At 45.7% G+C, this 103,635-nt stretch overlaps 3 protein-coding genes, 2 long non-coding RNA genes and 1 pseudogene across 7 annotated transcripts; 4 read left to right on the forward strand and 2 right to left on the reverse strand.

Moving 5' to 3' along the window:
• The first annotated feature begins 257 nt into the window (after window positions 1–257).
• LOC140524723 (uncharacterized) lies at window positions 258–6,491 on the forward strand. Its single transcript, XM_072639465.1, has 7 exons — window positions 258–340; window positions 560–625; window positions 1,349–1,582; window positions 4,163–4,269; window positions 4,574–4,664; window positions 5,234–5,458; window positions 5,690–6,491. Exons 1-7 carry the CDS (start codon window positions 320–322, stop codon window positions 5,873–5,875), a joined length of 930 nt encoding a protein of 309 aa, XP_072495566.1. The 5' UTR covers window positions 258–319; the 3' UTR covers window positions 5,876–6,491.
• On the reverse strand, window positions 1,579–28,793 carry LOC140524725 (uncharacterized). Its single transcript, XR_011973818.1, has 7 exons — window positions 28,121–28,793; window positions 10,322–10,395; window positions 9,493–9,528; window positions 9,293–9,407; window positions 7,708–7,787; window positions 4,205–4,457; window positions 1,579–3,753 (listed from the first exon to the last, which is right to left on the reverse strand). It is a non-coding gene; the product is annotated as an uncharacterized lncRNA (long non-coding RNA).
• Window positions 17,435–18,105, forward strand: LOC140524724 (ubiquitin-conjugating enzyme E2 N-like; annotated as a pseudogene).
• Window positions 28,794–28,895: 102 nt separating the features above from the next.
• Window positions 28,896–68,171, forward strand: LOC140524722 (tumor necrosis factor receptor superfamily member 10A-like). 3 transcript variants are annotated; one of them, XM_072639464.1, is made up of 13 exons: window positions 28,896–29,020; window positions 39,297–39,417; window positions 44,069–44,194; window positions 46,152–46,263; window positions 47,828–47,901; window positions 48,696–48,731; window positions 48,817–48,928; window positions 49,642–49,666; window positions 50,681–50,773; window positions 53,875–53,917; window positions 58,280–63,200; window positions 64,250–64,400; window positions 67,416–68,171. In XM_072639464.1, the coding sequence occupies exons 1-11, from the start codon at window positions 29,000–29,002 to the stop codon at window positions 58,573–58,575; spliced, it is 1,059 nt and encodes a 352-aa protein (XP_072495565.1). In that variant the 5' UTR covers window positions 28,896–28,999; the 3' UTR covers window positions 58,576–63,200; window positions 64,250–64,400; window positions 67,416–68,171. The 3 variants fall into 3 exon arrangements, with proteins under 3 accessions (XP_072495565.1, XP_072495562.1, XP_072495563.1); XM_072639461.1 differs by having other exon boundaries at window positions 64,250–68,171; XM_072639462.1 differs by having other exon boundaries at window positions 64,259–68,171.
• LOC140524726 (uncharacterized) lies at window positions 67,343–69,707 on the reverse strand. The gene is made up of 2 exons (XR_011973819.1): window positions 69,035–69,707; window positions 67,343–67,533 (listed from the first exon to the last, which is right to left on the reverse strand). It is a non-coding gene; the product is annotated as an uncharacterized lncRNA (long non-coding RNA).
• Window positions 69,708–69,714: 7 nt separating this feature from the next.
• LOC140524721 (tumor necrosis factor receptor superfamily member 10A-like) lies at window positions 69,715–99,426 on the forward strand. Its single transcript, XM_072639460.1, has 11 exons — window positions 69,715–69,934; window positions 80,209–80,329; window positions 84,991–85,116; window positions 87,082–87,193; window positions 88,758–88,831; window positions 89,626–89,661; window positions 89,747–89,858; window positions 90,572–90,596; window positions 91,611–91,703; window positions 94,805–94,847; window positions 99,109–99,426. Exons 1-11 carry the CDS (start codon window positions 69,914–69,916, stop codon window positions 99,402–99,404), a joined length of 1,059 nt encoding a protein of 352 aa, XP_072495561.1. The 5' UTR covers window positions 69,715–69,913; the 3' UTR covers window positions 99,405–99,426.
• Window positions 99,427–103,635: the final 4,209 nt, after the last annotated feature.

Raw genomic sequence — 103,635 nt, forward strand, 5'->3', positions numbered from 1 at the left:
CAGAGTTGGGAGGGCCACAAGCTCATGGACACTCAAGAAGGCTCATTTTTGAAGCCGCTCCCCTTCCCTTTTGGGGGTTTCATCCAGCTTCATTTTCCCCAGGAATAAAACTGGTCAGAGAGACTTAGCCAACCCAAGCTACTGTGTGCGGAGAGCCTGACCAGACTGTGCCCTCATCAGGATGTGAAGGGGTGGGGGTGGGAAAGTCATTGGCTGGAGACAGCGGCCCCTTTTCTTTTCCTACTCTGACTCGGAAGCTTTGTGCTCTCTTCACTCAAAGATTAAGAGGTGTAAGACGTGCCAAGATAGAAGAGTAAGGATGGCAGCCCAGGCTGCCCTGGTGAGTGCCCTCTCGGCAGGTTGGCAGGGTGAGCATGAGGGAACCCAAGACTTCCCAAGGTTCCCCTGGAGGGCCCCAAGTGGGAGGCGGATGGGCTGAAGGGGGGGGTCCCCTCCCCTGGGTCCGGGGTCAGTCATGTCGGGAGCTTTCTTCCTCTACCTAGAAGTTGGGGACAAGGGCTGGGCTGGAGGCGCTCACTGTTTGGCACTCTGTTTGCAGGAAGCTAAATCAGTTGGAGACCTCCAGAAAGAAAGCAGGGCCAGTCTTCATTCCTCAGTCCCCCAGGTACCATTGGACATCCAGGAGCTGTGGCTGTGTCAGGGGGAGGCTAGGGAATTATTTCTGTTGTGACTAAGATGCTTCAGACAGCTAACAGTTCCTAGAGCTGGGTTTGTTCATCTTTTTATTTTATTTTTTCAGTCAACCTCTCTCTTCCACCTCTCCCCTCTCCCCTAAATGAGAGAGAAGTAAAACAAAGTTCCTGTTACAACATGTAGAGTCAAACAACAAATGCCCAGGAGTCTGGACCATCAGCACTGGGCAGAGCTGGGTTGTCTGTTTCATCATGAGTCTTTTGGCACATCTTTAGTTAAAAGTGGGTTTTGCTCAGGACCAGTTCCTCCTTCTATCTCCCCCTCCTTCTATCTCCCCCTCCTTCACCCCTTCCTTGTGGTTTCCCTACTGAGTGACATGTATGTCTGTACCCAGCTGGGTGGAGGTGCTTTCTTCTCTCCTTTTGATCAGTGAGTGAGGGTACAGAGTTGACATTCCCCCAACCCGTTTCTCCTTGTTTACATAGACTTCCACATTCATTCCCCAATTATACCCAGTACCCAGGCTTCCTACCTCCCTTCCCCATGTGGCTCCCCCTGGGCATCCATCCCTGTGCCTGCCCAGGTGACTTCTGAACATTTCTTCGTCCTCATGGAGACCCGTCCTGAGAGCGTGTAGCCACCACCTGGACTCTGCCTTCCCTCCTGCTCCCCATCCATTCTCTTCCTCCCATAGGAAAAGGGACTCTTCAGCTTTGTCTGCCTACAACTGTTTGGGCCCCTGGAGCAGACCGCCAGGGGAGCCCGCTTTGCCTTTGTGGCTACCGACTACTTTACAAAATCAGTACACGCTGCACCTCTGCAAACCTGCTCCCCCGAGGAGACCAGCAGGCCCATCCTCGAGCTGGTGAGGAGGTTTGGCTTACCTGAAGGGATCTTCAGTACTCGGCAGGGCAGCTTCATCCTGAAGGTAGGAAGGCACCCCACCCCCCAGACAATAGCACCTGTCAGGGTGAAGCTTGAGCCTGGGTCAGGGCAGCAGCGACAAATAAAAGGAGCATTTGTTCAAAGGTGATCAAAGAAATGGGGAATGAGGCCCTGGACTCAGCGCAGTCAATTCAATAAGTCTACTCCAGGACCCTATGCAGGGGATGCCCGGACAATCCTCCCTGCCCTCAAGCACCTGGATGTCCTCCTGGGGGCAGCCAGCAGGCCTGGGGGGAATGCATACCACTGAACCACCAGAGGTAGCTTCCAGAATGGGAAGTGGAACTGGAAAGGGGGATCAGGACAGCCCCTTGGAGGGAAGGGGATGACTCTGCCAAGGGAGGTCCAGGAGGGAGAGGATTCTAGGCATGGAGGCAGGAGATACCATGGGCAAGGAAGGAGACGCTGGCTGGGGTCAAAGAGTATGTGGTTGTAAGGAGTGAGAAATGCGAAAAAATCACAGCTATCAGTTATATAGCTCTTGCTGGCTGCTGGACACTGTGCTAAGAGCTTTACAGGTACTGTCTCACTGGATCCTTGCAACAGTCCTGGGAGGGAGGGGCTGTTGTCCCCATTTTACAGATAAGGAAACTGAGGCAAACTGACTGGCAAGTGGTGCCACAGCCAGTGCCTGGAACTGGATTAGAACTCTGATCTTCCTGATTCCAGGCCCAGCACTCTGCACTGTGGCATCCCCTAGCAGCAGGGAAAGATTGATAGTGAAGGGTTTAGTAGAGCTCCATGAGCAGGGTAGGGCCATGGTCGGTCAGTGTTGTGCCTGAGGAGGGTGGTTGAGAGACCCAGTAGCAGGCTTTGTCAGGCAGACGCCTCTTGGGTGGTCAGGGCTGGCCTCACAGAAAGGGTGGCATACAGCCTGCTGGCTCCAAAGGATGTGCAGGCTTCAGATAAGCCAAGAATAGGAATGGAATCCTGGGTAAAGGGAAGGACATAAGCAAAGGTTGAAAAGCCAGAGTTGGAGTCAGAATCTCTTAGATTCTGGGGTCCGTAGTGATGTCCTGGGCTCCAGAGTTGGAAAGGGACCACAGAGCTCCTCCCTATCACCTAACCCCATCATTTTACAAAGAAAGAAACTGAGGCAGACAGCACAGTGGGGAGAGAGAAGAGCCAGGCTCAAATCCTGCCTCTGACACTGACCTCCTATCCCCCTTGCACAGCCCAGGGCCTCATGCTCCTCATCCGTTAAATGAGGGAGGTGGTTTGGATGACCTTGGAGCTTTAACCTAAAATCCTAAGACTGAGGCCTTCAGGTAGTAGCAGAGCTCTGACCTGAACCCCAGTCTGGTAACTCAACAAAGTGAAATCAAGGGAACCTCGGTGGTTTTGTTACATTATATAGGATGCCCTCCATCTACCCCATTGATCTTCCTCCTCAAGAGACAAAAGCAGTTGAATCCAAGCAGCCCCTGTGACTGCATCCTATCGGGTGTGGGTATATGGCATCTCATAGCTGTGGGCCCCCACCTCTTGGCTGAGTCAGCGAAGGCTTTGTCCTCCTCTGTCCTGAAAGGGATGCACTTGGTATTCGTGGCACTTGCCACAGCACTTAACCTGAGGTCAGCTGCCACTTTGGCATTTTCATTATTGGACTCCCTGAAGATAATTGTTGTTCTGGTGACATTTTAATTCTCACCTCCTTCAAGTCTTCCCAGGTTTCTCTGAAATGATTCTTTTATTCTGTGAAATACCATCCCAATGGTATAAGGTGTTCAGCTACTCCCCAAGGGATGGACATCCCCTTGTGTTTCTAGTTCTTGACCACCATGAAAAGAGGTGCTTTAAATACTTTGTACACATAGGTCCTCTCCCTTTTTCTTTGCTGTCTTTGGAGGTCCAGACCTAGTGTGGGTGATATCACTGGATCAACAGGTGAGCAACAGAGGGCATAGTTAGTTCCAAATTGCTTTCCAGAATGGTTGTATCACACACATAGCTCCACCAACCATGTACCAGTGTTCCTTATGGCTCTTCCCACAGTTTCTGTTTTCCATTTTTGTCATCTTGGGCTATCTGATTGGAACCTCAAAACTGTTCTTTATTCTCGCAGTTCTCCAATTAGTGCTTTGGAGTGTTGTTGGGGTTTGGTTTGAATGTGACTTTTCACATTATTTGCCTTCCAAAAGCCTCCTTCCAGAGCTGACAACAAGAAATAAAGGGGTTGGAGTGGCTCCCTGCCTTTGTGGAGCCCCAGAACTCCCGGGGCACTGACAGAAGAGGTGGATGCATTAACTCTGCTAACACAGAACAGGGATAACTAACCCTGGCAGATATCCTCACAGCCCACAGGGTTCCCTTGTGTGTAAGGTAATGGGTACCCCATCACCCAAGTTATCCAGGAGGAGATTAGATTTTCTTTTGGCTCTAGGGTCAGTGCCTTGAAACTCAGAATTTCTCCCCGGGGGAATCTCTGTCCCCATCCCCAGCTCCCCCCAGCCTGGCCAATGTCTCTCAGTGGCTGAAGCTTCTGCCTGAAATTCCAGTGTGTCCATAAGGTCCATTGCTTCTCATATGTGATTTATTTATTAATGTGGTCTTATCCTTTCAGCTAAATAAAATTTTGAAAACAGCCTTGAAAATACCACGTAACCTGGTTGTTGAATACAATCCTCAAACAGAAGGGTTCCTAGAAGTCTCCAAGGCTTTTGTGAGGAGGTGAGCCAGGGTTGAGGAGTCAGGAGGGTATTGTCTCCCATGGCCTTCTCCTTGGATCCCTGTGGGTCCCAGGAGAGGTGGCTGGTCCCGGGAGGGGTGAGTGGTCCTGAAAAGGTTGACTGGCTGCTTGTCCGAAGGAAATTGACTGCGCTGCCACAGGGCCTGGGAGGGCTTGGAGTAATGAGGTCCTATATGCAGAAAGAAAGCCTGATTGTAGCCAAGACTTTGCCTGCTCTGTGTGTGTGTCTGTCCATCCATCCAACCATGCATCCATCCCAAACCCCCTGCCCCCCTTTCATTCCAGGCTTCTTTCCCTGGTGCTGACAGCAAACCCAACAGACTGGGACCAACACTTAGATGAAGTTTTCTTCCTCCAGAACAGACCCTCAGGCTACGTAAGGAACTTGTGGAGGTTTTGGTTGGCCCCTCTAGGCTGTGTAGATGGGCACATTCTGTGAACAAAGGCCAGCTCAACTGGTCAGTGAGTGATGAGCATGGAAAGGAGGGAGAAGGGTCTCACAGCTTGTGAGGGGGTGCTTGGGGACAGGGTCCCTTCATGAATGTTTCTGGGCCCTGTCACCTCTGCCCTGGATCTCCTACTAACACATTCATTTGTCATCTTACCAGACACTTAACTAGCTATGTGACTCTGGGCAAGTCACTTCCCCCTGTTTGCTTCAGTTTCCTTATCTGTGAAATGAACTGGAGAAGAAAATGGCAAACCACTCTAGTATCTCTGCCAAGAAAACCTCAAATGGGGTCATTTAGAGTCGGACACAACTGAAAAACTATTGAACAACAAGTGGGGAAAGAACCAGCTGGTTAGCTATGGTCATAGCTACACCATTGTCAGGAGGACTAGATGGGCCAGACACAGAGGAGGCAGCAGACCTGGGGACGGTGTGCGGCGTGTTTCTGGAGAAATCTGTCCTGATCCCCAGGTTTCTTCCCCTCTCCACTCTAGGAGGAGGAGGAAGAGAAGGAGGACTTGAGTAGCCAGGAGCTTGAGTTGCAAGAGACCTCCTCTGCCCCTGGAGAAAATTGGCCCCCTTTCCACTGTGCCCCAGAGGCCCCGAAGGGTCCCCCGGACAGCCAGAGGGACTCCCCGGTGAAAGCCCTAAGAGGCAAGGATGTGTGCTTGTATTGTAATAGGTTTCCCGCTGAGGAGGACGATGATGTGTTTGCTGTGGTGAGTAGATCCTGCCTCCTGTCACTGACATGAGTGTGGCCCTTGGTTTTCATACCACTCTGGAGGCATCTCCAGGGTCCCAAACAAGAAATTGGTCCAGGGCACAGGGGTGGAGGGGTTCTGGAGTCCCAGAAGGAAGGGCAAGACACGGGAGCTCAGCTGACTCAGTGGCTACCAGCCCTCTGTGCCCACTGCTGCTGGACTCAGCCAATGTGTGTTTGTGCCCCCCAGCTACAGTGTGACCGATGCCAGGTATGGGCTCATGACTTGTGTGTGAGGAGGAAGCATGGACAAGCTTATCAGGAAACCAACGTCCGGTGCCGAACCTGCCTCCTGGCAGATGAAGGAGCAGGGCCAGGGCCCAGCTCCTTTTCCAGAGCTCTGGAAGCAGAGGAGAGCAGGGCAAGTAGCATGTGACCAACATGGCCGACCAGCACTGGCCCCATCGCAGCCAGGGACAGACAGATGCCACAGGGTGAGGACCATGTACAAACCCTGCTGTGATTGGTGAAATCACTTGTCAATAATCCAATGTCAATATTCTTTGGTCTTGGAATCCCTAAAAAAAGCACATGTGCTCCCTTTTCTTACCCCTCACCTTAGCATTTGCAAGACCTCGGTGGCCAACTTCCACTCCTCCAAGGAGCCGCGATGGTCAAACAGTCAGCATCCACCTCTTAGACATTTGCCTGTCATGGGACTATCACTGTGCCCATGTACCAGGATACAGAGGCAGAAATAAAACCATCCTACCTGATACTGCATCTCTGACTCTGGACCCCTAGCTTGCCATCTCTCGACAAAGAGACAGGATGTTATTTTATTAGAAGTTAATATTTATTATTCGGGGATTCCTTGGGAAGTTTTGCTGTGACAAAGTTTAGTTTGAGAATAAATTTTAAAGGCTTTTGATTTTTCTGTAAGTTCTACCCCCTCAAAAAAATTAAATTCTTTTAAGCTATGCAAATTGCAAGTGATTTATAGTTCCTGGTTTCTGTGGCATATCTTTGTAGCTAATTTTGAAATTTTTAAAATTCGGTAATACTTTCAAATTGTAAATTATTTTATCTGTTTTATTAAACATTCATACTTAAAACAAAATATTTCAGTATATTTAATACAGATTTGTGCCTTGCACCTTGTGGCTCTGAGATCTCTGTGAGGAAGCAGACAGAGGGCTCCCTCGGTCGTCTGAACTTAGCTGACGGAGTCAAGCGAATCGAAGAATTGCCCTTAAATTAACATTTAAAAGCAGAAAGCGGAAGCTGGGCCACCCAACTGGCCTCTAACCCTTGGGTGTCGGGAGCTGAACAGAGCAGGGTGGACACAGGACAGTGAGAAATCCAACAGCAGGTTAATGTCAGAGGGAGAGAAACAGTCTGGAAGCAAGGACATCCGAGCTAGGGCTTTGCCCCTTGTGGCCGGGACCCGCTGTAGGGTTACTGAGCCTTGATTTACACACTTGTAGCTAAACAAAGAACCAAACAGTGTAGTGTCGCTACATGAGTGAGACCCAGCAGCATCGGTGAGGCAAGGATGTCCAGTGACAGAGTCCTTTCAGGAAGGGTTTAGTGTCTGGGCCCAACGGTGCCTGCCCAAGCTAAGGGATCACTCCAAAAGCAAGGGGCCGTTAGGTGGCAAAGAGGATGGAGCACTGGGCCTGTAATCAGGACAACCTAAGTTTAAATCCGTATCCAGACACAGACTGCTTGGGTGACTCTGGACAAGACACTTAACCCCAATCGCCTTGAAAAATAAATAGAGAGCACCCTTCTCTGCAGGGGTCAGGGGCGAGAGCAAGGAGGCCTAAGCTAGGATGAGGAGGGATTCTGTGAGGAAAGAGAAGGGAAATCATTTGGAGAAAACAAGATTTGCCAACAGATTGGAGGTGTGGGATGATTGCAGCAATGGACATGGTGGCTGAGAATCCCTGACCAGGCATCAGGTTGGCCATTGGATTGTGGGGTAGGGGAGGTTCAAGGCTGTGAAAAAGCCATTCCCTACCCTTGGACTAGTACTGTGGCCTCAGCCTGCCCAGATATAGCAAGACTGGGGGCTCCTACCATGACTAGCAGCTCAGCCTCACTGCTCACTACATTCCAACTGTGACAGCTGCTGAAGGCCAGATAGGGCAGGTGGAACTGCATGGGCAGATTGTGTCTGGATTCCCACTCAGGACTCCACACTACAGGGGTGTGTGTGTGTGGTGGGTCAATAGGGGAAAGGTGGGGTGAAGGGACATCACTCACCATTTCAGGGCTCTGGCTCCTTGACTCTGGGCTTGTAGAGACTCTGTTGTCTGCGTCTTCAATTAGGACGCATCCACCGACTGAAACAATACCATGACTGTGATTACTGGAATGGCTGCTCCTGGGAAAGCTGTACAAGTCATTTCAAAGCCAGTTTCAGAGAAAAGACACCAGGGTGGACAGGCAGCTTGGGCAGGGGAGAGGACCCTTGTCCACAAATGATTCTGGCACAGACCAATGGAGGGAATGCCCTGGAGAGGTCCAACAGCCCCTCTGAGGGTCTTGGGCAGGAGGAACTGCTCTTGGGAAGGCAGTTGCATATCTGAGCTGAACCTGGTGGGGAAGGAGGACATCCCAGGTCTAGACACTGGCCTGAGCAGAGGCTTGGAGGCTAGGGAAGGGAGGCATCTGGCCTAGCAGAGGCTGAGTGGTGGGCCTGTGGGGAGCCTGGAATGCCAGGACAGCAAGAGTAGACTTCTTTAGTGGCACTGGGGAGTGCCAGCTTTGTGTACAGTACAGTGACCCCATCTCAAATGGGCTGCAGGACAAATGAGCTAGAGATTTCTTTCTTTCAAAAGAAACACAACCATTCTCATGAGCTTATGATCACCACCTCTCCTAAAAATGAACCTGGCACAGTGACTTATGCTTATGCCAGGAGGCCACCCCAAAGCCAGCTGCCATTTGGGACAGATCTTTCCTCTTTTGGCATCATGAGCCAAGGGCCTCCAGAACCAGCCTGGTTAAAGCCAGAGGCAAAGAGTGAAGAGTTAGCAGAGGAAAAATGGCCTCTGGTCTGACAGCCGGGGCCCAACCCAAATCAGACCTGGCCCCTTGCTGCCACCCACAAGAAAAGTCCTCTCCTACCCCATTGAGACTTGTCCTACCCCCAGAAGAGGGCCAGAGAAGAATGTGACCTGGAGGCGCGCGTGTGTGTGTGTGTGTGTGTGTGTGTGTGTGTGTGTGTCTGGGACGGTGGGGCAGATATTGTCCTTGGACAGACTGGGTCACCTTAAAGGAACACCCAGAGAGACTGGATGGGATGCCCAGGGCCAGAAAGCACCTCACCTTGGCCTGGGCATTCATGGAGCTCAGCATATAGGCTGCCCTGGGATCAGCCATCACTGAGGTCCCTTTCCAGTCATGATGCCCTCCTACTCTTCTGATAAACCAGAATTCCCTTTGTGTCTCTCCATAGAGGTCATTCTGTTCCCAACCATAGTGAGCCTCCTGGCCATCACTCTAAAATCAGGTACCATGTTGAATGCTCAGCCAGTGGAAGACACCATGGAGCATTCTTGGATGGTCCTGCCCACCAGAACCCTCCAGAGACAAATAGGAACTCCAAGGAAAACTACCCATTTCACCTTCCAAACCTTCCTCCACTCCAGCTCTGACTCTCCTCCCTTCCCTCCACTTCTTAAAGAGCAGGAATGAGACCTACCTCATCCCCAGCAAGGAGTGGGACCAGATGAATTTTTACAAAATACATTTCTGCTTGCTCCCACCCCCAACCCCAAAATCAGACAAAGGGGGGGAAGTCACAAACACCCTGAGCCTTCTCAGCCAAAGGCCTGTCATTTACCATTTCTGTTTCTTCTTGTAGTATATATAAATGTAGAAAATCACAATGCAGAGAATGACAACCAAAATGAGACCGAAAGGCACCAGCAGCCTCACAGTCCAATCCTGTGGGTCTCCTACCAAGGGAAAAGCAGAGAATGAGTTCCTGAAGGAAAGGATAAAGGCCACATATCCTGAGCTGATCTCTTCCTTCCCTCCTACCTCTCACAGTGGTTGAGTCTCCTCTGGAGGGGATACCTGGCAGGAGGAGAATGAACATGTCACCGTGGCCAAGTGGAAAGAGCCTTGAACTCTAGTCTAGAGACCTGAGTTCAAATCATGGTTCTGCTTTCAATGGGTCATGGGCCCTTGGGTTGGGGGACTGAGGTGGAAGAGATGACTGCCAAGGCTCCAGGCCTTACTGGGTCCTGGATAAACATGACCCAGACACATACGTGTAACGAGGAGAAGGCCTGGCCACAACCACTGGGCCTGGAACAGCTCCTTTACAGGGGGGTTTTCAACAGATCCCCAGGCTGCTACTGGAACCATTTCCTCTGGAAGAAGGCTAAGAGCTTCATTTCCCAGGTTCCTTACAGCAGACTGACAGCCAAAATCCACCTCCCTGAAGGAGCAAAGTGCCCTGGAAACAGGGCCTCCACTTGGAGGCTGAGGACCTCAGTTCAAATCCTGCCTCAGACATCAGGAACCTTGGGCAAGTCAGGTCATCTCTTTCCTCAGCAATCATGAAACCTCTGGACTGGTCAGCCCATGAGTCTTCTTCCAGCTCTAGGGCTTTCTAGGGACAGGAGGTGGGGACTGATAGGAGGTGGGGCTTCCATCTCATTCAGGTAGCTTTCTCTGAGGACCCTCTTGCTCTGAGATTGGGATTCTAGGACACAGGTGGGCAGACAGTGTAGCCTGTGGCTCTGGGCCCTGCACAACTAACGGGCAGCAATGAGGTAAGGAGTGCTCTGGCCCTCCTCCTGACTGACTGCAGGGCTGCAGAGTGTGCACTTTGACAGGGAAGAGACCTACTGCCTCACCATACCTGTGCCAGGTACTCCACACTGCGTGTCAGCTGTCCTGGTACATCATTGAAGAATCTCCATACCTTCTGGGCACCTGAGACCAGAGAAGAGTGAAAGCTGCTGCACCCCACCCTCCCTGACCCCCAGGTTCTGGGATGATTATGGCAAGATGAGGCTGAGGTAGCTCCACTGAGGCCCTCCCCCACCCCAGAGTGCAAGGAGCTTGAAGGAAATTGTTTTCCTTGAACTCAGGGACAAAAAGATGTCTCTCTCCTTATGGCTGGAAAACCTGCACTTGTTCCAATCCTGTGTACTCATGGTGAGCCATGGTGGTCGATATGGTGGGACCCTTCAAGAATCCCCAAAGCCAAGCCATTGTGCAGATCCCACTCTCATAACCCTGCCTCAACCATCTCCCACTCACTCCAAGTTCAACTACCAAGGCTTCTCTTTGGTCTTGATGACCCTTCACAGCCTGGCCCCTTGGTAGCTGGTCAGCCTTTTCATACCTCACCCCTTTCACACTGTTGGAACCAGGCCCACCTGCCTATTCCCTGTCCCTCTCACTGATTACTCATCTGCCCTCTCTGCCTCAGCATTTCATGTCCCTCATGCTGTCCTTACCATGGTGCTTGGGATAAAATCTGAACAAAATCAGTGCTCTCTCCCTTGTGCCTCTGAGAGTCCTTGGCTTCCCTCTGTAGCACAGTGCTTCCATAGTGAGCTCCTCCTAAACCCAGGGGCCACATAATGGTCCCTCTTCTGCAGCTAAAGGAGCTCTTTTTTTTTAATTTTTAATTTTTAATGTTCTACAATCACTACCATAAAACTTAGAATCTTTTCCCCCTACCTACCCCCCACTACCTCCCTCCCTCCCCAAGATTGCATACAATTTTTTATAGGATCTACACATACATTCCTACTGAATACATTTTCACTATAGTCATTCTGTGTAGAAAAACTAAAATAAATGGGAGAAATCATTTTACAAACCAAAATATAATACACATACACACACAAAAATGATCTGCTTCATTCTGCGAATGAATTCCATAGTTCTTTCTCTGAATGTGGAAGGCATTTTGCCTTAAAAGACCATTGGGAATTATTTTTTATGACCTTGCATTGCTATGAAGATCCAAGTCTACCAGAAAAAACTCTCACACACTGTGGTCGTTGCTGTGCACAAAGTTCTCCTGGTTCTGCTCCTTTCACTCAGCACCAGATCATATAAGTCTTTCCAGGCTTCTCTGAAGTCTTCTTGTTCATCATTTCTTATAGCACAATAGTATTCCATCACATTCATATGCCATAATTTATTCAGCCATTCCCCAATTGATGGGCATCCCCTTGACTTCCAGTTTTTGGCAACTCCAAAAAGAGCTGCTATAAATATTTTTATACATGTGGGACCCTTTCCCATTTTTATGATCTCTTGGGGATATAGTCCTAGAAGTGATATTGCTGGGTCAAAGGGTATACACATTTTTGTAGCCCTTTGGGCAGAATTCCAAACCATTCTCCAGAGTGGTTGGATAAGAGAGCTTCTTTCACGCCAGAAGTAGTAGGAGGATCACATTAGCTCTGAGCCTCCAGGTAGGAGATTCTCCCCACTGAAGGAGAGACTGGCCTTTCAGCCCCTGGCCTCTTGCTGGCCCTTGTAGACCCTTAAGGACAATATAAATGCTCACCATGTTTATTCATGCTGTTGTTTTCTATTTATTATTATTATTATTTATCAATATTAATTATTCCATTTATCCCCACAGTGGGAGGTACGCTCTTACAGGAGACTGAGCCTCGCTGGATCCAGGGGCACCTGTCCACCAGGGCCAGGGTGATGCCTGGTGCAGCTGTTGTTCTGCCCCACCACATCCAGTAAACATTTATTAAGCTCCTACTACATACTAAGCCCTGCTCTAAGTACTGGGGATTCAAAAAGAGGCCAAAGGCAGCCCCTGCCCTCAAGGAGGTCACAGTCTAATGGGGGAGTTTGTTGTGGGTTATTCCAGTCGTGTCTTTCTCTGCAGGACCCCTTCTTCCAGTTTTCTTGGTAAAGATACTGATGTGGTTTGCCATTTCCTTCTTCAGCTCATTTTACAGATAAGGAAACTGAGGCAAACAGGGTTAAGAGACTTCCCCAAGGTCACACAGCTAATAAGAGTCTGAAGCTGGATTTGACTCGGGTATTCCTGATTGCCCGCCCCAGTACTGTCTCCACTGAACCCATTAGGTGCCCTCAATCAAGGAAACAATGTGCCAACAAATACATACATGAGTGTGTGTATATACATATCCATATAGTAAGCTATAGATAGGATAGATAAGAAATCGTTGAGAGGAAGGCACTGGAAGGGGGAGGGGTTGGGGAAGGCTTCCTGTAGGAGAGGGGATTTTAGCTGAGATTTAAGGGAAGCCAGGGAGGTAAATGGTCAGAGACCCGGCTTCCCTTTCCTCATGGAGAAGGAGACATTTCCAGGCATGGGGGACCACTCAATGGTTGAGTCTCCCATCCTTCCACAAAAGGAGGAAAAAATTCACTAAGCGTGACTGGGTGTGAGGGAGTGAGGAATAGGGTAGGATAATGCCCCAATCCCTGCCATGGGGGACAACCTCAGCAGCAAGGCTGCTGGGATGGGAGGTCTGGAGAAGGAAGCTAGGCAGACACCCCTGATGCGGGAGGGTGAGGAATTCAGGTCCCTCAGCCACATTCGCTGAGTCCACCCAAACTTCTGTGAATTTCTTCTCCTGTTTGGACTCCCCCAGAGTTGGCTGAGCTCTTTCCTCTGACGGAAAAGGCTGAGAGGCAGGACACATCCCAGAAGAGCAGCCCTTGTCCTGTCCCCAGTGCATGCCCCTACCACCCGCCCTTCCTGGCACCCAGGCTGCAATCAGAGGGATCCCTTTCGTGCTCGAAGGACAATCCAAACCCTGCCCTCTTTCAACACCATCTTGATTGGTTTGTTCTCTGGAGGGAGCTCGTGGGCCAGGCCTGGGTGATGCTCTGTGACATGTTCCCACCCACCCAGGTCCTCCTGTCCATGGGGTCAACTCTTCCCCTTTCTCTTTGGAGACTTGAGACTGGATGGGCATGGTGGTGTTAGGCCAATGGTGAACTCTGCCTCAGAGAAGGACGTCACTCCTCCTGGCCTGGTGCCCAGGCCAGTTACAGTTACAAGACAAATGCTGCCTGGTTACAAAGTCAGAGGAGCTTACAATGCATGCGTAGGAGTGAGGTAACCCAGCTGTTCCCATCCTCACTTGAGAGACCAGAGAAATGGCATACATTTATTTACACGGTTACTTATTGTAGTTTCTAAGAACTAGAAAGGTTGGTTAGGGCTTGTGTGGCACCAGAAGGCAAGGGAGGTTGTCTGCCTTGCAGAGACAAATCAGGAGGAAGTGAGAAGCCTGGAGGCTCATCTAGGTTGATGGTTAGAAATGCCACCACAGGGTGAGGTGGCTCAGAGCGAAGATAAGTTATTAAACAGAGTGGAATGAGCCGCCTCCAACCTTGGAAAGAGCCAGTAGCAGGTCAGAGACAAAGTACAGTAACCAGGGAGTGCTTTAATTAACTAGTTTCATTCTGAAGAAGAGAATTGATCACAATTTTGATCAGAACTCCACCTGGCTAAAATGAAGACAGATTACATACATAAATCACAAGTGGCAAGGGAGGGGCTAGGTGGGCTACAACAATCAGTCCCAGGGCCAGAGTGGTTTCCCAGGACAAACCCAGAAATGGAAAACAGTACAACAAGTCCAGAGTCCTGTGGGAGCAATACCGCTCATGTCTTTGGGGGTCGGTACTTGGTGGGTCACAGGTCCAATTCTGTGATGGCAAGTCTTCAGGTACAAAGGCAGAAGGATGCCTTGTCAAAGTTTGATCGTTTTAAACTGCATTGTAAGCTTCTGACTCACGAGAGGCAATTCTGAAAAATATAACTAGTATTTTCACTACACATATCATATCGATTATTATAAAAATCATAATTCTCTTCAGAGAATTATACTGTAAATGGCGAGTGTTTAATGCTTGTCCAACCATAAATCTGTCTCTTACTCCATGTCCCTCTCCCCCCTTGCCCTTCTCTCCCTTACTTCTTTTTCTCTCTTTCTCTCTGTCAGTCAGCTGTCTCCCTCCTTCTCTCTCTTCCTCTACATTCTTCTCTCTCTCTTTTTCCCTTTCCTGACACTGGTGAAGATGAATTGCGCCTTGGAAGGAGGCTAAAACAACTTTGTCTACCCCAAGCAAGTCCCACTTGGGCAGAATGGGAGGGTGAGAACAATTTGTAAGGTGGCTGAAGCAGGTTCTGTGGAGCTCACATGGAAGATGCCAAGGTTATCTACTGCATCCCAGACCATCACCAGATGTCCTGACTTTTTTCCTGCCACTGGGCTTTGAGGATTGGAAGAGAGTGAGGCTGATGACTTTGTGCAACTTTGTCTCACTTAAACCCAATTTATGCTGGACATCACACTTGTCAGTGGTCCTCTTTGAAAGCCAAAAGAGGAATAACTGCTGTGAAACATCCGGGGAGCTCATCCTTTCTGTTTACTGTCTCATCTACTCATTTTACAGTGTTGGTTGCTGCTATCAACAACTGATATAAAATTGTATTTTGAGGGATTTAGTAAATTGGCTTTAGTGAATGAGTTTCAGTCATATTGGTTCTGTGAATCGGGTTTCAGTGATTCTGATTTGGTAGCAAACTTGAGTTCCAAAATCATTCTTCTTTTGGATCAGATTCTGGTTCAACTATTCCTGGTTAATTTTTTTTTTTTTTACTAGGTCTGTTCAGTCAGTTTCTTCTGAAGATTCCCCTAAGGTGTCTTTAGACTTGTCTCCTGACTAATGGGGAAGATTCCTTTCAATCTCAATTATTTAAAGCCCAGTTTAAAAATCTTTGTGAAAATGCTTGGACGTTGTTGTCCTTCGTCCTTAAAGAGGACCATGACATCAGGAAGATGATGCCATGACTTGGAGTGAATTGGATTTTTAAGTAAGGGAGGGCTGTGCAAGGTCACCAGCCTTACTTTCCTCCACAGCCATCTGTGTCCCGTGGCAAGATATAAACATGGATGACTGCAGATGGCCCTGTTAAGTTCAGGGGAGAGATGTCCTTGGCCCTAAGGAGACTCTTTTGATTTAAACATCCTTTGTGGGTTTAGACTGGCTTAAAAAAAATCTATCCTTTTACCAGATGGCTTATTGGTACATTTGGGCAGACTCTGAGAATCAAAAATTCTGCCCAACCATTGGCTTTGACACCTATTCCTACAGGCTTTGGTGATCAGAAAACTCTTTCTCCTTTTGCAAATAAGGAGCCAGGTAGTGGCCCCCACTCTGGGTGCAATACACTCCCCTAACACTTCCCAGAAAGAATGGGAGAGTTATAAGTAGATATAGAATTTTAGCCAAGGTGCAAATGAACATCCTATAGAATGGTAGACAAGACTAAAGACAGTATTGAGACTGTATTCATTGATTAGAGACTGGATGGTCAAAATAATATTTAAACGGTAAAGCTGCAGATGAGCTTTAGTCCCTGGGTAGGAAGCTAAACTACCTGATAGAATTGTGTTCCTTATGACTTATAGCTTTTCTGTTGGTCAGTCACTTCCAGCTCTTGGTGACCCAATTTGGCATTTTCTTGGCAAAGGTACTGAAGTGGCTTGTCATTTCCTTCTTCAACTCATTTTACAAATGAAGGCAAACAAGCTAAGTGACTTGTCAAGGGTTAGAAAGCTAGTAAGTGTCTGAGACCAGATTTGAACTCAGGGAGACAATCTTCCTGACCCCAGACTCAGCCACTGGGCTACCTTGTTGTCCTATGACCTATATCTATGACAGTAAAATAAAAGGAAAAAAAAGGGGAAATGGTTGAGTAAGAATCTTAACAAATAAAGCTGTTTATATCAAGTGGAGTACAGATGGCAATTATCCAGATCTCCAACTCCAGGGCAGCCGAGGAAGTGAGTCAGGCTCCCAGAATCAGCCAGGAAGGCTTGATTCTAAGTAAATATGTTGACCTTGTAGGTAGAAAGGACTTTGGAAATGGGACGTCTGCTTAGATCTACTGGCATTGGTTTAAATCTTCAGAAGGAGCTGATATTTGAAACCCCTTTATTGTAGAGTGGTTAGGAAACTGGGATGATTCAACATTATTGTTTAAGTTAATTAATAAAGTTTTATACCTAAATCAGCTCTCCCCTCTCTGTTATGCTGAAGTTCTGATACTAAGCTCTACTTCCAGTGAGCAAGTTATATATATCCACTTTCCCATTGATCAAACTTTCAGTGGGCATAATGATAATCTATTCTCAGTTTTAACCCTGATTGGGCTGAGGGGGAGAGCTGAAACAATCAAGAAAGGAGAATTTATGGCATTGGAAACTGATTGTAACTGAAAGGTAGTGTCTTTACTATCAATTTCTAAATTAGGGTCTGAATGTTTTTGTAAATCTTAAAATATCTTAGCTGATTTTTTTTTAGCAGGGGAAGACTGGAGCTCCCTAAAAGCAAGATTACATGCAAATAATGCTTAAGACTTGGGGTTGCTGGGTTTTTTAAATCACTTTTTCCATTGGAAGGTGATAAACTGATTACTTCAGTGGAAGTTTTTGTTTTGTTTTGTTTTTACCCCTTAGAGAATACTAAAACCAAACTAAGCCTTATTCAGTGACAATGCCACTCAGCATGTAAAATATGAGAGAAATCATGCAGGAACGACCAGCAGAATCTCAGTCTCAACCACGATTGGGAACCAGGGATGAATTGGGAATAAAGAAAATAATAAAAGGAAATAAAGAGAAAAAACAAAGAAGGAAGAAAAGAAGTGAAGGTCACATCAGACTGTAACAAGAAGGCACAGGTGTGAAGTTTGCAGGGCCTTAATCCGAGCCCACTGGAAGAGCAGTGAGAGAAGGGAGAAGCAAAAGGAGATGAGGGAAACGAGGGAAGGTTAAAGCCAGTCAGTCTGTTTGTCCTGAGGGTTTGGGGTTTTGGAAAGAGAGATTTCAGGAGACTATTTTTTATCTTATCGAGATAAGAAGAAGACTTTATTTTGGGTAGAAATGTCTGTTTTGAGAATATTCTATCAAGCAACATTTACCTAATGAAAACTATAGTAATATGTATGCAGCATAAAATTACTTGAGTATAGCACACTAAAATTCTCTCCTTGAAAGACAATTAGGGAGCTGGAGATGAGACTCCGAGGCTGAATTCCGGATCAGTCAAGATGGCAGGGCTGCCCCGCAGGATCATTAAGGAAACCCAGGGTTTGCTGGCAGAATCAGTTCCTGGGATAAAAGCAGAACCAGATGAAAGCAATACGTTATTTTCCTGTAGTCATTGCAGGCCCACAGGATTCCTTCTTTGAGGAAGGGACTTTTGAACTTGAACTTTTTCTTCCTGAAGAATACCCAATGGCAGCTCCTAAAGTACATTTCATGACCAAAATTTATTACCCTAATGTAGACAAGTTGGGAAGAATATGTTTAGATATTTTGAAAGATAAATGTTCTCCAGCGCTGCAGACCGGTACAGTGCTGCTCTCAATCCAAGTTTTGTTAAATGCTCCTAATTCAGACGATCCATTAGCAAATGAAGTAGCTGAGCAGTGGAAGACCAATGAAGCCTAAGCCGCAGAAACAGCCAGAGCATGGACCAGGCTATATGCCATGAATAATATTTAAATTCAATCTCAACATCAAGTGTGCATCACTTCTTCTGTTCTGCAAACACCTCTTCCTTTTTGGTTTATGTGGGAAGTAAGAAAGTTCTGTTGTCCACATTCCTAGCTGATAAGGGTTGTGACCTAGCATGGACAGGTTAGAGGTCAGAAGCTAATGCATAGGCCCAAGGAGCTGTGTGAGGAAGGGCCTATCAGAGAGAAGAACGTGAAGTCACATGGCCAGGGGACTGTATCCCCGGAAATCCAAAGTTCAGACTTCCATAAGGGTCCTGCCTCATCCTGACCTGGTGGTAATCCTTCCAGTGGCCATGCTGGAAGCTACCCTTTCCTTCAGGGGAAGAAACATAGGCTTTCCCTACTCTGAACTCCATTTTTAATAAATGTTTCTTGATACCTCTTTTGTGTGTCAAGTACGTCTCTAACAAACCTGGCACCCAACGTGGGACTCCCCCAAACAAGGGGCACTCGACTCACTGCCTTGGAGGAAATGAGATTAAATTTACAGGATGAGCGCTCCTGTAAAAAAGGTGGTTTTTACAGTCCCTGTAAGTTACATCTCCAGTCCAAGCATGTGATCTCGGACCATGGGCAGGAGTTCAGAGGAAGTAAGGAAGGGAGAAAACTTTGCCAGGGGACCACGTAAGTCACAGATCAGGTCACCTGGGAACTTTCACTCTGGATCAGTCTTTTACTAAGCAAGGAGAGTTCAGAGTGGCAAAATCTTTATTGGCTCCTTTTTCCTCTCAGGAAGTTTTTTATTGGCACTAAGCAAATAGAGAAAACTTGGACAGAATCCAGGGAATTTGAGCCATGGCAGGAAGGAGAGCCCCTGGGGATATTGGGAGGATTCGATCTGCTCCAAGATCAAAAGAACTATGGTGGTCACTAGGGCTCAGGGACGTTAGTCCCAAGAGTGACCAACCTGTATTTCCCTAAGTTATCTGGTATCAGGTCCTCTAAGTGTTTGTCCCAGAAGCTGGAGTGGGCTTATTAGGGAGGAATTTAATCCTTAGAATTGGCCTGGAGTTAGAGTAAATTGAGATGACTAGTTGAATTTTGACCAGTCTAATCTGAAATTAGTTTATTTCTTAAAAAGAGAGGATCTGTATTGCTCTATTTGTTCTGTGTTTGTCTGTGTGTCTGTGAAGTGTTTTGTTAAACTGTCAATGCAGCCAGTCAGAGTGGTTGGGGCTGTGGCTGATCTCCTTCTCTCCCTCATTACAGCAGCCTCAGGAGTGAGTGGGCTGGAGAGAGAGAGAAAAAAAATGCCTTACTGTTTGGTTAATAGAAGGTTTGAAAACTTTTAGGAAATTGCTTTAAAAAAAAAAATCTTTCTTTCTGCATTCTAGAGCCCTGGCCAGGTTGTGAATGTGGAAAGGGAAATTTTGGCTCTTTGCAGAGTATTCAACTTAAAAAAAAATATGGCTCTATTAGTTAAATTGTTAAATTAAATTAAATTGTTAGGCTCTAAACCTCTAAGATTTCTTTTTAAGGAACAAAGAAGCTGGAAGAGATGGTGAGTATTTGTTCTTTTGAAATATAAAAGGAGGGGAGGAATATGAATGGGATGTGCTTGGACCTTGTATTCCCTCCCCCATCCCAATTCAGAAAAAGTTTAGCTTGATTGGGAAACCAATAGACAAAGATATGGAAGGTTATTGCGTTTAAAGATTTAAAAGTTGTTTGCTGTGATTTGTAATTGTTACTATTAGTTATTAAGCTCCCAAGTTTCACTCTTGGAAGTCACACTTTGTCAGTATTAAATTATTTAGGCTTTTTTGCCTGGGCAAGGAGGCTCTTTAATTAATCTGATTCAAAATTTTTTTGGATCTGGGAAAGTCCTCCTTAGATAAGGGAATGGCAGGCCATTCCCAACTTCACCTAAAGGAAGATCTCTTTTGTAACGGAAATTAGCAGAGTAAAAGATGGGCAGTCTGGAGTGAAAAGTTGAGTTTTGATTTAATGAGAGCTCAAGCTAAAATCTATACGTTAGGTTTGAATTGGGTCAATGTATCCGATACCAAAAGATGACGCGTGTAAAATTGCAAATTCATTTTAGAATTTCAGGGATTTCTCTTAGAAACTTTATATCTGTCCATGTGCTCAGACCATGTGGACAAGGGGAAGGTTACCTACCCCCCCACCCCCCCATATGATTTAAAGGCTGGGATGAGACTGGGAGACCTGGTCTGCTGGGCCTGGGAGGGGGGAGGGAAGCCAGAGGATGGTGTTTCAGCTCTTAAGGAAGTAGAGTAAAAGGGAAAAGGCTATTCACAGCTGAAAATGGCCAGTGACGTGGTGCTCTTCCTGTCAGAATTAAGCAGAAAGATATTGTTATTTGGCATATATGATTGTAAAGTGCTTAACATAATGATGGGTATATGTTAGCTGCAACATTAATCTAACGTAATTGTTACACAATTTTTAAATTTAGAGTTTGTTATCTATAGATTGAGGTTTTAAAAGGATGTGGTAGAAATGTGATCATTTGAAACTGACATTTGGTTATAAGTAAGCAGTGAAAATGCTGATGTTTGCTGTATAATGATAGATTTAAGCTAGAAAGGGGATTCCAGTGCAAACAGTTATAGTTAAAATGTGGAGGAAGGCTGGATAGTCTTGAGCAATGGGATTGAGAGTCTTGGAGAAATAAGGGTTTTGATTGCTGATGGTAATCAAATTTGAGATGACTCTATCTGAAAGGGTATCAGGTGATAGAGTGTGGTAAGCTGAATGGGTTAATGGCTTATTTTAAGTTTTAAGTAAACTTAAACAAGTTTAAATTTTTAGGTAATCCATCCAAATGTTATGTTAGGAATTGCATTGTCAAATTAATGATGAATTGGTTAAAAAAGAGCTGTTCAGAATTTTTTGTAAGAGTTTCCTTGTTGTAGGATTTTTATTGAGAAAATGAGAATCCTTTAAAAATATATACATATATTTATATGTATATGTAGGTGTGATTTTCAACCCTGTTCCATCTAAGGATGTATTAAGTATGTTAAAAGTTTATTTCTGCTGTTAAGAAGGAAATTTTATGAATCAACTATTTATGCTTTGTAAAAGGAAACTTACGGGCAAAAAGGGTTTGAAAAAGCTTTGGTTTTAGGTCTTGCCTTGTAATTTTTGTCAATTAGGTTCAAGGGGGCTGTGATAAATTGTTAAACTGTTCTTAAGAGAGGAAAATATTTTTTGTATTAAGAAATGCTTTGTAAAATTTTTTGTATGGTTTTTGGAAGGCCTACCCAATTTGTATTTGTAAGTTAATTTGTTATATTAAGGTTTTATGGTTTTATGGGGACTGGAAAATAAGAGACAAGGAACTATACAGCTCCTCTTCAGGCAAGACTGGAAGGTATGGAAACCTCTCCCTTTCATTTTCTCCTTCTCTTTCTCCAAGCACCTTGGAAATGGTTTTCGGAGCTGACCCCAGGTCTCAGTAGGTCAGGCAGCTAGAAGGCTGTCTTGCAATCAGGTTTTCAGCCCAGTGGCTGTGTTCCAGGCTGTACACCTGGGCACACCCTCCAAAGCATAGACAAGGACGGACGCTCTATTGGGAAATGTGTGCCCAACTCTCTGAATTCCCTAGGCGCTAGGGAATTAGGGTTATCTCTTTTCCCTTGTATCTTTTCCCAAGGCTTACTTCCACATCCTCCTTTATGGAGGAAGGGTCTTTCAGTCCCATGCCTGTAATGGGTCAATCCTCTTCAATCCCCAAAAATTTGCCTTTGGGTTTGTCTTTTACAAAATTGGGAAAAATTTAGTTTCTCTAAAGAAAAGGAAAAAGCTGGTGTTCTTTTGCAACACTGTTGGCCTCAGTATTACCTAGAAGGTCACAAAGCATGGCCCGTTTTGGGGACTTTAAAAATGAATACTCTTTTACAGTTAGAATTGTACTGTGTGCCTAGAAGGAAAATGGATAGACGTTTCCTATGTAATAGCCTTTGTCCAGCTCTCTCAGGACCTTGTTCTCAGGAAAGATTGTGAGATGCCTGGAGCTAGAACTGCCCCTCAAAAGGAACAATGGGGCTCAACCAGACATTTTCGATGATCCCCTTTCTTATGCCCCTCAGGGTTTTGGCCTTCTCCCTCTCCCGCAGCACCAACAACCGGTCTTGCTGAGGTGTGACCCTCTGCAGTCCCTCTCCCTGAGGCAACTTTGCTTAGGCCTCAGGCCCTACTCCCACAGCAGTCTCTGGGTACCTCCCCTGCTGACCCCCTCCTCTCCTCAGGTGTCAGCTGATCATTTGGCTAATGGTGACCCCACAATACCAAGGATGGAATTATCAGAAGAGTGAGGATGGGGAAAAGGAGATCATATGATAATTTGCTTATTAGAAGTCCTAACAACTGCACTTCGAAAGTAAGTAAATTAAAAAAAAAATTAGGGAAATTACTCAGGGAGAAAAGGAAAACTCTGCCCTTTTTCAAGTAGAAGCTATTATCCTGACTATTGAAGGGACAGCAGTTACAACCTTGAAGTGTCTAGGTTCAGCACATAGTCACAGCCATGGGTAGAGGGTGAAGGGGGCTGGGTCAGGATGGAGAAGCCAGTCAGTGGCTGTCTGCATTTGGTAAGACAGCCCATTCTTCTGTCAATAATTTTTATGATATGAAAATGCAATTGATGTCATCTGAAATTTATTGTTTATGTTCACAGCTAAAACAATTTTGTTAGCCATTTATAGTTCTAATGCTAAAACCTAAAGCTGGTACACTGCGTGTATATGCGTGGAAAAGAGGAGCAGTCCTCAGGCTAGTCAAAAAGTACAGCCCCAGCAGCTGAGGAGATTGTATAAAGAACTTGCTTTGGTGAGAATCTGAAAATGTATAAGAAATGATCTTCAGTGATTGGCTTTTTAGGACAAATTTAAGATCTAAGATGTAAGATAAAATCTTTGAGAACTTTCTTTCTGAATGTAATGGGAATAATTAGATAAAGGAAAGGAAACCCAAGTATACACAAGATGTTGTATCATTGTTCCATAGACCAAGACTGGGATTGAAAGTTAACTGTAATTGTATCTTATCTACAGAGGGACTCCGGGGAAGGAGTCTCTTACTGAGAAAGGGTGGTCCCAGGTGGTCTGGGGGCTCCAGGAATGGTCTTGATGGGAGTAGCCAGTAAACTGGAGATTTGGATTGATAGGATTGAGAGTGGGAAGTAGAACAGAGATTTGGGCAGAGAGATCTTCAGTTTGGGGAAAAGAATTTCACTCTGAGAGGTAGGTAGCCTCTGGGAATATTTGGCATTGATGGAAAAATTAAATGTTTTTTTGATTTGAATTCACTTCACGAACATAAGTTGAAGTTAGTGTTTGAACTTATCATATGTATAGTTCATTCTTTTAGATTGAGCAGGATTAAAAAGGCACAGACTAGTTGGGAAACAGATGTAAATCTATTAGAGCAATGACTTATGATTGTTATTTAACCAGGAACTAGAACATATATAAAAAGGCATGTAAGTCACTTAAGACTTGCTTCAAAAGATGTTCCTTAGCCAATGTGATATTATAGTCATCTCTAAAACTGATTATTGGAGCCTGCTATTTTAAGATTAACTGACTGTCCTTCTGAGTCTAATTCCAGGTGTGGATATCTAGAAAAGTGGCCTGAGCCACTGATCCATGATGCCAGTAAGTCTGTGAGATGCTGGTATCAACTACAAGGGGGTGATCTCATGGGAAGCCTGGGAGAGCAACTGTTCAGCCTGAATGGAGGTAGGACTCTCCTGACTCAATTTCCCCATTGACACTTGGCAGACTTTAAGCCTGGCTGAATGCCAGTTGACAATCTACTTCTACCTGGAATTGACATGAAGTTAGGGAGATGGTGTTTCCCTGAAATGTCCCTACTCTTTATGGCAATTTCCTATATAATCAAAAGTTTTGTAGGCATAATACCAGATCTATTAAATAATAGGTTGTTGGTAGGGGAACATTTGAGGTTAAGTCTAAAATTAAGCTATTAGGCTTAGGACTTTAGACCAACAACAATAACTTAGGGTCCTTTAATTCTTAGTAATAGTGTGGAGACAATCAGGTCAAGGGCTTGTGAGGCTAGCATATGTAGATACGATTTTGTCTCAGTTGGTTAATGTTAAAAGAAAAATGGTTTGTGGTCTGTAGACCACAATATATTATAATATATTGTAAATGCTTTAAAAGAAGCGTCACGTGACCAGAAGTTGGAATTGTTTTATGATGTGATAAGTACTGTGTTAAAAACGATTATTGTATTTCTGTAAGTACTGGAGCCTGTTACTGACTCTAGTGAAATCTCATCTTCCTGATGGGGGGAATGAATAGTGAATCCGTGTAAAATGTATAAGTCACGTTTAAATGTGACTTTCTTAAACATGACAATTGGCCAAAGTTTCAATTTTGATTTTGTAAGAGTGATAGGAATGGTGGTCATCTTCATGGGGGTGGATGATGTTCCTCCCCAGACTGCTGTATGAGATGGAAGCTCAAAATGGACAGTTCATTGATTTACCTTTTTCTTTGAATCTCTGTATCTGTACTTATAACAAGGGGACTGCCCCCTGTAATTTGTCAATGTGTTGGTCAACTTTGCTTCCTTCCCATATTCATATAAAAGGGAGATAGATGAAGGGAAGAATTCATAGGGGAAAGAAAGTGAGGAGGTATTTGTTGATTGGATTTGGGTGTGGAAACAGAAATTTTAATAAAGAAAGAGGGGGGATTTTGTGGTAAGTAAGAAAGTTCTGTTGTCCACATTGCTAGATGATAGGGGTTGTGACCTAGCATGGGCAGGTTAGAGGTCAGAAGCTAATGCACAGGCCCAAGGAGCTGTGTGAGGAAGGACCTATCAGAGAGGAGAACATGGAGTTGCATGGCCAGGGGACAGTATCTCGGGGAAATCCAAAGTTCAGACTTCCATAAGGGTCCTGCCTCATCCTGACCTGGTGGTAGTCCTTCCAGTGGCCATGCTGGAAGCTACCCCTTCCTTCAGAGGAAGGAACGTAGGCCTTCCCTACTCTGAACTCCATTTTTAATAAATTTTTCTTGATACATTTTTTGTGTGTCAAGTTGGTCTCTAACTATTTGCATTTAATGGACACAGTCCTAGAAACATTACAGAATAAAAACTCAGACCATCTTCAGTCCTTTGGTGACTAAATGTACATTAGCAGTCTCTGTCTTGTCCTGATTCACTGTTGTAATGCATGAGCAGAGGCTAGAAGTATCATCTGGATTGCTGTGAAATTGTGTAAAAGCAGTGGCCCAGCTCTGTGGTCACTGTGAATGAAATTAGTTGTCAGTTAGCTGCAGGGGTGTGTCTTTTTTTTCTTCCAGTTTTGTGGGCTCCTTCTCCCTTTTTATGGCGATGCCAATTGCATTGGTTAAAACAGCTAACCAGTTGTACTTTAGAACATGCCCTCTAGCCAAGTCTAACTCCTTAGACACTGTACATGGACAAGCCTGGGTGTTTGAACAAAACTGGGAACAGTAAACATCCCAGCCCTCACTAATATCGTGATTCTGCTGTCAAGTGTAGAAACCTTCCTTCCAGAAAAGCTTGTGACCATTTTGTATGGCTTGCCTGGAAACTTCTGTAAATCTTATGTTTTAGGAAAATATTTCTTTGCTATTCTACTTTGCCTTTGTACAGTTTCTTTGGCTGCGTTTATTTCATTTCCCTAATGTGACAATAGTATTTGAAGACTGAAACTCGTCCAGGACATTTTCTGTTTTGGGTCTTTGCCATCTGACATTACACAGGAAGACGTGGACTTTGCCAGTTTCTTTTCATTGATGCAGATATGCGATAAAATGCTGTTAAATGAATACTCACAAACTGATCCCAAAATACAGAAATCGCTAAAGTGACTGACATGTTAATTAAAATAAACTAAAGTGTACAAAATTATCACTGTCTGATCAGTTAGATGACGATTGGTATCTAGACCTAGAATGTTCGATAATTACTGTCCAGGGAAAGACTGACAGCAAGCAGCAGTTGTGATGGGCAAATGTGTAACTTTCCTTTTGTGCCACTTCATGTCTGGCATTGATATGGGTATTATAATTTTGTTTCTTCCCAATTTGTCTGAATTGAATACATGACCTTTAGTATTTTATAGGACAACAATAGATTTGCTAATTATTCAATATTTGCTGTCATTTATCACAATCTTATCTACAGACCAGATGAACAAAATATTGACCAGCTAAACTGAAATATTAGAAAGTTTTCCTTAATTTGAAAGTCTTTCAATTTTTACTGTAATATAACCAATCTTTAAAGTTTCTGCATAATCTTTTCCTGATCCCATAGGTATTCTTCAAGGGAGCTCCCCTCAGCCCCTCTCCCACGCCTTTTTTTCTTCTTTAATTTGATTTCCCATGATTTTTTTTAGTTGTCCTATCTTTTTCTCTTTGCACTTTTCTCACTCTGCATATTTGATTTCTTTTTATTTTTAAGCCAATCATATGGCCAGTCAGTCTGAGTTATGTTCATGTTCATTGGCAGGTGGAACTTTTGTCTCTTGCAGTTCAAGGTGATGGTTGTGTACCCCATCTGAAGTTTCCCCACTCTTATCTCATATCATCTGGAGTTGCTTCAGAATGTGGTGCATTTTATTGTGCTCCTATGTAAGGTGAAGAATTATCTATTAAAATTACATTTTCAACATAAAAAAAGACAAGTAGAAGGGTTTATTCCAATCTTTGTGTCTGAGATATACAGTCACAATTTCATGATGTTCTAAGGCCACACTTTAAAAGAGCCTGGGGGCCCCAGAAGAGGGAAATGGGGATGTGGAACTGCCACCATAATCTTTGGCGGTGAGTTAACTGAAGGCAGAAGTCCTTATCATTTGGGGTGCTGGCAGCTAATGGCCCTTGGGAAAATTGAAATTTGAAAGTTACCGTTTGTGACTGTAAAATCAGATTTGATTTGATGGGGTTTGTCCTAAAACTAAATTATAATGTGGTCTCAATTGAAGTGAGATATGTTTTCCTATTTGGATAATTGTGATGGGGGGGTGGAACCATGATATCAGAAGGCAGAAACTAGTCTGAACTCTCCCAAAGTCCCCTCCCAGAAACTAAAAATTAATGCCTCAAGATGAATTCTGGAGAGACAAGACAGAGAAGGTGAAGCGATTTTCCAGCCCAAGGCAACTTAGAAGGCCAGTAGGAAAGGTCTCTCTCACTCAGGTAGAAGGCAATCACAGACCAGTGCAGGAAGTATCCTGGCAAGCCAGCAGCAGACCAAGCCCCAGCAAGCCAGCAGGCCAGCAGCAAGGTCTCTAGCTCCCAGCACAGCAGGCTAGAGGCTCAAGTATAGCAGGCCAAAGCCAGGTCCCATGACTCTGGCATAAGAAGCTTGAGGCAGTGCCCCTGCTACCCCAGGAACAGAGCTCAACAGTCACAAAATAGGCTGGGGAAATGAGCAAAAAATAAAATAAAATTGAAAAAGAACTTGACCAAAGAAAGTCACTTTGGTGACAGAGAAGGTCAAAACACAAACTCAATAATGTCCAAATTCCTCAAAGAAAAATGTGAATTGGCCTTGGGCCCAAAAAGAATCCCTGAGAGAACTCAAAAAGGGTTTTCAAAACCAAAGAAGAGAAGCAGGAGAAAAACTGGGAAAAGAAATGAGAGTGCTGCAAGAAATTCATGAAAAAAGAGTCAACAGCTTGGTAAAGGAAGCACAAAAATGGAAAATGGAAAAAAGATATATAAAAATCCAAAAACAATTCCTTAAAATGTAAAATTGGCCAAATGAAAAAGAAGGTATAAAAGCTCAAGGAAGAAAATAATTCCTTAAAATTTAGAATTGGGCAAGTGGAAGCTAATGACTCCATGAGACATCAAGAATCAGTCAAACAAAACCAAAGGAATGAAAAAATAGAAAATGGATAATTGTGATGTCTGGCATTCTAAGGCTAAAAGTCACACTTTAACAAAAGAGACACTCATTTGGCATTAAGTCTCTTCCACATAAAAGAAGAATCAAGGGACCAGAAAGAAGCATTTGGGTGAAGGTCAGTGCAGGGAGAAACAGCCATGGTTCTGTTATCAACGTATACTCCATAGGCTGTGGACAGAAATAGATGGAAATAGTTGAAGATCTGAGGAAACATACCTGGCCTAGCACAGTGGCATCGTCTGGCAGTTTCAGGGGGACTGGATGATCCCAGTATTTGTTGGCGTTTTCCCTCTCTCTTCCAAATACAGAACAACTAACAATACTGGACCAGTCTTCATGATAATCCGGGCTTCAGGAGGCTGAGGAACCCACAAGGAACAAGTCTATTCTGCATCTGAACGTTATTGAGGTGTGGAAACTAGTAGATAAGGAAGGGGGGTCTGCCGAGGGGCAGATGAGTCTTTCTGTTCAATACCCCCCCTCCTTCCGTTCCCTCCACCCCCACCCCACCCCCCAGGACTCCCAAGTCCAGGCTGGAGGATCATTTGTTGGTGGGTTCTGGGAAGATCTCTCGGTGTCCCAGGCGGGGTGGGTTCAGGGCCTCTCGCGGTTCTGTCCAGTCCATTTCCACGGTTCTGAGGCCCGACTCGGCCAAGGGCTCTGGATCTGCTGGGAGCCTTCAGGCAAGTGACGGGCCTGGGCCTCCCCGGCCAACCTGGCTTTTTCTCGGCTCTTTTCGCAGCCTTTCCCGGTGCGATCTAAAATGGTGAAGGGCCTCGGAGTGACGTGACATGTAGGGTGGAAGAGCCTTCCTCCGTAGTCAGCGGGGGTGCGGGGGGAGCGGTGGGGAGGGACGGCGGCATGGGGTGGGGATCTACTTGGGAAACCCCTGCGAGAGCGGAATCGGACCAACTGGCAAGCACAGCACCGGGGGCGGGGCCCGTGGGGCTCCACCTCCGGCTCCTCCTCCCTAATGAAACAGCTGCTGCCCGGCAGACGTGCTCAGAGGCCCCGCCGCTTGCCGCAGGTGCCAGTTAGCCAGCGTCGGCTCCGGTACCCGAGCCCTGGGTCTGCGCTCCGGGGTGGATCGTCGATATGGCCTCTGCTGCGGCACCGGTGAGTCCGTCCCGTCCGAACGATGTGCTCTGTCCCTCGGGGGACAGTCAGTCCTCCTCCAGCTCCGTGGGGATGCTTACGTGCCTGCTGGCAGGGGGCAGTGAGGTCCGACGGGGTCACCTGGAGGCTCCCTCCCTCTCCGTGTGTGTGTGTGTGTGTGTGTGTGTGTGTGTGTGTGTGTGTGTGTGTGTGTGTGTGTGTGTGTGTGTGTGTGTGTGTGTGTGTGTGTCCGTCCGTCCGTCCGTCTGTCTGCTTCGCCTGCAGCCTCCCGCTGCCCCCTTCTCCTTCAGACTGCTGGCCGCGCGCTTTGGGCGAACATCTTTCGGGGGAACTTATTGCCCACCCTGTGTGTTGAATCCTGACCTCGCTGCCTTCTCGAGCTCACCCCTCTCTAAAGCCCCCATCTAGCACCTGCTCGGGACTCCAGCAGCGCCTCTCCCCCCGCAATCCTCCCTCCTCACACCCCTACCCGGTCCCCCGTCCCCATCCCCCGTCCCCCTGCCCCGTACCCCGTCCCCCTGCCCCGTACCCCGTCCGACCTCCCCCGTCCCCCTCCCCCCTCCCCGTCCCCCTCCCCACTCCCCCTCCCCGTCCCCCTCCCCACTCCCCCTCCCCCTCCCCCTCCCCCTCCCCCTTCCCCTCCCCCCTCCCCGTCCCCCTCCCCACTCCCCCTCCCCCTCCCCTCTCCCTTCCCCTCCCCCTTCCCCTCCCCCCTCCCCGTCCCCCTCCCCCTTCCCCTCCCCCCTCCCCGTCCCCCTCCCCCTCCCCCTCCCCCCTCCCCCCTCCCCCTCCCCCTCCCCCTCCCCCTCCCCCTCCCCCACGTCCCCCGCCAGCTGCCGATTGCGACACCGTGGACAGTACCGGCGGTGAGATGCTGGAGAAAGCTCCCGGAGCTCCTTAGGCTAGAGTTCGGAAACTGCGAACCCGCAGCGGAGCCCCGATAAAGGGCCTTGCGGTGCTTGGCAGACCTTCGAGCTCCGAGCTCGGCGGCGGAAACATCGTAGCGAGAGCGTCGCAGTGTGCAGGGGCACGGTCAGGACCGGAGTGCCGGGACTTGTAGAGAGTGGGCAGAACCCACCTGTGGCCAGCCGGGCCCCGCAATGGGATAAGCCTCCTCTCAGGCGGGGGCCGGGCGGGCCTGGCACTTACCGTATCCCCTGTGCCCGTGCAGGTGCCACAAGACGCTGTAAATCAGGGTTAGGAACAAACCATGGCGAGCCGATGAGAAGTAAAATGCTAATAAGAGCTCTTGGAGAATATGTATTCACGTATTAAATATTACGATAATGGTAGCTATTCACTGAAATTGAAGCAGGCAGTTGAGAGGAAAATCTTCGCAGCAAATTTCTGTGACAGAAAGCTAATTTCTTTTTCTTTTTTTAGTTTTTAAATTTAATTTTGTTATTTTAGTTCTTTATCCTAATATTGTTCTTATTTTAATTATTTTTAATGGTTTACAATCGCTGCCATAAAATTAAGATTTTATCCCCCCCACACCTACCCCCCACTACCCCCCTCCCCCCCAAGGACCGCATACAGTTCTGTATAGGTTCTACATAGACTTTCCTATTGAGTACATTTTCACTATAGTCATGCTATGTAGTCAGACTAAAATAAATGGAAGAAATCATATAACAAGTCAAAACATGATACGCAAAAACACACACACACACAAGCATGAACTGCTACATTCTGCGAATGACTTCCATATTTCTTTCTCTGAGTGTGGAAGGCATTTTGCCTTGAGAACCACCATTGGGATTTTTTTTTTTTAAGAAGTTCTTGCGTTATTACGAAATTCCAAGTCTACCAGAAAAAACTCTCGCACGCTGTGGTCATTGCTGTGCACAAAGTTCTCCTGGTTCTTCTCCTTTCACTCAGCATCAGAACATATAAGTCCTTCCAGGCCTCTCTGAAGTCTTCTTGTTTATCATTTCTTATGGCGCAATAGTACTCCATTACATTCATATACCATAATTTATTCAGCCATTCCCCGATTGATGGGCATCCCCTTGACTTCCAGTTTTTGGCCACCACAAAGAGAGCTGCTATAAATATTTTTGTACAGGTGGAACCCTTTCCCATTTTTCTGATCTCTTGGGGATACGGTCCTAGCAGAGATATTGCTGGGTCAAACGGTATGCACATTTTTGTAGCCCCTTTGGGCATAGTTCCAAATTGCTCTCCAGAATGGTTGGATGCGCTGGCAGCTCCACCAGCAATGAATTAGTGTTCCAACTCTCCCACATCCTCTCCAGCATTTATCATTTTCTTGTTCTGTCATGTTTGCCAATCTTATAGGTATGATGTGGTACCTTGGAGTTGTTTTGATTTGCATCTCTCTAATCAAAAGTGATTTAGAGCATTTTTTCATATGATTATAGATATCTTTAATTTCTTCTTCTGAAAATTGCCTGTTCATATCCTTTGACCATTTATCAATTGGGGAATGACTTGTATGATTATACATTTGAGTCAGTTCTTTATAAATTCTAGAAATGAGGCCTTTATCCCCGAGCTTAGCCGTAAAAATTCTTTCTCAATTTACTACATCCCTCCGAATTTTGTTTGCATTGGGTTTGGTTGTGCAAAAACTTCTCAGTTTAATGTAATCAAAATTATCCATTTTGCATTTCATAATGCTTTCTATCTCTTCTTTAGTAAAAAATTCTTCCCTTCTCCATAAATCTGATAAATACACTATTCCTTGCTTCTCCAGTTTATTCATGGTATCAATCTTTATACCTAAATCATGTACCCATTTGGACTTTATTCTTGTGCACGATGTCAGGTATGGGTCTATGCCTAATTTCCACCTCACTGTTATCCAGTAGAAATCTAATTTCTAAGATAATAGGGAACTGGGTCTAGTTGATAAGAATAAGGGGCATTGATAAAATGGTAAAAAGCCATGAATTGGTAACTTTGAGAGGAAGAAATTCAAGCTAGTAACAGGCACAAGATATTAATAACCAATGCTCGGAGTTACTGGTTACAGAAATGCGCACTGAAATAACTGAGGTGTTACATCACACCCATCAGGTGATCAAAGACGACAGATGGTGGTGCTGTGAGAAAACAGGTACAGAAATGAACTGTTGGTGGGACAGGATAGTTCAACTATTCTTGAAAGTCATTTGGACCTGTCATGGGAGAACTCTCTCCTCTTTGAGTTCATGTGGTGGGTGTTCAGGTATGTCTAAGCTTTCATGATCCCATTTGGGATTTTCTTGACAGCTCATTTTACAGGTGAGGAAACTGAGGTAGTCAGGGTGAAGTACCTTGCCCTGGGTCTCCCAGCTAGAAGTATTTGAGGCCAGATTTGAAGTGAAGTCTTCCTGACTCCAAATCAGGTGCTCTGACCCCAACCTCTTTGAACCTGTGAAAAGGAAAGGTGTGTCCCCACTTATCTTTCCTTTTCAATGTTTTGAAATTGAAACCATTCTCCTGTCTTGGCAAACTGAGCCCCAAATATATGTTATACTTGTGAGTTCTTCTGAATGGGATTTCTCCTTCTCTTCTGAGCTCTTGCATTGTTAGGACCATATAGAAATTCTGTTTATTTTTGTGGGTTTGCAGCTTTCCTGAAGCTCTGTCGCAATGAATGGGGCAGCTCCGTGGTGCAGTGAATAGAGCACCAGTGCAGGAGTCAGGAGGACCTGAGTTCTAATCTCCCCTCAGACACTTGACACTCACTAGCTGTGTGACCTTGGGCAAGTCACTTAACCCCAATTGCCTCATCCTGGGTCATCTCCAGTCATTCTGATGAATATCTGGTCACTGGATTCAGATGGCTCTGGAGGAGAAGTGAGGCTGGAGACCTGCACAGCCCTCCCTCACTCAAAACAAAGTCAAGTGCAAGTCATATCATCATTTCTCTGATGGCATGGCCTTCTGGCAACGAAGGCCAATCGCACAAAATCTCAACGAGTATTTTGTTGATTCGCCATGATTTCCTCAGTAAGCCATCATGTCAGTGGTGAGGAGGGATATTTTTGACTCCTCTCTCTCTCTGCCCACCTTTATGTCTTCTGTGTCTTTCTCTTGTCCTGCTAGTAAACATTTCTAGAAGCAAATTAAATGATGGTGAAGAGGGTGGGCATCTTGGCTTTAATCCTGTACTTATTAGGGAGACCTTGTGTGTATCCCCATGGCATGAGATACTTCCTTCATGTTTTACCTTGATGCAATTTCTGATGTTAAAAAAAAGTTCCCTGTCCACCTATACTTTGTAGGATTCTTAGCATAAAAGGTATGGTACTTTGCCAAAGACTTTTTTTGTTGACCTCTGCTTCCTGGCATAAAGACAACTTGGTCCAAGTGAGTGATTTCTTAAATGAATTACTCTAGTTGACTTAACAGATTTTATTTTAAAGTTTTTTAATCAATCAATATCCATTCATGATATTAACCTATGAAAAAGCACAAAAGAAAAGAAGAGTGACAGCTTGGCAGCACCGGTCAATATTAAGGGTATTTGAGGTGTTTCAATCTACCCTGACTGTGACTGGTCAAGGCAGATTGTGAAGGACAAGCCAAGAAGCTGCTAGAATGAATGGAAAATTCTTTTTTAAAAAATTTATTTTTATTTTTTATTTTTTAATTTTAAATTATTTTATTTGTTTCACTTTGCTACAATCACTTCCATGTATCTTAGATATTTTTCCCCTCCCTCACCCTCCTTACCCCCTTCTTCTCCACTCCCTCCCCAAAACAGTGTACAGTCTTATATAGGGTCTACATTCCTATTAAATACATTTTGACGTTAGTCTTGTTGCATAGAAGAATTAAAATGAATGGGAGAAATCATAAAACAAAACAAAGCCTCACGCAAGAGAAAATGGTCTGCTTCATTCTGCAATCCAATTCCATAGTTCTTTCTCTGGATGCGGAAGGTGTTTTATTGAGAATTTTTTAGGTCCTTGCATTGCTGTGAAGGACTAAGTCTACCAGAAAAATTTCTTGCACACTGTGGTTGTTGCTGTGAACAAAGTTCTCCTGGTTCTGCTCCTTCCATTCAGCATCAGTTCATGTAAGTCCTTTCAGGCCTCTCTGAAGTCTTCCTGTTCATCATTTCTTATAGCACAATAGTATTCCATTACATTCATATACCACAACGTGTTCAGCCATTCCCCAATGGATGGGCGTCCCCTTGATTTCCAGTTTTTGGCCACTACAAAGAGAATTGCTATCAATATTTTTGTACATGTGGGACTCTTTTCCATTTTTATGATCTCTTTGGGATACAGTCCTAGGAGCAATATTATTTTTTTAATTAATTAATTTATTTTAATGTTCTACAATCACTACCATAAAACTTAGATTTTACACCCCCCCCACCTACTCTCCACAGCACCCCCCTCCCTCCCCAAGATGGCATACAATTCTATATAGGATCTACATATACTTTCCTATTGAACACGTTTTGTTGACCTGAAAGCTTGGTTAAAGAAAAGGCAACAGGCTAAATGCATACATTTTATAATTTAATTAATTAATTAATCAATTCCCTATTAAAGAAAACAGTAACATAATGCATTATGGAGCCAGAAATGTTCTGGCTACCAGTGCAGAAATCTTCTGGCTTATATACATTTTGCCGTGACAAAGGAACTCTCCTAGTTGAACAAATCATAAATTCAGTAAGACAAGACAATTAGCAAAGTAATGTCGGTTGGGCCTTGCAATTCCAGGCTGTGTAAACATATGTCTCTGTGACAAGGAAAGAAATCCCACCACTAGTGAGTGGCAGGCTTCCTGCCCTAAACAGATAACTGACATAGGAAGGAGTAAACAAAGTTCAATAGAAATTACGACCTAAGATGTCTATATTTTCTTTACCATTAATATGCCATTACAAACATGGTATATGTCTATAGATAATAAGATATGGAAAATGTCCCATTATTCAAGATAGTGTCTTAGGTTAAAGGTCTCTTAAGGAATGTTAAGTCAGACCTGGCAGGCTTTTGTTGACATAGGAAGAGGCATTCTCTGAGTTTGCTTCAGAGAGAACAAAGAGATTATTCCAAAATTTTATGTTAAACATTATCAGTTTTCACTATAGTCATGTTGTGTAGACAAACTAAAATAAATGGAAGAAATCATATAACAAATCCAAACGTAATACACACACACACTAACATGATCTGCTACATTCTGCGAATGAATTCCATGGTTCTTTCTCTGAGTGTGGAAGGCATTTTGCCTTAGAAAACCATTAGGAATTTTTTTTTTTTTAAGTTCTTGCGTTATTACAAAGTTCCAAGTCTACCAGAAAAAGCTCTTGCACACTGGGGTCGTTGCTGTGCACAAAGTTCTCCCGGTTCTGCTCCTAGGAACAATATTACTGGGCCAAAGGGTATGCACATTTTTGTAGCCCTTTGGGCATAGTTCCAAATCGGTCTCCAGAATGGTTGGATCAGCTCATAGCTCCACCAGCAATGAATTAGTGTTCCAACTCTCCCACATCCTCTCCAACATTTATCATCTTCCTCTTTGGATGGAAAATTCTTAAGCTACTGAAGATTAAAGTTGTGTTGAGACTTTGAAGATACTCTATATGTACCGTTCCACATCCATAGTCTCCCATCTCTGAAAGACCAGGAAGCAATGCCTTCCCATCGGTCCTCCATGTCAGGCTTGGTCATTGTTCCTTCCATTTCTGTATCTATTGTGTTTTCCTGATTCATTCAGTATTTCATTCCTGTAGGTCTTCTGAAGCTGCTCTGAATTCTTCATATTCATCCTTTCTTATAGTTCCATAGACATTCATGCGCTGCACTGTTTACCCATTCCCCCTTTGATGGGCATCTCCTTTGCTACGTATCATCTGAGTCGTACCCACTAACTGGGTTTATCTTTGGGGATTTGTCCTGGGCCAACTTCTCTTCTCCCTCTAGATCAGCGCTTCTTAACCTTTTTCCACTTTGACCTCATCGCTTCTTAAACTGTGGCTCATGACCCCATATGGGCATCTGGACGACTGCCCTTGAGGATCTCATCAGCTCATAGGTTCAGTGATCATGTCTGTGCTAATCATTCTCAGATCTATTTGTCCAGCTCCAACTAATCTCTCCATTCACCTCTAGTGCTAAGGTCAACTTGGGGAACAAAGTCATTTCGATAATTCTTGTGCATGTAAAGTATTAGTGTCTCCTGAGAGACTGTAGTATATGCCAGAATTTCTACATTGGTTCTTTTGTTGAAATGGCCCATGAGGAACTGATAAATGTCTTAGGTAAGTGGACTCCAGCTAAGCCTTGTGAAATTAGTTCCATTTGTTTATAAATCCAAGATCCTAATATTTTCTTACACAACAGTTTGCAGTTTTTCAATTATTTGTTCTGTGACAGCTAGGGGGCACTATAGTACATAGAAGACCTCAGTTCAAATTCAGTCTTAGTCACTTACTAGCTGTGGGAGTCTGGGCAAGTCATTTACCCTCTTCCTCACTTTCTTTACCTGTAAAATAGGGATAATAATAATGCCATCTTGCCCTGAAAAAGACAGAGTATTAAGAGCTGGGGCAAGGGTGGGAACAGACTTCTCATGCCCAGTTTTGAAAAAGAGTATTTTGCAGCAGAGCAGGAGGGGCAGAACACAAGTTGGCACAAAGGTTAGTCAACAAACATTTATCAAGTGACTACTGTATGCCAGGCACTATGCTAAGTGTTGGAGATAGCAAAAAGGGCAAAAGACAAACTCTGTCCCCAGGCTAATGGATTACACAGCATACAGGTTTACATAGTTTGGCTGTCAAGAAGATAATCTTGATGGATTGTTGTGTGTGTGTGTGTTTGTCCTTCGTTGCCAAAGAAGAGCATGCCATCAGGGAAATAATGACATGACTTCCACTTGACTTTGTTTGGAGTGAGGGAGGGCTGTGCAGGTCACCAGCCTCACTTCTCTTCCAGAGCTATCTGAATCCAGTGACCAGATATTCATCAGAATGACTGGAGATGACCCAGGATGAGGCAATTGGGGTTAAGTGACTTGCCAAGGGTCACACAGCTAGTGAGTGTCAAGTGTCTGAGGTGAGATTTGAACTCAGGTCTTCCTGACTCCTGCACTGGTGCTCCATCTACTGCACCACTGAGCTGTCCTGCTCTTGGTGGATTATCAGAACCAGGGAGAGAAGAGAGCTCAATTAGGGCAGAGAGGCAAGCATGGATGGCAGAGGGGGACTTGAAGATGATCAGGCTGGGGAGATGGATAGGTCAACACATCCCTTGGTGTGTCTTGGAGCAAAACTCTGAAACTACCCCTTTAATAACTATTCCCCCAAATCCCCTCCCTGTGCCTGTTTCTAACAGGGGGGTTTAATGCAATTTTTCCATGCTTTTTATTTATGTGAGGTGGAGGTCTGGTAGACTAACATAGCTTCCAGGAGAGCTGCTCTGAGTCATAGGGGCCCAAAGAGGCCTGAGTTAGTTTCCTCTCATTGTTTTCAGTCGGACTCTCTGTCGGGTTATTTTTACATTCTGACCTGATAGAATAAAGAAAAGATGTCCTGAGAAGCAGGAGAGCACTTCTGGTCCTTGAATTTGGGTATGGCTTGGTAGGACCAGTGCCACAGAGAAACTGAACTACCTAATGATTCCAGTCCTAGTGGAATAGGAGAGATTTTGGCCAGAAAGCCTTGGGTTTCCTCGGCTGTGTCCATATACTAATAATGCCTTTGCAAAAGCTCCTCAGTGTTGAATAGGTCATTGAAACATGGGGGCTGGTTACTGGTTCACCTCACAAATAGAGAGAATGTGGCCAGTAGGGGCTGAAGCTGATGGCAGAGAGAGGAGATCCCCACAACCCGTCAAGGAATCCTGGAGTTTGAGGGAGAGATTGGACTTACGTAGGCCTAAGAGAGTATGGCCTTAGTGTACCAAGTTGTGTCAGCTGCGTCTTTTTCTTGATCTTTGCTTTCTATAAAAATACGTGAATCCATGACCATGAATGCTTGTATTTAGTCCCTGTGTTGTGTTCTGCACCTAGAATGGAGAGTTGAAGCCTCTAGTACCTGTCTGGGGTACACCAAAATACTCTCATCGGTGGGGCTCGCTCAGAAGCTCTGTTTTTGTTTTTTATCGAGATGTATCTTTAAATCTAGACAAGGGCATTTTACCTGTAGGCTAGAAAGCAAGTTCTTGGTTATCGTCATTCTGGATTCCAGAGGAAACAGTTCAACCTTAATTCCTAAGAGGCAGCAGAACAGCAAACCTTGTTCTGTATCCTTGTGGTAACCTCCCATCTCTTGGTCTATCTCAGATCAGCACTGCCCCCCCATTCTTTTGCCTCTCTCTCTGGCTGTTCTCCCACTTTTGGAATGCTCTCTCTCTTCTTTTCTTTTTCCTGGTTTCCCTGGCTTCCTTCTAGTTCCAACTAAAATTTCCCCTTCTATAGGAAATCAGGTTTTCTGACTCCCAGTCCAGAGCACTCAAAATCCATCCAGTACAAGATAGCTCTTTATTTTCTTCACTGCAGAAGGAATGCTTAAAACACCAAAATACTCCTTTCACAAATATTGGAAACTTGAAAGAATAGCCCCTTCCTCTAACATTGGCTCTGGGGAAGTAAAGACCTCCAGGAATCTTGTAGAACATCCTGAATACCTATTTTCTACTCATTGAATCTGTATTGTCTGAGTGGCTCACAGGCCCGCCTTTCTCCCCAAGCAGGGCCTGGCTCTCTTGTCCCTTGAGCTACAGAATGCTACTGGGTTTTTTGTGGGAGGATGCCCCAGCTCCTCACAGAAGGCAGCGGGGAAGGAAATGCAGAAACAACAGCTTAGGACCTGAGCGCCAATCTGGGGTTTGCGCAGGCCTACAGAAGGTGGTCTGGTGGCCCTGTACTGTGGATTTCTGGTTGTTGCTGCCTGGGACCAAGTGGGGGTGGGGAGACAACCCCTTCTTCACCATTCCTGGAAGTTTGAGGGGGACCTGGCATCGTCCATGTCTCTTGAAAGAGAAAGAGACCTAAAGTTACCCTGCCCATTCCTCATGGCACCATAGAAGATGCGATGGGGGGTGCAGGGCGTGGTTCATGCTTTGCCTGTGTCTGGTGGAAAATCCAGGTGCAGAAATCCTTGAATGCTGAGAAAGCAGAAATTTGAAACATGTTAAAAAGCCAAACCAAGGGGGGCCATGTTCATTTAAAGGAACTGAAGATCCTTTAAAAAAAATAACACAAAGGGCCCATTTTAGGCAAATGTGCAGGACTTCAGGGGAAAAGAATAGCCTTCAGACTTTCTTTCTCCTGAAAATATTTTATCTCTTTCCAGGTTATGAAAAAATTGGCATCAACCCTGCTGTCCAGTGAAAATGACAGAGCACCAGGGGGCACCTGTGACTTGAAAAATGAATACTGGCATGATGATCGTTGCTGCTTGTACTGCCTGCCTGGTGAGGGCCTCCCTCTGACCCTCCTCACTGATCTGCCCCATGCCCACCTTCCTGTCCCTGGGGCCAGAGTCAATCCCTCTCCTTTAGTCTCCAAAGGCCAAAGTCAGAATCTGGTGGTTTCTCTGACTCATTAAAGTTTTCAAAGGCCCTCCCCTTTGCAGTATTCCTAGGGGTGAAGTAACCCAGCTGTTCTCATCCTGCTTTGTTCTAATATGTTCTGTGGCTCACAGCTGCTTTTAGGTGAAAGTATAATTTCTCAGCCTGGCATTTCCAGCCTTCCCTTCACGTGTGGCCAGGCTTCACGAGGCCCCACTCACTGAACTCTCTATGTCACCCTCCTCTGCCCTCCTTCAGACCTCTCCACCTCTCTCTTGACTTACTGCAATAGATATCCTTCTGGTGGCTCTCTGTACCTTCACTTCATCTCCTTTTCAGTCCTTCTAGCCTAACCTGCTCAAGGAGTCTCTATGCTTCCCTGGTGCCCTTAAGAAGCGCTCCTGACCCCTCAGAGTGGCCTTTTGAGTCTGGGTCTGAAACCAGAGGCCTGCTGGGCAGACCAGAACAGGGACAGCAGGATGGTGCTGGTGGGAGGGGGCACAGTGTAGACTTGCTGGATTTCTGGGTGGAATTGGATCATGGAGCCATTCCTACAGATCCTGCGACACAGTGATGGACCTAAAGCCCAGCTGGGGCAGAGCAGGAAGGAGGTCCCCAGACACTTGAGACTGTCACCCCACAGTGCCCACCTTTCTGTGGTGCCTGAGAGCTAGGCATGATGATTAGGGTTTTTGGTACTAGAAGGCAAGGGAGGATGTCTGCCCAGATCAAGAGGTAGAGAGAAGCCTGGGAGGAGGAATAGGAATTGATGTGAAGTGAGGCAAGCAGAGACAAGAGGGCTTCCAACAACATAAGTGGAAAGAACAATGATCTCAAAGGGACTTCTGGGTAATTGGAAGGACCAGGGCTGACCCTGGAGAAAAGCTAACAAAAAGCACCTCCCTCCCTTCTTTTCAGAGGTGAGGGCCTATGGGAGTGGAATACTGTATACACTGAATGGGAATCTTCTACTTTGTAACCAGGCAGCATTCTTTCTTTGACTTTTAAAAAAAATTTAATATTTAAAAAAAATTAATCTTTTATTTTTTTCCTTAATTACATGTAAAAACAATTTTTAACATTTGTTTTAAAAAATTTTTAAGCTCCCAAAATCTCTTCCCTCCTCCATCCCCTCTCCCTCCATTGGGAAGGTAAGCAATTGATACACATTTTACATGTGCAGTCATGTAAAACATATTTTATTATTAGTCATTTTGTAAAAGAAAATGGACAGAAAATGAAGAAAAATAAGGAAATTAAAGAAAAACTTTCCTCAGTCTGCATTGAAACTCCTTCAGTTCTTTCTCTGGAGACAGATAGCCTTTTTAATCATAAGCCCTTCAGAATTGTCCTGGAGCATTGTATGGCTGACATTAACTAAGTCATTCACAGTTAATTATTGTTACAATGTTGCTGTTACCGCATACAATGTTTTCCTGGTTCTCTTCACTTCACTATGTATCAGTTCATGTAAGTCTTTCCAAGGATTTTCTGACATCATCCTGCATGTCATTTCTTATAACACAATAGTATTCCATCACAACCATATTCCACAACTTGTTCGGTCATTCCTCAACTGATGGACATCCCCCCAATTTCTACTTCTTTGCCACCACAAAAAGAGCTGCTATGGGTATTTCTGTACATACGGGTTCTTTTCCTTTTTGTTTTTATGTCTTTGGGAGATAGAACTAGTAATGGTATTTCTGAGTCAAAGGTTATGCATGGTTTTGTAGCCCTTTGGGCAGAGTTCCAAATTGCCCTGCAGAAGAGCTGAATCAGTCACCAATGCACTTCACTAATCATGCATTAGTGCTTCGATTGTCCCACAACCTCTGCCAAGATTTGTCACTTTCGTTTTCTGGCATTCTAGCTGTACTAGGTGTGGGGTGGTACCCCAGAGTTGTTTTAATTTGCATTTCTCTCATTTAGAGCATTTTTTCATATGACTATAGATAATTTTGATGTTGATAGATGTTTTGTCTGAAAACTGCCCATTCATATCTTTTAACTGTTTATCAATTGAGGAATGGCTCTTACTTGCATAAATTTCATGCAGTTCCCAATATATTTGAGAAATGAGGCCTTTATCAGAGAAATTTGCTGTAAAATTTTTTTCACTCATGATTACTATGTATTTCCTTCCATCCTATTTCTTCCTATTTCTCTCTCTCTCTCTCTCTTTCTCTCTTTCTCTCTTTGTCTCATTTCACCGTCCTTCCTCAAAAGTGTTTTGCTTCTGACCATTGCCTCCCCCAATCCACCCACCCTTTTGTCAGTCCCCTTCCTCTTCTTTTTTCCCTTCTCCTCTTACTTCCTTGTAGGGTAATATCGATTGCTATACCCAACTGAGTGTTTGTCATTTCTTCTTTAACGCAATTCTGATGAAGGTAACGTTCAGGCACTTCTCATCCCATCACCCCCATCTTCCCCTCCACTGTGAAAGCTCTTTTTGTGCATCTCTTTTATGCAAGATAATTTACTTCTTTCTGTCCCTCCCTTTCCACTTGTCCCTATGCATTCCTCTCTCATCCTTTAGTTTTACTTTTTTAGATATCATCCCATTGTATTCAACTCACAGTCATGCACTCTCTTTATGTATACTCCTAACTGCCATCATAATGAGAATTATGAGTATCACTTTCCTATGTACGAATGTAAACAGTTTCAACTTATTGAATCCTTTAGGATCTCTCTTTTCTGTCTATCTTTTTATGCTTCTCTTGAGTCTTATATTTGAAAGTCACATTTTCTGTTTAGCGGTGGTCTTTTCATCAGGCATGCTTGAAAGTCCTCTTTGGAGATGTACATTTTCTGGGGTAGGTGATACTTGGTTGTAATCCTTTATAGCTCCTTTGCCTTCTGGAATATCCTGTTCTAAGCCCTCCAGTCCTCTAATGTAGAGACTGCTAAGTCTTACGTTATCCCAACTGTGATTCCTCAATATTTGAAGGATTTCTTTCTGCCTGCTTACAGTATTTTCTTCTTGACATGGGAACTCTCAAATTTAGCTATAATATTCCTGGAAAGTTTTCATTTTGGGATCTCTTTCAAGAGGTAATTGGTAGATTCTTTTCATTTCTATTTTACCCTCTGGTTCTAGAATATTAGGGCAGTTTTTATTGACATTTTCCTGAAAGATGATGTCTAGGCTCTTTTTTTTGGTCATGGCTTTCAGGTAGTCCAATAATTCTTAAATTATCCCTCCTAAATCTATTTACCAGGTCAGTTGTTTTTCCGATGAGTTATTTAACATTTTCTCTGTTTTTTTCATCCTTTTGATTGTGTTTGAGTGATTCTTGATGTCTCATGCAGTCATTAGTTTCCACTTGTCCAATTTTAATTTTTAAAATTCTTTTCTTTAGTGAGATTTTGTACCTCCTTTTCCATTTGGGCAAATCTGCTTTTCAAGGCATTTTTCTCTTCATTGGATTTTTGTGCCTCTTTCACCTTTTAGCCTAGTCTGTTTTTTAAGGTTATTATTTTCTTGAGTATTTTCTGTGCCTCCTTTACCAAGCTGTTGACTCCTTCTTCATGATTTTCTTACATCACTCCCATTTCTTTTCCCAATTTGTCCTCCAATTCTCTGGCTTGATTTTTAAAGTCTTTTTTGAATTCTTCCATGGTCTGAGACCAATTCATAATTTTCTTGGAGGTTTTGCATGTAGCAGTTTTGACTTGTTTTCTAATGAATTTGTGCTTTGATCTTTGCTGTCACAAGAGTAACTTTCCATAATCAAGATTTTTTTTTTTGCTATTTACTCATATTTCCATTCTATTTCTTGACTTTTAACTCTATGGTAAAGTGAGGTTCTGCTTCTGGAGTGCAGGTGGCACCATCCCAAGCTTCAGGAATTTTATGCAGCTGTGTTCAGAGGTAACTCTGGGGACCTCTAAGTTGTTGGTTCTTCCAAGGTGGTATGACCTAGGAAGAGGTGTGTTTACTACTCTCCTGGCCTGTGCTTTTGTTTGTGAGCAACCACAAGCACTCTTTACCTCCTGAAGCTGGGACTGGGATCCCAGCTTCCCTGTGGCCATAAGCTCTCGGGAGTTAGTGCTCCTCCTTGCCCTAAGACTGAGATCCAGGACTGCAACCCAAATCCAAGTATGGGCAATGCAACAGAACCCTGCCTCAGGTGCAAGCAAAGAGACCCTTGTAATACCTTGTGAACAGTCATCTGACCACCTTACCATGTGGAGACTGAGGGGTCTGGAAACCACCACTGCTCCCAATGTCACCTGCTGGTTTGCTGGCGCCAGGTCTGTGCTCACGCTGTCTGTGCTGGACAGCATTTCTCTCCCACCCAGGTGGGATAGGTATTTTCTACCACCTTTGTCAGTTGTCTTGGGCTAAAATATTACTTCAACACATCATTTTGTGGGTTGTGCCTCTCCAGAATTTGTTGTGAGGCATAATTTAAAGTTGTTTGGAGAGGTTTGGTGGAGAGTGGAGGCAAGTTACTGCTTTGTCTCCACATCTTGGCTCCATACCCCTATCTCTTTGACTCTTAGTAACTACTAAATCTTTTTGAACCTTTGCTATCTTCTCACACAGGGACCCGAGTCCTCAAGCATTGTACCATTCCTCACACCTTGGGAAGCTGTGAAGGATGCCCCCCTGGGGAATATGCCCTTAAAAATGGACTGGAAACCTGCAGGCAGTGTGCCTGGTGCAGAGAAGGTCAGTATATGGCTGAGCTGCAAAGTCACAAGCTTCCATGAGGAGAGGGAGGCCAGCCTGGGGACCTGGGCACCAGGCCAGGAGAAGTGACATCCTTCTCTAAAGCAGAGTTAACCATTATTGGCAGACCACTGTGCCATTTTTCCACTCCAAGCCTCAAGTCTCTAAAGTGGAGGATGAGAAGGGGGAAGAGTTGGTCTCATGGACAGGAGGGCCTGGGTGGGTGGGGACATGTCACAGAGCATCACCCAGGCCTGACCCACTCTCTCCCCGCAGAGAACAACCCATCAAGGGTGGGGGGGGAGGTGAAAGAGGGCAGGGATTGGAAAGTTTGGAATTGTCCTTTGAGCCACTAAAGGTCAACATGAGCCCAAAAGGGGTCCCTTTGTTATGTTCTGTTTTGGTGGGCACTCCCTAACATTCATTTAGTTATTATGTTTAGTTTGCAGCACTGCATTCCATGACAATTTGAGCTCCAAATGTCCTCCCATTCCCCTCTCCTCCAAGATGGTGTGCACTCCACCAAAGGCTCCACATACACATTCACATTCACATGAAGTATTTTCACATTAGACATGATGGAAAGAATTAGAACCAATGGAATGAACCACGAGAAGGAAAAAACAAACCTAAAAACAGAGAGTTACTTCGATCTGCATTCGAGTCCATAGTTCTCTGTCTGGACTTGGATGGTGTTTTCATATACGTCTTTCTGGCTTTTTCTGAAGTCAGCCTGCTCGTCATTTCTTATAGCACAATAGTATTCCATCGCATTTGTATACCACAACTTGTTCATCCATTTCCCAATGATGGGCATCCTATCGATTTTCAGTTCTTGGCCACCACAAAAAGAGGTCCTATAAATATTTTTGTACATGTGGGTCCCTTTCCCATTTGTATGATCTCTTTGGGATACAGCCTTAGAAGTGGTATTGCTGGGTCAAAGGATATACACCTTTTTATAGCCCTTTGGGCATAGTTCCAAGTTGCTCTCCAAAATGGTTGGATCAGTTCACAACTCCACCAACAATGAATTAGTGTTCCAATTTCCCCACATCTTCCCTAGCATTTATAATTTTCTTGTTTTGTCATGTTAGCCAATCTGACAGGTGTAATGTGCCACTTTATATATATAACTATAGATATCTATAATTTCTTACTCTAAAAACTGCCTGTTCATATCCTTTGACCATTTATGAGTTGGGGATAAAAGGGACCCTTTGAATTGCAGCCTTACACTGATCCCTTCAGGAGCAGCTTGGGTGCCAGGAAAGGTAGGCAGTAGGGGCACCCAGGAATAGGACAAGAGCTTAATGAATGTTTACTTGATGAGGCATCTCCCCTGCTTGGCCATGGTCCAGTGGGGCTTGGCCTCATGTAGGACCTCCCACTGGGGTGTAACAATAATGACAACACCAATGGCAAGAATAAACAGTTACATAGTTCTTAAGGGTCACAAAGACCTTTGATTCTGGGGAAACTGAGGCAAACAGAACTTTGTCCAGGGTCCTACAGCTAGTAAGTGCCCATGGCTGAATTTGAACCTGAGTGTCTTTCTTCCTGATTCTGGGTCTGGCACTTGGTTCCCCTGAGCACCAGCAGGGCAGTAAACCACGTGTGATGATGGCAGGCTGTATACAATACATAGCAGATAGGCTTCAGGGCCTGGCACAGCTATGTTCAGTGTGAACAGCAGCCTTGCTAGGGTGTCCCAGGGTCCTGGCATTTTTGGCTCCTAGGTGAGGGAGTGTCTGGCATCCTGATGTCTCACACCAGCCTCACTGCCAACTGCCCTACTGGAGCTCTGAGACCTTCTGGCCAGCAGGATGGCCACACAAGCCAAGAGCACACTTGTGGCCATTTGGTTGTTCCAGGGACGCTCCCCTTGGAATGGCGCATGGCCAGCCTGAGAGCCCCTCTGGGATTACCTTAACCCAAACTTGTTGCTTTCTGGCAGACCAAGAGATGGTGAGACCCTGTCTTGGGAGTATGAACACCAAGTGCCAGTGTAAGGAGGGATACTATTGTGCGTCCCCAGACTGCGAGATGTGCCAGCGCTGCACAGAGAGGTAGGTGTGTCTGGCATACAGACAGCATGAAGGTGGAGTGGGGGATGACATGGGGGTAGGGGTCAGAAGAAAAGAGTTCATGGAGAAGGTAGAGTTTGAGCTGAGTCTTGGAGCATTGTGGGGAAGGGCACTGAATGCAGATGGTCTAATGGGGTGGGGGGCAGCATTTCTTGCTGGAAGCAACCAATCAGAAGCAAGAGCCAGAGGAGACCTGCTCTGGGTTGAATTTGGAGAATTGCAGAGAGTGGGGTGGGCTCTGTCACTAGTTGAGAAGCTGGGATGAAACCAGGAGAGCACTCAAAACCAAAGACAAAGCCTAAGTAGTGGAAAGGAAGTAATGAGGACATCCTGAAGGAATCCCAAAAGTCTTGGATTCGCCAGGACAATCATTAAAAAAGGAAGGATGGGGAAGGGGACAAGTGTTTCTTAAGCATCTACTATGTGGCAGGCACTGATAAATGATTTATTGATATGTTCTCAATAAAAAATATGATCTCATTGGAAAAGAGCAGATATAGGAGTGAGCCGTGGCAGAGAAGAGAGAGATGGAAGAGGGCCATGGACTCCCCAGGCAGCTTGGAGCAGAAGGGTTGGGCTGATGGCCCCACTTGTGCCCACTTCCTCAGCCCTTTCCCTCAGTTTCCCCCCAGGAGCCTGTCTGTCCATACATACCGTAATCAATCGGGTTTCCTCTAGTCAAACATTTCTGTCATCTGAATTTTCCTTCCATCCACAAGAGGCCAGGGGCAAACAGAGAAAGAGAGAAATGGTGATTAAAGCTGAAAGCCCATTCTCTGCTTGAATGTGGAAAATTTCCTACCTGGGGGCTCAGAGCTAATGTGATCCTCTTACTACTTCTGGCCCAAAAGAAGCTCCCTTAGCTGCAGAAGAGGGACCATTATGTGGCCCCTGGGTTTAGGAGGAGCTCACTATGGAAGCACTGTGCTACGGAGGGAAGCCAAGGACTCTCAGAGGCACAAGGGAGACAACACTGATTTTGTTGAGATTTTATCCCAAGCACCATGCTAAGGACAGCACTTCCAGCATGAGGGACATGAAATGCTGAGGCAGAGAGGGCAGATGAGTCATCTGTAAGAGGGACAGGGAATAGGCAGGTGGGCCTGGTTCCAACAGTGTGAAAGGGGTGAGGTATGAAAAGGCTGACCAGCTACCAAGGGGCTAGGCTGTGAAGGGTCATCAAGACCAAAGAGAAGCCTTGGTAGTTGAACTTGGAGTGAGTGGGAGATGGTTGAGGCAGGGTTATGAGAGTGGGATCTGCACAATGGCTTGGATCTGGGGACTCTTGAAGGGTCCCACCATATTGACCAACCTGGCTCACCATGAGTACACAGGATTGGAACAAGTGCAGGTTTTCCAGACATAAGGAGAGAGACATCTTTTTGTCCCTGAGTTCAAGGAAAACAATTTCCTTCAAGCTCCTTGCACTCTGAGGTGGGGGAGGGCCTCAGTGGAGCTACCTCAGCCTCATCTTGCCATAATCATCCCAGAACCTGGGGGTCAGGGAGGGTGGGGTGCTCCAGCCTTCACTCTTTTCTGGTTTCAGGTGCCCAGAAGGTATGGAGATTCTTCAAGGATGTACCAGGACAGCTGACACGGAGTGTGGGGCACCTGGCACAGGTATGGTGAGGCAGTAGGTCTCTTCCCTGTCAAAGTACACACTCTGGAGCCCTTCAGTCAGTCAGGAGGAGGGCCAGAGCACTCCTCACCTCATGGCTGCCCGTTAGCTGTGCAGGGCCCACAGCCACAGGCTACACTGTCTGCCCACCTGTGTCCTAGAATCCCAATCTCAGAGCAAGAGGGTCCTCAGAGAAAGCTACCTGAATGAGATGGAAGCCCCACCTCCTATCAGTCCCCACCTCCTGTTCCCAGAAAGCCCTAGAGCTGGAGGAAGCCTCATGGGCTGACCAGGCCAGAGGTTTCATGATTGCTGAGGAAAGAGATGACCTGACTTGCCCAAGGTTCCTGATGTCTGAGGAAGGATTTGAACTGAGGTCCTCAGCCTCCAAGTGGAGGCCTTGTTTCCAGGTTACTTTGCTTCTTCAGGGAGGTGGATTTTGGCTGTCAAGTCTGCTGTAAGGAACCTGGGAAATGAAGCTCTTAGCCTTCTTCCAGAGGAAATGGTTCCAGCAGCAGCCTGGGGATCTCTTGAAAACGCCCCTGTAAAGCAGCTGTTCCAGGCCTAGTGGCTGTGGCCAGGCCTTCTCCTCGTTACACGTATGTGTCTGGGTCATGTTTAGCCAGGACCCAGTAATGCCTGGAGCCTTGGCAGTCATCTCTTCCACCTCACTCCCCTAACCCAAGGGCCCGTGACCCATTGAAAGCAGAACCATGATTTGAACTCACGTCTCTAGACTAGAGTTCAAGGCTCTTTCCACTTGGCCACGGTGACATGTTCATTCTCTTCCTTCCAGGTATCCCCTCCAGAGGAGACTCAACCCCTGTCAGAGGTAGGAGGGAAGGAAGAGATCAGCTCAGGATATGTGGCCTTTATCCTTTCCTTCAGGAACTCATTCTCTGCTTTTCCCTTGGTAGGAGACCTACAGGATTGGACTGTGATACTGGTGCCTTCCGGTATCATTTTGGTTTTCATTCTCTGCATTGTGATTTTCTGCCTTTATATATGGTACAAGAAGAAACAGAAAAGGTAAATGACAGGCCTTTGACTGTGAGGGCTCAGGGTGTTTGTGACTTCCCCCTCCCCTTTGTTTGATTCTGGGGTTGGGGGTGGGAGCAAGCAGAAATGTATTTTGTAAAAATTCATCTGGTCCCACTCCTTGCTGGGGATGAGGTAGGTCTCATTCCTGCTCTTTAGGAAGTGGAGGGAAGGGAGAAGAGTCAGAGCTGGAGTGGAGGAAGGTTTGGAAGGTGAAATGGGTACTTTTCCTTGGAGCTCCTGTTTGTCTCTGGAGGGTTCTGGTGGGCAGGACCATCCAAGAATGCTCCATGGTGCCTTCCACTGGCTGAGAATTCAACATGGTACCTGATTTTAGGGTGATGGCCAGGAGGGTCACTAGGGTTGGGAACAGAATGACCTCTGTGGAGAGACACAAAGGGAATTCTGGTTTGTCAGAAGAGTGGGAGGGCATTGTGGCTGGAAAGGGACCCCAGTGGTGGTTGATCCCAGGGCAACCTGTATGCTAAGCTCCATGAATGCCCGGGTCAAGGTGAGGTGTTTTCTGGCCCTGGGCATCCCATCCAGTCTCTCTGGGTGTTCCCTTAAAGTGACCCAGTCCGTCCAAGGACAATATCCTCCTCACTGTCCCAGACATATTTTACTTTGAATCCCATTATCTTAGTGGCACTAACTCTCCTGCTGAGGGGGGAGACTCATGGTCCTTTTCTCCCTTTTCTTTGTAGCTCACTTGACAAGGATGGCAGAAGGGTAAGTCAGGGTCTCTAATCTGTGCAGCTGTGGTCAAGGGAAAGCTAACTGGAGCTAGGTTGTCTTAGCTCCTGTGGAGAGGAGGCCCTTGATGACTTGGGCACCTGTCTATGTCCTTGTCTTCCTGCCTTCTCCTCCACTCCCCCCCACTCCCCACGCCTCCAGGTCACATTCTTCTCTGGCCCTCTTCTGGGGGTAGGACAAGTCTCAATGTGGTAGGAGAGGACTTTTCTTGTGGGTGGCAGCAAGGGGCCAGGTCTGATTTGGGTTGGGGCCCGGCTGGCAGACCAGAGGTCATTTTTCCTCTGCTAACTCTTCAGTCTTTGCCTCTGGCTTTAACCAGGCTGGTTCTAGAGGCCCTTAGCTCATGATGCCAAAAGAGGAAAGATCTGTCCCAAACGGCAGCTGGCTTTGTGGTGGCCTCCTGGCATCAGCCTGGGTGCCTGTTAGTTACTGGGCCAGGTTCATTTTTAGGAGAAGTGGTGATCCTAAGCTCATGAGCATGGTTGTGTTTCTTTTGAAAGAAAGAAATCTCTAGCTCATTTGTCCTGCAGCCCATTTGTGATGGGGTCACTGTACTGTACACAAAGCTGGCACTCCCCAGTGCCACTAAAGAAGTCTACTCTTGCTATCCTGGCATTCCAGGCTCCCCACAAGCCCACCACTCAGACTTTGCTAGGCCAGATGCCTCCCCTCCCTAGCCTCCAAGCCTCTGCTCAGGCCACTGCCTAGGCCTGGGATTTTCTCCTTCCCCACCAGGGTCAGCTCAGACATGCAACTGCCTTCCCAAGAGCAGTTCCTCCTGCCCAAGACCCTTAGAGGGGCTGTTGGACCTCTCCAGGGCATTCCCTCCATTGGTCTGTGCCAGAATCATTTGTGGACAAGGGTCCTCTCCCCTGCCCAAGCTGCCTGTCCACCCTGGTGTCTTTTCTCTGAAACTGGCTTTGAAATGACTTGTACAGCTTTCCCAGGAGCAGCCATTCCAGTAATTACAACCATGGTATTGTTTTTCAGTCCATGGATGAGAACTCATTATGTATCCTAATTGAAGATGCAGACAACAGAGTCTTCACAAGTCCAGAGTCAAGGAACCAGAGTCTTGAAATGGTGAGTGAAGTCCCTTCACCCCACCTTTCCCCTGTTGACCCACCACACACACATACCCCTATACTGTGGAGACCTGAGTGGGAATCTAGACACAATCTGCCCATGCAGTTCCACCTGCCCTATCTGGCCTTCAGCAGCTGTCACAGTTGGAATGTAGTGAGCAGTTAGGGTGAGCTGCTAGTCATGGTAGGAGCCCCAGGACAGAGTCTGTGGGCATTTAGAAAGCCAGCAGCTTCAAGGCAGGGCAGGGCCAAACATCCTAGTTTGGCTCATCTCCCCATTGGATTCCCGGGGTCCCCAAGTAAATGGTGGGCTGTCAGAGCCCACTGCTGGGGCTCAGTAAAGCATCTGACAAAGTATCTTGTGCTGTCTTTGTGGAGTAGTCTTACCTTCAGAACTGGCTGAATGCCAGGGTCCAGCGAGTGGCTGCTGATGGTGCTATGGAAATTTGGAAGAAACTCTTGGGCATCTCTTCTGGGGCCTATACCATCTGGCATCTTGGCCAAGGAGTCAGCTCGATCTTAGACAGCATCCTTGTCACATGTGCAGACGACACAGAACTGGGACGGATTGCTAACATAGATGGGATCTACAAAGATCCCAACAGGCCGGGATCATGGCCACAATGGAATTTAATGGGAATCCCTTTCAGGCTTTCACATGGTTTAGCAAAGTCACCTGAAGAGGGCAGGATGGGAGTCTTGTGGCCACATAGAAATTCACCTGAAAAGATCTGGTAGTTCAAGTGGACCACACCCCCGAAATGGGTGAGCAGTATGCTAGGACAGTCAAGAAAGCTAATGCAATTTGGGGCTTATTAATAGGAGCATGGGGGCATTTTAGGAGGGCACGGTGGTAAGCTGAAGGTTGTTCATAAGGTGGCCAGAATTGGCATGGACTCAGAGTACCTTCCCTACAGGGATTCAGTGAGGGAAGTCTGGTTCAGCCAGGATGGGGCATGGCACTGTAGTGGGGTGAGAGTAGAGAGGCATATCTTCCAAGTTTCAAAACAAGGTTGGGGACCAAAGGGACCCAGCTTACTCTGAACAACTCCTGAGGGACACTCATTTACTAAAATTCAAGAAGACTGGTGTAAACTGTGTGGTATAGACAATATATTTTGCTTGACTGGAGAGAGATTGAAGCTATCTGGACAGGTAAGAACTACTGGATCCCTCTCCAGTGACAGAAGTAGTAGTTGTCAAATAATGGAAGATGTATTTGGTGTAGGGATTACTCATCTGGTTCACAGGTTAGCAGGCTGGGATTCCTCAGAGAGTTTGTGTCTGGAAAAGAAAAATTGGCAGTTCTCCATTCTTCAACACTTGGTTTGGATATTCCTGCTTGTGCCAGAAATAAATGGTTAAGAGAAGATGCCCCTCTGCCAGTAGGAGAGGATGGCAAAAGTTTTAGAGGAGATCAGTTCTTCTTTCCTGAAATCTGGCTCTAACTTTGCATAACAGGCCCCCATCTTTGAGTGACCCCAGGCTCTGGCCCAGCTGAGGAGAGACAAGGAATCTAGCTGCCTTCCTACACCCTTTATCAGCCATTTTCCTTATCATTTTCTATGCTTGGGTTAGATTTTTTCTTCCCCACACTTTCCAGCTTGTTTACTCAGCCCAGGGATGATGAGCCCATAGGATTGGTCCTAGGCTGGCCCCAGGGACCGTGAGCCCATCTGGACCCATAGGATCAGTCCTGGGATAGCCCAAGGGTATTCTTCTGACCTATTCATCTATTCAGACTATGTTCCATAAGCAAATCGCTCATAAGCTTTTGGATGTGGACTCCAACTGGACCATTCACCTACTCAAGGGTGTTCAGCTTGTGATGCCAACAAGTACGTTTGCTCCTTGCACTCAGTCCAATGATCCCCCTTGTGGCCATGATGCTCTTGTGTGATCTGTGTAGCCCCCGTATGCTTGGATTGGCGTATGTGGCGGGCTCTGCCAGTGAGCTGCGTTCTTAGTAGGCTGCTCTCAGTATACGTGGCTTGCTCCCAGCAGTGACCTGCATCTTTGGCCACCCTGGGGATACACTGTGCTCTGTGAGGTGTCTTCCTGAGCTCAGGCACAATTCTGTCCTCTGGGTTGAGCTGATGTACTATGAATACGTGGCATTTGTTGTGTGGTTAGCTCTATGAAGGTGCTATGTGGTGTGTCCTCATCTGGACATGCCTGAGCCTGCATGCTTGGGGCAGCTAGACTTGAGGGCTGTCTCTCCCACAAGGCTTTGCCTGCCCCCTCTCTCCAGGGCTAGTCCTTTCCCTGTCTCATTTACTGTAGATGGATTTTGTTGTACTCTCTTTGTACCTGTTTTCTTCCTGTGGAACAGAAACTGCTGGAAGAGATGGTTTTGTTTGGTGTTTCCATCCCTAGCCCCCAGTATAGCACTTAGAATCTAGCAGAGGCTTCACAGATGCTGTTTAGATTTTACAGAGGAGACCAGCCCATAAAGGGAGAGTGAATGGTCTTGAGTCACTTAGTTGCACCTTGCTTTAGTTCCTGACAAAGTTGGGATGAGCCTTAGGTCCCCCCAGGACCTGGCTGTGGTTCTGTAGAGCTGATAGATGGAAGACTTCAGAGGTAAAAACTGAGGCCAGAGATCTCCTGTGTAAGACTACAGACTCGAACCTAGAGCTGCTGGCTCTAAGCAGCTTCTCCCTTCCAATCTACTCTTGTTCCAGGGGAAGAAAGAGCTTCAGAGGAGGTAGGGCAGGACGATGTTTAAGGTCATACAAGGAGTAATAACCACGTCAGGGCTTCAGGCCATTTCTCTGCTGCCTGAGCAGTGCCTTCCCTCTGCAGGCAGGTGCTGCCCCCATCATCCTTATGACTTTGGCTTTTGGAGGGGATTGTAAGCCCTGCTACTCAGGAGCATCCATGACCTTCCAGCATCACGTGGGTCCCTGCTCTGTTCCATTTGTGCTTGTGATGAGCAGGCTGGGCTTTTTACTGGGGATGGAGATCGGAAAGCTAGGAAAAGCCTCCCTTCTGATTTGGAACAACAGGACACGCACTGGATCACAGAAATTCTGATTCAGTGGGCCCTGAGGAGCAGTTCTCTCCGAATAACCGAAGGTTCATTTTGTCTCCTTACAGGACTTTGACGAGCTTTATACTGTGAAGGATGATACAGAAAGAGGTAAGCACCCACTGGATCAGTTCTGTTGAAGAACTTTCTAAGTGGAGGATTATCCTTTGTTTTCTCTATGAGGGTTGGGGAAACTTCCTAAGTCTGGCCCAGAACCACCATCGTCCTTATCAATAAGTTCAAGAAAATGGAAATTGGACACATGGACTTTTTGGACTTAGTTCTGGGAAGAAATGCTTAGGATATTTAGTTGTCTCTAAGACACGATATTTTCCTATCTGGTCATAAAATATTAACAGGTAATAAGTGATTATTTGTACTGATATGGGCAAATTGACAAAAGCTGGGGCTGTTTAAAAGCCAGGTGTCCCTTTAAAGCCAGGCCTAGGTCAGCAGGAGCTCTGCACTCTAGTGGGAGGAAAATGATGATTTAAAAGGCAAACAAAGCATTTCCTCCTTTGACCTTGAGCCTTTCTTCTAATTTTCTGTTGAAAGGTTTTGCTTTTATATAATCTTTTCTAAAAGTATCCCTCTACTTCCCCTACCCAGATAGCTGCTGCTTTATCACCTAGGTGGCGCCACAGTGCATAGAGAGCTGGGCCTGCAGTCAGGAAGACTCATCTGGCCCCAGACACTTACTAGTTGTGTGACCTTGGGCAAGCCACTTTACCCTGTTTGCCTCATTTTCCCCATCTGTAAAATGAGCAGGAGAAGGAAATGGCAAACTGTTCCATGTCCTTTGCCAAGAGAACACCAAATGGGGTCACGGAGAGTCAGATATGAGTGAAAAACCACTCAGCAACACCACAGAATAAAAAGTGAGAGAAAGCAGTTAAGGAAAAGTGTTACTAGTCTGATGGTCTCCAGTGTTCCCCATTCCCAGGGTGCCTTCCGCCTGATCACTCAGCAGTCAAGCTTTGATTTTCCTTGGTGACATCATCGTTTTTTTGGCTCTGCTTCCTTCACTCTGCATCCATTCACACAAGTTTTCCTATGCTTCTCTGAATTCTGTGCAGTCCCCAGTCATATTCCATCACATTCTTGTACCTCAGTTCTCTAGACATTCCAATCAGCAGGTAGCTACTTCTCTCCCCCCTCCCCAATTCTCAGCTATCATAAAAAGTGCTGATAGAAATATGTTTGTGCTGATGGGAATTTTTTTTTTTAAAGGCAGCAGAGTGTTGCAGTGGGTAGCTGGACCTGAAGTCAGGAAGACCTGAGTTCAGATCCAGCCTCAGCCACTTACTTGCTCTGTGACCCTGGTCATATCACTTAAATGCTTTCTGCCTCAATTTCCTCAACTGAAAAATGGGGGATCAAATGAGACATTTGTAAAGTGCTCAGCACATAGTAGGTGCTTAGTAAATGCTCATTTTTTTCTTTGTTTCTGAATTTTACCTCCTTGGGGTTCATGCTTAGCAGTGATATATCTAGATCAAAGAGTATAGACTTTTTGATTGCTTTTTTAAAGCAAAATTTCAAATGGCTTTTGTTATTAGCAGATAATGTTAAAAGGCAAAACCGATTGTCTAAGTGGAACTCTGAGTTGCCAGACCTCATTTGTACGTTATTCCTTCCTCCAAATGGATAAAGGGACAGGATCGAATCTTTCCAGATTCAAAGCAATACTATGAGATACAGAATACTTTCCAGTATTGGAAAGTATTTGGCGCATGTGTCTACCTTATCCTTCGCCCAAAGGCAGGTGTTTTTACCTGAAGTGCTCATGTCCTAAGCCATACATGGCCCTGGGTACCATAAATGACTTCTGGTAGGTTGTGGGTAATTGGTTTCTCTTCATCTCCCTCCCTCTGCAATTTTCAGAGTCAACAAACATTAATAATCAAAATTATACTATTCTCTTTCACCTACATCTCAGAGGCCCATACAGTGGAAAGAAATCCAAGAGAGATGGTGGGGGAGAGAGGGAGGGAGACAGAGAGAGAGAGACAGAGAGAGAGAGACAGAGAACGAGAGACAGATAGAGAGAGAGAGAGAGAGAACAAGAGAACATAGTAATGTCTGGCAGCACTAAGCCTGGAGTCAAAGCATCACCATCCTTGCATTGCCTGAGATTCATCTCTTCTCTATCAGCCCCGTCCCAGACACAGCAAGTTCTTCCAAAAGTCTTGATGACTGACTGGCCCCCAGGAATGGATGGAGAGAGCAGCAGCTTAGCTCCCAGAGCAAACCTCTTATCTTAGAAGGAACTTGGCAGAACATCTGCAGGAGTTTTCTTCCCTTCCATCACCATCAAATCTGGGCTGCTCAGCACTTCTCCTCTCCTGCCTGCCCTCTCCTCTGCCTCCTGTAACCTTCTTCCGAAGTCTCCATGTGTCCAATGTCATGGAGTTTAGATAGCAATTTTATCATTTAGAATCACCTTTATTCCTTGCTTGGAGAAGATCTCTCCCCTGTAACAAATTGTAAAAATCCCAAGAGACAGAGTTTCAGGGTAATTAATAACCAATTTCTTAGACTAGCTAATATCAATAAATTGGTGGTCAGTAGTTTGTCTCTGTAACCAAAGGCCCATAATGAAGATACCAAGTGCTTTAAACATTTTTTTGAAAGGGAATATCCCTGAAAATCAGCCTTGATTGAGGGCCATCTAATGAGGAAATGGCCTAAGAGCCTTCAGCTCCTGCTGAGAACATGACTTGATCATGAGTCTCAGCTGCCTCCAGCACCCTGGACAGGGGACTCCATCTCCATCTAGACCCCTCTGGTTGATTTTCTCCTTCATGAGCTGGGTCCCCCTAAATTCTAATCGAGGTTCCCAGTTGTGGGTTCATTTCCTTGGGGTAAAAACTTAGACTGGATTCTGTTTCCACTTTAAACAGAAATAAGGTCTCCTAGTTGGGTGAAGTCTCCCACCAGACTGAGGAACATGTTCCCCAAGGGTTAGGAGCACCTCATCAAGAAGCCATGTCCTGCAGAAAATATGCGAGTATAGGAGAAAAAACCCTGAATCTTAGTCCAATCATCGGTTATTAATTTAGTAGCAAAATAATCATTTGTCTCACCCATAAGCAGTAATTGTGAAAGGTTTCTGAGCTTCTTCCCTTCTCATTTTTTTTCTGACATGACCTTACACAGTCAAGGTCATGTATCCATTCTGAACATACAGTTGGGTCTGGTCTAAGTTGTTTGGGTCTAAGTCTGATTTCTCCCAGATGACTTCCTAGAAATTTGTCCTAGAAGGTCTTGTCAAATAAGGATGGCTTCTCCAAATAATGTAGATTCTCTAGCCTATCAAATATGAGGTTATGGAGTTTGATTGTTTCTGATTTGTCCTTACCTAGCTGATTCTGCTGAGAAACCTTTATAATTTATCATTTTTAACCAGTATGAAATGGTTTTGGCAATGACCAGTTGGGGCTGCAGGTGCTACTCATTCCTACATTTCAAAAATGATCTCCCTTGTAGTTCTAGACCTTTTGTTCCTCCAGATGAACTTTCTTATTATTTTCTTTCTCTTTAAAGTACTCCCATGGCCTTTGGCTTCTCACTAAGTTAATAAGCCGATGCAGGTAGTAGCTTCATGTTTGCTGGCCTTGGGAGGCCTTCAAATAGCTTTCCAAGCTCTCCCTATAGCCTACCAACCCTTCCCCTGATTGATGGTAGGCAGGTGAATTTATCTCTATTTATCCTTGTTTTATGTATGGAAACACTGAGGCAGAGAAGGCCACAATGACTTTCTGAAGTCACACATCTAGTTAGTTAATAGTCAAGTCAGGAGCAGAGGCAAGTTTCCTCCCTTCCACTGGACCAGGATGCTTCCTAGAAATCAATGATGACCAAGATTTGGCTTGCGTCTCTCTCTCTCTCTCTGTGTGTGTGTGTGTGTGTGTGTGTGTGTGTGTGTGTGTGTGTGTGAGAGAGAGAGAGAGAGAGAGAGACAGACAGACAGACAGAGACAGAGACAGAGACACACAGAGAGCGACAGAGACACACAGAGAGAGACACACAGAGGGAAAGAGAGACACAGAAAGAGAAAGAGAGAGAGAGAGACAGAGAGAATGTGTCTGTGTGTGTGTGTGTGTGTGAGAGAGAGAGAGAGAGAGACAGAGAGACAGAGACAGAGAGAGAGAGAGACAGAAACAGAAAGAGAGACAGAGAGAGAGACAGAGAGAGAGAGAGAGAGAGACAGAGACAGAAAGAGAGACAGAGAGAGAGACAGAGAGAGAGAGAGAGAGACAGAGACAGAGAGAGAAAGAGAGAGATCTCCAGAAACCAAGAGATTTAAAAAATCACTTTGGTTTTCTTTTTTCCAAGTTGCCAAGTGTTTCCGATTTTCCCAAGGCCCTTCACCCTTACCTCAAGAGACAGGTGACTTGTATTTCAATATTTCTAGTAGAATTCTGATGAGGAATAAAAACTGTTTCTCCTTCTCTGTTCCTTTCCTCTCAGGAAGAAGTAAAAGCTTTGACATTTTCCAGCATCATATTCATGAAGAATGGGATGAATTTGTGCAGAACTTGGAACTGGATAAAAATGAGATCATCATGGCTAAGGAAAAACATCCACACAATCCAGGAGAACAGAAATTTGAGATGTTGTTAACCTGGAGGAACAAACTGGGAAGGGCAGCATCTCTTTTTAAGTTATTGGCCACTGCCCACAAAATGCCAGCAACCACGAAGCGGGTCCAAAACATATTAAATGAATTAATCGATGAAGGTATTATATGTAAACGAGAGACTTAAGATAAAGCTTTTCCCCTCCCAATACTTTCAAGCCATGTGTTTTACGTGATTACACATATATAACCTACGCCAAATTGCTTTCCGTCTTCGGGAAGGAGGAAGTGAAGGAGCAAGATAGAAAATCTGAAACTCAAATTTTTGTTAAATAAATGAATGTTAAGGGAGGAAAATGAACAAAGCAAAAACTGTGAGTTCAAAATTGCCTTTACATATTATTGGAAGAAAACATAATTTTTATATACCTCCTTTTCTTCTTTGTAGAGGTGAAAGAGGCTGGTGACTTGCACAGCCTTCCCTCACTCAAAACAAAGTCAAGTGCAAGTTACGTCATCATTTCTCTGATGGTGTGGTCTTCTTCAGCAACGAAGGATGAATACAACAAGCTGTACTAATGATCAGCATCACTAACATTTATACACCAGTTCCAGGTTTGCCACCAGATCCAGGTTGGCCAAGTGTTGCAAGCCTGCACTTGCCTGGCCCTGAGGTGCAGGTGGTGGGCTGGGTCACTCCTCAGCTAAACTCTTCTCTTTCCACTCCAGCAACTCTGGGCACTCAAGAGACATACCCCTCATCTCCTGTGGCTGAATCATCCCAAAAGTCATCAGTGTGATGGCTGCCACACGCGGCAAAGGCCCTCTCTCCCAGTGCTGTTCAGCTCTCTTCCATAGACTATGTCATCGTAAGGTAAAGAGAGAAACAAGAGGTGAGAGTGACAAAGACAATGTACGGTGCAGAGTGCTGGACTGATCATAGACTTATCTTTTCTAAGCTAATTATTTTCATTCATCAAAAACATCACCCCCAAGGCAAAATGACTACCAGTAGAATTGATGTCAACAAATTAGATCTCTTCTCTGAGTGTGAACAGTTTGTTGCTGACTTGGAGGGAAAGTTGAGCCAAAACACAGTTGGCAGCAGTGAAGCAGAAAAGGAGTGAGCAGCTTTCAGAGATTTGGTGTACAGCACTACATTTGCTCATCTGGGTCAGAACACTCGCAAACACCAAGAGTGGTTTGATGAAAATGATGGGGATATTCAGAAGCTGCTGAATGAAAAAATGAGAACTCCAGGATTTACCAGCAGGATAGTTCATCCACCTCTAAGAAGACAGCATTTAATTCCATCAAAAGCAAAGTACAAGCAAAGCTTAGAGAGATGCAGGATTCCTGGCTCAGTAAGAAGGCAGAGGAAACTCAGTTTTATGCTGATAGTGACAATCCAAAGCGCTTTTATGATTCCCTAAAAGCGATTTATGGACCAAAACCTATGGGGCATCACAACTACTCAGTACAGATGGAGCCACATTGATTAGTGATAAGGACATGATCCTAGAGAGATGGTCTGAACACTTCCATAGTGTTCTCAGCAGATCATCATCAATCAATGCTGAGGCCAATGACAGTTTCCCTCAGGTGGAAGTCAATCCCTCCTTAGCTAAACTTCCAACTGAAGACCAGGTTTTGAGGGCCATTAGGCTCCCTTCATGTGGCAAAGCACCTGGTGCTGATTCTATTCCAGCTGAGATTTCCAGGGTAGAGGGACCATTGCTCATACAAAAGATGACTGAAATTTTCCAGGTTATATGGAAAGAGGAGGTTATCCCCCAAGAGTTCAAGGATGCCTCCATTGCCCATCTCTATAAAGATAAAGGGAAAAGATTGTCCTGTGACAATCACAGGGGAATCTCTCTCTTAGTCATTGCTGGCAAAATTCTTGCTAGAGTCCTCCTTAATAGGCTGATCCTTCACCTGGAAGATGGTTATATAACTGGGAGTCAGTATGGCTTCAGAAAGGACTGAGGAACAGTTGATAAGGTGTTTGCTGCCTGACAACTCCAGGAGAAATGCCAGGAGCAGAACAGAGGTCTGTACACAATGTTTGTAGATGTGACCAAGGCCTTTAACACTGTTAGTCGTGAGGCCTTATGGAAAATCATGTCAAAATTTGGTTGCACAGGGAAGTTCATCAGTATTGTACATCAATTTCATGATAGCATGTTTGCCCAGGTTCTGAATAGTGGACAAGACTCTCGTGCCTTCCCAGTCACCAATGGAGTGAAACAGGGCTGTGTGCTTGCTCCTGTGCTTCTTAGCATGATGTTTTCAGTCATGTGGAGAAATGCTTTCAATGAGGATGAACATGGCATCAAGATCAACTGCAGTACTTACGGGAAGTTCTTCAATTTGAAAAGGCTACAAGCCAAGACCAAAGTGGAGGGACTGTTGGTGCATGATTTTCTGTTTGCAGATGATAATGTACTCAATGCAGCCTCTGAAGCTGAGATGCAACAAAGTATGGATCAATTCTCTCCTCCCTGTGCTAATTTTGGCCTAATAATGAACACCAATAAAACACAGGTGCTCCATCAGCCACCACCACACCATTCATATGTGCAACCATCAATTACAACAATTGGAGACGTTCTGAATGCTGTGGATAAGTTCACTTACCTTGGTAGTGTACTTTCCAGGGATGTACACATTGACAATGAGGTTGATGCACGCATTGCCAGAGCTAGCTCAGTGTTTGGGAGGCTCCACAGAAAGGTTTGAGAGAGAAGAAGTATTAGACTGAGTTACAAGCTGAAGGTCTACAGAGCTGTTGTGCTGACCTCATTGTTGTATGCCTGTGAAACATGGACAGTCTACCAGGGCCATGCCAGGAAACTGAATCACTTCCATTTGAACTGTCTTAGGAAGATTCTGAGGATCACCTGGCATAAGGTACCAGATACTGAAGTCCTTGCTTGAGCTGAACTGCCAACCATTCAAACTATGCTTCAGAGAGTGCAACTCCAATGGGCTGGCCATGTTTTTTGAGTGGAAAATGTACATTTGCCTAAAAGACTATTTTATGGAGAACTTGCATGGGGCAGGTGATCACATGGTGACCAGAAGAAATGATCCAAGAACACTCTCAAGGTCTCTCTCAAAAACTTTGGATTTGACTGTGCAACAAGGGAGACACTGGTAGAGGACAGCTCAGCACGACAGTTACATCAGAAAGGGTGCTGTGCTCTTTGAGCAAAGCAGAATTGAGACAGCACAAAGGAAATGAAGGATGCACAAATTCGGGATATCCACCCCAAATATTCACATGGACTATCTGTGTCCAACCTATGGTAGAGCATTCCGAGTTTGTATTGGTCTGATCAGCCACAGTTGGACACACTGAAACTTGACTTTATCATGGTGATGTCACTTTGGTCCTCTTTGAGAATGAAGGACCACAACCAACCACCTCCATCGCTGAATCAACTATAGATTTGACCAAGTTTAAAAGTCTTCCCTTTGGCCTTCAATGTCCTTCATCACCTTTCCCTGCCACCCTTTCCAGGTTTCTCACACTTTACTCCTCAACATGGAGTCTTCAGTTTGGATACACTGGCCTCCTGGCTGTTCTATAAACAGGACCCTCCATCTGCGGGCACTTTCTCTGGACACCCCTTTCCTGAGCTGCTCTCCATCTCTGTCTCCTGGCTTCCCTAAAATCCTATTGATGGGGTCCAGGCCCAAGCAGAGACCTTTGCCTCTTACCCCAAAAGAATGAGTCCCATTTGTCCATAGGCCCTGGAAAACCCCACCTTGAACTCTCCTTGAATCTTCCTAAATGATGTAGTTCCCTAAAACTAGCCTAGCCCTCCACTGTCGGCACCCCTGGTTGCCTCTGACTCCTTCCCACCCTGGATCCTTTCTTGGTTCCTGGAGTCTGATCTCTAGTCACCCCAGGCTAGATCCCTCCCACAGTATTTCTGCATCTAAGGTTCATCCTGCTCCGTGAAGGGGATCAGATTCATCCTGGCCACTGGTCAATACAGTCCACTCCAATTCTCATCCAATGTGGTGGATCTCTAATGAACTTTGTTTTACTTCCACGGGAAGAAGGCTTGGGTCCAGGTCATTCGGGCAGGACCTCCGGGCACCCCCACAGGACGCCTTCCCCCCATTAATTGTCTCCTCTCTATCGTGTCTGCAGCTTTCTTGGGGGCCTGGGAGCAGGGATCTGGGAATCCTGGCCTGCTGCGGGTGCAAGCTGGGGGCCCTGGGCGGGCCACTGTACCCTGCTGGCCTCAGTTTCCTCTCCTGTACGGGGGCTCGGAGGGCGGCCGTCTTCGGCCTCTGTCCTTGCAGCGCCCAGCGCAGCCCCTGGTACACAGTGGGCGCTCCGTCCATGTGGATGGACACTCCCTTCAGAGCTCTCCTTGCTGTTTGCCCCCAGAACTTGTGCAGGCGAAGGGACGGCCAGGTCCTCGGACAGCGCCGCCCCGCCCCTGCCCCAAGGGAAGCTTCGCGGCTCTCAGTTTCCCTAGGATTTCCCTGCAGGGCCGGGCGGGGCGGGGCGGGGCGGTGGCTCCCTGTGGGCCAGGACTACGCTTCCCGGCATGCCTCGGGCCAGAGGGTTTCATTCCGCTCTCCTCCGCGGGGCGTCGGGCGGTTGCCTGGCAACGCAGGGTGTCTCTTCAGCCGCGCCGAGCGGGGGCGGGACTTTCGGAGCCGGGACTGGCGTTGCATGAGCTTGAGAGGCTCGGGGGCTGAGGGGCCAGAGGGGATCCCGACGTGAAGCTGCGAGCGGGGGCGGGAGAAGAGCCCGGGCAATGGCAGGAGCCGCGGGGGGCGAGCAAGGTGAGCGGGACCGGGGGGAGGGGAGCGAGGCCCCCGACTGTGTGGGGATCACAGAGGGCAGGGAGCGAGCCTCCCGTCCGTGTGGGGAGCACAGAGAACAGGGGGTGAGCCTCCCGTCGGTGTGGGGATCACAGAGAACAGGGGGTGAGCCTCCCGTCCGTGTAGGGATCACAGAGAACAGAGGGTGAGCCTCCCATCCGTCAGAGGATCACAGAGGGCAGGGAGCGAGCCTCAAGTCCGTGTGGGGGGTACATAGAACAGGAGGTGAGCCTCCCGTCCGTCAGGGGATCACAGAGGGTAGGAAGTGAGCCTCCCGTCCTTGTGGGGACACAGAGAACAGGGGTGAGCCTCCCGTCCCTGTGGGGGGCACAGAGAACAGGGGGTGAGCCTGGAAGTCACTCACATCTCCTCATTGTTTGTTGTACTGTTGTCTTGCTTCTCCCCCTCCCCTCTTTTCTAATGCCACATGAGCAATTAAGTGGGATTCTCTGCGTTAGGGTCTGCAAGTTGCCTCCCTCCACCAGGTTCCCCGACCTGATGGGGGGACGTCCCTTTCTCAAGAATTGTAATATCACCTATCACCCTCTGAATCGTCAAGTTCCTCATGCTGGTTAAAGACCCAACCCCTCCAATGTTGGGACCCTGTGAGGGAGGGTCAGCTCTTCGTCCAGTCTCAGCAGGAAGCAGTTTCAGAAGCCGAGAACTTCATCCCTTATCCCAAAACATGTTGGGTCCCATCTGCTTAAAGGGGGACAAGGTGGGGTGCTTGAGTGCATGTACTTGGGTCCCAGAGTTCAGGCCAGGTAGAAAGGATGAATAGGTCCCTGAAGGAGCATGTTGCCAAGCTAAAGGTTGAAACTGACAAGACCTGGGTGAGTCTCCTTCCTTTTGCCCTGTTTCGGGCTAGGTGTACCCCCAATCCTCCGGCTCTCTCTCCCTCTGTCCCCCTTCGAAATCATGTTCGGAGTACCCTCCTCCCCCACGTTGTTCCTTGAGCTGTTAATTCTGGGTGTTGGCTTCCGGGCTTTTCTAATGCTGCCCTCCTTAAGTCCTTACAGGCTCTGCTCGAGGCCCAGAGTGCTCCCAGATCTTTATATCAAGCAACAGCTACCCCGGGGATCCTCACTTGAACCTCAGTGGACCGGGCCTTTTCAAGTGATCCTGTCAAATTCATCAGTGGTTAAGGTCGCAGGATGCAAGGTGTGGATACATCGTTCACACGTTAAGCCAGTTATACCCCTTTGGACTCTGATGAGTGCCTCGTTTAAATTAGTTACATGAAAAGGGGGGAGTGAAGTGGACATTATTTCCCCTCCCCTCCAGAGTCCCTGGGCTGAGAAATGTCTGTTGAGTTTCTAGGCAGGGTTGGGCCTAGTAGCCACTTTCTGTTAGTGGCTACACTTCCTGTTGTACCCCCTTGCCTAGCAGCTGCCTGGGCCCCCCTCTCTGTTGTACCCCTTTGCCTAGCAGCTGCCTGGGCCCCCCTCTCTGTTGTACCCCTTTGCCTAGCAGCTGCCTGGGCCCCCCTCTCTGTTGTACCCCGTTTGCCTAGCAGCTGCCTGGGCCCCCCTCTCTGTTGTGCCCCCTTGCTTAGCAGTACCTAGGAACCCCTGTCAAAACTGTTCTGTGAAAAATGTGTGCTATTGGAACCACCAGGCTGTACCTGGAGGTGCTGAGATGCTTAAAAGGCACACACACCTTTGTTCAGGGCTGCCTCTTCCGAGGACAGCCGCCGGCTGATAAACACGCTCCCAAATTCTCAACTGACTCTTGCCTGTGCCTGTCTCAGTCTGTCCATTACAGTCTCAGTTGGTTAATGTTAAAAGAAAAATGGTTTGTGGTCTGTAGACCACAATATCTTGTAATATATTGTAAATGCTTTAAAAGAAGCGTCACGTGACCAGAAGTTGGAATTGTTTTATGATGTGATAAGTACTGTGTTAAAAACGATTATTGTATTTCTGTAAGTACTGGAGCCTGTTACTGACTCTAGTGAAATCTCATCTTCCTGATGGGGGGAATGAAGAGTGAATTCATGTAAAATGTATAAGTCACGTTTAAATGTGACTTTCTTAAACATGACAATTGGCCAAAGTTTCAATTTTGATTTTGTAAGAGTGATAGGAATGGTGGTCATCTTCATGGGGGTGGATGATGTTCCTCCCCAGACTGCTGTATGAGATGGAAGCTCAAAATGGACAGTTCATTGATTTACCTTTTTCTTTGAATCTCTGTATCTGTACTTATAACAAGGGGACTGCCCCCTGTAATTTGTCAATGTGTTGGTCAACTTTGCTTCCTTCCCATATTCATATAAAAGGGAGATAGATGAAGGGAAGAATTCATAGGGGAAAGAAAGTGAGGAGGTATTTGTTGATTGGATTTGGGTGTGGAAACAGAAATTTTAATAAAGAAAGAGGGGGGATTTTGTGGTAAGTAAGAAAGTTCTGTTGTCCACATTGCTAGATGATAGGGGTTGTGACCTAGCATGGGCAGGTTAGCGGTCAGAAGCTAATGCACAGGCCCAGGGAGCTGTGTGAGGAAGGATCTATCAGAGAGGAGAACATGGAGTCTCATGGCCAGGGGACAGTATCTTGGGAAATCCAAAGTTCAGACTTCCATAAGGGTCCTGCCTCATCCTGACCTGGTGGTAGTCCTTCCAGTGGCCATGCTCGAAGCTACCCCTTCCTTCAGAGGAAGGAACGTAGGCCTTCCCTACTCTGAACTCCATTTTTAATAAATTTTTCTTGATACATTTTTTGTGTGTCAAGTTGGTCTCTAACTGTTTGCATTTAATGGACACAGTCCTAGAAACATTACAGAATAAAAACTCAGACCATCTTCAGTCCTTTGGTGACTAAATGTACATTAGCAGTCTCTGTCTTGTCCTGATTCACTGTTGTAATGCATGAGCAGAGGCTAGAAGTATCATCTGGATTGCTGTGAAATTGTGTAAAAGCAGTGGCCCAGCTCTGTGGTCACTGTGAATGAAATTAGTTGTCAGTTAGCTGCAGGGGTGTGTCTTTTTTTTCTTCCAGTTTTGTGGGCTCCTTCTCCCTTTTTATGGCGATGCCAATTGCATTGGTTAAAACAGCTAACCAGTTGTACTTTAGAACATGCCCTCTAGCCAAGTTTAACTCCTTAGACACTGTACATGGACAAGCTTGGGTGTTTGAACAAAACTGGGAACAGTAAACATCCCAGCCCTCACTAATATCGTGATTCTGCTATCAAGTGTAGAAACCTTCCTTCCAGAAAAGCTTGTGACCATTTTGTATGGCTTGCCTGGAAACTTCTGTAAATCTTATGTTTTAGGAAAATATTTCTTTGCTATTCTACTTTGCCTTTGTACAGTTTCTTTGGCTGCGTTTATTTCATTTCCCTAATGTGACAATAGTATTTGAAGACTGAAACTCGTCCAGGACATTTTCTGTTTTGGGTCTTTGCCATCTGACATTACACAGGAAGATGTGGACTTTGCCAGTTTCTTCTCATTGATGCAGATATGCGATAAAATGCTGTTAAATGAATACTCACAAACTGATCCCAAAATACAGAAATCGCTAAAGTGACTGACATGTTAATTAAAATAAACTAAAGTGTATAAAATTATCACTGTCTGATCAGTTAGATGACGATTGGTATCTAGACCTAGAATGTTCGATAATTACTGTCCAGGGAAAGACTGACAGCAAGCAGCAGTTGTGATGGGCAAATGTGTAACTTTCCTTTTGTGCCACTTCATGTCTGGCATTGATATGGGTATTATAATTTTGTTTCTTCCCAATTTGTCTGAATTGAATACATGACCTTTAGTATTTTATAGGACAACAATAGATTTGCTAATTATTCAATATTTGCTGTCATTTATCACAATCTTATCTACAGACCAGATGAACAAAATATTGACCAGCTAAACTGAAATATTAGAAAGTTTTCCTTAATTTGAAAGTCTTTCAATTTTTACTGTAATATAACCAATCTTTAAAGTTTCTGCATAATCTTTTCCTGATCCCATAGGTATTCTTCAAGGGAGCTCCCCTCAGCCCCTCTCCCACGCCTTTTTTTCTTCTTTAATTTGATTTCCCATGATTTTTTTTAGTTGTCCTATCTTTTTCTCTTTGCACTTTTCTCACTCTGCATATTTGATTTCTTTTTATTTTTAAGCCAATCATATGGCCAGTCAGTCTGAGTTATGTTCATGTTCATTGGCAGGTGGAACTTTTGTCTCTTGCAGTTCAAGGTGATGGTTGTGTACCCCATCTGAAGTTTCCCCACTCTTATCTCATATCATCTGGAGTTGCTTCAGAATGTGGTGCATTTTATTGTGCTCCTACGTAAGATGAAGAATTATCTATTAAAATTACATTTTCAACACAAAAAAAGACAAGTAGAGGGTTTATTTCAATCTTTGTGTCTGAGATGTACAGTCACAATTTCATGATGTTCTAATGCCACACTTTAAAAGAGCCTGGGCGCCCCAAAAGAGGGAAACAGGGATGTGGAACTGCCACCATAATCTTTGGCGGTGAGTTAACTGAAGGCAGAAGTCCTTATCATTTGGGGTGCTGGCAGCTAATGGCCCTTGGGAAAGTTGAAATTTGAACGTTACCATTTGTGTCTGTAAAATCAGATTTAATTTGATGGGGTTTGTCCTAAAACTAAATTATAATGTGGTCTCAATTGAAGTGAGATATGTTTTCCTATTTGGATAATTGTGATGGGGGGGTGGAACCATGATATCAGAAGGCAGAAACTAGTCTGAACTCTCCCAAAGTCACCTCCCAGCAACTAAAAATTAATGCCTCAAAATGAATTCTGGAGAGACAAGACAGAGAAGGTGAAGTGATTTTCCAGCCCAAGGCAACTTAGAAGGCCAGTAGGAAAGGTTTCTCTTGCTCAGGTAAAAGGGAATCACAGATCAGTGCAGGAAGTATCCTGGCAAGCCAGCAGCAGACCAAGCCCCAGCAAGCCAGCAGGCCAGCAGCAAGGTCTCTAGCTCCCAGCACAGCAGGCTAGAGGCTCAAGTAGAGCAGGCCAAAGCCAGGTCCCATGACTCTGGCATAAGAAGCTTGAGGCAGTGCCCCTGCTACCCTAAGAACAGAGCTCAACAGTCACAAAATAGGCTGGAGAAATGAGCAAAAAATAAAATAAAATTGAAAAAGAACTTGACCAAAGAAAGTCACTTTGGTGACAGAGAAGGTCAAAACACAAACTCAGTAATGTCCAAATTCCTCAAAGAAAAATGTGAATTGTTCTTGGGCCCAAAAAGAATCCCTGAGAGAACTCAAAAAGGGTTTTCAAAACCAAAGAAGAGAAGCAGGAGAAAAACTGGGAAAAGAAATGAGAGTGCTGCAAGAAATTCATGAAAAAAGAGTCAACAGCTTGGTAAAGGAAGCACAAAAATGGAAAATGGAAAAAAGATATATAAAAATCCAAAAACAATTCCTTAAAATGTAAAATTGGCCAAATGAAAAAGAAGGTATAAAAGCTCAAGGAAGAAAATAATTCCTTAAAATTTAGAATTGGGCAAGTGGAAGCTAATGACTCCATGAGACATCAAGAATCAGTCAAACAAAACCAAAGGAATGAAAAAATAGAAAATGGATAATTGTGATGTCTGGCATTCTAAGGCTAAAAGTCACACTTTAACAAAAGAGACACTCATTTGGCATTAAGTCTCTTCCACATAAAAGAAGAATCAAGGGACCAGAAAGAAGCATTTGGGTGAAGGTCAGTGCAGGGAGAAACAGCCATGGTTCTGTTATCAACGTATACTCCATAGGCTGTGGACAGAAATAGATGGAAATAGTTGAAGATCTGAGGAAACATACCTGGCCTAGCACAGTGGCATCGTCTGGCAGTTTCAGGGGGACTGGATGATCCCAGTATTTGTTGGCGTTTTCCCTCTCTCTTCCAAATACAGAACAACTAACAATACTGGACCAGTCTTCATGATAATCCGGGCTTCAGGAGGCTGAGGAACCCACAAGGAACAAGTCTATTCTGCATCTGAACGTTATTGAGGTGTGGAAACTAGTAGATAAGGAAGGGGGGTCTGCCGAGGGGCAGATGAGTCTTTCTGTTCAATACCCCCCCTCCTTCCGTTCCCTCCACCCCCACCCCACCCCCCAGGACTCCCAAGTCCAGGCTGGAGGATCATTTGTTGGTGGGTTCTGGGAAGATCTCTCGGTGTCCCAGGCGGGGTGGGTTCAGGGCCTCTCGCGGTTCTGTCCAGTCCATTTCCACGGTTCTGAGGCCCGACTCGGCCAAGGGCTCTGGATCTGCTGGGAGCCTTCAGGCAAGTGACGGGCCTGGGCCTCCCCGGCCAACCTGGCTTTTTCTCGGCTCTTTTCGCAGCCTTTCCCGGTGCGATCTAAAATGGTGAAGGGCCTCGGAGTGACGTGACATGTAGGGTGGAAGAGCCTTCCTCCGTAGTCAGCGGGGGTGCGGGGGGAGCGGTGGGGAGGGACGGCGGCATGGGGTGGGGATCTACTTGGGAAACCCCTGCGAGAGCGGAATCGGACCAACTGGCAAGCACAGCACCGGGGGCGGGGCCCGTGGGGCTCCACCTCCGGCTCCTCCTCCCTAATGAAACAGCTGCTGCCCGGCAGACGTGCTCAGAGGCCCCGCCGCTTGCCGCAGGTGCCAGTTAGCCAGCGTCGGCTCCGGTACCCGAGCCCTGGGTCTGCGCTCCGGGGTGGATCGTCGATATGGCCTCTGCTGCGGCACCGGTGAGTCCGTCCCGTCCGAACGATGTGCTCTGTCCCTCGGGGGACAGTCAGTCCTCCTCCAGCTCCGTGGGGATGCTTACGTGCCTGCTGGCAGGGGGCAGTGAGGTCCGACGGGGTCACCTGGAGGCTCCCTCCCTCTCCGTGTGTGTGTGTGTGTGTGTGTGTGTGTGTGTGTGTGTGTGTGTGTGTGTGTGTGTGTGTGTGTGTGTGTGTGTGTGTGTGTGTGTCCGTCCGTCCGTCCGTCTGTCTGCTTCGCCTGCAGCCTCCCGCTGCCCCCTTCTCCTTCAGACTGCTGGCCGCGCGCTTTGGGCGAACATCTTTCGGGGGAACTTATTGCCCACCCTGTGTGTTGAATCCTGACCTCGCTGCCTTCTCGAGCTCACCCCTCTCTAAAGCCCCCATCTAGCACCTGCTCGGGACTCCAGCAGCGCCTCTCCCCCCGCAATCCTCCCTCCTCACACCCCTACCCGGTCCCCCGTCCCCATCCCCCGTCCCCCTGCCCCGTACCCCGTCCCCCTGCCCCGTACCCCGTCCGACCTCCCCCGTCCCCCTCCCCCCTCCCCGTCCCCCTCCCCACTCCCCCTCCCCGTCCCCCTCCCCACTCCCCCTCCCCCTCCCCCTCCCCCTCCCCCTTCCCCTCCCCCCTCCCCGTCCCCCTCCCCACTCCCCCTCCCCCTCCCCTCTCCCTTCCCCTCCCCCTTCCCCTCCCCCTCCCCGTCCCCCTCCCCCTTCCCCTCCCCCCTCCCCGTCCCCCTCCCCCTCCCCCTCCCCCCTCCCCCCTCCCCCTCCCCCTCCCCCTCCCCCTCCCCCTCCCCCACGTCCCCCGCCAGCTGCCGATTGCGACACCGTGGACAGTACCGGCGGTGAGATGCTGGAGAAAGCTCCCGGAGCTCCTTAGGCTAGAGTTCGGAAACTGCGAACCCGCAGCGGAGCCCCGATAAAGGGCCTTGCGGTGCTTGGCAGACCTTCGAGCTCCGAGCTCGGCGGCGGAAACATCGTAGCGAGAGCGTCGCAGTGTGCAGGGGCACGGTCAGGACCGGAGTGCCGGGACTTGTAGAGAGTGGGCAGAACCCACCTGTGGCCAGCCGGGCCCCGCAATGGGATAAGCCGCCCGAGAGGCGGGGGCCGGGCGGGCCTGGCACTTACCGTATCCCCTGTGCCCGTGCAGGTGCCACAAGACGCTGTATATCAGGGTTAGGAACAAACCATGGCGAGCCGATGAGAAGTAAAATGCTAATAAGAGCTCTTGGAGAATATGTATTCACGTATTAAATATTACGATAATGGTAGCTATTCACTGAAATTGAAGCAGGCAGTTGAGAGGAAAATCTTCGCAGCAAATTTCTGTGACAGAAAGCTAATTTCTTTTTCTTTTTTTAGTTTTTAAATTTAATTTTGTTATTTTAGTTCTTTCTCCTAATATTGTTCTTATTTTAATTATTTTTAATGGTTTACAATCGCTGCCATAAAATTAAGATTTTATCCCCCCCACACCTACTCCCCACTACCCCCCTCCCCCCCAAGGACCGCATACAGTTCTGTATAGGTTCTACATAGACTTTCCTATTGAGTACATTTTCACTATAGTCATGCTATGTAGTCAGACTAAAATAAATGGAAGAAATCATATAACAAGTCAAAACATGATACGCAAAAACACACACACACACAAGCATGAACTGCTACATTCTGCGAATGACTTCCATATTTCTTTCTCTGAGTGTGGAAGGCATTTTGCCTTGAGAACCACCATTGGGATTTTTTTTTTTTAAGAAGTTCTTGCGTTATTACGAAATTCCAAGTCTACCAGAAAAAACTCTCGCACGCTGTGGTCATTGCTGTGCACAAAGTTCTCCTGGTTCTTCTCCTTTCACTCAGCATCAGAACATATAAGTCCTTCCAGGCCTCTCTGAAGTCTTCTTGTTTATCATTTCTTATGGCGCAATAGTACTCCATTACATTCATATACCATAATTTATTCAGCCATTCCCCGATTGATGGGCATCCCCTTGACTTCCAGTTTTTGGCCACCACAAAGAGAGCTGCTATAAATATTTTTGTACAGGTGGAACCCTTTCCCATTTTTCTGATCTCTTGGGGATACGGTCCTAGCAGAGATATTGCTGGGTCAAACGGTATGCACATTTTTGTAGCCCCTTTGGGCATAGTTCCAAATTGCTCTCCAGAATGGTTGGATGCGCTGGCAGCTCCACCAGCAATGAATTAGTGTTCCAACTCTCCCACATCCTCTCCAGCATTTATCATTTTCTTGTTCTGTCATGTTTGCCAATCTTATAGGTATGATGTGGTACCTTGGAGTTGTTTTGATTTGCATCTCTCTAATCAAAAGTGATTTAGAGCATTTTTTCATATGATTATAGATATCTTTAATTTCTTCTTCTGAAAATTGCCTGTTCATATCCTTTGACCATTTATCAATTGGGGAATGACTTGTATGATTATACATTTGAGTCAGTTCTTTATAAATTCTAGAAATGAGGCCTTTATCCCCGAGCTTAGCCGTAAAAATTCTTTCTCAATTTACTACATCCCTCCGAATTTTGTTTGCATTGGGTTTGGTTGTGCAAAAACTTCTCAGTTTAATGTAATCAAAATTATCCATTTTGCATTTCATAATGCTTTCTATCTCTTCTTTAGTAAAAAATTCTTCCCTTCTCCATAAATCTGATAAATACACTATTCCTTGCTTCTCCAGTTTATTCATGGTATCAATCTTTATACCTAAATCATGTACCCATTTGGACTTTATTCTTGTGCACGATGTCAGGTATGGGTCTATGCCTAATTTCCACCTCACTGTTATCCAGTAGAAATCTAATTTCTAAGATAATAGGGAACTGGGTCTAGTTGATAAGAATAAGGGGCATTGATAAAATGGTAAAAAGCCATGAATTGGTAACTTTGAGAGGAAGAAATTCAAGCTAGTAACAGGCACAAGATATTAATAACCAATGCTCGGAGTTACTGGTTACAGAAATGCGCACTGAAATAACTGAGGTGTTACATCACACCCATCAGGTGATCAAAGACGACAGATGGTGGTGCTGTGAGAAAACAGGTACAGAAATGAACTGTTGGTGGGACAGGATAGTTCAACTATTCTTGAAAGTCATTTGGACCTGTCATGGGAGAACTCTCTCCTCTTTGAGTTCATGTGGTGGGTGTTCAGGTATGTCTAAGCTTTCATGATCCCATTTGGGATTTTCTTGACAGCTCATTTTACAGGTGAGGAAACTGAGGTAGTCAGGGTGAAGTACCTTGCCCTGGGTCTCCCAGCTAGAAGTATTTGAGGCCAGATTTGAAGTGAAGTCTTCCTGACTCCAAATCAGGTGCTCTGACCCCAACCTCTTTGAACCTGTGAAAAGGAAAGGTGTGTCCCCACTTATCTTTCCTTTTCAATGTTTTGAAATTGAAACCATTCTCCTGTCTTGGCAAACTGAGCCCCAAATATATGTTATACTTGTGAGTTCTTCTGAATGGGATTTCTCCTTCTCTTCTGAGCTCTTGCATTGTTAGGACCATATAGAAATTCTGTTTATTTTTGTGGGTTTGCAGCTTTCCTGAAGCTCTGTCGCAATGAATGGGGCAGCTCCGTGGTGCAGTGAATAGAGCACCAGTGCAGGAGTCAGGAGGACCTGAGTTCTAATCTCCCCTCAGACACTTGACACTCACTAGCTGTGTGACCTTGGGCAAGTCACTTAACCCCAATTGCCTCATCCTGGGTCATCTCCAGTCATTCTGATGAATATCTGGTCACTGGATTCAGATGGCTCTGGAGGAGAAGTGAGGCTGGAGACCTGCACAGCCCTCCCTCACTCAAAACAAAGTCAAGTGCAAGTCATATCATCATTTCTCTGATGGCATGGCCTTCTGGCAACGAAGGCCAATCGCACAAAATCTCAACGAGTATTTTGTTGATTCGCCATGATTTCCTCAGTAAGCCATCATGTCAGTGGTGAGGAGGGATATTTTTGACTCCTCTCTCTCTCTGCCCACCTTTATGTCTTCTGTGTCTTTCTCTTGTCCTGCTAGTAAACATTTCTAGAAGCAAATTAAATGATGGTGAAGAGGGTGGGCATCTTGGCTTTAATCCTGTACTTATTAGGGAGACCTTGTGTGTATCCCCATGGCATGAGATACTTCCTTCATGTTTTACCTTGATGCAATTTCTGATGTTAAAAAAAAGTTCCCTGTCCACCTATACTTTGTAGGATTCTTAGCATAAAAGGTATGGTACTTTGCCAAAGACTTTTTTTGTTGACCTCTGCTTCCTGGCATAAAGACAACTTGGTCCAAGTGAGTGATTTCTTAAATGAATTACTCTAGTTGACTTAACAGATTTTATTTTAAAGTTTTTTAATCAATCAATATCCATTCATGATATTAACCTATGAAAAAGCACAAAAGAAAAGAAGAGTGACAGCTTGGCAGCACCGGTCAATATTAAGGGTATTTGAGGTGTTTCAATCTACCCTGACTGTGACTGGTCAAGGCAGATTGTGAAGGACAAGCCAAGAAGCTGCTAGAATGAATGGAAAATTCTTTTTTAAAAAATTTATTTTTATTTTTTATTTTTTAATTTTAAATTATTTTATTTGTTTCACTTTGCTACAATCACTTCCATGTATCTTAGATATTTTTCCCCTCCCTCACCCTCCTTACCCCCTTCTTCTCCACTCCCTCCCCAAAACAGTGTACAGTCTTATATAGGGTCTACATTCCTATTAAATACATTTTGACGTTAGTCTTGTTGCATAGAAGAATTAAAATGAATGGGAGAAATCATAAAACAAAACAAAGCCTCACGCAAGAGAAAATGGTCTGCTTCATTCTGCAATCCAATTCCATAGTTCTTTCTCTGGATGCGGAAGGTGTTTTATTGAGAATTTTTTAGGTCCTTGCATTGCTGTGAAGGACTAAGTCTACCAGAAAAATTTCTTGCACACTGTGGTTGTTGCTGTGAACAAAGTTCTCCTGGTTCTGCTCCTTCCATTCAGCATCAGTTCATGTAAGTCCTTTCAGGCCTCTCTGAAGTCTTCCTGTTCATCATTTCTTATAGCACAATAGTATTCCATTACATTCATATACCACAACGTGTTCAGCCATTCCCCAATGGATGGGCGTCCCCTTGATTTCCAGTTTTTGGCCACTACAAAGAGAATTGCTATCAATATTTTTGTACATGTGGGACTCTTTTCCATTTTTATGATCTCTTTGGGATACAGTCCTAGGAGCAATATTATTTTTTTAATTAATTAATTTATTTTAATGTTCTACAATCACTACCATAAAACTTAGATTTTACACCCCCCCCACCTACTCTCCACAGCACCCCCCTCCCTCCCCAAGATGGCATACAATTCTATATAGGATCTACATATACTTTCCTATTGAACACGTTTTGTTGACCTGAAAGCTTGGTTAAAGAAAAGGCAACAGGCTAAATGCATACATTTTATAATTTAATTAATTAATTAATCAATTCCCTATTAAAGAAAACAGTAACATAATGCATTATGGAGCCAGAAATGTTCTGGCTACCAGTGCAGAAATCTTCTGGCTTATATACATTTTGCCGTGACAAAGGAACTCTCCTAGTTGAACAAATCATAAATTCAGTAAGACAAGACAATTAGCAAAGTAATGTCGGTTGGGCCTTGCAATTCCAGGCTGTGTAAACATATGTCTCTGTGACAAGGAAAGAAATCCCACCACTAGTGAGTGGCAGGCTTCCTGCCCTAAACAGATAACTGACATAGGAAGGAGTAAACAAAGTTCAATAGAAATTACGACCTAAGATGTCTATATTTTCTTTACCATTAATATGCCATTACAAACATGGTATATGTCTATAGATAATAAGATATGGAAAACGTCCCATTATTCAAGATAGTGTCTTAGGTTAAAGGTCTCTTAAGGAATGTTAAGTCAGACCTGGCAGGCTTTTGTTGACATAGGAAGAGGCATTCTCTGAGTTTGCTTCAGAGAGAACAAAGAGATTATTCCAAAATTTTATGTTAAACATTATCAGTTTTCACTATAGTCATGTTGTGTAGACAAACTAAAATAAATGGAAGAAATCATATAACAAATCCAAACGTAATACACACACACACTAACATGATCTGCTACATTCTGCGAATGAATTCCATGGTTCTTTCTCTGAGTGTGGAAGGCATTTTGCCTTAGAAAACCATTAGGAATTTTTTTTTTTTAAGTTCTTGCGTTATTACAAAGTTCCAAGTCTACCAGAAAAAGCTCTTGCACACTGGGGTCGTTGCTGTGCACAAAGTTCTCCCGGTTCTGCTCCTAGGAACAATATTACTGGGCCAAAGGGTATGCACATTTTTGTAGCCCTTTGGGCATAGTTCCAAATCGGTCTCCAGAATGGTTGGATCAGCTCATAGCTCCACCAGCAATGAATTAGTGTTCCAACTCTCCCACATCCTCTCCAACATTTATCATCTTCCTCTTTGGATGGAAAATTCTTAAGCTACTGAAGATTAAAGTTGTGTTGAGACTTTGAAGATACTCTATATGTACCGTTCCACATCCATAGTCTCCCATCTCTGAAAGACCAGGAAGCAATGCCTTCCCATCGGTCCTCCATGTCAGGCTTGGTCATTGTTCCTTCCATTTCTGTATCTATTGTGTTTTCCTGATTCATTCAGTATTTCATTCCTGTAGGTCTTCTGAAGCTGCTCTGAATTCTTCATATTCATCCTTTCTTATAGTTCCATAGACATTCATGCGCTGCACTGTTTACCCATTCCCCCTTTGATGGGCATCTCCTTTGCTACGTATCATCTGAGTCGTACCCACTAACTGAGTTTATCTTTGGGGATTTGTCCTGGGCCAACTTCTCTTCTCCCTCTAGATCAGCACTTCTTAACCTTTTGCCACTTTGACCTCATCGCTTCTTAAACTGTGTCTCATGACCCCATATGGGCATCTGGATGACTGCCCTTGAGGATCTCATCAGCTCATAGGTTCAGTGATCATGTCTGTGCTAATCATTCTCAGATCTATTTGTCCAGCTCCAACTAATCTCTCCATTCACCTCTAGTGCTAAGGTCAACTTGGGGAACAAAGTCATTTCGATAATTCTTGTGCATGTAAAGTATTAGTGTCTCCTGAGAGACTGTAGTATATGCCAGAATTTCTCCATTCGTTCTTTTGTTTAAATGGCCCGTGAGGAACTGATAAATGTCTTAGGTAAGTGGACTCCAGCTAAGCCTTGTGAAATTAGTTCCATTTGTTTATAAATCCAAGATCCTAATATTTTCTTACACAACAGTTTGCAGTTTTTCAATTATTTGTTCTGTGACAGCTAGGGGGCACTGTAGTACACAGAAGACCTGAGTTCAAATTCAATCTTAGTCACTTACTAGCTGTGGGAGTCTGGTCAAGTCATTTACCCTCTTCCTCACTTTCTTTACCTGTAAAATAGGGATAATAATAATGCCATCTTGCCCTGAAAAAGACAGAGTATTAAGAGCTGGGGCAAGGGTGGGAACAGACTTCTCATGCCCAGTTTTGAAAAAGAGTATTTTGCAGCAGAGCAGGAGGGGCAGAACACAAGTTGGCACAAAGGTTAGTCAGTCAACAAACATTTATCAAGTGACTACTGTATGCCAGGCACTATGCTAAGTGTTGGAGATAGCAAAAAGGGCAAAAGACAAACTCTGTCCCCAGGCTAATGGATTACACAGCATACAGGTTTACATAGTTTGGCTGTCAAGAAGATAATCTTGATGGATTGTTGTGTGTGTGTGTGTTTGTCCTTCGTTGCCAAAGAAGAGCATGCCATCAGGGAAATAATGACACGACTTCCACTTGACTTTGTTTGGAGTGAGGGAGGGCTGTGCAGGTCACCAGCCTCACTTCTCTTCCAGAGCTATCTGAATCCAGTGACCAGACATTCATCAGAATGACTGGAGATGACCCAGGATGAGGCAACTGGGGTTAAGTAACTTGCCCAAGGTCACACAGCTAGTGAGTGTCAAGTGTCTGAGGTGAGATTTGAACTCAGGTGTTCCTGACTCCTGCACTGGTGCTCCATCTACTGCACCACTGAGCTGTCCTGCTCTTGGTGGATTATCAGAACCAGGGAGAGAAGAGAGCTCAATTAGGGCAGAGAGGCAAGCATGGATGGCAGAGGGGGACTTGAAGATGATCAGGCTGGGGAGATGGATAGGTCAACACATCCCTTGGTGTGTCTTGGAGCAAAACTCTGAAACTACCCCTTTAATAACTATTCCCCCAAATCCCCTCACTGTGCCTGTTTCTAACAGGGGGGCTTAATGCAATTTTTCCATGCTTTTTATTTATGTGAGGTGGAGGTCTGGTAGACTAACATAGCTTCCAGGAGAGCTGCTGTGAGTCATAGGGGCCCAAAGAGGCCTGAGTCAGTTTCCTCTCATTGTTTTCAGTCAGACTCTCTGTGGGGTTATTTTACATTCTGTCCTGATAGAATAAAGAAATGATGTCCTGAGAAGCAGGAGAGCACTTCTGGTCCTTGAATTTGGGTATGACTTGGTAGGACCAGTGCCACAGAGAAACTGAACTACCTAATGATTCCAGTCCTAGTGGAATAGGAGAGATTTTGGCCAGAAAGCCTTGGGTTTCCTCGGCTGTGTCCATATACTAATAATGCCTTTTTAAAAGCTCCTCAGTGTTGAATAGGTCATTGAAACATGGGGGCTGGTTACTGGTTGTCTCACAAATAGAGAGAATGTGGCCAGTAGGGGCTGAAGCTGATGGCAGAGAGAGGAGATCCCCACAACCCGTCAAGGAATCCTGGAGTGTGAGGGAGAGATTGGACTTACGTAGGCCTAAGAGAGTATGGCCATAGTGTACCAGGTTGTGTCAGCTGCGTCTTTTTCTTGATCTTTGCTTTCTATAAAAATACGTGAATCCATGACCATGAATGCTTGTATTTAGTCCCTGTGTTGTGTTCTGCACCTAGAATGGAGAGTTGAAGCCTCTAGTACCTGTCTGGGGTACACCAAAATGCTCTCATCTGTGGGGCTCACTAAGAAGCTCTGTTTTTGTTTTTTATCGAGATGTATCTTTAAATCTAGACAAGGGCATTTTACCTGTAGGCTAGAAAGCAAGTTCTTAGTTATCGTCATGCTGGATTCCAGAGGAAACAGTTCAACCTTAATTCCTAAGAGGCAGCAGAACAGCAAACCTTGTTCTGTATCCTTGTGGTAACCTCCCATCTCTTGGTCTATCTCAGATCAGCACTGCCCCCCCATTCTTTTGCCTCTCTCTCTGGCTGTTCTCCCACTTTTGGAATGCTCTCTCTCTTCCTTTCTTTTTCCTGGTTTCCCTGGCTTCCTTCTAGTTCCAACTAAAATTTCCCCTTCTATAGGAAATCAGGTTTTCTGACTCCCAGTCCAGAGCACTCAAAATCCATCCAGTACAAGATAGCTCTTTATTTTCTTCACTGTAGAAGGAATGCTTAAAACACCAAAATACTCCTTTCACAAATGTTCAAAACTTGAAAGAATAGCCCCTTCCTCTAACATTGGCTCTGGGGAAGTAAAGACCTCCAGGAATCTTGTAGAACATCCTGAATACCTATTTTCTACTCATTGAATCTGTATTGTCTGAGTGGCTCACAGGCCCGCCTTTCTCCCCAAGCAGGGCCTGGCTCTCTTGTCCCTTAAGCTACAGAATGCTACTGGGTTTTTTGTGGGAGGATGCCCCAGCTCCTCACAGAAGGCAGTGGGGAAGGAAATGAAGAAACAACAGCTTAGGACCTGAGCGCCAATCTGGGGTTTGCGCAGGCCTACAGAAGGTGGTCTGGTGGCCCTGTACTGTGAATTTCTGGTTGTTGCTGCCTGAGACCAAGTGGGGGTGGGGAGACAACCCCTTCTTCACCATTCCTGGAAGTTTGAGGGGGACCTGGCATCGTCCATGTCTCTTGCAAGAGAAAGAGACCTAAAGTTACCCTGCCCATTCCTCATGGCACCATAGAAGATGCGATGGGGGGGGCAGGGCATGGTTCATGCTTTGCCTGTGTCTGGTGGAAAATCCAGGTGCAGAAATCCTTGAATGCTGAGAAAGCAGAAATTTGAAACATGTTAAAAAGCCAAACCAAGGGGGGCCATGTTCATTTAAAGGAACTGAAGATCCTTTAAAAAAAATAACACAAAGGGCCCATTTTAGGCAAATGTGCAGGACTTCAGGGGAAAAGAATAGCCTTCAGACTTTCTTTCTCCTGAAAATATTTTATCTCTTTCCAGGTTATGAAAAAATTGGCATCAACCCTGCTGTCCAGTGAAAATGACAGAGCACCAGGGGGCACCTGTGACTTGAAAAATGAATACTGGCATGATGATCGTTGCTGCTTGTACTGCCTGCCTGGTGAGGGCCTCCCTCTGACCCTCCTCACTGATCTGCCCCATGCCCACCTTCCTGTCCCTGGGGCCAGAGTCAATCCCTCTCCTTTAGTCTCCAAAGGCCAAAGTCAGAATCTGGTGGTTTCTCTGACTCATTAAAGTTTTCAAAGGCCCTCCCCTTTGCAGTATTCCTAGGGGTGAAGTAACCCAGCTGTTCTCATCCTGCTTTGTTCTAATATGTTCTGTGGCTCACAGCTGCTTTTAGGTGAAAGTATAATTTCTCAGCCTGGCATTTCCAGCCTTCCCTTCACGTGTGGCCAGGCTTCACGAGGCCCCACTCACTGAACTCTCTATGTCACCCTCCTCTGCCCTCCTTCAGACCTCTCCACCTCTCTCTTGACTTACTGCAATAGATATCCTTCTGGTGGCTCTCTGTACCTTCACTTCATCTCCTTTTCAGTCCTTCTAGCCTAACCTGCTCAAGGAGTCTCTATGCTTCCCTGGTGCCCTTAAGAAGCGCTCCTGACCCCTCAGAGTGGCCTTTTGAGTCTGGGTCTGAAACCAGAGGCCTGCTGGGCAGACCAGAACAGGGACAGCAGGATGGTGCTGGTGGGAGGGGGCACAGTGTAGACTTGCTGGATTTCTGGGTGGAATTGGATCATGGAGCCATTCCTACAGATCCTGCGACACAGTGATGGACCTAAAGCCCAGCTGGGGCAGAGCAGGAAGGAGGTCCCCAGACACTTGAGACTGTCACCCCACAGTGCCCACCTTTCTGTGGTGCCTGAGAGCTAGGCATGATGATTAGGGTTTTTGGTACTAGAAGGCAAGGGAGGATGTCTGCCCAGATCAAGAGGTAGAGAGAAGCCTGGGAGGAGGAATAGGAATTGATGTGAAGTGAGGCAAGCAGAGACAAGAGGGCTTCCAACAACATAAGTGGAAAGAACAATGATCTCAAAGGGACTTCTGGGTAATTGGAAGGACCAGGGCTGACCCTGGAGAAAAGCTGACAAAAAGCACCTCCCTCCCTTCTTTTCAGAGGTGAGGGCCTATGGGAGTGGAATACTGTATACACTGAATGGGAATCTTCTACTTTGTAACCAGGCAGCATTCTTTCTTTGACTTTTAAAAAAAATTTAATATTTAAAAAAAATTAATCTTTTATTTTTTTCCTTAATTACATGTAAAAACAATTCTTAACATTTGTTTTAAAAAATTTTTAAGCTCCCAAAATCTCTTCCCTCCTCCATCCCCTCTCCCTCCATTGGGAAGGTAAGCAATTGATACACATTTTACATGTGCAGTCATGTAAAACATATTTTATTATTAGTCATTTTGTAAAAGAAAATGGACAGAAAATGAAGAAAAATAAGGAAATTAAAGAAAAACTTTCCTCAGTCTGCATTGAAACTCCTTCAGTTCTTTCTCTGGAGACAGATAGCCTTTTTAATCATAAGCCCTTCAGAATTGTCCTGGAGCATTGTATGGCTGACATTAACTAAGTCATTCACAGTTAATTATTGTTACAATGTTGCTGTTACTGTATACAATGTTTTCCTGGTTCTCTTCACTTCACTATGTATCAGTTCATGTAAGTCTTTCCAAGGATTTTCTGACATCATCCTGCATGTCATTTCTTATAACACAATAGTATTCCATCACAACCATATTCCACAACTTGTTCGGTCATTCCTCAACTGATGGACATCCCCCCAATTTCTACTTCTTTGCCACCACAAAAAGAGCTGCTATGGGTATTTCTGTACATACGGGTTCTTTTCCTTTTTGTTTTTATGTCTTTGGGATATAGAACTAGTAATGGTATTTCTGAGTCAAAGGTTATGCATGGTTTTGTAGCCCTTTGGGCAGAGTTCCAAATTGCCCTGCAGAAGAGCTGAATCAGTCACCAATGCACTTCACCAATCATGCATTAGTGCTTCGATTGTCCCACAACCTCTGCCAAGATTTGTCACTTTCGTTTTCTGGCATTCTAGCTGTACTAGGTGTGGGGTGGTACCCCAGAGTTGTTTTAATTTGCATTTCTCTCATTTAGAGCATTTTTTCATATGACTATAGATAATTTTGATGTTGATAGATGTTTTGTCTGAAAACTGCCCATTCATATCTTTTAACTGTTTATCAATTGAGGAATGGCTCTTACTTGCATAAATTTCATGCAGTTCCCAATATATTTGAGAAATGAGGCCTTTATCAGAGAAATTTGCTGTAAAATTTTTTTCACTCATGATTACTATGTATTTCCTTCCATCCTATTTCTTCCTATTTCTCTCTCTCTCTCTCTCTCTCTCTTTCTCTCTTTCTCTCTTTGTCTCATTTCACCGTCCTTCCTCAAAAGTGTTTTGCTTCTGACCATTGCCTCCCCCAATCCACCCACCCTTTTGTCAGTCCCCTTCCTCTTCTTTTTTCCCTTCTCCTCTTACTTCCTTGTAGGGTAATATCGATTGCTATACCCAACTGAGTGTGTTTGTCATTTCTTCTTTAACGCAATTCTGATGAAGGTAACGTTCAGGCACTTCTCATCCCATCACCCCCATCTTCCCCTCCACTGTGAAAGCTCTTTTTGTGCATCTCTTTTATGCAAGATAATTTACTTCTTTCTGTCCCTCCTTTTCCACTTGTCCCTATGCATTCCTCTCTCATCCTTTAGTTTTACTTTTTTAGATATCATCCCATTGTATTCAACTCACAGTCATGCACTCTCTTTATGTATACTCCTAACTGCCATCATAATGAGAATTATGAGTATCACTTTCCTATGTACGAATGTAAACAGTTTCAACTTATTGAATCCTTTAGGATCTCTCTTTTCTGTCTATCTTTTTATGCTTCTCTTGAGTCTTATATTTGAAAGTCACATTTTCTGTTTAGCGGTGGTCTTTTCATCAGGCATGCTTGAAAGTCCTCTTTGGAGATGTACATTTTCTGGGGTTGGTGATACTTGGTTGTAATCCTTTATAGCTCCTTTCCCTTCTGGAATATCCTGTTCTAAGCCCTCCAGTTCTCTAATGTAGAGACTGCTAAGTCTTACGTTATCCCAACTGTGATTCCTCAATATTTGAAGGATTTCTTTCTGCCTGCTTACAGTATTTTCTTCTTGACATGGGAACTCTCAAATTTAGCTATAATATTCCTGGAAAGTTTTCATTTTGGGATCTCTTTCAAGAGGTAATTGGTAGATTCTTTTCATTTCTATTTTACCCTCTGGTTCTAGAATATTAGGGCAGTTTTTATTGACATTTTCCTGAAAGATGATGTCTAGGCTCTTTTTTTTGGTCATGGCTTTCAGGTAGTCCAATAATTCTTAAATTATCCCTCCTCAATCTATTTACCAGGTCAGTTGTTTTTCCGATGAGTTATTTAACATTTTCTCTGTTTTTTTCATCCTTTTGATTGTGTTTGAGTGATTCTTGATGTCTCATGCAGTCATTAGTTTCCACTTGTCCAATTTTAATTTTTAAAATTCTTTTCTTTAGTGAGATTTTGTACCTCCTTTTCCATTTGGGCAAATCTGCTTTTCAAGGCATTTTTCTCTTCATTGGATTTTTGTGCCTCTTTCACCTTTTAGCCTAGTCTGTTTTTTAAGGTTATTATTTTCTTGAGTATTTTCTGTGCCTCCTTTACCAAGCTGTTGACTCCTTCTTCATGATTTTCTTACATCACTCCCATTTCTTTTCCCAATTTGTCCTCCAATTCTCTGGCTTGATTTTTAAAGTCTTTTTTGAATTCTTCCATGGTCTGAGACCAATTCATAATTTTCTTGGAGGTTTTGCATGTAGCAGTTTTGACTTGTTTTCTAATGAATTTGTGCTTTGATCTTTGCTGTCACAAGAGTAACTTTCCATAATCAAGATTTTTTTTTTTTTGCTATTTACTCATTTTTCCATTCTATTTCTTGACTTTTAACTCTATGCTAAAGTGAGGTTCTGCTTCTGGAGTGCAGGTGGCACCATCCCAAGCTTCAGGAATTTTATGCAGCTGTGTTCAGAGGTAACTCTGGGGACCTCTAAGTTGTTGGTTCTTCCAAGGTGGTATGACCTCGGAAGAGGTGTGTTTACTACTCTCCTGGCCTGTGCTTTTGTTTGTGAGCAACCACAAGCACTCTTTACCTCCTGAAGCTGGAACTGGGATCCCAGCTTCCCTGTGGCCATAAGCTCTCGGGAGTTAGTGCTCCTCCTTGCCCTAAGACTGAGATCCAGGACTGCAACCCAAATCCAAGTATGGGCAATGCAACAGAACCCTGCCTCAGGTGCAAGCAAAGAGACCCTTCTAATACCTTGTGAACAGTCATCTGACCACCTTACCATGTGGAGACTGAGGGGTCTGGAAACCACCACTGCTCCCAATGCCACCTGCTGGTTTGCTGGCGCCAGGTCTCTGCTTACACTGTATGTGCTGGACAGCATTTCTCTCTCACCCAGGTGGGACAGACATTTTCTACCAACTTTCTCAGTTGTCTTGGGCTAAAATATTACTTCAACACATCCTTTTTTGGGTTCTGCCACTCCAGAATTTGTTGTGAGGCATTATTTAAAGTTGTTTGGAGAGGTTTGGGGGAGAGTGGAGGCAAGTTACTACTTTTTCTCCACATCTTGGCTCCATACCCCTATCTCTTTGACTCTTAGTAACTACTAAATCTTTTTAAACCTTTGCTATCTTCTCACACAGGGACCCGAGTCCTCAAGCATTGTACCATTCCTCACACCTTGGGAAGCTGTGAAGGATGCCCCCCTGGGGAATATGCCCTTAAAAATGGACTGGAAACCTGCAGGCAGTGTGCCCAGTGCAGAGAAGGTCAGTATATGGCTGAGCTGCAAAGTCACAAGCTTCCATGAGGAGAGAGAGGCCAGCCTGGGGACCTGGGCACCAGGCCAGGAAGAGTGACATCCTTCTCTGAGGCAGAGTTAACCATTACTGGCAGACCACTGTGCCATTTTTCCACTGCAAGCCTCAAGTCTCTAAAGTGGAGGATGAGAAGGGGGAAGAGTTGGTCTCATGGACAGGAGGACCTGGGTGGGTGGGGACATATCACAGAGCATCACCCAGGCCTGACCCACTCTCTCCCCGCAGAGAACAATCCATCAAGGGTGGGGGGGGAGGGGGGGAGGTGAAAGAGGGCAGGGATTGGAAAGTTTGGAATTGTCCTTTGAGACACTAAAGGTCAACATGAGCCCAAAAGGGGTCCCTTTGTTATGTTCTGGTTTTGTGGGTGCTCCTTAACATTCATTTAGTTATTATGTTTCGTTTGCAGCACTGCATTCCATGACAATTTGAGCTCCAAATGTCCTCCCATTCCCCTCTCCTCCAAGATGGTGTGCACTCCACCAAAGGCTCCACATACACATTCACATTCACATGAAGTATTTTCACATTAGACATGATGGAAAGAATTAGAACCAATGGAATGAACCACGAGAAGGAAAAAACAAACCTAAAAACAGAGAGTTACTTCGATCTGCATTCGAGTCCATAGTTCTCTGTCTGGACTTGGATGGTGTTTTCATATACGTCTTTCTGGCTTTTTCTGAAGTCAGCCTGCTCGTCATTTCTTATAGCACAATAGTATTCCATCGCATTTGTATACCACAACTTGTTCATCCATTTCCCAATGATGGGCATCCTATCGATTTTCAGTTCTTGGCCACCACAAAAAGAGGTCCTATAAATATTTTTGTACATGTGGGTCCTTTTCCCATTTGTATGATCTCTTTGGGATACAGCCTTAGAAGTGGTATTGCTGGGTCAAAGGATATACACCTTTTTATAGCCCTTTGGGCATAGTTCCAAGTTGCTCTCCAAAATGGTTGGATCAGTTCACAACTCCACCAACAATGAATTAGTGTTCCAATTTTCCCACATCTTCTCTAGCATTTATAATTTTCTTGTTTTGTCATGTTAGCCAATCTGACAGGTGTAATGTGCCACTTTATATATATAACTATAGATATCTATAATTTCTTACTCTAAAAACTGCCTGTTCATATCCTTTGACCATTTATGAGTTGGGGATAAAAGGGACCCTTTGAATTGCAGCCTTACACTGATCGCTTCAGGAGCAGCTTGGGTGCCAGGAAAGGTAGGCAGTAGGGGCACCCAGGAATAGGACAAGAGCTTAATGAATGTTTACTTGATGAGGCATCTCCCCTGCTTGGCCATGGTCCAGTGGGGCTTGGCCTCATGTAGGACCTCCCACTGGGGCGTAACAATAATGACAACACCAATGGCAAGAATAAACAGTTACATAGTTCTTAAGGGTCACAAAGACCTTTGATTCTGGGGAAACTGAGGCAAACAGAACTTTGTCCAGGGTCCTACAGCTAGTAAGTGCCCATGGCTGAATTTGAACCTGAGTGTCTTTCTTCCTGATTCTGGGTCTGGCACTTGGTTCCCCTGAGCACCAGCAGGGCAGTAAACCACGTGTGATGATGGCAGGCTGTATACAATACATAGCAGATAGGCTTCAGGGCCTGGCACAGCTATGTTCAGTGTGAACAGCAGCCTTGCTAGGGTGTCCCAGGGTCCTGGCATTTTTGGCTCCTAGGTGAGGGAGTGTCTGGCATCCTGATGTCTCACACCAGCCTCACTGCCAACTGCCCTACTGGAGCTCTGAGACCTTCTGGCCAGCTGGATGGCCACACAAGCCAAGAGCACACTTGTGGCCATTTGGTTGTTCCAGGGACGCTCCCCTTGGAATGGCGCATGGCCAGCCTGAGAGCCCCTCTGGGATTACCTTAACCCAAACTTGTTGCTTTCTGGCAGACCAAGAGATGGTGAGACCCTGTCTTGGGAGTATGAACACCAAGTGCCAGTGTAAGGAGGGATACTATTGTGCGTCCCCAGACTGCGAGATGTGCCAGCGCTGCACAGAGAGGTAGGTGTGTCTGGCATACAGACAGCATGAAGGTGGAGTGGGGGATGACATGGGGGTAGGGGTCAGAAGAAAAGAGTTCATGGAGAAGGTAGAGTTTGAGCTGAGTCTTGGAGCATTGTGGGGAAGGGCACTGAATGCAGATGGTCAAATGGGGTGGGGGGTAGCATTTCTTGCTGGAAGCAACCAATCAGAAGCAAGAGCCAGAGGAGACCTGCTCTGGGTTGAATTTGAAGAATTGCAGAGAGTGGGGTGGGCTCTGTCACTAGTTGAGAAGCTGGGATGAAACCAGGAGAGCACTCAAAACCAAAGAGAAAGCCTAAGTAGTGGAAAGGAAGTAATGAGGACATCCTGAAGGAATCCCAAAAGTCTTGGATTCGCCAGGACAATCATTAAAAAAGGAACGATGGGGAAGGGGACAAGTGTTTCTTAAGCATCTACTATGTGGCAGGCACTGATAAATGATTTATTGATATGTTCTCAATAAAAAATATGATCTCATTGGAAAAGAGCAGATATAGGAGTGAGCCGTGGCAGAGAAGAGAGAGATGGAAGAGGGCCATGGACTCCCCAGGCAGCTTGGAGCAGAAGGGTTGGGCTGATGGCCCCACTTGTGCCCACTTCCTCAGCCCTTTCCCTCAGTTTCCCCCCAGGAGCCTGTCTGTCCATACATACCGTAATCAATCGGGTTTCCTCTAGTCGAACATTTCTGTCATCTGAATTTTCCTTCCATCCACAAGAGGCCAGGGGCAAACAGAGAAAGAGAGAAATGGTGATTAAAGCTGAAAGCCCATTCTCTGCTTGAATGTGGAAAATTTCCTACCTGGGGGCTCAGAGCTAATGTGATCCTCTTACTACTTCTGGCCCAAAAGAAGCTCCCTTAGCTGCAGAAGAGGGACCATTATGTAGCCCCTGGGTTTAGGAGGAGCTCACTATGGAAGCACTGTGCTACGGAGGGAAGCCAAGGACTCTCAGAGGCACAAGGGAGACAACACTGATTTTGTTGAGATTTTATCCCAAGCACCATGCTAAGGACAGCACTTCCAGCAGGAGGGACATGAAATGCTGAGGCAGAGAGGGCAGATGAGTCATCTGTAAGAGGGACAGGGAATAGGCAGGTGGGCCTGGTTCCAACAGTGTGAAAGGGGTGAGGTATGAAAAGGCTGACCAGCTACCAAGGGGCTAGGCTGTGAAGGGTCATCAAGACCAAAGAGAAGCCTTGGTAGTTGAACTTGGAGTGAGTGGGAGATGGTTGAGGCAGGGTTATGAGAGTGGGATCTGCACAATGGCTTGGATCTGGGGACTCTTGAAGGGTCCCACCATATTGACCAACCTGGCTCACCATGAGTACACAGGATTGGAACAAGTGCAGGTTTTCCAGACATAAGGAGAGAGACATCTTTTTGTCCCTGAGTTCAAGGAAAACAATTTCCTTCAAGCTCCTTGCACTCTGAGGTGGGGGAGGGCCTCAGTGGAGCTACCTCAGCCTCATCTTGCCATAATCATCCCAGAACCTGGGGGTCAGGGAGGGTGGGGTGCACCAGCCTTCACTCTTTTCTGGTTTCAGGTGCCCAGAAGGTATGGAGATTCTTCAAGGATGTACCAGGACAGCTGACACGGAGTGTGGGGCACCTGGCACAGGTATGGTGAGGCAGTAGGTCTCTTCCCTGTCAAAGTACACACTCTGGAGCCCTGCAGTCAGTCAGGAGGAGGGCCAGAGCACTCCTCACCTCATGGCTGCCCGTTAGCTGTGCAGGGCCCACAGCCACAGGCTACACTGTCTGCCCACCTGTGTCCTAGAATCCCAATCTCAGAGCAAGAGGGTCCTCAGAGAAAGCTACCTGAATGAGATGGAAGCCCCACCTCCTATCAGTCCCCACCTCCTGTTCCCAGAAAGCCCTAGAGCTGGAGGAAGCCTCATGGGCTGACCAGGCCAGAGGTTTCATGATTGCTGAGGAAAGAGATGACCTGACTAGCCCAAGGTTCCTGATGTCTGAGGAAGGATTTGAAGTGAGGTCCTCAGCCTCCAAGTGGAGGCCTTGTTTCCAGGTTACTTTGCTTCTTCAGGGAGGTGGATTTTGGCTGTCAAGTCTGCTGTAAGGAACCTGGGAAATGAAGCTCTTAGCCTTCTTCCAGAGGAAATGGTTCCAGCAGCAGCCTGGGGATCTGTTGAAAACCCCCCTGTAAAGGAGCTGTTCCAGGCCTAGTGGCTGTGGCCAGGCCTTCTCCTCGTTACACGTATGTGTCTGGGTCATGTTTAGCCAGGACCCAGTAATGCCTGGAGCCTTGGCAGTCATCTCTTCCACCTCACTCCCCTAACCCAAGGGCCCGTGACCCATTGAAAGCAGAACCATGATTTGAACTCAGGTCTCTAGACTAGAGTTCAAGGCTCTTTCCACTTGGCCACGGTGACATGTTCATTCTCTTCCTTCCAGGTATCCCCTCCAGAGGAGACTCAACCCCTGTCAGAGGTAGGAGGGAAGGAAGAGATCAGCTCAGGATATGTGGCCTTTATCCTTTCCTTCAGGAACTCATTCTCTGCTTTTCCCTTGGTAGGAGACCTACAGGATTGGACTGTGATACTGGTGCCTTCCGGTATCATTTTGGTTTTCATTCTCTGCATTGTGATTTTCTGCCTTTATATATGGTACAAGAAGAAACAGAAAAGGTAAATGACAGGCCTTTGACTGTGAGGGCTCAGGGTGTTTGTGACTTCCCCCTCCCCTTTGTTTGATTCTGGGGTTGGGGGTGGGAGCAAGCAGAAATGTATTTTGTAAAAATTCATCTGGTCCCACTCCTTGCTGGGGATGAGGTAGGTCTCATTCCTGCTCTTTAAGAAGTGGAGGGAAGGGAGAAGAGTCAGAGCTGGAGTGGAGGAAGGTTTGGAAGGTGAAATGGGTACTTTTCCTTGGAGCTCCTGTTTGTCTCTGGAGGGTTCTGGTGGGCAGGACCATCCAAGAATGCTCCATGGCGCCTCCCACTGCCTGAGAATTCAACATGGTACCTGATTTTAGGGTGATGGCCAGGAGGGTAGCTAGGGTTGGGAACAGAATGACCTCTGTGGAGAGACACAAAGGGAATTCTGGTTTGTCAGAAGAGTGGGAGGGCATTGTGGCTGGAAAGGGACCCCAGTGGTGGTTGATCCCAGGGCAACCTGTATGCTAAGCTCCATGAATGCCCGGGTCAAGGTGAGGTGTTTTCTGGCCCTGGGCATCCCATCCAGTCTCTCTGGGTGTTCCCTTAAAGTGACCCAGTCCGTCCAAGGACAATATCCTCCTCACTGTCCCAGACATATTTTACTTTGAATCCCATTATCTTAGTGGCACTAACTCTCCTGCTGAGGGGGGAGACTCATGGTCCTTTTCTCCCTTTTCTTTGTAGCTCACTTGACAAGGATGGCAGAAGGGTAAGTCAGGGTCTCTAATCTGTGCAGCTGTGGTCAAGGGAAAGCTAACTGGAGCTAGGTTGTCTTAGCTCCTGTGGAGAGGAGGCCCTTGATGACTTGGGCACCTGTCTATGTCCTTGTCTTCCTGCCTTCTCCTCCACTCCCCCCCACTCCCCACGCCTCCAGGTCACATTCTTCTCTGGCCCTCTTCTGGGGGTAGGACAAGTCTCAATGTGGTAGGAGAGGACTTTTCTTGTGGGTGGCAGCAAGGGGCCAGGTCTGATTTGGGTTGGGGCCCGGCTGGCAGACCAGAGGTCATTTTTCCTCTGCTAACTCTTCAGTCTTTGCCTCTGGCTTTAACCAGGCTGGTTCTAGAGGCCCTTAGCTCATGATGCCAAAAGAGGAAAGATCTGTCCCAAACGGCAGCTGGCTTTGTGGTGGCCTCCTGGCATCAGCCTGGGTGCCTGTTAGTTACTGGGCCAGGTTCATTTTTAGGAGAAGTGGTGATCCTAAGCTCATGAGCATGGTTGTGTTTCTTTTGAAAGAAAGAAATCTCTAGCTCATTTGTCCTGCAGCCCATTTGTGATGGGGTCACTGTACTGTACACAAAGCTGGCACTCCCCAGTGCCACTAAAGAAGTCTACTCTTGCTATCCTGGCATTCCAGGCTCCCCACAAGCCCACCACTCAGACTTTGCTAGGCCAGATGCCTCCCCTCCCTAGCCTCCAAGCCTCTGCTCAGGCCACTGCCTAGGCCTGGGATTTTCTCCTTCCCCACCAGGGTCAGCTCAGACATGCACCTGCCTTCCCAAGAGCAGTTCCTCCTGCCCAAGACCCTTAGAGGGGCTGTTGGACCTCTCCAGGGCATTCCCTCCATTGGTCTGTGCCAGAATCATTTGTGGACAAGGGTCCTCTCCCCTGCCCAAGCTGCCTGTCCACCCTGGTGTCTTTTCTCTGAAACTGGCTTTGAAATGACTTGTACAGCTTTCCCAGGAGCAGCCATTCCAGTAATTACAACCATGGTATTGTTTTTCAGTCCATGGATGAGAACTCATTATGTATCCTAATTGAAGATGCAGACAACAGAGTCTTCACAAGTCCAGAGTCAAGGAACCAGAGTCTTGAAATGGTGAGTGAAGTCCCTTCACCCCACCTTTCCCCTGTTGACCCACCACACACACATACCCCTATAGTGTGGAGACCTGAGTGGGAATCTAGACACAATCTGCCCATGCAGTTCCACCTGCCCTATCTGGCCTTCAGCAGCTGTCACAGTTGGAATGTAGTGAGCAGTTAGGGTGAGCTGCTAGTCATGGTAGGAGCCCCAGGACAGAGTCTGTGAGCATTTAGAAAGCCAGCAGCTTCAAGGCAGGGCAGGGCCAAACATCCTAGTTTGGCTCATCTCCCCATTGGATTCCTGGGGTCCTCAAGTAAATGGTGGGCTGTCAGAGCGCACTGCTGGGGCTCAGTAAAGCATCTGACAAAGTTTCTTGTGCTGTCTTTGTGGAGTAGTCTTACCTTCAGAACTGGCTGAATGCTAGGGTCCAGCAAGTGACTGCTGCTGGTGCTATGTAAATTTGGAAGAAACTCTTGGGTATCTCTTCTGGGGCCTATACCATCTGGCATCTTGGCCAAGGAGTCAGCTCGATTCTAGACAGCATCCTTGTCACATGTGCAGATGACACAGAACTGGGACGGATTGCTAACATAGATGGGATCTACAAAGATCCCGACAGGCCGGGATTATGGCCAAAATGGAATTTAATGGGAATCCCTTTCAGGCTTTCACATGGTTTAGCAAAGTCACCTGAAGAGGGCAGGATGGGAGTCTTGTGGCCACATAGAAATTCACCTGAAAAGATCTGGTAGTTCAAGTGGACCACACCCCCGAAATGGGTGAGCAGTATGCTAGGGCAGTCAAGAAAGCTAATGCAATTTGGGGCTTATTAATAGGAGCATGGGGGCATTTTAGGAGGGCACGGTGGTAAGCTGAAGGTTTTTCACAAGCTGGCCACAATTGGCATGGACTCAGAGTACCTTCCCTACAGGGATTCAATGAAGGAAGTCAGGTTCAGCCAGGATGGGGCATGGCACTGTAGTGGGGTGAGAGTAGAGAGGCATATCTTCCAAGTTTCAAAACAAGGTTGGGGACCAAAGGGACCCAGCTTACTCTGAACAACTCCTGAGGGACACTCATTTACTAAAATTCAAGAAGACTGGTGTAAACTGTGTGGTATAGACAGTATATTTTGCTTGACTGGAGAGAGATTGAAGCTATCTGGACAGGTAAGAACTACTGCATCCCTCTCCAGTGAAAGAAGTAGTAGTTGTCAAATAATGGAAGAGGTGTTTGGTGTAGGGATTACTCATCTGGTTCACAGGTTAGCAGGCTGGGATTCCTCAGAGAGTTTGTGTCTGGAAAAGAAAAATTGGCAGTTCTCCATTCTTCAACACTTGGTTTGGATATTCCTGCTTGTGCCAGAAATAAATGGTTAAGAGAAGATGCCCCTCTGCCAGTAGGAGAGGATGGCAAAAGTTTCAGAGGAGATCAGTTCTTGTTTCCTAAAATCTGGCTCTAACTTTGCATAACAGGCCCCCATCTTTGAGTGACCCCAGGCTCTGGCCCAGCTGAGGAGAGACAAGGAATCTAGCTGCCTTCCTACACCCTTTATCAGCCATTTTCCTTATCATTTTCTATGCTTGGGTTAGATTTCTTCTTCCCCACACTTTCCAGCTTGTTTACTCAGCCCAGGGATGATGAGCCCATAGGATTGGTCCTAGGCTGGCCCCAGGGACCGTGAGCCCATCTGAGCCCATAGGATCAGTCCTGGGATAGCCCAAGGGTATTCTTCTGACCTATTCATCTATTCAGACTATGTTCCATAAGCAAATCGCTCATAAGCTTATGGATGTGGACTCCAACTGGACCATTCACCTACTCAAGGGTGTTCAGCTTGTGATGCCAACAAGCACGTTTGCTCCTTGCACTCAGTCCAATGATCCCCCTTGTGGCCATGATGCTCTTGTGTGATCTGTGTAGCCCCCGTATGCTTGGATTGGCATTTGTGGCGGGCTCTGCCAGTGAGCTGCGTTCTTGAGTAGGCTGCTCTCAGTATACGTGGCTTGCTCCCAGCAGTGACCTGCATCTTTGGCCACCCTGGGGATTCACTGTGCTCTGTGAGGTGTCTTCCTGAGCTCAGGCACAATTTTGTCCTCTGGGCTGAGCTGATGTACTATGAATACATGGCATTTGTTGTGTGGTTAGCTCTATGAAGGTGCTATGTGGTGTGTCCTCATCTTGACATGCCTGAGCCTGCATGCTTGGGGCAGCTAGACTTGAGGGCTGTCTCTCCCACAAGGCTTTGCCTGCCCCCTCTCTCCAGGGCTAGTCCTTTCCCTGTCTCATTTACTGTAGATGGATTTTGTTGTACTCTCTTTGCACCTGTTTTCTTCCTGTGGAACAGAAACTGCTGGAAGAGATGGTTTTGTTTGGTGTTTCCATCCCTAGCCCCCAGTATAGCACTTAGAATCTAGCAGAGGCTTCACAGATGCTGTTGAGATTTTACAGAGGAGACCAGCCCATAAAGGGAGAGTGAATGGTCTTGGGTCACTTAGTTGCACCTTGCTTTAGTTCCTGACAAAGTTGGGATGAGCCTTAGGTCCCCCCAGGACCTGGCTGTGGTTCTGTAGAGCTGATAGATGGAAGACTTCAGAGGTAAAAACTGAGGCCAGAGATCTCCTGTGTAAGACTACAGACTCGAACCTAGAGCTGCTGGCTCTAAGCAGCTTCTCCCTTCCAATCTACTCTTGTTCCAGGGAAGAAACTACTTCAGAGGAGGTAGGGCAGGACGATGTTTAAGGTCATACAAGGAGTAATAACCACGTCAGGGCTTCAGGCCATTTCTCTGCTGCCTGAGCAGTGCCTTCCCTCTGCAGGCAGGTGCTGCCCCCATCATCCTTATGACTTTGGCTTTTGGAGGGGATTGTAAGCCCTGCTACTCAGGAGCATCCATGACCTTCCAGCATCACGTGGGTCCCTGCTCTGTTCCATTTGTGCTTGTGATGAGCAGGCTGGGCTTTTTACTGGGGATGGAGATCAGGAAGCTAGGAAAAGCCTCCCTTCTGATTTGGAACAGCAGGACATGCACTGGATCACAGAAATTCTGATTCAGTGGGCCTTGAGGAGCGGTTCTCTCCGAATAACCCAAGGTTCATTTTGTCTCCTTACAGGACTTTGACGAGCTTTATACTGTGAAGGATGATACAGAAAGAGGTAAGCACCCACTGGATCAGTTCTGTTGAAGAACTTTCTAAGTGGAGGATTATCCTTTGTTTTCTCTATGAGGGTTGGGGAAACTTCCTAAGTCTGGCCCAGAACCACCATCCTCCTTATCAATAAGTTCAAGAAAATGGAAATTGGACACATGGACTTTTTGGACTTAGTTCTGGGAAGAAATGCTTAGGATATTTAGTTGTCTCTAAGACGTGATATTTTCCTATCTGGTCATAAAATATTAACATGTAATAAGTGATTATTTGTACTGGTATGGGCAAATTGACAAAAGCTGGGGCTGTTTAAAAGCCAGGTGTCCCTTTAAAGCCAGGCCTAGGTCAGCAGGAGCTCTGCACTCTAGTGGAAGGAAAATGATGATTTAAAAGGCAAACAAAGCATTTCCTCCTTTGACCTTGAGCCTTTCTTCTAATTTTCTGTTGAAAGGTTTTGCTTTTATATAATCTTTTCTAAAAGTATCCCTCTACTTCCCCTATCCAGATAGCTGCTGCTTTATCACCTAGGTGGCGCCACAGTGCATAGAGAGCTGGGCCTGCAGTCAGGAAGACTCATCTGGCCCCAGACACTTACTAGTTGTGTGACCTTGGGCAAGCCACTTTACCCTGTTTGCCTCATTTTCCCCATCTGTAAAATGAGCAGGAGAAGGAAATGGCAAACTGTTCCATGTCCTTTGCCAAGAGAACACCAAATGGGGTCACGGAGAGTCAGATATGAGTGAAAAACCACTCAGCAACACCACAGAATAAAAAGTGAGAGAAAGCAGTTAAGGAAAAGTGTTACTAGTCTGATGGTCTCCAGTGTTCCCCATTCCCAGGGTGCCTTCCGCCTGATCACTCAGCAGTCAAGCTTTGATTTTCCTTGGTGACATCATCGTTTTTTTGGCTCTGCTTCCTTCACTCTGCATCCATTCACACAAGTTTTCCTATGCTTCTCTGAATTCTGTGCAGTCCCCAGTCATATTCCATCACATTCTTGTACCTCAGTTCTCTAGACATTCCAATCAGCAGGTAGCTACTTCTCTCCCCCCTCCCCAATTCTCAGCTATCATAAAAAGTGCTGATAGAAATATGTTTGTGCTGATGGGAATTTTTTTTTTTATAGGCAGCAGAGTGTTGCAGTGGGTAGCTGGACCTGAAGTCAGGAAGACCTGAGTTCAGATCCAGCCTCAGCCACTTACTTGCTCTGTGACCCTGGTCATATCACTTAAATGCTTTCTGCCTCAATTTCCTCAACTGAAAAATGGGGGATCAAATGAGACATTTGTAAAGTGCTCAGCACATAGTAGGTGCTTAGTAAATGCTCATTTTTTTCTTTGTTTCTGAATTTTACCTCCTTGGGGTTCATCCTTAGCAGTGATATATCTAGATCAAAGAGTATAGACTTTTTGATTGCTTTTTTAAAGCAAAATTTCAAATTGCTTTTGTTATTAGCAGATAATGTTAAAAGGCAAAACCGATTGCCTAAGTGGAACTCTGAGTTGCCAGACCTCATTTGTACGTTATTCCTTCCTCCAAATGGATAAAGGGACAGGATTGAATCTTTCCAGATTCAAAGCAATACTATGAGATACAGAATACTTTCCAGTATTGGAAAGTATTTGGCGCATGTGTCTACCTTATCCTTCGCCCAAAGGCAGGTGTTTTTACCTGAAGTGCTCATGTCCTAAGCCATACATGGCCCTGGGTACCATAAATGACTTCTGGTAGGTTGTGGGTAATTGGTTTCTCTTCATCTCTCTCCCTCTGCAATTTTCAGAGTCAACAAACATTAATAATCAAAATTATACTATTCTCTTTCACCTACATCTCAGAGGCCCATACAGTGGAAAGAAATCCAAGAGAGATGGTGGGGGAGAGAGGGAGGGAGACAGAGAGAGAGAGACAGAGAGAGAGAGACAGAGACAGAGAGACAGAGAGAGAGAGAGAGAGAGAGAGAGAGAGAGAGAGAACAAGAGAACATAGTAATGTCTGGCAGCACTAAGCCTGGAGTCAAAGCATCACCATCCTTGCATTGCCTGAGATTCATCTCTTCTCTATCAGCCCCGTCCCAGACACAGCAAGTTCTTCCAAAAGTCTTGATGACTGACTGGCCCCCAGGAATGGATGGAGAGAGCAGCAGCTTAGCTCCCAGAGCAAACCTCTTATCTTAGAAGGAACTTGGCAGAACATCTGCAGGAGTTTTCTTCCCTTCCATCACCATCAAATCTGGGCTGCTCAGCACTGCTCCTCTCCTGGCTGCCCTCTCCTCTGCCTCCTGCAACCTTCTTCCGAAGTCTCCATGTGTCCAATGTCATGGAGTTTAGATAGCAATTTTATCATTTAGAATCACCTTTATTCCTTGCTTGGAGAAGATCTCTCCCCTGTAACAAATTGTAAAAATCCCAAGAGACAGAGTTTCAGGGTAATTAATAACCAATTTCTTAGACTAGCTAATAATCAATAAATTGGTGGTCAGTAGTTTGTCTCTGTAACCAAAGGCCCATAATGAAGATACCAAGTGCTTTAAACATTTTTTTGAAAGGGAATATCCCTGAAAATCAGCCTTGATTGAGGGCCATCTAATGAGGAAATGGCCTAAGAGCCTTCAGCTCCTGCTGAGAACATGACTTGATCATGAGTCTCAGCTGCCTCCAGCACCCTGGACAGGGGACTCCATCTCCATCTAGACCCCTCTGGTTGATTTTCTCCTTCATGAGCTGGGTCCCCCTAAATTCTGATCGAGGTTCCCAGTTGTGGGTTCATTTCCTTGGGGTAAAAACTTAGACTGGATTCTGTTTCCACTTTAAACAGAAATAAGGTCTCCTAGTTGGGTGAAGTCTCCCACCAGACTGAGGAACATGTTCCCCAAGGGTTAGGGGCACCTCATCAAGAAGCCATGTCCTGCAGAAAATATGCAAGTATAGGAGAAAAAACCCTGAATCTTAGTCCAATCATCGGTTATTAATTTAGTAGCAAAATAATCATTTGTCTCACCCATAAGCAGTAATTGTGAAAGGTTTCTGAGCTTCTTCCCTTCTCATTTTTTTTCTGACATGACCTTACACAGTCAAGGCCATGTATCCATTCTGAACATACAGTTGGGTCTGGTCTAAGTTGTTTGGGTCTAAGTCTGATTTCTCCCAGATGACTTCCTAGAAATTTGTCCTAGAAGGTCTTGTGAAATAAGGATGGCTTCTCCAAATAATGTAGATTCTCTAGCCTATCAAATATGAGGTTATGGAGTTTGATTGTTTCTGATTTGTCCTTACCTAGCTGATTCTGCTGAGAAACCTTTATAATTTATCATTTTTAACCAGTATGAAATGGTTTTGGCAATGACCAGTTGGGGCTGCAGGTGCTACTCATTCCTACATTTCAAAAATGATCTCCCTTGTAGTTCTAGACCTTTTGTTCCTCCAGATGAACTTTCTTATTATTTTCTTTCTCTTTAAAGTACTCCCATGGCCTTTGGCCTCTCACTAAGTTAATAAGCCGATGCAGGTAGTAGCTTCATGTTTGCTGGCCTTGTGAGGCCTTCAAATAGCTTTCCAAGCTCTCCCTATAGCCTACCAACCCTTCCCCTGATTGATGGTAGGCAGGTGAATTTATCTCTATTTATCCTTGTTTTATGTATGGAAACACTGAGGCAGAGAAGGCCACAATGACTTTCTGAAGTCACACATCTAGTTAGTTAATAGTCAAGTCAGGAGCAGAGGCAAGTTTCCTCCCTTCCACTGGACCAGGATGCTTCCTAGAAATCAATGAAGACCAAGATTTGGCTTGCGTGTGTGTGTGTGTGTGTGTGTGTGTGTGTGTGTGTATGTGTGTGAGAGAGAGAGACAGACAGACAGAGACAGAGACAGAGACACACAGAGAGAGACACACAGAGGGAAAGAGAGACACAGAAAGAGAAAGAGAGAGAGAGAGACAGAGAGAATGTGTCTGTGTGTGTGTGTGAGAGAGAGAGAGAGAGAGAGAGAGAGAGAGAGAGAGACAGAAACAGAAAGAGAGACAGAAAGAGAGACAGAGACAGAGACAGAGAGAGACAGAGACAGAGACAGAGAGAGAAAGAGAGAGATCTCCAGAAACCAAGAGATTTAAAAAATCACTTTGGTTTTCTTTTTTCCAAGTTACCAAGTGTTTCCGATTTTCCCAAGGCCCTTCACCCTTACCTCAAGAGACAGGTGACTTGTATTTCAATATTTCTAGTAGAATTCTGATGAGGAATAAAAACTGTTTCTCCTTCTCTGTTCCTTTCCTCTCAGGAAGAAGTAAAAGCTTTGACATTTTCCAGCATCATATTCATGAAGAATGGGATGAATTTGTGCAGAACCTGGAACTGGATAAAAATGAGATCATCATGGCTAAGGAAAAACATCCACACAATCCAGGAGAACAGAAATTTGAGATGTTGTTAACCTGGAGGAACAAACTGGGAAGGGCAGCATCTCTTTTTAAGTTATTGGCCACTGCCCACAAAATGCCAGCAACCACGAAGCGGGTACAAAACATATTAAATGAATTAATTGATGAAGGTATTATATGTAAACGAGAGACTTAAGATAAAGCTTTTCCCCTCCCAATACTTTCAAGCCATGTGTTTTACGTGATTACACATATATAACCTACGCCAAATTGCTTTCCGTCTTCGGGAAGGAGGAAGTGAAGGAGCAAGATAGAAAATCTGAAACTCAAATTTTTGTTAAATAAATGAATGTTAAGGGAGGAAAATGAACAAAGCAAAAACTGTGAGTTCAAAATTGCCTTTACATATTATTGGAAGAAAACATAATTTTTATATACCTCCTTTTCTTCTTTGTAGAGGTGAAAGAGGCTGGTGACTTGCACAGCCTTCCCTCACTCAAAACAAAGTCAAGTGCAAGTTACGTCATCATTTCTCTGATTGTGTGGTCTTCTTCAGCAACGAAGGATGAATACAACAAGCTGTACTAATGATCAGCATCACTAACATTTATACACCAGTTCCAGGTTTGCCACCAGATCCAGGTTGGCCAAGTGTTGCAAGCCTGCACTTGCCTGGCCCTGAGGTGCAGGTGGTGGGCTGGGTCACTCCTCAGCTAAACTCTTCTCTTTCCACTCCAGCAACTCTGGGCACTCAAGAGACATACCCCTCATCTCCTGTGGCTGAATCATCCCAAAAGTCATCAGTGTGATGGCTGCCACACGCGGCAAAGGCCCTCTCTCCCAGTGCTGTTCAGCTCTCTTCCATAGACTATGTCATCGTATGGTAAAGAGAGAAACAAGAGGTGAGAGTGACAAAGACAATGTACGGTGCAGAGTGCTGGACTGATCATAGACTTATCTTTTCTAAGCTAATTATTTTCATTCATCAAAAACATCACCCCCAAGGCAAAATGACTACCAGTAGAATTGATGTCAATAAATTAGATCTCTTCTCTGAGTGTGAACAGTTTGTTGCTGACTTGGAGGGAAAGTTGAGCCAAAACACAGTTGGCAGCAGTGAAGCAGAAAAGGAGTGAGCAGCTTTCAGAGATTTGGTGTACAGCACTGCATTTGCTCATCTGGGTCAGAACACTCGCAAACACCAAGAGTGGTTTGATGAAAATGATGGGGATATTCAGAAGCTGCTGAATGAAAAAATGAGAACTCCAGGATTTACCAGCAGGATAGTTCATCCACCTCTAAGAAGACAGCATTTAATTCCATCAAAAGCAAAGTACAAGCAAAGCTTAGAGAGATGCAGGATTCCTGGCTCAGTAAGAAGGCAGAGGAAACTCAGTTTTATGCTGATAGTGACAATCCAAAGCGCTTTTATGATTCCCTAAAAGCGATTTATGGACCAAAACCTATGAGGCATCACAACTACTCAGTACAGATGGAGCCACATTGATTAGTGATAAGGACATGATCCTAGAGAGATGGTCTGAACACTTCCATAGTGTTCTCAGCAGATCATCATCAATCAATGCTGAGGCCATTGACAGTTTCCCTCAGGTGGAAGTCAATCCCTCCTTAGCTAAACTTCCAACTGAAGACCAGGTTTCGAGGGCCATTAGGCTCCCTTCATGTGGCAAAGCACCTGGTGCTGATTCTATTCCAGCTGAGATTTCCAAGGTAGAGGGACCATTGCTCATACAAAAGATGACTGAAATTTTCCAGGTTATATGGAAAGAGGAGGTTATCCCCCAAGAGTTCAAGGATGCCTCCATTGCCCATCTCTATAAAGATAAAGGGAAAAGATTGTCCTGTGACAATCACAGGGGAATCTCTCTCTTAGTCATTGCTGGCAAAATTCTTGCTAGAGTCCTCCTTAATAGGCTGATCCTTCACCTGGAAGATGGTTATATAACTGGGAGTCAGTATGGCTTCAGAAAGGACTGAGGAACAGTTGATAAGGTGTTTGCTGCCTGACAACTCCAGGAGAAATGCCAGGAGCAGAACAGAGGTCTGTACACAATGTTTGTAGATGTGACCAAGGCCTTTAACACTGTTAGTCGTGAGGCCTTATGGAAAATCATGTCAAAATTTGGTTGCACAGGGAAGTTCATCAGTATTGTACATCAATTTCATGATAGCATGTTTGCCCAGGTTCTGAATAGTGGACAAGACTCTCGTGCCTTCCCAGTCACCAATGGAGTGAAACAGGGCTGTGTGTTTGCTCCTGTGCTTTTTAGCATGATGTTTTCAGTCATGTGGACAAATGCTTTCAATGAGGATGAACATGGCATCAAGGTCAACTGCAGTACTTACAGTAAGTTCTTCAAACTGAAAAGGCTACAAGCCAAGACCAAAGTGGAGGGAGTGTTGGTGCATGATTTTCTGTTTGCAGATGATAATGCACTCAATGCAGCCTCTGAAGCTGCGATGCAACAAAGTATGGATCAGTTCTCTCCTCCCTGTGCTAATTTTGACCTAACAATTAACACCAATAAAACACAGGTGCTCCATCAGCCATCACCATACCATTTATATGTGGAACCATCAATTACAACAAATGGAGAAGTTTTGAATGCTGTGCATTAGTTCCCTTACCTTGGTAGTGTACTTTCCAGGGATGTACACATTGACAATGAGGTTGATGCACGCATTGCCAGAGCTAGCTCAGTGTTTGGGAGGCTCCAAAGAAATGTTTGAGAGAGAAGAGGAAGTATACTGACTACCAAAGTTAAGGTCGACAGATCTGTTGTGCTGACCTCATTGTTGTATGCCTGTGAAACATGGACAGTCTACCAGGGACATGCCAGGAAACTGAATCACTTCCATTTGAACTTTCTTAGGAAGATTCTGAGGATCACCTGGCATAAGGTACCAGACAATGAAGTCCTTGCTTGAGCTGAACTGCCAACCATTCAAACTATGCTTCAGAGAGTGCAACTCCAATGGGCTGGCCATGTTTTTTGAGTGGAAAATGTACATTTGCCTAAAAGACTATTTTATGGAGAACTTGCATGGGGCAGGTGATCACATGATGACCCGAAGAAATGATACAAGGACACTCTCAAGGTCTCTCTCAAGAACTTTGGATTTGACTGTGCAATATGGGAGACACTGGCACAGGACCACTCAGCACGACAGTTACATCAGAAAGGGTGCTGTGCTCTTTGAGCAAAGTAGAATTGAGACAGCACAAAGGAAATGAAGGATGCACAAATTTGGGATATCCACCCCAAATATTCACATGGACTATCTGTGTCCAACCTATGGTAGAGCATTCCGAGTTTGTATTGGTCTGGTCAGCCATAGTTGGACATACTGAGACTTGACTTTATCATGGTGATGTCACTTTGGTCCTCTTTGAGAATGAAGGACAACAATCAACCAACTCCATCACTGAATCAACTATAGATTTGACCAAGTTTAAAAGTCTTCCCTTTGGCCTTCAACGTCTTTCATCACCTGCCCCCGCCACCCTTTCCAGGTTTCTCACACTTTACTCCCCAGCATGGAGTCTTCAGTTTCGATACACTGGCCTGGCTGTTCTATAAACAGGACCCTCCATCTGCGGGCACTTTCTCTGGCCACCCCTTTCCTGGGCTGCTCTCCATCTCTGTCTCCTGGCTTCCCTAAAATCCCATTGATGGGGTCCAGGCCCAAGCAGAGACCTTTGCCTCTTACCCCAAAAGAATGAGTCCCATTTGTCCATAGGCCCCGGAAAACCCCACCTTGAACTCTCCTTGAATCTTCCTGCATGATGTTGTTCCCTAAAACTAGCCCAGCCCTCCACTGTCGGCACCCCTGGTTGCCTCTGGCTCCCTCTCACCCTGGATCCTCTCTTGGTTCCTGGAGTCTCATCTCCAGTCACCCCAGACTAGATCCCTCCCACAGTATTTCTGCATATAAGGTCCATCCTGTCTCCGTGAAGGGGATCCGATTCATACCGGCCACTGGTCAATAGAGTCCACACCAATTCTCACCCAATGTGGTGGATCTTTAATGAACTTTGTTTTACTTCCACGGGAAGAAGGCTTGGGTCCAGGTCATTCGGGCAGTACCTCCGGGCACCCCCACAGGACGCCTTCCCCCCATTAATTGTCTCCTCTCTATCGTGTCTGCAGCTTTCTTGGGGGCCTGGGAGCAGGGATCTGGGAATCCTGGCCTGCTGCGGGTGCAAGCTGGGGGCCCTGGGCGGGCCACTGTACCCTGCTGGCCTCAGTGTCCTCTCCTGTAAGGGGGCTCTGAGGGCGGCCGTCTTCGGCCTCTGTCCCTGCAGCGCCCAGCGCAGCCCCTGGTACACAGTGGGCGCTCCGTCCATGTGGATGGACACTCCCTTCAGAGCTCTCCTTGCTGTTTGCCCCCAGAACTTGTGCAGG

The sequence above is a fragment of the Notamacropus eugenii genome, chromosome 2 (genome assembly GCF_028372415.1).
Source record: "Notamacropus eugenii isolate mMacEug1 chromosome 2, mMacEug1.pri_v2, whole genome shotgun sequence".
Lineage (NCBI taxonomy): Eukaryota > Metazoa > Chordata > Mammalia > Diprotodontia > Macropodidae > Notamacropus > Notamacropus eugenii.

Bases quoted from the DNA above. Each gene is read 5' to 3' on its own strand.
- LOC140524723 (XM_072639465.1), top strand. From the start codon at position 320: ATGGCAGCCCAGGCTGCCCTG. The intron at 4,270-4,573 runs GTGAGCCAGGGT...CTTTCATTCCAG, and splicing joins TCCAAGGCTTTTGTGAGGAG to GCTTCTTTCCCTGGTGCTGA. The intron at 4,665-5,233 runs GTAAGGAACTTG...TCTCCACTCTAG, and splicing joins AGAACAGACCCTCAGGCTAC to GAGGAGGAGGAAGAGAAGGA.
- LOC140524722 (XM_072639461.1), top strand. From the start codon at position 29,000: ATGGCCTCTGCTGCGGCACCG. The intron at 44,195-46,151 runs GTCAGTATATGG...GCTTTCTGGCAG, and splicing joins GTGTGCCTGGTGCAGAGAAG to ACCAAGAGATGGTGAGACCC. The intron at 47,902-48,695 runs GTATGGTGAGGC...TCTTCCTTCCAG, and splicing joins GTGTGGGGCACCTGGCACAG to GTATCCCCTCCAGAGGAGAC.
- LOC140524721 (XM_072639460.1), top strand. From the start codon at position 69,914: ATGGCCTCTGCTGCGGCACCG. The intron at 87,194-88,757 runs GTAGGTGTGTCT...TTCTGGTTTCAG, and splicing joins TGCCAGCGCTGCACAGAGAG to GTGCCCAGAAGGTATGGAGA. The intron at 88,832-89,625 runs GTATGGTGAGGC...TCTTCCTTCCAG, and splicing joins GTGTGGGGCACCTGGCACAG to GTATCCCCTCCAGAGGAGAC.